General features: G+C 41.3%; 1 protein-coding gene across 1 annotated transcript; it reads right to left on the minus strand.

Moving 5' to 3' along the window:
• Positions 1-18,307: 18,307 nt before the first annotated feature.
• On the minus strand, positions 18,308-95,479 carry mafa (MAF bZIP transcription factor a). The gene is made up of 3 exons (XM_069693626.1): positions 94,135-95,479; positions 86,161-86,226; positions 18,308-22,556 (listed from the first exon to the last, which is right to left on the minus strand). The coding sequence occupies exons 1-2, from the start codon at positions 95,100-95,102 to the stop codon at positions 86,199-86,201; spliced, it is 996 nt and encodes a 331-aa protein (XP_069549727.1). The 5' UTR covers positions 95,103-95,479; the 3' UTR covers positions 18,308-22,556; positions 86,161-86,198.
• Between the last annotated feature and the right edge of the window lie 48,700 nt (positions 95,480-144,179).

The following is a 144,179-nucleotide window of genomic DNA, read 5'->3' on the forward strand; positions in this document are numbered from 1 at the left end:
ACTGCCACCCCAGGGGGAATGCCACATAATGGCTCTGTAGCCACTGTAACTGACATCTCTATTCAGCCAATGTTTATTGTTTTGCTCTGCTTGGTTTGTTGATATTCAACAAAAACGAAGAGCACAGAAGAAAAAAAAACTAAATGAGTAAATAATTGTATCATTGTTCCAAGCTTTGTATAATTTATGGATCCCAGACAAATATTTCATATTTAATCCAAATATTCTCCTGTTTCCAGCCAAGTTAGACTGTGTTAATACCCAGGAGATGAAGGAGCTACTCTATTATGCAGTTTAAATTTCTCAGACGGGCACTTCACTATGTCGTCGAACACTTGGATTATCTCTCCAGCTGCCCTTAAATGAGCCGTTCTTTCCGCCTGTCCTGAACATTTCTTTTGCCCCACGCCAAATCTGAACTGCGCTCTCACATTGTTTACTCTTTGGATTTCATTCATGTGCCAATTTGATAATATTTAAGAACTGCTTCCCTGATCTCTCAGCAGCCTTTGCTTGCTTTAGCCGTGCTGTGAGCCGGCTCCTTCTCTGTCCGGCTCCCTCCCAAGGTGACTTCTAGTTTTTGGAGGTTTTGTGCGTTTGTCTTTATTTTGTCATTTGTTCTGATGGCTCAGATTTTATGTTCTCAAATACGCTGAAGTTGATGTATGCCGTTACCACCTGCGATAAAGAGCCAGCTGGATTGCATCAGGACACATGACCACATTAACATGACACATGGAAAAGTGTGAATTGCTGTTTAAATGATGCATAAACTATACAATACATACTCATTCTGGCTGTTATGATAGTTGCGGCCATGTGTTATGAAATGCACGTTGCTTATCCTCCCAAAACAAACAACAAACAAAACAAAACAACCTCTTGGTAAATGTGAGGGTCCTAAAAGATGCAGTTTAGACTTGGTTTGTCAGGAAAACACCACACAAGAATAGAACCAGCCTGCTTATCGAGTATTAGCAGACCAACTTATTTGTAAATACTAATGTCGCATTGATTGATCATCATTCTGAAAAGATAGTTTTCCCTGTGTGCCATGAATATTAACAACTTGATAGCCGTCTAATATAGGGCAAATTAAAACTCGAAGTCCTTTCGATAATTGTAAATCAATCGTAAAGTCTTTCTTTACGATTGTCTCGCTAGTGTTTGGTTTTCCACACAATATAACCGGGGCTCTCCCCTGACCTTCAGCAACACACCGAGAGATAATGTAATCATGGTCAGGGAGTCGCTGCTGTCAAACCCGTCTCCTGTCTGTGATGAACGCATGCTGTGTGAGCATGTCAAACATCACACACCTGAGCACCTGCCTGTTTCTGTCTCCAGCCCCTCCTCGCCCCCATCAGCCGGGACGAGCGAGGGAAAGGACAAAACCGGGGGAGGGGTTGTTGAAAAATGCAATGAAAGAGGAGAAATCCTCCTGTGTGCTCTGAGCACACAGTAAATTATGACTCCGAATAATTGCGTTGTTAATTTGCTGAAATGCGGGTTTAATTAAAGAGTCTTTATCAGTGTGTGGTACACATGGCGGGGTACATAGGTATCATAATTTGTTAGTGATCAAACCTAGCTGACTGGCAGCTGTGACAGCGGGCACAGCTTGGAGTGTGTTGGCCCCTGTGGTGTCCTGTTACTGGGTCACCGAGGCCTTGCAGCGACGCTGTGTGCTGCAGACACGGGGTGGCCTTTAGTGTCAGTCTTCCGTGACCTCGTGCTTGCATCCTTGCCTCTCTTCACCCTCTTCATCTCTGTGTGCCGTCCTCCGGGATAAAATAGAGCTAAGTCGTATTAGCTGGCATGCAAAACATGTCTCACATGCTGGGATAAGAGTTTAGAGGGAGTGGATTCATTCTAGTGCAGTCACACGGATGCTTGTCTATTGTTGTTGTGTGTGTGTGTGTGTGTGTGTGTGTGTGTGTGTGTGTGTGTGTGTGTGTGTGTGTGTGTGTGTGTGTGTGTGTGTGTGTGTGTGTGTGTGTGTGTGTTGAGTTGTGCATTTAAGAGGATAACAAGGTGAATAAGTGGTATATACCCTCTGTCATTTCTAGACATCCCGAACACGGGCAGGCTGTAACTTTTCAACCGTTGAACTTAACCCTCGCCGCTGGGAGGAAACAGCATCAGCGGACATGTCATGAACATGCCCTTGTCCAACACAGATGTATATACAGAATAAATATAACACTTTATTTTGAAGACAGAAGTGTGTGGGGGAGGGGTGATAATAGACTATGGTCAAACATTCTCATTATCCCTCTCAGTTCATTATTCCTTCCACTGCCTCCATTCACTGACCCCCAAGTCTGCTTTCTCTTGCTCTCCACCTCCCCTCCTCTCTCTCGTTCACTCTCTTTTACTTCTACTTTCTACTCCTACCTCTCTTTTGGACAGAGGCATGGGTGAGATCATAATTATGTTTTGACACATGGCGTTAGCCCCCAGAGCGCCAGGATTTTAACTCAAAGTGGGAGTTGTCAGTGCGACAGCCCTTACCGCTCTTAATTGGAGGGGAGGGCCAAGAGGCCCGCCCACAGACCAGGGTGGCAGTTTTAATGAGGTTATGTTCATACAGGAAGTCAGAGTTGTGACAGGAGGAAACTGTCATTGGCCTGTTAAAGAGAGCGGCTGACATCTCAAAGCCTACTGTGTTTGTCAGTGAGAGGGGAAAACCTCTCCACTCCTCTCTCTACAGGTGGAAACAGGCAATTAAAACAGAAATGAAGAACTAGAAAACATTCAGGGCAGCCACAACAACTTGAGTACCACCAATCAGAGGAGGAAAAGCTTCGTATAGAATAATAGCTAAATGAAATACGTATTAAACTCCCTGGACTCACTTCAACAGGACTTAGTTGAAAGTGAGCAGCATAATTACCCCTATTAAATGGCAATTAACACAAATCATTAACATTATCTCTGTGCTTCTGTCTTTGCCTGTGCATTTACACATGTATGAAGTTCCCATCTTTGCATGCACATGCACTCTGTATGCTATTACATGTCTGTAAGCACAGTATGTCCATATTGTGTGCGAGTGTGTACCTCAGTTACTTTTCTCTAATATTTTTCAGCCTGTGCGTAGGTCTCAGTAAAAGGGGGAGAGAAGGTGTTGAAAGCAAACCTGCAGACTTCTCTAGCCAAAACACTGGCCTCAGTGTTCTCCAGGTGCACCCTGTTGAGAAAGGGCGCTGTTGCCAGAGTAATGTGGCTGTTGGTAGTCCGCCCTAACAAACAGGCAGTGCACAACCTTTGATCTGCACCACCCTCCAAGTGAGTTCCCACTTCCACGAAAAGTCCATTTACAAAATGTATTTCATTCTTTCTCGCAGTAACAACCAAATCCAAAATATTGGTCCAACATTTCATTTCAAACAGACATTTATTTGGAGAGGGGGCTGAGTTTATTTTCCTAAGTAGTTTTTGAACAGGTTTGAGTTTCACCGATGCTTTTAAGCACACACACGATGTGTGTCGGCGTCCAACCAAAATCATCACAGAGATCCTAGCCATTTCCTCCCAGCGTGTCCCTCCACAGACCTCTGCGTGTTTCAGGCATGGCAGTTTGTTTTTAAGACGAGACTACCTTTGCAGGCCAGGAATTTTGTGGGATGAAGGAAAGGATTTTTACAAAAAAAAAAAAAAAAAGGGAAGAAAAGAAAAGAAAAGAAAAGAAAGAAAGGAAAAGAGATGGTTCAGCGGTTTTGATCTTGCAAAATGTTTCACTTTGTTCGTGCTTTGTTGGGTGTAGAGAGAGAAAGTTACCGTGGTGCTTGCTCCTGAGCTATATAAGAAAAAATATGTGGTCTTATTGAAGAAATTTGAGGACTGTGTCCACAAATTTGTGCCACATGGGCCTAAGCTGCACACGCAGAGCTGATGGCAGCTGGCCTGGTTTTGACATGTCACAGTCTGTGGACTGCTTCACCTGAACCTCATAGCATCAACTTAATAGACCCTCTTTGTCCACCATGACAATATGAGGCTTCAAACAATTAGAGAGGACTCCTTCCTGCCACACTATAGATAAGCATCACCTGCTGGCTCTATAGATTGGAACAGGCTCTTCAAGGTTGTCTGGAGGTCTTTCTGTGTTCGGCTCCTCATTCACACAAACACCACACAGAGTTTGCTTCTCTGAGGAGGTGGAAAGGAACGTGGGAGGACCTGTCACGACCTTGGGTGGCATGGGTCATGAGGAGTAAAATAGGGACGAGGTAAAGCAGTTGGTCCCAAGCAGAGAATAAAGACAAGGTCACTGTGCTTTTCTATGGACTGGAGGAGGTTGTTTAGTTAGTTGACATGGACCACAGCAAATGGGCTTATCAGGAGATGTGGACACCAAGGTGAGAAGGGGCAAAGTCTCATTTAAATCCAATCTGAATTTAATGCTATGGTGAACATGATTCTTTCCCATGTTGCACATCAAAGGCTTTTGTGAGTGTTTTCTTGTGATTTGATCTGAAAAAAAAACAAGCGAGCAAGGTGCCTTTTAATAGCTACTCCATCAGGATGCAGGATTTCTAAGATCTAACAAGTATATTGAGTGGCTGCTGCCCTCAGGCGCGCAGGTTCCAGCGATAGTGTTCAGCTTATGGCCACTGTTCTGCTGTTAGCGTCGCCTGTGAGAACTGTGGAGATGTGACTTTTGAGGTGAAACTGTGTCGCCCGAGCTGGATTGCTTGTTTTTGTTTGAAATGAATATATGTGTGTGTGTGTGTGTGTGTGTGTGTGTGTGTGTGTGTGTGTGTGTGTGTGTGTGTGTGTGTGTGTGTGTGTGTGTGTGTGTGTGTGTGTGAAGTTTTGGCTCAGAACTGAGCTCATCCCACCTACGAGGTATCCGTCAATGTGCTGCATTAAGGTCTGACTGTGTTCTTACCACAACTCGGGCTCACATTCACCCCCGGAACATTGTCATGAGTTTCAGTGGAGAGCACGGTTGCCTAACTACGAAAGCTGTCTGTAAGAGCTGCTAGATCGTGAGAACTGACATGCTGATGTCGTGTCCTTAGTGTGTCGAAGATGGAAATAAAATGTGCCAGAGATACGAACATGCATTTTCACTGATAACGCAGAAAGTTCTGAGCACCTAAATTATTTCACAATGGGTGAAAATGAAGATTCACACCTTTTTCCAATGAGCTTCATTATTGGTTTGACATGATCAGGAAATAGTTAAAAAGGTCATAGACATCATCAAATCGGACTAAATGTCACCATGAGTTTGGGTTGAATCATTGCAGATTCATTAGTGTGAAGGTTTCTTGTAAATCCTTCTGTCACACTGTTGTAGAATCATGTTGTACCATGTAGACTTTGTGAGTCTCTACAGTGATCACCTCTGGTTAAACCAAGAATCTATAATGCTCTAAGGTCCACTTAGCTGGGCTTCTCTAACATTAATAATGCAGAACATTTTCCTAATGAAGGAACATATTTTTTCTTTTCCATTTTTCTTTCAACATGTTGGATAACTGTGTTAATCAAGGCTTTACTTTCAGATTTCCTCTCTAATGGAATATCCAGTGAAGGGAAAAGGTCATGGTGGTAATAGACTGATCTGTAGTCCTCAGGGAGATTCTCTCTCTCTCCCTTCTCTATCCTTTTTCTCTACACCTCTCTCTCTCTCTCTTTCTGCTCGCTCCCAGACAGACAGTCTCAGTCCCAGACATCCTCATCTGCCTCCCACTGCGCTCAGCCCAGGATTTCAATCACAGGGCCAAATGAAATTATTAAGAGGTGTTAAACTTATTAATCATTAAATTAGCTAAATGATCCTCCAAGTACAGCCCAGATGAATGACATGTCATTCTCTAATGCAATTTGCCTCTCCACCTCTCCAGCAGGTGAAGGTCAGGAGAGGGCCTACAGCAGGGCAGTTGATGGTTTCTCCTTTTCCTTCTTTTTTTTTTCTTCAAAATTGCCGTTTCAGCTCATCTTCGTGTCCACTTCAAAGCACTCTCAGAGCTGTGAGGGAAACTGACATCACGTTCTTTAAAAATGCTAAATCCAGCACATAATTTAGCTGCACATGCACTGGCAGAAAAAAAAAAAAAAAAAAAAAAAAAGCAAAAATTGATGTATACCTGACACTTCCTGTCGTCATTTCCCTTTTGATAATAAGACATGTACCAAACCAGTTCTCGAGTTTCGGTTTTCTTCTTATCTTGATTTGATTGGTGGGAAAGTAGGTGAGCATATGAAATGCACCTCCTACTTAAAACTTGTGCTCTCTGTTAGTATACACACATTCTGTTGATATCATGTATAAACATCCCACGAGAACTAGAGAGCAGATACCACTGAGTTGATGTCAGCTATCTCCTGATGGCTGATTCAGGAACTCCTAGTGTCACCATGCGCTGATGTAGGTTTTAGTGGTTCAGTTAGAAATATGCAAAATTTGAAAACTGATATTAATCATCACGACATGCAGTTTTTTCCTCTTTCTTTGGTAACATCGACGTATTCTGCATTTACTCAGTAATATTACGAGCCTTTTCTCCTTTCTGCGTCAGCTCACCTTCCCTTTCTGATTTATCTTCAGTGCAACACTTCAGAGCCATTCAAACTGTGACAGTGTCCAGTAATGAGTGAAGTTATTACAAAATTTACAGAAGGCAAACGCGTACCTGTGGTCCGCCAATTACTGCTGTAGTTAAAGTCAGTGCTGTGGATGAGGAGGCTGAGTGGATGGGGGGGTTTGAGGAGGCATCCACAAGGTCAAACCAGCCAAACATAGGAAAACTTTGGACTGAAAAGATCTTTACAATGTATGATTTTAGCTTCAATAGAACGAATCATGGAATCCTTCAATGTTTCAAATACAGGCAGGGTGGAGTAACCGTCTTTGTTTGTGCCTTCTGATCTTTTGTGATTTGTTCACTGGTCACATGAATATTTCTGCTTATCTGCAAATTATTAATCTTCCCTTCACCATCCACTCCTATGCAATGTTTGCTGCCATACATTGATATATATGTGTGTGTGTGTGTGTGTGTGTGTGTGTGTGTGTGTGTGTGTGTGAGTGTGTGACACGTACCGTAGTAGTGCAGATTACAGTCCTGAGGGATTTAAATATCATTTTAATTAATCTGCTCACCTGAATTTAATGAGACATGTCCAAGGGGCTGCATGCATGTGTGAATGTGTCCATGTGTGTGTCCATACATTGTATGAATGTGGGTGAAGGTGTGTGTGTGTGTGTGTGTGTGTGTGTGTGTGTGTGTGTGTGTGTGTGTGTGTGTGTGTGTGTGTGTGTGTGTGTGTGTGTGTGTGTGCTGCATGTGCATCTGTATGTTCAAGTGTGCATGCCTGTGACTAATGAAGTTCATTGCAGGACTTCAAATAGCCTCCTTCATTCGGTCCTTCCCAAATTTGCATATATTACCTGTGTTATAGCCAGAAAGACAAAGGCAAGGAGACTCTCTGTGTTTTACAATGTGAATTGTACTATATAATAGGACTATCTTGAAATCAATTCCATCTGCTATTAATGCAAGTATGATTATATAATTAGTCTGAGATCAATATGACATTGATTCCAATGCAAACAAGGGATTAGAGCATTCTGTGTTCTCTGGACAGTTCAGCAGACATGATCTGGACATGTTCGAAAGGCTGACCAACTGGCCTGTGCAACCTTGACCAAGTTTACATCAATACACAATTGAACAGAACACAGAGGTTATGGGAAAATGTAGCATTAGAAGTTACCAAAAGCAAATATCTTTTAACATCATGTCAATACACATTCAGAGTTTGGTATAATCATGTGATTTTTACAGATTGCGCTGCTTCTTGATGGAAATATCTCATAACAGGTTCGGAGTGAAAGTTGCAATGCAGGTCAGCGATGACATCTCAATATGATTTTAGCTAATATTTGCTTCCTTATAGAACTTTACAAAAATTGAAGATTCTTATCAGAGGTCAACAGATTAATACGTGGAGATAGGACATTTTCCAAACGAGCAAAAGCGATGAATGGCTCCGATAGTTGCCGATGGCCACGCAGCCTCCAGCAGTCACACGAAGACGTTACATCACAGTTTTGCATGAAGGCTCCATTCACACAAGTCAGGTGAATGTCATTGTGTACCTGAGATGAATTATGTTCAAATGAAAGTTAACTTTATACAAGACAGATCTATTCATTTATTATAACCAATACGAACAAGGAAGGCGGGGAGGAAAAAAAAAACCCACTCAACCGTTACTTTACTCAGCGTTTTTGTGTTATTTCTTAAGTATTTCAGCCACTTAACTATCCAGTCATGACATGAAATCAAACCTTACCCCGGGAACATTAACAAACTTTTTTTTTTTTTTTTTTTGAGTGGCACGTGAAACAGAAGTAATTCTGACCTTGTAAATAGAACATATTCCAAATACCAAATTGCACTGCAGGATGTTCTGTTACCAGCGATGCAATCCAGGAAATCATACTTCAGTATATTCTGCTACTGATAATGACATTCAGAGTGACAACAAACCTGAAAATGGCATGCTAAAGAAGCCAACTAGCTAACGTTACTTCTTCTTTTGAGTCACTGTCAGATCACAAACACACTTTCAGATGCATCCAGCCACCTCCTGTAACATAGTGTGTAGATTCATGGCATTAGATGCATCAGCTTTTTTATTTGTTCCAAACTGTCATAACATATATTGGCCTTTAAAAACCCAGTATCACTCTACTGCTACTTTGTTTTTGCAGAACAACAAATAAACTGTTTCTTAGTGTTAGTGTCTTAGTGTTTTTCTTAGATTTCAGAAAAACATTGCTTCTTTTTAAGTGGTCTCGCAAGATACAAAAACAAGGAGGGAATGAAGGGAGAAAAGAGGGTGTCTGAAAAATCAGTAAAAGCTTAATGATTGTTTAAAATATTAACAATGGTTATGGAAAATATGACTTTAATGTTTATGCAACTTTATATTTATACAGTATATCTAAGTAAATAATATGCTGAATTTTCTGAAACATCATTTGGTGTGTGTGCTTGTGTTGGTGTTGAGTGTGACTGCTGTCAGAACCTGGTTGTCAGTGTGAAAAACGACAACAAACATGCGAGCGTGTTGCCAGACGATACACAATAGGCTGACACAAAACCCTCCCTCCCTTCACCACAATTGCCTGTTTCTCTCTGTTCTGCTTTTGTTTTGTCCAGCCTCATTTGTGATGGTATTTATCTCAGTAAAGGATACAAAACCCTCGCTCTCGTCTGAAAGAGGAGTCATTTACAATCATTTACATTAACAAAAACTGTATTTTACCATTACAATAACCTCAGACAATAGCACATATCTGCCTCGTTCATTTTGTGCAACAAATGAACAGAGGTACAGGCGCATCCATTGTTCTGGTTAAAATGTGCCGTAGCATAATCATCTCCCTCTCCACTTCGTGTATTAGATAACGAGAAGATGCTGATACGTTCCTCAATACAATCTGCTCCCCACTGGCTAATCCACATCATTCAGTATTGTGAGGATCACAATGGTGGTTTATTATTGCTCATTCTGAGCTCAACAATGATTTAAACGTTCGCAATATAGGAACAAACACGCTGTCTCAGATCACTCATCCATTTAAGAGGATGCCAGTTCTGCTTAGTAGCAGCTGTTTGTTGCTTGGAGGGTGTTGATCATTGTTAGTCTCTGCAGATGATACCTAATTTTGAAAAGCTGTATATTTGAACAAGAGACTGTAAAAGGAAATCAGACCAAGAATGCCAGATGTGCAGTAGTTGTGCCGATAAAATGAAATGCACGACACACTTAATTATACATATACTGTAAGTTTACTGTGAAACACAGAAAATGAATCGATAATGGAATTTCGATATGATGTGGCTGCAGTAAATGTTCCCATTTCCCCAGGATCTTATAAAGAGAGGGCATCTTTCTGTTTAGCTCATCTGTCCCTCTGCTGTCAGGCACATGGAGTATTGAATTTCACTGACACTCAGTCCCTTAATGAGAAGCAGAACGACACCTTCATATTATAGCTTGTGCCCTACCTCTCTCCATTTCTATGACTTGCTTTAATAAATTACTGTCCAATAAGAACTTTTATGATCTTGGCATATGTTGCCTTTTATAGGTGAAAATAATTGCGTTCCTAGATCACCCTGCCCATTCTGAACATGAGAATGAGACTAGCGGAGCCTACAAAATGAGATAGTTTCACAGTGTCTGCACAAGTCCTTCTCATTTGGGTCGTTACGCCTCCCCCTCCTTCTTTCTCAGTTTCCTGGCATACCTTCACAAGCACCAACCCCCCTTCGCCACTCTCAACTCCACTCATGCCTAAAGAGGCCTGCGCTTGCATGCCAACAGGCACTCTTAAACCCACAACACCATCCCCCAGTCGACTTCACGCACACCACACACACACACACACACACACACACACACACACACACACACACACACACACACACACACACACACACACACACACACACACACACACACACACACACACACACACACACACACACACACACACACAGAGAGTCTTGTTTTTGAGTTCCCACTGAAGTGTGACAGAAGCCACTTGACAGGTGACACACACACACTTGATGTTATCGGGTCAGGGCCAGAGATTCAGCCTCTTGAGTGATGAGAGACTGTCACTCGCATTGTTTATCTATGCTGCAGGAGGGGAGAGGCAGGGATGACAGAGAGAAAGCCAGTGCTTCTTTCTTTCTTTGCCATATATCACTCAAGGGGAAAGTGGGAGCAAAGGAAAAAAAGGCAGAACTTTGCACCCTGCCGAAGACAGAGTCTACATGGGGAGTTCCTGGCCACAACCAGCGACTCAAATAACTTCTGTACCCTCAAATCTGAAAAGATTCCCATGGTATACATGATAATATGATCTGTTATGTAGGTTTCTGCTTAAACGTCAGAGCAAACAAGCACTCATGGGGGTCTGGAATAGAAGTGCTACTCAGTCATTTAGAGAAATGTGCTGGAGTCGGCTCACAAATTGATGTGGCTTTGTTATCGGCATTGTCAATTGATTACACCTAGGGCGATAATGAAATAACTAATTGAATGTGTCCTCTTGTAAACAATTTGTTGAAACGTACAAAACACAAACTTGCCTCGCTCTGTGTGAGTGGCTTTTAATTAATTGAAGAATGAGTCTGATAACCTTCACAAAACTGTCAGCCATGCCTTTAGTTGCAGGCAAGGAGTAATCTCAATGATAAACTCGCAGAAATCCCATTTATTATCTGGCAAATAATGTGTGTGTCATTTATGTTTGGCGGTTGAGCAGCTGAAGTGAGATATGATAACCAACGACAGTCCGTTTCGCCAAGGTGAAGTGAAACCTAACCTCTCTGCTCCATCTTACACAGCTGGGAACCCAGGGTCAAAGGTAATTGGGTCTGAGTCTTTGCCTATTTTGGATTTTGTCAAGGATATAATGAGTAAAATCAAATCCAGCTCTTAAGCTTCCTTGCAGATGAGAGCAGTTTACCAGGACACAAATGCCCCTAAATGTCCGTTATAACTAAATTATTGCATCCTCTTTAGTTTCTGGTTCTCTAGTCTCCTTTTATCTTTTAAAGTCTGGACAGTGTCATCATGGGAAATATGCACAGGTTAAAGTGATAGATCAGAACTTACCACAACGCGACATGTTTTCTTGTTACAATAATTATTTATTAAATTTAAAATATCTTTAGTACAGGTTAAAAATTAGACACCTCCATCTACCATGAGCGCCTTGGGTTTTAACATGGTTTTAACATGGTTGAAAATAAACACTCTTAGAAACAAAACAAAACAACAAAATCTTCTCACTTCCTTCATTGCTGTTTTCATAAAATGTCACTTTAGAGTTGCTAGGGCAGAGGCAAATTTGGCATATAAATAATTATTTTTCATTGTACTTTGTATTAGAAATGCAGAAAGGAAAAAAAAACTATTTCAAAAGCTATTTTTCCCTTTAAAGTCATGATTTGAAAATTTGGAATGAGTCAAAATTGCTCGTTTTACCAGCTTCATAGTTTGTTTAATGGGTTTGGATTCATTTATTAGAAACAAATAAATGCCATTTTAAAACAGCACACTTTAAAGCTGGTGATTTTTTTTGGAGAGACAACTGAAATGGCAGCCCAGTTTTTACCACTTTTATGCTAAATGCTTTTGCCACAACATTTTATTGGTTGTGGAAGACACTAAGGATATGTAATCAATTATTAAGTGTATGCATGTGAACGTGCAGTGGCAATGAGAAAACTACAAACAGTAATGGTCAGACTGCCATCCTTCCCCTCATCTTCTTATTCCCCAACCCAACAATTCCACAAACCAGTGATTTATGGTAATTATTTTGCCTCAGCCCTACCTTATGAAACATAAAAAAGATAACAAGTAACATGAGCAGAGCACTGTAGTAAATGGCAGGCCAATGCATTAGTTATCAGTAAGAAAACATTAACAGCAAAGACATATATTTTTCAGTTTTGAAGTTGTTTACAAACCATATCCTTGTTCACAATTTCTTGTTTTTCCATGTTTGCTTTTTGTTGTTATTACATGCCATATGAGAAGTCTGGATTACAAAAGTACCTGAACAAATTGCTTGTATATTAGCATGCATAGCTGTTTGGTATTTACATCCTATTTACAGACTCGGACTAAGAAGAGAATGATCTACAATACAGTTTTTCTTTCACGTGTTTCATTTACATTTCTAGGATGGGGAACAAAAAAAAGCAGCCTCATACCGATTTGCAGAGTACACAGGACATGCACATAAAATAGAATGTTTGCTTGACTGAACAAAGTGTGTTGTTTTAATCCCTATCACTGAAAAAAGGAATAGCTCAATCCCATAACAGGCTATGTCTCTGACCAGTGCTACCGCATTGCATAACAGAGAGACTACTGCGCAATACAGACAAAGGAAAAAAAATAGATCTGAGCACAGGGGGCTTGGAAAGGTTAATTTACGATGTTAACCGTGCCGTGAAGGGAAAAGCAAATAGGAAAGAGCATACACAGCACCGGAGAAGGACATTAAGCTGCGGCTACATCTTTCTCTTTCTTGCTCCCTCTATCTGTCCGGCGACAACGGTAGGCCCCCCTGATGTGTACAAAGACACAGGGCTATCACCATCCATCATTGCAGACATAGTGAGAGGATGTTACACCAGTCACCGGCCTGTAAGCAGGCACTCACTACTGACACTTCAGGGTTTTTTTTTAAGCATGGTGCCTTTCATAGCCACAGGAAAATGTCCATAAGTGGCACATCCATGGAAATAAAGAAAACACAGACAGAACATTTTAGTTGATAGAATCAGTGTAAGACAAAGGAGAAGACAGTAACAGAAGACTCTGTCACAACCGAATAAACAACTCCAAAATAATGTTACATCATATTTATAAGCATATTTCATGTCTCTTATGTTATTGTAGTGTCCATTTTTGTATAAAGAGTGGAAGACGTGGATATATTTAGACTGCAGACAGTATTTGCAGTCCAGGGGCTAGTAACCTGCTCATGGGGTGTTGCAGTCATTAAAGATATTGCTCATTTAGTGAGAATAACATCAGTATCATATCCTCAATTCTCCCCACTACTACAAGTCCTTTGTCCACCTCCAGCTCATTTACAGTCAACCTCTAATAAAGGCAATCAGCAGCACTATGCCCTCACTGGGGGTCCATAAACACTTGATTTCACAGAACTGCCTTTGATAAAGGAGGGAGGTGACTGCCAGAGCATGTTAATGTGCTTTCCCATAAAGCTTATCTGTGACTGGGGTCACGGAGGCCAAGTGGCAAGGGGCTGATCGCCATAGCAATAAGACCCTAGAAGCTGTTACTGCAGCTTACGACCCCTCTGACAATAACAGAGCCAACCAAGGTCTACCTTAGGATAATCAAACCCCTCATCCAGGCCCATGTGGGAAATAATGTGGACATTTACTACAGTACAATTGAAATGAGGGGCGAGCACAAATTAACCTCTGGTAACAGTGAAGGGGCTCATTGTGATAGGAATCATAAATTTTTAATTGTTCACCAGAAGCAGTATTTTAAAAGCATGTAAAAACAAAATTATGAGCTGGCCCACACTGTCGGGCCGCGGCCACAGTTCAAACCAAGTTTACACCAAGTAAAGAAAAAAAAAACGTTCAAAGCCAACAGATTTCTTAAAACATATTTTTCAAGAAACGTGTTTTTTTTTTCTTCTGTTAGTACACTGAGCTGCATAATTATGTTTCTTCTGTTTTTGCCAGGTGTATGTGATGATACTGTATAATTTCGTGGACTAAAGATGGGAGCTTTGAAGAACACTTTGATAGCATATGGTTATCCCCTGCTGTCTCACACTCTCTACTCTGTAGGGGGCCCAGAAGGGATCTATTCATAACTTTTTGGACTCTACAAACTTTTCCATTCTGTAAAAGTGAAGGATTACACCCTGTTCACAGCAGGAAAAACAGCATGTATCCAAGAATCTCTGCTTGAGCCACTATAATCTCCATTTTATACCCTAAAGACAAAGCTTAATGTCCCACCCAAACAGGCCCAGTCTCAAATGGCATAAAAGGGTGAATGTAATCAGTGCCTTTACCTTCCTGACTGCACAGTGTATTTCACCCTGAATTAGTGCACACAATCTTTGCATGATCAAAGTAAGCTTTGTACAGCTACCCATAAGTTCCTTCTGTGTTTTCCACGTGCATCAACTTCATCAATTGTGTTTCAAAGCAGGCAAATTGGAATCTAGTTAAGCTGTTTTTTCCTGCCGTTGATTTCTCTGTTTTCTGGCTCACGTGCAGGAGACTAAATCAAGCTGTCAGAAACCAGACTGCACGGCTAAATGGTGCAGGCTGAAATGCCACCTGTCCACAGCTTCTGGAAATGTATTATTTCCCCATTTATTTGTTTCTAGAGTAGCAACATGGATATTTCAAGTTTTGAAACGTTCACCTACCACCTTTACGACAGCTATTTCACTACTGCTAAAGGTTGTGATTTCCTCCATTACCTAATCAGATGCTAAAGATTTGGTTTACAGCAATTATCAATGGTATTACACTGAGGTCAGAGCAGAGCATTTCTTCCAATTGAGGCATTTTGGTTAATCCGATTCTCTTTGACTCTCCAGCCCCCTATCCCCAATCTTCTTGGGAGCCCACCTCATCTTAGTGAGGGGCTTGATGGCTAACTGCCCACCTAGAGCTCAAGCTTATGTGCAGGCCAGAATGAGGTGGGAGTAAGGGCTTTAAGGGCTCTATTATTTATCCCTGTCATTAACTATGTGACATAAGAAGGTCTGCTCTGTCTTTGCTGCTGTCTAGCTATTAGAGCAACCCTCATCCATGGTATCCCTACATCCAAAACCCATGCCTCTTCATATGGTACATTTAAAGCATTTTTACAAGTCCTCTTTTCATCCAAATTTCCCAAAAAATGAGATATATTGTGAGTAATGTGGCACTGTGCCCACAATATGTTGAGCTCATGCATGTGAATCATTTTGGTTGGCCTGGAGGTCAGGATTACAGCAGAGCAGTTGACATGGGTTGCTTCATTGTAATCCTTTCACCTCTGACCCCACTCCCACTACCCCAGCCATGTCTGGCTTGAGGTCACTGCTAATCATGTCATTCCAACAGACATAGACACTCACAGGCATAGAGCGTGTGTGTGTGTGTGTGTGTGTGTGGGGGGGGGGGGGTTGGTGTGCGTGTGCGTGAGAAAGAGAAAAAAAAAAGAGCATGGCTGTGTCTGTTGCAGTATGTTTCTACATGACAGAGTTTCAGAGTGGGAGGAGCTGTTGTGAAATACTTTTACCCAATTATGTATTCCAAATTAGAATTTTACTTTTTACAATATTTGCAATGTTACGTAACATAGAAAAAAAAGGGTGCCCCGGTAATGTTACAATCCACTGGGTTTATGTTGTAGCCACTAGTCTTCATTATTTCATCTCTGATTCTGAGAAATCATGGCAGATGGTTCTCAATATGATCCCAATAAGATACCAGGCCGAGGTGATCGTCAGATGGGCACCAAATTCAAAACCCTTCGTTTTTGCAGCTGGGAATTAAACATTGCGGCATAGTTGCTGAAATCATTCAAAATGTATTTAATTGTAAACTTGAGCTTCTTCCCTCTTAGTGGTAACCTGGCTCAGCTTCAGTCTTCGATTTGATAATAGTTTTGGAAACCCTGTTTGCATGACGGTCCGCTCAGCCACTCTGAAGGGCGGACCAACCAGCTACCAGCGAGGATGGTAATTGCGATAACGCTTCAGTGTTGTTGTTGTTTTTTTTTAAATGTAGTTCTAACAATAGTGACGGTGGTAGAGTGAAAAGAAAGTATAAGACTAAAAAAAAAGTCTGCAAAGGTCATTTATTGACATGGCGCGTTGCACTCTACTTACATTGGGTGATGGTTTCTGAGGTCTACGGCCATTAGGATGCAATGACTGGAAACAATCTTCATTTAGCGTGGCTGGATCCTTAAATTCACACAGTGAATTTAGGTCTGGTAATTAAATGCTATCTTAGTGGTGTATACAACAGAAATCTTGCCAAAATGCACATTTGTGTTATAACTTATTCCTTGAGGTTTTTATGTACAGAGGCTCGAACCTTCAACTTTTATCAAACAACCAGGTATTTTCGAACACAGTTGTCACTCTTTTATACTGACATTTGAAGCCATAGAGGCCTTCCAACTGTTACATAACGTTGACTGTGTATAGGAAGAAATGAGACTTTTACCTCGGCTTTTAGCCGGCACAATCAGCTCCCCCAGCTTCTCAACTTTATTATGCCATATGATGTGAATCTATTGTAGCCTTCTGACTAAGTGGAAGTGTTATGTCTTACTGGCAATTTTACTTTCTAAAGGATGCATTCTTACTAGCCAATAACTGTTGACTTAAAAATAACATGTTGTATCTTTGCTGACATCTTTACTGTATTGGGTTATGTATTGGTTGTCCATACTAAAGCCTTAAACCATATCCGAAGCCAAACATCCATGTGGCAGAGAGTCTTGATATAATCAATCCGACCACCTTTGTACCTATTGTCTGTCTCAGGTTGTTTTTTTCTCTCGCTGTTCTGCCTCTGTGTTTACTCTGTCACTTGGCATCAATGTGTATCAGCTTCAGTGGTCCACAGACATACGCAGTACACACACAGGCAAGCCAGTGATGACACTAATGGAGTGTTGCACTCAGGGGCATATGGACTTATTAAACAGTTGAAAGAATGGGCTAGATAATAATCAAATAAAGTGGAGATAAGTTAATAGGCTGTGAGCTTTTACACTGTGTTCACAATTATTAGGCAAGTGAGTATTTTGACCATATCATAATTTGTATGCATATTTTCCAACTCCAAGCTTTATAAACTTGAATGCCTATTGGATTTAAGCATATCAGGTGATGTGTATTTGTGTAATGAGGGAGGGTGTGGCCTAAGGAGATCAACACCTTATATCAAGGTGTGCATAATTATTAGGCAGCTTTATTTGCTCAGGCAAAATGGGCCAAAAAAGAGATTTAACGGACTCTGAAAAGTCACAAATTTTATAAAGTCTTTCAGAGGGATGCTGCCCTCTTGAAATTGCTAAGATATTGGGGCGCGATCAAAGAACCATCAAACGTTTAGTTGCAAATAGTCAGCAGGGTCGCAAGAAACGTGTTGAGAAAAAAAGACGCAAATTAACTGCCAAAGATTTGAGAAGAATCAAGCAAGGTGGAGGTGGGGTACTGGTTTTGACTGGTATTATTAAAGATGAGCTAGTTGGACCTTTTCGGGTTGAAGATGGACTCAAAATCAACTCCCAAACCTACTGCCAGTTTTTAGAAGACACTTTCTTCAAGCAGTGGTCCAGGAAAAAGTCTGCATCTTTCAAGAAGACCATGATTTTTATGCAGGACAATGCTCCATCGCATGCATCGAAGTAGTCCTCACCTGACCTAAACCCTATTGAGAACTTGTGGACCCTTCTTAAACGGGAGATTTACAGTGAAGGAAAACAGTCCACCTCTCTGAACAGTGTCTGGGAGGCTGTGGTTGCTGCTGCACAAAAAGTTGATCATCAACAGATCTAGAAACTGACAGAATCCATGAATGGATGGCTTATTACTGTTATTGAAAAGAAGAGTGGCTATATTGGTCACTGATTTTTTTTTTGTTGTTGAAATGTCAGAAATGTTTATTTGTAAATGTGTAGTTGTTTGTTTATTATTCTCACTTTTACAGATGAAAATAAACAAGTGAGAGTTTTTCATTTAGTTGCATAATAATTCTGCCCACTAATAGTTACCCAATAATTGTGCACACACAGATATTCTCCTAAGAAAGCCAAAACCAAAATTTTACTTTCTTAAATATTCAGGTTTGAGGTTTATTAACATTTTGGATTGACCGAGAGCACTGTAGTTGTTCAATAATAAAATTAATCCTCAAAAATACAACTTGGCTAATAATTGTGCACACAGTGTAGAGGAGGCTATGCAGGATTTATCGCGACTGACATGGCACTTGTATGCTGCTACTCATTGAGACACATAAGCGCAGTGCTTTAAACATGATTAAGTGGCGTGAACATCCATCTTTAGCAACCACAAAGCTGATCTGTTTAACACGTTGTTCATAGAAATATCTGTATAATTATCTCCAACATGGTGCTGTCTATCTGTCTCTGCCTTGCTCTTTCCCTGCTTGTGTTTATTTGTCAGACATGGCTGAAGTGCCTCAATTGCCCAATTTCACTCAGACCTCTCTTTGCTTAATCCAAAAACAAGATTGTGGAGCTACTTTATCCTGGTATCCCACTGACTACAGAGATGGATTGTCTGCTTTGCTGAAACCGATTATATCTGCGCAGGACAAGAGGGAGATGGAAGAAGGATGAAAGGGGTGCAGATAGGAACAGACAGGAATGAGGTATTAGAGGGGGGGACATGGTAAAGAAAGGGAAGAACCTGGTTTCTAAGAAAGAGGCGGCTGAACGGGGAAAGAGAAGAAGGACCGCTGATTAAGTGGGGCCCATATGAAGGAGGTAGAGGAGAGAAAGGCAGCGGACGGGGCCCTATAGGGGGTAAATCTGAATCAGTAGAGCGCCATATCCCACACATCCCTGCCCCCTCCTCTCTCCCACATATCCATCATGTTAATATACATACAGCGTGGCCCTCTGAGTAATATATCTTTGACCTGTGATTACGCTAACAGCTTATTGTTTGCACACTGAACAATCCCATTATGTCCACGATCTGTTTACATACAGCCTTGCTGTTTAGATTAGCATGGAGTGTGTGTGTGTGTGTGTGTGTGTGTGTGTGTGTGTGTGTGTGTGTGTGTGTGTGTGTGTGTGTGTGTGTGTGTCCTTTTCTGTGTATATCACAAAAACACTAGGGATGTGCTTCTGTGTGTTTGTGCCCACATTCTGCATCTGAAGGTGTACAAATATGCATATTGTTTTGATCCTGGTTAGGGTCTGGTTAGATGAAAGCTTACGTGCTGCCTGACTATCAGGGTGGAGCAACATAGTATTTCTTTCAGTACTTCAGGACTGCATTTAAAGATACAGAAAGGCAAAATAAACCTGTCATACCGTGCCACATCTGTGCAGAAAAGGGGCTTTGTTTTGCTTCTATAACAGTGGAAAGCCTTGAGGCTCAAAGAAGCAATGCGTCAGTGTCTTGTCACATGCAACGTCTGCTATTTGAGTGACATCTTCATCCTTCCTGTATTTTAAATCTTCTTTAACTAATCACAGCTAAGTCGTAAGTCTTAATTTTAAGTTTGTTTACATGTTGACTGTAAATACCTTCATGTGACTCCGTGTGCTCTGACAATATTTTGTGAAGAAGATTTCTTCATATGAATTAGCTGTACAGTCGGGCATACAAAGTAGGTAACCATGTGTATTTTTGCTAAAAATCAATTTTTTTTTTTTAGTGATAAGCTGATAACATTTGAATCAGATTTTTATTATTTTGAGTCAAAACTGAAAAAAAGTTCCTTCTCACTCAATGTCATTTTTCACTTGGTAAGATGTTTCTGTTGCTGTGTCCAGTGAGAGTACAGATGTAGTAGGCAGGTATGAAAGAATCACAGAGGGTAACGGGTATTTAACCGCGAGGCTGAACATCAGGTTGAGCCAAGGGCTATGCTCATTAACACAAAGTTAACCTCAGACAGGAAGTGAGGTCGTGACAGCCCAGAGAGCTGCATGACTGTGTAACAGTATGAGGTGAATGGGTTATGAAACTTGTCACGGAGGTCAGAAAGAAATATCCTATAGGTGGTCAGATCAGTATAATACTGAACCATAGGCTTCAACACATCCTTAAAATTTTGTCAAAATTGTCTCTTTTTCCCTCCATCCTTTCTGCCAAGCCTTGCTTCCTTTCTCTGCTCTCCTTTGCTTTGCTCTTGGACTTCTCTGTCAGTGCGTAGACTCATTGAGACGTGCAAATCCCTGTGACACAGGATGAATAGACAGTTGCTGGCAGGATGCCCCATGCCACTTTGTGTGCTGCCACTTAATTGGAGCGCCCCAGTTTGCCTTCCCTCCTCTCTTCTTCTACCCACGCTCACTGTTGCCAGGTTCTGTCTGACATCAAAAGGGAGGCTGTGTCCCTTCAAAGAGTTCAAACTATATCAGCACTGCTGTTTGGCGGAAGACAACCTTTCACAATAAGAGTGGGAGACATGAAACTAACGGAGATGTAAAGCTGACAGCAGTTGCATTGGTTTAGAGAGTCAACCCACTGACTACCTGCACATCCTCTTCTATGAGTAATGGTCACGTTCCAACTACAAGTCAACATGCAAAGTACAGCATCTGAAACTATACATACTGCACATATATACAGCAGCATATTGGAGTGGTGCTTTGTCTGATTGTGTATCTGTATGCATGCGCTCATATGTGTGAGCATTGTTTCAAAGTGAGCATTTGTTTTGTTTCCCTCGTTGCCATATGCATCCGTCAGTAGCATTCAACATTGAACTCTCCTCATGAGGCTCTATAGGGACATGCAGCAGAAAAGTGGACTGTGGGGCCTATAGAGGGGGTCGCTGAAAAGACATGGGCTCCTCGATGCACAGCACACACTGAGAGGTAGAGGATGCATGATGGTGTAGATGAGGTGTTCAACAAGCTCGTATTTTCCCTTTTGTCCATGCAAAGGTTTTCTGTCTTCACCAGTGACGGGCTAATCTTTGAGGTCGTGTGTTCATTGGCTTGGCGTGTTATCTGTCAGTCCGTTTGGTTATCTTCGTAGTCCACAGAAGATGGAGGTCAGAGTCCTCATGTCTACATTGCAGTGAGTGAGGTGTTCTTTTTGCCCCCGTCTGTAGGCTCAGGTTAGGAGCTCCGCTTCAAACCATGCAAAGGAAAAAAAGCGTGTCCCTCTCAGACTGAGCTTTGCTACAGCAGGTACAACGTGGACATGGAAAGGGTGGAGGCAATTATTAAAATAAGAAATAAAAAAATTAATAAAAAAGATAGATACTGGGAGAAAATGTTAACTAATAACATCTGATGATATAGTGAATGTTAAAAACTAATGCTTAAAAGTGCAAAGTCAGGTTAGTGTCTTGAGTGAATTGCCTGCTTTTCCTCTTCAGTTTGTTTCCCAGTGGAGCTTATCAAAGAATGTCCTCCTTATAATCCTTGTAAGATGGTCAAATAATAACATTACCTATAGCTAATGCCTTTATCCATCTATTCAAATACATAGGAAAAGTGTCCCGGTACCTGGGACTATGTCTACCAGAAAACAAGTTCAAGTATTTTAAACTTTTAAAAAGGTTGTCTGAAATATCCATTTGTGACCTAACAGGGTGGTAAATATACATTATAGTCTGGTCCATGCTGTTGTCTTCATTCATCTCTATTTACATGTACTAGTATGGATATTGGAGAGGAAGACTAGGCTGTTAAGTAAAGTGAATAAGAAGGAATAAGAAGTACAATTTTTACAGTCCAAAGAACTCCAAAGACTAGAGAAATAATATTTGAAATGATAACTACATGGGCTCTGAATAGGTAAGAAGAATACTGACTTTATATGGAAAATATCGAACCATGAGTACTCTATCCACAGTAATGAATGTTTATGAATTTGGTGAGAGCGACTTGGTAGGTTTCCTATATTAGGAATAAGAATAGGGTTTTATTATGATCTATTTACAGAAGCATGCATCAATGATCTTCCCACCGAAGAGAAAATAGTCCTTCCGATGTATTTATCTGGCATTGTCAACCATCTCATGATTCTGAGTCTGTTTTTTTCCTTTTTTTTCCATGTTTTTGTAGAAAAAAGCTGGAGGTAAAATATCAGGGAGGGAAACAGGAGTAGTAAGAGGCTTTTGAGGATTTCACTGTGGGGATTTTGAAGGATTCTAGCGGGTCTTGTCTGTTGTTCTTCAGTGAAGTCATTTTGAATGTTGTGCTTTGTAGGTGTCTTGGTGCGATTGGTCAGCCGCTCTGATGTCATCACTGCTCAGTCGTTAGGTTATCTGTTAACACAAAGAGAAAGACGGACGGGAGAGAGGAGAAGGAGGGGGTTGGACAAGAACAGAAAAAGAAAAGTCATTAAAGTGTGACTCAGACCACAATCTTCTCACACACTTTAGTGTCGTTCTTCCACACACACACACACACACACACACACACACACACACACACACACACACACACACACACACACACACACACACACACACACACACACACACACACACACACACACACACACACACACACACACACACACACACACTGCACCATGAGAACTGTGAGTGAAGTTCACATTGTGAGCTATACTGGACCCTTGTCTGAACTCGGTCTCCTTGTCTGGGCTTTATGGTGACACACAGTGAGTCACAGTCACTGTATTTGGAGAGAAGGGTGGGCTCGGCTGTCACTGGTGCCAGTGTAAAAAGAAAGGCAGAGTGACCACCCTGTGAGTGTACATGGCAAGCCCAGTTGGCTGAGATTCAGAGTGACAGTGGCGTCAGCATGGGGGGTGACTCTATAATCAGCTTCAATTAAGGCCAAGGAGAGATGAGCAAATTCACTAAGTGTGTGGATGAGTCTACTTCATGTCTATGTTATTCAATCTGTTTGTCATTTACTCCACTAAAACTTAAAAACATTGTTCTTTACTCGGGTTTGTGTCTTGAAATGCCCAAAGTTAGTAGAGACTTTTTAGCATCTTGTGTGCTGTGTAAGGGTGATTCATGTAGCCAGAAGGAGGTCTTTGTGGGTGGGCTATTACACACAGCAACTACAGTATCTACTGGAGATCTAATTACATGAACCTACTGTAAAGGAGTCGCCTGCACCCATTATAAATCACCATAAACAAAGAATGTATTGACATCGCATTGCGTGCCATTACAGCTCCAGTCATTCCTGTGAAATATGAAGTTATTATTTTTCATATTCATATTTCCAAAGATTACGTTATTTATTAGTTGTTTATGTTAATTTTTGTTTTTAATTTATACTGAACATTATTTTAGTATTCTTGTGGAGATGTATAAGGTTATAGACAATTTGTGCAATGTGTTACTAAAAAAATACAGAAGACAAAGACGAGCTGATATTGCAACAATATTGTTGGGTTGACTTTTTGTGCTTTCACAAAATGTTTACTCAGTGAGATATCTCTGATACATAATCATCAGTATTGCCGATATAATGACTAAGGTATAATGATTAATGGTAAAGGAAAATAATAGAACAGCCTGAACAGTTTCAGTTTGGTAAGTTCAGGAAGTGACACCACTTTACAGTAATGCAGCCTTTAAAACCAGGAAAAGATGACACTTATACCATATCACAATAATATCACATCCATCTTGTCTCATATTACGATATCGATATATAATACCCCTAATTTGATCTGCCCCATTCAAGACTATCATTTGAATTAATTGTCACATGATGATTCAGTCATTTCCAATATTACTGTTATTTGTAGCCACACATACAGATAAATACACACACATCATCCAGCATTGCCAGTCGCCCCTCTCCATGTGACATTGTTTCTATTTGCTTTCTGTTACTCACACAAATCACTGCAAGCTACGGGTCTCTGTTTTGTCCACATTTTGCACAGCAGTGAGCCATGTTCCATGAGCTAATATCCTCACAACTGAGATCACAGCCATTGCCCCGGGGCATGCTGCATCCACTCTCAGAGAACAGCAACCGTCAAGACTCCATCCCTTCAAGACAGAATGTGGTCCCAGGGTGTGTGATAACAGAGTATGTGATGGGAATGCAGGGCCATTTGGACCTCCAAAGCCAGGTGTTAGCACTTCAGCTCACTGCCTCATCAATAATTGACAGAGGCAAACCAATCAGAACAATTTGCTCCCCACAGCGAAGTGCTAGAGCAGCCTAACACCAGTGAATCATTAATGAGGCAATTAGCTGAAATGGTTAGACGGTTAGCCCTCACTGGCAGCACTCCTGTGACTCTACTGTGACGGTCCTCCTTATACAGGAGCTGTGCATGAAGGAGTGATGTAGAGGCCAACACGGGCTCGCACAACAGCGCCTGGATACAGAGCTCAGGCTCCTTAAGGTTGGAGTGTAACTTGGGTCGGTGATGCCAGCTCCCCATCTGTTGACCACAGCTCAGAGCTCCAATAATGGGAACAAACCCAATTGGCCATTACCATGGGAGATTGACCTTTATTGGTTGTTGTTACCATTGCACAGACCAACAGAAGCCGTCTCCCGGGTGATTCAAGTGTGGGAGAGCCTGCATGGATGTCTAAGAAATCGACCTCAGTGATATCACTCAAACATGAGGAAAGCAACAACAACAATAACAGCAAAGATGGAGTTTGCCTTTGAAGAGCAGAGATCCTGGATTGTTGTTTGAGAGGAAAATCAAAGCCCCATGGGAGCTGCTCACAAAGCCTCATCGATTGGCCATATTGGAACCATTTCATAGTTTATCGATGCTCCTCTGCCTGCTCTCTCAGCCCTGCGTCCTGTACAGGCTCAATTAAACCAGCAACCTTGATCTCAGGAACAAACCCCACTACATAGATTATTCCCAAACACACACTTTTGCACACTCTCATCTAAAGTAAATATTTTTTTTTCACATTGTCCATTTTATTCAGCCCAAATGGGATTTGAATTATGTTGTTTACTGTTCCTCATTCACAGATTTCCCGTCCACCCACCCCCCCCCCTCCTCCCGCCAACCACACACACACAAACACACTAAATTTCCCTTTAATTTTTCAGCTTCCCAATCATTCTAATGCATTCTCCGTTTCAATATATCTTTTTGATGGAAGGATCTGGAATGGAAGTGAAAAAGCACGAGTATAAGAGGGAGCACGAGTGATAGAGAGGAGGGGCAGGAATACGTATTAAAGTATTTAGGTTAATATAGGCGGCAGTGCTGTGAAAGGACTATTCAAAGGTTGTATTGTCACTGTTAGTATACAACCAGAAATAATACAGATGCTAAGATGGGATACTACTTATTCCAAGCCATCACAGGAGCTGTTTTGCCTCGGTCCAGTTTTACTGTGCATGCTGGCTTTTTTAAGTATTTTGACATTTTTATCGTGTAAACTAACTGCATACTAAAAACAGTCTGAAACACTTTAAAGTGAAGTATGCGATTGAGGCAAAGGCTGATGATGACTACAAAGACCTGCACAGTCACAGGCCTCCATGACTCCATGCCTGCTATGAAGAGGTCGAGAATAACTTTTTGGCTTCCTGTGATTCACTTTGAAACCGTTCTTCACAGGTCATATGTGAAGCTCCATGTGGGCAGAAAAGAAACAGGAAAAAAACATGATCCTTCATCAATACACTGCTTTCTAATTAGTTATGATGACATACTTTAAAACCCATATGAGATAAGGCAATCCGCTGAAAGATGAAAATAGCTCCAGTGTTCGCCCCATTATTTGCCTCCATTTTAAAATTCTCGTGCTTGATTCCCTGCAAAGTCTGAGAAATTCCCTGCGGTGATCAGTAAGTTACGCTTCACAAAGTTTGGGAAATAATTTTGAATGATGATAACAAGACCTTATGGAGCACAGTTAATGGTTATTATCTAAATTCATTTGATAATCATACATTTTTATATATTTTACACCAAAAAAAGCCAGGCTAAATAATCTGTCAAAAATAGGCCTGGGTATTGTTCAAATATTTTTCGATAGTAGTACTGATACTGATAGTTGCCTTCAATACTCATTCCTGAATGATACTTTTTTCCCTATTCATTTCTTAAAAAACATTTTAAGGAGAAAATTACTCCTCACATTATGGTATGAATCTCGAGTTGTCAGAGTTCAGAGGCAGAAGTTGAAGCCAATGTTGTTTTCTGTAGTTTTCTGAATGACTCATGCAAACTGTCGCGAGAGGCTACACTTTATTAATGATGCACAAAGGCCTCACCAGGAAGCTATCACTCTGATGTAAAATGTATTCAGGTTGAAACTGAGTGATTTTATCTACAGGGCATTTTTTGAGAGTAGATTGAACCAAAGCAACTTGGCACCATAAAAGCATAAATCATTCCCCAGCCCTAGTCAAAAAAATATAAACTATTAAAAGGATTGGGTTACTTGTAATTAAAATAAATAAATAAATAAATAAAAAATAAAAATAAATATATTTATTTTTATATAAATATTTATATATTTATATATATACATTTATATATATAATTATATAAATATATATATATATATTTAATATTTATATATATATATATAATATATATATATATATAATATTTAATATATATATATATATATTTATATATATATAAATATATATTATATATATATATATATATATATATATCATATATATATATATGATCTTATCTGGTCATTCCAGGCTTTTGTCAGGCTTTTGTCAGGGTTTATCCATTTATTCTTAGATTTAATCATTTTTTGATCATAAGTTGTACTAGAACTACATGAATTGTAACTGCTTCCAGGTTGTCTGTTTAACACCAATTTGTAAAAAAAAAAAAAAAAAAAAAAAAAAGTCATTCTTCACCTTCTAATTAACTAAAAGAATTGGGAAAATTCAGTTCATTTGACAAGTTCAAATTAAATTGTATTTTTTGATTTAGTACTGTTCAGGCAAAATAGAGTTTAAAAAAAAGATTTTTAATAATGGAAATTAAAGATTTTGAAATTATATGTAACTATTTTGTGCCCTTGTAGTTATAGCTTAAAAAAAGAAAAGAAAAAAAGAGTACAAACAATTGATTAGAAGCTGGGTCAACTTGTGATGCTGATTTTGACACTTGTGCAGATATTGTAGACAGCTAGTCTCTCTTTAATGGTTGCTATTCACTTTTATAGCCCTCTCAGGATGCCATCCTCAATAAATATTTGCAAACAGGAAATTTGCAGTATGACTTGAGAGAGTCATAACTCTGGCACCTAAGTGTTTTGAGATTAACATGTAATTAAAATAGTAAATCAATATTTATTAAGCAGTAGTACAAAACAAATGAGAAATAGAGTCAGGTCATATAATGAGTCACTGGATCGAGGAAATGCCCTTTAAAGTAGCTTAATACAATGCAAACCTTACAGGCAACTTAAATATCTAAATAATTGCTCCACTCTAAGCCACTAGAAGGACACACACACACACACACACACACACACACACACACACACACACACACACACACACACACACACACACACACACACACACACACACACACACACACACACACACACACAGCACACTCATAAACGAATGCAGGTACAGAAACCTCACTTCCCCCTGAGACCCCCTCTCTCTCCAAACCACACTTTTTAAATGTGGAGTCTACACTTTTTCATTTACCCACCACAGCTTTCCCACAGTTATCATTTTAACATTTTCATGCTTACAATAGCTACAACTGCAGAGCAAAAACACCTGAAATCAACCCGTTTCTCACAATACCGAGCACAAAGCACAAAGAGAGAAAGCGGCCCACAGGCTCCTGTCCTTACTTTCCAGCTTCTACTGGAGTATAAAGAGAGGATGGTAAAATCTTAATGGACTGCTCTTCTTATTGTTTAAAAATTGCTCAACATGTAAACGGCTGAAGAAAGAAAGAACAACCATCATTGGTTTGCCTCAATTATGCATTGAAAATAAAGTTATGAGCTGGTGGCTGAATTATTGATGCTGGCACCGGGAACAAGAGCATGTTGGCAATGTGTCACTGCTTTTTTGCTGATGCTTCATCTTGTATTGATAATTTTTCATCTAAAAAGCCTATGAAGTCTTGATCTGTGAAAGATGGAAAAACACACCATGAATATTGGAAATCTAATGCAATATTACTGGAAGAAGGAAACAGATAACACAACATAGAGTAACATAATGGAAAAATAAAAAATAATAAATAAACAATGTAGCTTTAAGACTGGACTTAGATGCAGTGTAAGCTCTCTGAAATGTTACAAGTTTTTCCGTTTGCAGAATTGGAACAAACCACTGCATTTCAGGTCTTGCATTGATTCCAATATCTGTCAACATGTCCATATATGTCCATCTGTGTGTGTATGAAACAGGGCTAAAGCGCTGTAATGCTCTCGATCTTGGGACTGTCCCGCACGGCTGACGCACTTCCTGAGATGCAAATGTTTGTGGTTCATCTGCCGATAGCCTCTCTTGATCCTCTTTGTCTCACTGACTCAGTTAACTATGCCAACACGCACACAGGCGAGTATGCACATTAGCAGAACAAGGAAGAAGTACAAACACTGTAATGTCACTATTTTTGCACAATTAAAGGAATACATTAGAAATAACCATCACTTGAATTAACTAGAACTTACTTTGCAGAGTAAAAAAAAAAAAAGAAAGACTACAGAGAAACGAAGTAAAAAAAAAAAAAAAAAGTTGCGTATGAGCTTCCTTCCTTCACTTTTCTGTAAAGTGAACTAAGTGGTCTCCGGAGGGTCTCAGGTGAGCTGATGATTTGATGTGTGGAAAAGTTCAGATGACCTTCCACTGATCCTTTCACCACGTAAAACACGACACACATCAGTCCACAGGGATGTACATTTTTCTTTTCCATTTTTATAGACATTCTTTCAGTGGCAAATAGTTCATACACTGATTATTTTAATTTTTTTTCAAAGTTTTGTTAAAAATTCTGTTTCGCAAATCACCCCTAGTATTGTTGTTCAGAACGTGTACATTGGAAGTTAAACATGCACATACTGTTCTGTATGTTGTGCTTTACTGTCCTCGGTGTCTGGGAGAGTGAAGTGTCCTTATTTTGGAGCAAGACAGCACAGGTTTTTTTTTGTCCATCAGGTCAGTGAAGTGTGAATTTATGAGTCCACAGTGAGAAGTGTACTGTAGCAGAGTCTGCTAGTCGGCAGTCTTTAAGGTCGCCATCCTGATTTCACCTCAAAGGAAAGCTTATTGTGAGAGCAGTCCTAATAAAGAAACTCATAAATAACACAAATATATCACTAATCGGAGCAGATCATTATTACTTATCATGATGGACTTCAGCGTGGAAATTCCCTCATTAATATTGGTAATGACTACTCACCTCTTATCTGTGTAGATATTTCCGCGCATTATTCTGAAGAGCTTTCTCCAGTTCATTGGGGGTAAGTTTAATGTTTATGTTAGTGGAGACACAGACTACCCAATCAAGTCCTGTGTTTATAGAGTAAGCCACAATGAGAGCGACACCGCACTCTTAGTGTTTCACAGTCTGCGGCCGTTCAGCAGCGTCTGTGCAGCCAAACAAATTGTGAAGTGAATACCTCACAGCTGTGACTGAAGAGCTCAAACAAGACTTGTGTTTTTTAAATCTTGTTTGAGTGCAAACTGAGCTGCAATTCTTCCAATTACAATTAATTCTACCAATTTTTGAATTAAAATTAACAGATACTTTTTCAGGTTGAAATACGTTAACAAAATCCTTCATCACGTTTCTCTTTTCAGTTCGATTATGGAGACAAATATATTATTATTATTATTGTTTAATTTAAGAGACATCAAATTCTGTCTTTGCAAATGAGAAAATATTTACATTTTGCTTTATTTTATTTTTACATCAGTCTGAATATTGCCAAATCATTAATGGTTTCAATCTAAATTATTATTATTATTATTATTATTTTAACCTTTATTTAACCGGGAGAGTCCCATTGAGATTAAAAATCTCTTTTTCAATGGAGACCTGGCCAAGACAGGCAGCAACATAAGAAACACATAGTTACAGACAGAAGAACACAGAATGAGACAAGTTAAAAGAAACTAAAAGTTAAGAGTCAGTTATTTTAGCAGACATTTGTTAAGGGTTATAATCTATTAAAATGCAATGCTATAAGCTATCTTTTATTAGAATTCAAATTGAGTGATTATATTGAGTATAACGGTGAATAATATACATGTAAATCTCTTTTGTACACATGCTTTTAGTAGTAATATCAACTCATAAATATGATTCTCTTAAGTTAAAAGAAGTAAATAGAAGTTTACCATTTAAATTCTGTCTGACCCTCTCACAAAGCAGCTGACATTTTCAGTTAGCATTCAAAAAAAAAAAAAAGCTCAATGAATCATCTTCCACCGTTTTAACACCAAAAGGTTGAACAAAGTAGAGAAAGATGGAAGATCAAAAGACAAATAGAGAAGTGAAACTCAGCTTAAAAGCAATTGTATATTTTTCATGAAGCACTATGAGTGTGCTCAGCCCGCTCTATTGAACCAATCACTATATTTCCCTGCATGATTCACCGCAATCACCGTTAATGCGCTGGGAAGATGATGTTGTCGTGGACGTTTGAGTCAAACGACCACAGGTCGTGTCTACGCTTCAGTTGTACATGCTCGTGAGTGCCTTTGGAGCTGCACCACAGTCTTAAAAAAAAGAACTGCATGTGGATACGTTTTCTGCTCTGTGTCAGTTTCATGTTGCTGTGACTCAACTTTTGTCATGCTTCTGTCTTTTCTCTCGGCACACCCTAACTTTTATTTCCGATAAATGACTGATTTTATGTTCGACTGGCAGTCAAAGGCCACTGTTAACGTTTCCACACCTCCGCAACAGAGTGTGTTTTTCACCTCATTTGTGAGGTGTGAGATGTGTGCTGTTAGTGTCGCCCACTCTCTTCCCTTCCAAGGCCTCCATAATGTTAACCTGTGGTGGAGATCAATACCCATCACACTGCTAAAATAAATACATTTATCACCCTAATACTTGCTACGCTATGCTACTACAGCCTGTTACATCTGATTAGAGGCAGAGATACTCGGGCTCATCCTCCAGCTACAGAAGCTGCCATCAAACTGTCCTCTATAGTTTCGGTTTTAAAGAAAAAGTCGCATAGCATTGGGATTTTCATTTTCTATGGTCTTGAACAAGATGACAGACTTATGGCTCTTTCCCGCTCAAAAAGAACAATACTTTTGACTGTTCTCCATCTTTTGCTGTGGGTTAAGCAAGCTCTGGGTTTTAAAATCTCATCTGAGGAAAATGTTCCTTCTGCGCTCCCTCTGCTGCAGATAAAGAACAGGCGTTTGAGTAATTATGGTGCATTATCGCCAAGGAACGTTTCATTGCTACATTTTAAGCTGTGTAGTGAGCGGTGACAAACGAACGACCATTTTAATTTCTATCAGGAGGAAAAACACATGGCTGGAGCCAATGAAGTCAGCTCTCTCATTCTGCCACTGACTGAGACCATCTGGACCAAATAAAGTTTTTCCCTTTGAATCAACAGCTGTTGGAAATTACACGGGAACACTCCTTGTCTATATATCAGTCTTTTTTTTTGTTTTTCGTTTTCTTGTACTCCTTTTAAAATCAACAATATTTGTTTTATGGTTTTAGTTTAGTGCCAGATTTGATCAGTGCTCACAGAAGAAAGCAAAATAAAACACGACTTTCTAGATGCACCTGTTTCCCCTCGTGTGTCCTCCATGCACGGCTCTCGCTCGGTGTCTTTTTCTCTCTCACCAGGCGCGCTCTGTGGTGGTAATCGAAGGGTTGACCATGTCAGTCAATCTGTCAGCGGCTGACAGTTTTACAACACATGCACTACACTGATGGGTACCATCACTCACGTAACGATTGCCCTCCACACTGAAATCAAAAGACAAGACAGAGTGAGAGGGTTGGAGGGGATTGAACACACGGAAGTCGAAGCAGCTGAGTAAGAATAACAGTTTGCATGAACACAGTGAGAGCAAAAAAAAAAGAGTCAGACTATAGAGTATAGAGATCAAACTGAGATAAAACGGTTTCTTTTCAAGATTTTTATAATGTTTTGAACTCAGAGGTAGATTTTCCTCTGTGTGCTGCAGAGATGGAATCACAGTGGTTTTCTCTTTCCACTGGCCAGAGAAGAATTTGTTCCACTCTGCTGGCAGATAGGATTTTTAACACTTTATTTTGTTCCAGATTATTATTATAAGGCCAAGGCATTAACATATTTTTGCTGATGATTGTTTTTTGTTTTTTTTAACCTTAAACCATCTGATATGTGTTTAAAGTCGTATTTTCTGTGCATTTTGAGAAATCCTGAAATGCTGTTTACAACATGAAGAACTGAAATGTAATGAAAAACAAAAGCATGCTCAAGTATGACACTTGACACTTGCCAAGTACTGCTTTTTAATTAGTTTTTTGTGCCACTAAGATGGCACTTTCAATCATTTTGTCCATATATTCACATTTAAGTTATTATTTTTAACAGCATTTTTTTTTTCAAGCTGACAGCAGACAGTGAACATGAGGAAAAAGTTCCTGGTCGAAGCTGACGGCACATGTCCTAGACGGCTGGGTCAGCAGGAACCCACATGTATGCACATTTGAGTCTGGAGGTTTACTTACATTTGAGGATATTAATGACCTGGTGGTTTTAAGAAATTGTAGTTACAATTGGCCAAATATGAACAAGAAAAGTATTTTTATTTATTTGATTCAATGAAAATATCCACTTTTAATTTGTTTTCAGCATTGCTTATTTTCTGCTGTTTTGGCAGTGGACACAAACCACTGTGTGTCTGCACATGGCCACGGGACACCTTTACGGATCCATCTCAGAGGGTTTAGAAAGTGTTGCATACTGTAACCTGGTCGACTGAGTAGAAAGAGGGAAAGGAGAGCAGCTATTTAAGGAGCAACATGCATCGGGTTCTTTCACTAAAACATGTTCTGTTTCATTCATGTTCATTAGTCAAATTCAGATTTACATTTTTAATCACTGGGATTTACAGACGAAATAGTAATTTGACATGTGTTGATAAACGAAAGGAAGCTGTGCTATAAATTGAAACACAGCACAAAAACTAGTGTTTCCAGAGAGCCACGGAGGGAAAAGTCCTAAGTGTTCCCCAAAAAGCAGGAGGCAAAGGCTGCCCAGAGGAGAGAGGCTGTAGAGCCAATCTGTTTGTCTGTTTACAGGGAAAAGGCAGCAGAAGCATCCTGCCACCCCGCGCTGTCATATGGGAGCCAGGCTCCCACAAACACATGCTTAATGACTCCATTTATTCACCCCGTCACTATCTCTTCATCTTTGCCTTTCTGTTTTTTCTAATGGTTTCGCACATATGTACTTCCAGTTTTCTGTCTCCCATTGGTATATTCAAGTTGTGGGTGCACGGTTAACATCCAGTTTCTGTGCCGTGTGGAGGATTGTACATGCGGATGGCGACCTATCGTAGAAGACAGGAACATGGCCTGTCGAACAGATGCCGCATCCCACTACAAACTTGGTAGTAAGGTTGAATAGTTCCCAGTGATGCAGTTACAGAAGGGTCGGCTGTGTTTTGAGAGAGCGTGTGATGCATGTCAGTGACATCTGGGCCAACACCGCCAGAGCATTGATCAGACTGTAGCTCTGGAAGGTCTCTCAAAAGCTTTATTCTTAAATCTATGCTGACAGGCGATGACATGATGGAGACGGGGCTGCTGAATTGATTGTGTCCTCTCTCTCCTTTCACTCTCCCACTCCCACTTCCCTCGTTCTCTCTCTCTCCTCCCTCTCCTCTTTGTCCCATCACTCTGCCTTCTATCTCTTCTTACCCCCCGCCTCCTTTTTTTTTTTTTTTTTCCCCCCCTCCTTTTCCATCCTGCTCTACTCATCGCTTGGATGTGTCGAGCACAAGATGTCAGATTATTTCCCAGCAGACACTGCGCTGTGTGACAGAGGACTGGAGCTGTATATCACTGGATGACACTCCCCCCCTACCCCCCTCCTTCACTCTTAACAGACAACATCAAATATCGCCAGGCCTTTTTGATCACTTAAAAGGCTTGTATTAGGAGTGGAGGCTGTGCCTAAACAAAAGCAAACAAAGTGTGTTATCTGTCATGTTTGTCAGTGGGCCATATGTGCCGTGTTACAGTTTTTCTATCAGAAAGGTGGTAAACCAAATAATTTCACACGTTATGGGACTCGAAAAACAGGCTCTGCTCCGACACTCAGACGTTTAAAGATGCAACGTGGCCGTTCTTCAGGAAGTCCTGTTTTATATTTAAAGGTTAAGCTCTGCATAGGCACAATTTTGAAAAACTAATTTGAAACTTAACTTATAATAATAAAACATGAAATCCCTTCAGTTTTCAGATTTTTTTTTTTTTTATGCTTTCTAAAACTGGGCTCCAGTCCATATCTTGTAATTCTAATTGAATGCACTGAGGGCTTTGGCACGGGTGGGGTCGGCCCAGTATCCAGGCCAACCGCTCAGCATATTGTTTCTGTGGCACCTGTCCCCCCAGATTAATAACTCCAAGGTCTGTGCTGGCAAAGCATGCATGGATACCAGAAATTACAATACTAATTCAGCACTAGGGATTTATACGCCAGCCTCTCCCAGGATTTATGACGAGAGAGAGAGAGAGGGTGAGCGAGGGTGAGGGAGGGTGAGAGAGGGTGAGGGAGAGAGAGAAGGGGGGGGGGCTAATAATGCTAGCGAAAGTGATTAGCTCAATGGGAGAAATTGTGCGTTTGTAGTCCTGCGATTATTATTGTGTTTCTCATCACATAATGAGTTTGAACAATGCAGTTAATGGTATTATTGGCGGGCCACCAGAAACGGGGTGTATATAAGCTTGATAGCACTTTTTCATCAATAAATCACCCCAGTGCACATGGCAATATTTAAATCCATGTTATTAAAATTGTTGGAACAACACTATCAGATTTATGTTGTGTTATTTTATTATGGATTGATTATCATCATCACAGGCATATCTGATTTGCGTGGAGGCAGCTGGAGCGTGGTTGGTTTAATCCATTTTGATTGCTCTGCAGAGGAATTCAACTGCTGTGCTTGAATGGACAGCAGCCTGGCGTGTACCTCTGATGATTGGCTCAAAGAAAATAAACCAAAGTGTTTTCCTTTCTCTCTTTTGTTCCTTTGTATGTGCAGTATTTGTTTCTACAACAATTGTGTTCACCTCTTCTGAAAATCTTTAAAATATCTCTGTCCTGGTATCATCTCAAGAGAAAACAAATTAGGAATGAAAAACAGAATAGTGAAAACAGTACATCATCTGCTATTATCACCCCCTCTTTTTACTGTACTCGAGGTCATTTATCTTGGTAAGACTTGAGAGATAGGGATTATTTAGAATCATTACTAGTTTGATGAAAGCATTATGAATCACATCAATCCAGGAGCCAATTGTATTCAGGGGATGAAGACAAATGGAAAAGAGTTGCAGAAAAGGCACACAGGCTTGTCCGAGTGATTTTAGAAGCATTAAAATGGAAAAGAGACAGTGTGAAGAAAATGTGTTCAACCAGGGAAACACAGCAGCGAAATAGGAGGAGCAGGAGTGTGACTGCTGTATAGACACATATCTCTGCTGTCTGTTTACAAAGTAGCCCGATGTGAATCTAATTAGAGTCCGTTTGTTTACTTGATTTGAGATGAATGAAAATGTAGGTAGGCTGCACAATGAGGGAAGAGATCAGTCTCAGCACGGAGAGGCAGTCTAGTACGACCACTCACTGATACGGCAGCGGAATTACCGGCTCTCACAACTGTGACAGCCCTGAAATTACAATTGAGTTTCACTCTTTCCCGCTTTCACACCTAACTCCTTTTTCCTTTCCTTGTTCTCTCTCCCTCCCCATATTCTCTCTCTTCTCATTCTCTCTCTCCCTCTCTCTGACGGCTCAATAACAGGTGCCATGCTAAGAGAGCTGTTACAGCCGTCCCTGAGTGGTTGTGTCAGCAGCAATGTTAGGGCTGAGCTTTCCAACCTGCTCACCATGCAGGAAAAAGGAAAGAGAGAATGAGGAAAAAAAAACTCTCTCTGGTCCCCAAATGACGCCCGCTGGGAGCCATCGTGCGCTAAATTTCGCCGGGTGGTTCTCCTCTGTTTTCTGTCTTGTGGCCCCCGGACTCCGATTTACAGACAGAGCCATATTGGGCCTTTCTGCATGGCGGGGCCCAAGCAGCTGTGTTCAGCAGAAAAAAAAAATTACAACAACAAAATAAATAAACAAATCAACAAACACGTAAGAAAAGCTTATTTCTTTGCAAATGCTCGAATAAGGACTTTTTATGTGCCATCTGCAGAAAATGAACCACAGAGTCGGGCCCGGACTGCAGTTAGACAGGTTTGGCCTCTATTAAAAAAAAAAAAAACACTGTTGTGGAAAATCCACTGAAGTGTTAGAAATCCTCCCAATCACATGGAAACAAGTTGATAAGTTTTTGTGGGCCCTCTCTGACTTAAAGAGCCAATTTACTCTCGTGCAACTCAGCTGATACTGATATTGCCTGCCTTTAACAACAAACCAGGCGATGTGTCGTTATGATTGCTCATCTTAACTCGTCTTCAAGCACACTCCCGGAGATTTGAGAGGTTCTTGGCAAAATCTATGCAAATGAAGCTGCTTTGTGAAAAGACGCATCGCCGTGCATGAAGCCTGAAGCGGGCAATAATCACAGACGGATTGTGTGCAAACAAGAGATGCTAAGCACCTCAAACCTCGGCAAGCGACAGAAACACAGAGAGGAAAACACACCACGAGGACGAAAGAGATAAGTCAAACACCGAGGTGATTGCTAAAAAAAAAATTCTCCCCCGCTGATGAGCAACAAAGCACCTTTTCACATTATGTTTACCTTTAAAACTTTCAGATTCGGTGCATTTACTTTTGAAGACAGGTACATCATTTTACATGTAAAAATGTAAATTCAGTGCCGCAAACCTGTGACTGTGGACTGAAGAAAGTCAAATGTCCGAGCTCAGGCTTTCGGTAATAGCACACTAGCATATGGTCTCAGTATCTCAGCATAATTCATAAGCTTTTTTTTTTCCCCCTTTTTTTGTGAGGGGAGGAGGGGTAGAGATATGTTAGCATATAGGTAATCTAAATATAGCTTCCATACCATCAAGGGGCGTTTCATTTTACGCACACAAAAAAATGATAAATTTCAAAGGTGACCTGATGGGTTTCATTACAGCTGATTGATCGGCTTATGTGAGGGTGTCACAAAATGGACAGAGCAGACATAGTACACCTCCTGGAATCCTACATAGGACACATCTGAGTACGGCACCTATAGAAGCCAGTGATATACAGTAAATCGTCTAAATATGTGTGCATGTAGTTCTTGATGTTGTAAAATAGTTGTTAATGAATGAATGGATCTGACATTTTATAGTTGGACATTCAAATTAATAAAAAAAAAAAATCTTGTTTTAACACTTGAAATTGTAAAAAATAGTTTGCAATTTGCAAAAAAGAAGTCAGAATCACAAAAACTTAATTTTCAATTACAGGGAAATGGAAATGAGCCTCTGATGTTATTAGAGTAAGATCACCCAGCATATAAAGTAAACAAATAGTTAAAAAGGTATTAAAACAACATACTGTGCAATGGCTCAACTCCTAATATATTCTATATTCAGGCCAGCAATAATTATTATTTTATTTTTATTATTTATTCTCTTTAAAAAAAAAAAAAAGGCAACTCATCTAATTTGTTTGGACAAAACCAGGAGACACCAGCTGTAGAAATGATCATTTCCAAATTTATAGTTATTATAAAATCTAAAAATGTTATTTACAACATCATAAATTAGCCAGCTAAATAATTTGAGGTTATTTTGGGTCCAATTAGTGTTAGTTCTACTAACACTCCAGTTAATAGAACAACGAATCTTACGATTAGGAATGACAGTGAAAGTTCCAGAGCAGTTATTTTTATGGATGTCTCTGCATTCTTTGCGAGTGTTTGGGAACAAAGCAGGGATCTGTGATTCTCTCCCATGAACTAGTAAATAACCCCTGCAATTCATCATAAGAACAAGAAGGAAATGTCAAGGGCACAGGAGTCTCTTTTTTTGTCGAGGTCACACACACAGCATAAACAGGAACACGCATGCAAAAACATACACACACATTTAACATGCTGCATTGTGACCACACTGCGCTACATAGAAGTTGAGGCATTGACAAATCACTGAGACCTGAAAGTGGGGCCGAGGTGGGACTAATTGAAATGAACTTTAGAAAAGGGGGGGACACCTAATTAACGATGAACTTTCTATCCTGTGTTTGTGTTGACATCATGGGGCCTAAATTTAAGCTCTTCTTTGTTTGGCCAAACCTGGCGATGCAGGCAGACTGGATATGAACACGGAGAAGGAATAAGGTCATTGCTTTTCCTCAGTGAAAACATATTTTCCTTCCAGTCACATGCGACACTTTTCTGGAATGTGTGAGGGGCCCATTCATTATCTACCGCTTTTCCTCCGAGAGACCGTCGTACATATGGTACCTCGGGTTGCACGTGTTTACATGTTTATCTGTGCTGGTTTGAAGCGGATATCCGCAGTGCCTTGCTTATTGGTATACACGTCCTAATGCACCTGTGTGTGTGTGTGTGTGTGTGTGTGTGTGTGTGTGTGTGTGTGTGTGTGTGTGTGTGTGTGTGTGTGTGTGTGTGTGTGTGTGTGTGTGTGTGTGTGTGTGTGTGTGTGTGTGCGGGGGATAGATGCGTGTGTGCATTTGTTTGTTGCTGCTTATTGCCTGTTCTATTTTCTGTATTACTTAGTCGGGGACACGGCCCAGTACAGGAGCTGTGAAGTTTCCCAGTAACAGGCTAATTCCTCAGTGGCTGTTTAGAGTGTCTCCAGCAGTGCTAAGTGTTCTCCTCTCTGTGCCTGATCAGAAAACAGGACCACTTTAGTCAGTTTGTTTAAGGTCCCCCGAGAAGGCTCTCGTATCCTCCCTCTACTCACCCCTTCCTCCTCTCTGCTCTGTCTCTCTCACGCTCGCACACACACACACACACACACACACACACACACACACACACACACACACACACACACACACACACACACACACACACACACACACACACACACACACACACACACACACACACACACACACACACATAAACACACTTGTAGTGCCACTTTGACGCTCCCTAACTAACATCACATATTAATAGATCCACATAGAACTCGACACGTGCAAATTTCTCAAGTGGTCATGTTTTCCGAGGTTGTGCATATTTCATCATCATTCTTAATTTTGTTTAAATCATTTTTAGTTTATGTTAAGCATTTAAGCTGTGTTTTAAATAAATACAAGGAAAGGGAGAAAGCTGAGACCGTTTTCACTGCTAATTAATTGTACACTTATGAAAAGCTTAATTTGCCCCAAGCATGAATATAGAAGATGCTGCAGCAACAGAGATAATATCCAGTTGTGTAATGTGCATCTTTAAAAAGCAACTGTTTTGGCACATTTGATACAAAGCTACGAGGAAGCGCTGTGTGTTTGTAAGAATAAGAAATCCATGTATGATGTTAGACTTTGAACAGACTGCAGCTAAAATATATGCTGAGGATAAGTGTTTGTATCAGGCACATTAAGCAACACATAAAACAACACATAAAGCTTTTTTTTTTTTTACTTAGTGAGTTATACCCAACAGGTGTCTCTTTAACATAAACCAACAGTTAAAACAGGTGACTGTTAAAGTTTCCCGTCCTCGCTGCAAATTGGAGCCCAGTTACAAAACCTCATAAAGAAACGGTAGCATCAAGCTGGAGAAAATCAGATGCATGCTCCTGGCAGGTGAGCGGGATAGCAGCCTTTCATCCCACAGCCCATGTGAGGATTTGACTCATACGTACCCAAAAATTATTAATGAACAATATTTCACATCAGTGTGTGATGAATTCCATCATTGAGGTAAAGGTGCTCTTTAAGATGCAGGTTGATAATGTGTTTGTACTTCATGTATCAGTTTAATTAGATACCACTCGATGCTTTGTGTGTGTGTGTGTGTGTGTGTGTGTGTGTGTGTGTGTGTGTGTGTGTGTGTGTGTGTGTGTGTGTGTGTGTGTGTGTGTGTGTGTGTGTGTGTGTGTGTGTGTGTGTGTGTGTGTGTGTGTGTGTGTGTGTGTGTGTGTTTGTACATGTACTATATGATAGGTGCTTCATCCGTGTCTATATAGCAGTCATGTAAGATATAGTGCTCTCATCAGAGTCCCCCCAACACAGCTCCCTTCCACATATTCATATACCTCAAACCAACTTCATCACTCATACAATAATTGCAGGTGACATTAGTAGTACTTTAATTTTATTTTGTTCTATTGATTTATCATTTTTTCAGTGTATATTGTATGCTTGTCAAACTACTTTTTGTATTGACAGCTGAGATATTATGTTGCTTAAACGTCAGTATTTTAAGATGAATTCTGCGATCTTTCAGTGGAGTTGAGGATAGGAGATATTTGCAAGGGAAATTCTTTGCATAAAGAATTTATCTCACAACATGAATACATATTCTCTCTGTTTTCTATGGCCTGGCCTGTTCTGCTATCCTTGTGTAAAGGTGAAGTTTCCTCACAAGAGCTGACAAGTGTGAAATTACGATAGGAAGTGCTTCATACCCTGCCATTTACCTTCATTCATTACCACGCCATACACACACACACTCGCACCTACACGTTCCTTACCGTTCACAGCTGACTGGCTGATATGGCAGTCATTTCTTTAACCGGGAGTCAAGGAAAATACCACACGTATTATGCATGACAGTTTTGCCTTCAGAATCTCTTCAGAGTTGGTGGAGTCCTCAAAGGCATCAGCTTACCTTTTGAGCGGTATTCAATGTAGAGGTACAAAGGTATTGGAGAGGAGGTTTTAGGTCGAAACAGAACTACATGGATTATAGCTCATCTATACATCTATACCACTAGTCTCCAGCTGTAGACGAGATCTATATGATGTTCAAAGGAGCGCTGGACCACAGAGATTTTCTACAGGTCACGAGGTGTGACATTGTCCTTTGAGGAAACCCCCATGTACTTTGTCTTTCAAATTATTCAACTGATAAAGGTAAAAAAATTAGGTACCTGTACAACATTATTACAGAGTATATTATAGAACAGACTATACAGTCCAGACCATATTAAGTATTTAGACAGTTACACAGTTTGATTTTCAGATTCTCTGCTTCAGCACATTCAATTTGAAATAACATAATGAATACTACATTAAAGTGCATGGTGGCAACTTTAATTTGAGTAGGTTTACATCTCTATTGAAAGGCCAATGTGTGGAATTTAGCCCTTTTTAAAAGCTTAAAACATTGTGTCTCTGAGTCTTTCTCGTTCCTAGTTAGTGTGTGTTGTCTGAAGGTTATCCAGCTGACTCTGTGGCCAGAGGAACTGAGACGCTGGGCGGTCATAAGTCTTTGTCTTTGAAGACCGCACGCTGTGTCCGTATCGCTGTTGCAGCGTAATTGATACAGGCTCACGCTGTTGAGCTTAACTGAGCCCCATCATGGTCTTACACTCAGATCTCTCACAGCTGTAGGGCTCAGAGCACTGAGCTCTCACAAAATCACACAAGCTCACATACACACACACTCACATAACACCCAGCTGGCTTCTGGCGAGATCACAGCTAAAGAGATCCAGAGCGGAGCTGGTTAGACTAACACTAATGGAGATGAGCTGCCTGGTTAGCTCAATGGAAAATTGAGCAGAGTTGATGCTTATTTCATCACAGCAGTAGTTCGTTCCCCGGGGAATACACAGTCAACTTACACTGGTTTTAAATCTCTCTGAAACAAAGACAAATAAATATCGTGGGTTTTATGAGGGATCTGGTAGCCCACTACAGAGAGTGCTCTATAATCTGACGTCTTATACTGTATGAAACCACGTGTGATGGATGGTTTTTCTCCTAAGTAGCATGCACAAAGGATACATTTGTGGGAGCCTGCTGTGCTCAATCAGTGTTCCTCGACTGACATGGGGCTCTTCTCACTTGGCTCCTTAGTAGCAAGTGCATTAAATCATGTCACCAGCCGGTCCGGTGAAATCTGGGCCACACCTGAGTGCATATGTCCTGCCCGGCAGCACTGTAGCATAGTAAAAACTACAGAGGATCACTGGCAAGCACGAGGAGGTCCTCTGCTTTTATCCCTCCGCCTGACATTCTGTGACATTTAAGAAGTCGTTAAAGGTGTGAGCGTGTGGAGGGGAAGAGCGCACCTCCTCAGGCAGAGAAAGAACCTCAGTGCTGTCACCAAATAAACCTTGTTGGATGAACTGATTATGCTGCCCAAAAAAAAAAAAAAAAATCATACCATTGCATAACATTTTCCTGAAATTATGTATTTACTGTGTTTTCAAATCACGTATGATGGCGTGCGCTACAAAGACGGTTAGACGGCCGTTGCAGCGTTGTATTAAAATTCCTTCCTGTGGCCGGTCTAGATAGGAGGATGCACTGCAATTATCAGATGGAGTGCAGTCCATCTCTGGCCTGCACTGATCTGGTTGTGTTTCATTGTGGTCAGTCTTGGCTGTGACACAAACACACAGGGTCCGCAGAAGATAAGAGTCTCCTCTTTTATGAGCCTCTTCCTCTCCACCAACAAACAGCTATTAAAGTGCGGCCAGATCTGGCTCCTGCTGGTGCTGCTGACAGCTAATGTCCTGCTATTTGTCCATCTCTGGCATCCGTCTCCATAAAGGCCGCGCTGTAAAAAAAAGCCCCGCTGACCTACATCGTTAGGGGCCGACCCTCTCTTTACAGCAGTAAATGTTTGTTTAGGGGCAGTCCCCCTGTTCTGAAGTAGCGATTAGCCTCTGGTAGAGAGAGGAGCCCTCAGGTTCAAAGCCCTTCCTCCACTGAGAGGCTGTCAGCTCCAATACTAACAAAAAACACAGACAGAGAAATGCAGAGGCAGAGACAGGACAGTGATTACAACGCCTCAGCTCGCAGCTCAGGGCCGTGTGCTGCTTCTCTGGAGGAAAAAAAAAACACTGCTCTCTTCAACCCAGTGAACTGACAACTGGATGTGTTCGGGCGCTGTAGTGTGGAAGTGGGAAGAATTCCTCCACTGAAGAAGGTAGCTTTACATACCAGTAGTTTACCCAGGCAGTACATCAAAGCACACAGTATTGTGCATGTCACGAGTATGTTGTTGAATATTCATAATAATTTCTACAAAAAAGTAAAAAAAAAAAAAAATGTCACATTTTCTGTCACCAACATTATAGTTTGACCCCACTTCACAGTAACCTGACATTGAAACACTGTCTAGTGTGTTTGTCCAAAACACTTCAGATTAGTCAAAAACTATCTTGAACCTTTACATTGTAAACATTTTCAGTTCAACAGTGCTGTTGTGCCATAAAGGTTTGAGGGGTTATTCATGTCGAGGCAAGCGTGCATAACCGCCCACTAACTTACACAGTTACACGGTTTCATGTCAGATTACACTTTAGTCATCAGATTATTATCTCAAGACATTTTCACTCCAACCTTCTGAGCCTTTTTCATGTCTATGTACAGTTCAACACAATAGGATCATGACCAAAAAAAAAAAATTCAGGAACCATGCGCTTGTAAATTCGTCAAAATCTTTACATTGTTTATCCAGGGACGTGGCACTCCTCCTCCATGCCTGCGCCATGTAAAGAGTGAAAGTCAGCCAGGACACGGTCAGACCTCCGCCCATCAATCTGACACGCATGCTCTCCACACAGGGAGGTCCTGACTTTCCCACAATACACGCAGAGGTAATGGAGTCCCAGAGATGCCTGGGGGGGACATAAGTCACTGAGAAAAAGAGATGGTGACAAAAGCTTGCCACAGATGGGTGCCTTCAGTCTCAGGTACAAGCCCGGAGGTCGCTCCAGTCCCAAATCCTTCATTGTTTCCAGCTCATGTCTGTCCTCAGCCACATCCCTCTTCCCACGGTGAGGAGCGGAGAGCTTTATGATGGATGTTACAAAGTTGACGGCTAGAGGTTTGGCGGTTTAAATAGGGAGCACATCTGTAATATCCTGTGTGGTCTCTCAACCGCTACAGTATACAGTTAAAATCTCTCTCTCTCTCTCTGTCTCCTGGATGACAGCTACAGGCCGACATGCCACTCTGTGAGCAGGTACAGAACCCCACAAGGCAGATACGGAAGGCAGCAACCCGAGGAAGTTCGTTATCTTCACATAAACATTCTTCACTACCTGTGACTGCAGATTTAATAGCATCTTTGTACATCATAAGCTGCGGCTAGCTGCTATACGACCACAACGTGCAGACATAGTGGAAACACCATAGAGGTTTAAGTATCTGCGTGCACAAGACTCTGTACACTCACATTATGCAGTTAGCCAGGCATCAACAAACCAATGCAGTGATATATTCTCAATAAACACATTTAGTCACGACAGTAAAGAACATAAAAAAATGGAATACAGCCATATTGAGAGTTTCCTTGGCTTTATAGCCACTCTTGATTAATAATTCAAGTGGCATTTTAAATTATTTACATAAAGGTTATAGTTTAATATTATGCAAAAAACTAGCTTGCCTGTTAGTGTAGAGCTGTCCTGAAGTTATGTAGTGATATTGCTATCCCTCTATGATAACATATGCTTTACTACATGCTCTCACTGTTGTTATGATATGATTTTCATTACTGTAACTTTCAGCACCTGGGAACACTGCGGCTTCGAATAGAAAGAGATGCACAATTTATAGGAACAGATATATATATATATATATATTTTTTTCTTTTTCTTGGGAAGTCACTCCGGTCAGTCTGACCCGAATCTGTCTGGTCTAAAGCCAAAACTAAACAGACAGACATCTGGTCCCCGTAATCCTCTTACAACTGCCCCCCAATTCACACATCGTCCTCAATAGCGAGTCTGTGGTGTCTGTGACATTGTAACATAGCAATTAACTTTAACTTATGTTCATTGATTATCCAAAAGTAGCTTACCCTAGCAAGGGTCAAGGAACAGACTTAGAGTGTTTGTACTGAAAAAGACATGAAGACACAGGTCAAGGGTCAGTCACACCCATCTGACCATCAGTCTGTGTCTGTGCACGATATGAAGTGCACATTACTTTCCTGACATAATGCGTCAGATGATGAAGAGCATGGACCCTTAACACTTAACCTCTATACATTATTTGTTTACAACTGCACTTGCATGGTTTTCTAAACCTTTTGAGAAAACAAAACAAAACATAAAGCAATGACCAGACTCCATATATGGAGTGAAGAAAAATCCCTTGTTTGCTCGTCTGAGTGATGTTACAACATTAATATTCTTGACAGAGTAACATAATATCTTGTCATTTGTTCTCTTCTCTGTCCTTTAGACATATGTCATTAGGGCTGGGTACTGAATGTCGATACTTGAATTCCTCCAGCGGCGTAAAGTATCAAAAAATGCCTTGTCATTCAGTACCAAATTATGGTAGCTCGCGAGGCCTTTAGGGAACATCTGTAAATTGCAGTGCCAACCAGCAGTTTGCATATGACGCATTTAGGGAGCATCTGCAAATTGTATCTTCAAAAATCTTGTATCTTGAAAACTAAAGACTTTGCACTTCTATAAAATCAAAGTCAAGGCATTGCTACAGGTAGCAAACATTTTTCAACAAAACCCAGCAAGAGTGTGACATGGGTCTTTTTCTCTTTCACTCTCTGTCTCTGTCAGATCCAATATTTAGATTTTTAAAGTATAATTTAACTTGTAGCCTGTAGTGTGGTCTGTAAGTTAAACATTAGATGAACGAGAAAAGCTGTTCACCAAACACAAATGCAGAAATACTGCATGCCTGCACTTTGGGGTTTATACTTTATAGCCATCAGTCTTTTTCCCTGACTGGGCCAGTTGACTTCCCACACAAGCAGCTGATGATACAGCTGCCAGTGGCTTTTAAATCTGTATTAGACCTAATAGATTAAATTCGAGCAATATTTTTAACAATATGTTTCATGCTTTCCTTCATTGTTTGACAGTCCTTTTATTTTATTATGGTTGTGGCAAAAAAATCGTATTGGACTTGGGACACTATGCCAAGAAGCACTGAACTGTTTTGTGGGTTTTGGCGTGTGATTTGTTGAAGTCAGTGGCCAGGTCAAGACATTTGTTTTATATCATGTTCAAAGATTGTATTACATATAACACTGTGCTATATAGTGCAGTTTGAGACGTGAACATTTATCCAAACAATGCATCTGTATTCCCCTTAGTATTCATAAAGCAAAAGCGCAGTTGTTTCCAAGGAAAAGAAGAAAAAAGTTTGAGAGCAACAGGAAAGTTCGAGTGAGGGCTTTGAGATAACAAAGAGGAAACTGCTGTCCCTGCCACGGTGCACGGCCCTGCTGTCATCACTCACAGGAACATCCGCCATCATCCAAGTTTGCATCTCCTTGTTCTTAATTTATTACATGTTCCACATGTTAAGCGTGCAGACCTCCAGGGTGCAATTTTAGCAGCAGCAAACCATCAACAAATCTTTGTTTCTCCCCCTAGCAGGGCGCTTAGTAGAAGCGATAAAAGCTTTTTGAGAGAAACAGACTGGAACAATGGCGGGGACTTTACTCTAAACGGCTTCCTGTTGCGCTGCAGCGCAAGATTGAGCACTGCTTCAGAAGAGCACAGAGAGAGAGAGCAAGAGAGAGAGAAAAAGGCTTTTCATATCATGAGCACACAGAGCTAAGCAAGGGATACACAGAGCGAATGAAAGTGAGAGAGACACTTAAAACAAACAGTTTATTGACTCTGCCGGGGAGAGCTTGTGTGTGAACTGAAAGCAGTGCAGAGATGCATGCGTGCTCACAGAGGCATGTCTTTAGTCTTCTACGCAAGCCTCTCCCAGTCCTCTCAGCCACTTAGCACCCTGCCCGAGGGAACTCAAGTGGCTGTTGTTGTAATGTCTCAGGGGTAAAAAATACGAAAGAGTCATTTGAAAGTACAAAAAAAAAAAAACAGAACTGTGCTTCAGATCTGCATCCTTAAATCATAAAGGACAATACACAGTTTTTACAGTAGTGCCTCTTTAATGAAAGAGTTATTTCACTCTCTATTCTTAGACACATTCATAGAGGTTAGGACTTGTTGAGTCTCTGTTCTCAGATGAAAAGATGAGAAGCAGCTGTAAAGAATTGCTTAGAAGAGATTCAAACTCTGCTTCCAAGGACCAAGCAGCATTTCTGCCTTTTGTATCTTTTTCAGACAACTTTCGAGTTTTGAAATCTTCACATTGAACTTTGTATTACACATCCCTGTGCCTTAGATTTAATTCCCTTTTTAATGGAAATTATGTTCATATTGAAATGAATTACAATAGAACATACTGTATGTTTGTATAAATTGAATGCTAGCTGGATTTGTGGTTTATTATCACAAGGAGTTCAGTCTCTACAAGTGTTTCCATTCATCTATTGTCAAAAATGTTTTTTTTGGTCTGCTGGGCTGTAAAAGTGAATGTATTGTCATAACAAATGTGACAGTGCAATGGAAACAAACTTGAGTAAATCATAATGAATTAAACATCACTCAAGCTTCTGCTCCCAAGAGACGGCAGCAGACAAAACGTGTGATCTGCGTGGAGCGACGAGGGGACTGTAACATCACTTATCATGATTAGTTTCTAAGAATTATTTATGTTCAACAGCTTCGAGCTATTGGTCAAGGTTAGGGAAAGATCATGTTCTTTGTTAAATGAAAACAAAACTTACAAGGCTCACTTGAAGCTTGAAAAGAGACATTTTGACAATTTAAAAAATGTATTCAATGGTGTTATCTTCCCCTGAAGTGTTTCAGTAGCCTAAAGGCCAGTTCATGGTTTCTTTGCCAATGTGGTTCCACATGATTTAATTTTTTCGGCTGCCCAAGGGAAAGAATACCAGCGTAGCCTTTAGCAGGAATTATGTTTTTTCCAAAATATATTTGGTAAAGCAAATTAGTGGTACAGAAATATGTTTTGTAGGGGATGCACAGTAAGCCCTGACAGATTTAATCATCTAAACCCATAGCTGTACCGTCTCCTTCCTAATTATAAGTTGCGTTTGTTGATGACTGAAGGTGTGACATATTCTAACCCCCATATCGCTTCCCAAGCCGCCAAAGTGTCCCCGGGAAAGCACCCATAGCCTTGAACCAGAATACCTAGCAGGGCCTCACCCAACTTAAATCCAGGGTGTTCCTTATTAGCATCGAGCTCAAGTTAGGACTGTGAAGTCTGGATAGGTGAGAACCCCCTTGGGGGAAGTTTGAAGGATAGATAACACTTTGGCTTTGACCCAGATGTGTTTGAATTTAGTAGCACTTTGTCACTGTCTTGACTTGCAGACATAAAAAGGGAGCTGCCATGAAAGCTCTGTACCACACATCTGATTAAGGAGAAAAGAGCATGCATACGCTGACTCGAAAAGACGAAAAAGAAAATAGCAATGTAACTTTAATCACATCCAGACCCATAAATGTAACTCTGAGCTGTAGTAATGGTAATCAGAAACAGAGTGGTCCCGTCAGGAGCCAATTCACTCTCTGTTTTTCATTAAAATGCTGGCCACCACTCCTCACATCTCGGTGTGCATTTAAATAGTTAATGGACTGCCCATCCGCTTGGCTACTGTAAGTTGGGGATTTAAAGGAGGCGGGGTCGAGCTCTTCAAAAGTTTTCTCTTTCAGATCAGAAAGAGTGACTTTACAATGTTGCAATATTCATGATGTGTTTAGGAACTCTATACCCTTTCCTGGCTTTGAAGTGAAAGTAATACCATATTTCATCCGTTTCTGAAAATCCCTCGGCCTCTTTGACTGGTCAGTAATTGGGCACCAATATAAATACATACAGTACAGATATATATATATATATATATATATATTTTTTTTTTTTTTTCATATATATTTTCTTTGCCTCTTGTTGTTTTTTATCCACATGTTCAGAGTGAGGTTGGACCTTCATGTGCTAATTCCAGTTTTCTTGTGAGAAATCTGCTTGTCGGTACACCGATCACGTTACACTGCACGTCGGTACGCTCACGCCAGTTTGACTAGAACCGTTTCATGTGCCGACCGAGTCCTTTCCTCGTGTTTCTTCATCTTAATGCAGCTCAAAAGGTGTCCGATCATATCCACTGACTGTGTTTTGGTGGATTTCTGCTCGTGGGCTCAGGTGAACTGCGCTGTCACTGTTCTGGGGAAATACAGTAAAGTGTTTGAGGAAGGAGATCAGTAAAGGAGAGAGGGTAACTCTATACAGGTCCAGGATACCAGGTAGGAAGTCAGAATTCTTGCGCTGAACCTATACAGGGACTTTAGCACGGGCGGCAGGGCCTCTTTGAAGGAAACCATAAAATATTAAGGGGAAGTGGATACCTCACTTGGCTTATTGCGGACATGAGTCAGGCCACACATAGGCTCATAAGAAAAATCCTCTTTTTCTCTCTTTATCTCGCTCTTGCTTCCTCCCTTGCTGCGGTGAGAAAAGTTTCATGGAGCTTTAAGCATCAGAGACGTCAAGCATTGTCTGTGGGGGTTCAAGTCAAGTCACCGCTATCAGACTGTACAATAAATCACCTCTGGTTAAATCCATTGCCTAACGATAATACCGTTGGTTGTATGTTTGCTGCTTAAATCTTTGCACTATTGTTTAGTTAGTTTAATTGAATATTATTCTATTTTATTGTATATATTGTGCATTTTCATATTTAATATTTAATATTTTTTACTCTGTTATTTTTATTTCTTTACCTGTGACTATAATGCTGTTGTAGTGAAAAAATGTCCCCTTGTGGGATTAATAAAGTACTGTACCTATCTATCTATCTATCTATCTATCTATCTATCTATCTATCTATCTATCTATCTATCTATCTATCTATCTATCTATCTATCTATCTATCTATCTATCTATCTATCTATCTATCTATCTATCTATCTATCTATCTATCTATCTATCTATCTATCTATCTATCTATCTATCTATCTATCTATCTATCTATCTATCTATATACCTACCTACCTACCTACCTACCTACCTACCTACCTACCTACCTACCTACCTACCTACCTACCTATCTATCTACCTATCTACCTATCTACCTATCTACCAATCTAAGTTCCTCAGCCTCTGCACCCCACAAACACCAGCTCCACCTGCAGCTATTATTCTTCACCTGAGCATTCCCAAGTGAAGCCTATTTTCCTTTACTTATGTACGGCATATGTGATAAAGTATTTTTTTGTACCTTTCAGTAGCTACAAATCTAATTAAGTCACTGATTTTCAGCCTTTTCACTCTCATTATTCAAAAGACATTGCTAATTTTATGCAATTAAATGCCAGCATTGTATTGAAATAAAATAAATTTGTCAATAAATTCATTAGCCAAATGATTCAGAGCCTTTTTAAGCATAAATGCCCAGGTTTCAGTCGTCTATCACCTCTATATTAGCAAAGTAAATATCTTTAAAGATCCCCTCCAGATATGTCTTATGGTGTTTATAAAGTACTCTACTTTATTTTAATTTCTTGTGGAAAAAACAATATCAGACACAAACAGTTGAAACACAAACAACATTCAGTTATGTTGTAAAAATACTTAAAATGACATCTACTCCTTCTCACTCTTCCAAATTCCAGACTTTATGAATATGTTAATATACATAAATAAACATTTCTATTGTTTAACTTCGGGACACAAGATGTGTCTTAGTTCACTGTAAAGTCTGTTTTCAGTGTATGTGCACTGGAGATTTCACATTTCTACACCATACTTGTGTATGTTAAACATTGAACCAGTATTGGCTTCCAAACTATTAATGATCATGAATCCCACTCATAGGCCTGCCCCTTAAAGTCCGATTTTCAATGAGCACACAGAAACTTTGCACTTTCAGCAGATTCATGTGAAAATAGACTTCTGTCTTTAATCGCTGCAGAGTGAAGCTCAAACATGCAACTGTAGCAACAAGAAGAAAAAACGTCTTTAAGTTTTTTTTAAGTTTTGGACCTTTGCTTGGACAAAAAAAATCTCCCAAGTAAGAATGTAAAGAAGTGTACAGATAATGTGCCTGCAAAACTGACAAGTTGACTTTCCTAACACAGCACAAGAGAATGATAGAATGAGGGAGAGAGGGAGGCAGAGAGACCACACCATACAGAATACATCCATCAAATTGGTGGCACTGTGCTCTGGCTGCTTTTAACCCTACAGCTATCTCCCCCTCTGTCTCCATCCATCCATCTCCCCTCCTCCTCCTCTCTCTTGCAGGACTGCTCAAAGTTACTGATACACAGTATGCCAAGCCAGATGGTCAGCCGCACGGTCGAAGCATGTACCACTCGGTTTCAACACCCCTCTAACAAACCCTCCTCCCAACTCCAGATGGCATGCCATGCCTGGTTCTAGTGCCACAGGGGGACTGCGACAGTATCGGTGTGACTCGAGTGCCTTGGGGCTTGGTCCATGTGCATGTGTGTGTAGGCGTGCGCACTTGTTTGGGTATGCGTACATAAGCGTGCGTGCTTGTCCCTTAAGTGCTCTTGTTTGGATGTGTGTTTTCGAGAGTCCCACCATCAAATGCGTTCGTCTCGTGGGCTGCGGATTTCTCCCCGTTGGCCAAATTTGGCTGCTGTGGTTCAACATGGAGTTCCGTCACTAATAATCCTCCCCACTGAGCCTCGCTGTTTAAGTAAGTGATTTCAGAGCGGGGAAATAGGGCCTGTGAAAACTTGACACAGATTTTATAAATACACTTCACTGCTGGAGGCATATTATATACTAAATGTGTATGTGTTCAGCCAGGCAGAACACTGAAGTTGTGTTTCAATCAACTCATTGACACATCAGCCTATCTGCTATCAGTTGACAAGTGAGATTCAGTCATATCTATACAAGTGCACTTCACGGGGTCAATGCCAGCCTTGTCTTTCATTTTGGCTCAATTGGCCACACGCGCATTATGCAGAAACACACAATCTTTAGCATTACACAAAGAAGAAACACACCAAAGGAGATGTATTGTAGCGTTTGTGTTGTTAAAATAACAGAGAGTGCTCTCTCCTGTGGTGTTTATCCTCCTGCTTCACCCTGTAAATGTCAGGGGGCTTTGAAAAGCAGTGAAAGGAGAAACCCGAGGAGGAACTTTGCCTCTGATCTGGGAATATTTCTGCTGATCACCCTTCTAAATTAAAAAGCAGTTATGAATAATCCTCACTGGAGACTCTACTTAAATTAATGCCTCAATTAGATTGGGAACATTAAAGGTAGTAATGATTCCACTCCTCTGTATTGTAATTTAAGGCCTGCTTGCTCTTCCCTGGGATAGCAGCTCTTTGCAGTGAATATATTAGAGTAGATTAATGAGGGAAGGATATGGAGGTGGCTTGCACTGAAAGCCAGGCCACTCTGCATCCTCTCTTTTCACACACCCTTAATGGCATGAAAAGAGGAGGATTATCAATCACACAGTCTTTGTCAGTCAGACATCGCAGGCTACCTTTGCCAAAAGTTTCAGATACCATTCATGAACTTTACATGAACGGCAAACAACAGCATGTAGTAAAAAAAAGTGCTAAGCTGCCATTCGAGCAAGGGCAATGATTCAGTCAGGACCATCACCTCTCTGTGCCACTGTGAGTCACTCCATGGCTCCACCTGAGCGCTGGGGTGGGGTTGTAACGATCGCTGCGTGTAAGTGATCCATCCCTAATCGATCCAGACTGTCAGCATGGACTAGACATTCACCTCTGCCTGTTATCTCTATCTGTAAGGAAGCCTGCCTCAGCCGCGGCAGTGACCACAGCCTAACCTAGCTGGTCAGCTCCAGTCACAACCGACTGTAGTGGAGATGAGTCACCTGTGACTTCCAGCCAGGTTTTTGTCGGTTTGGATCTGCATCCAAAGTCAGCTTTAACTTTGGTGAAATTAACAGCAGAAGAATGTTCGCTGGCTTATATTGCATTAATAGGTTAAATCTATGGTGACCTTATTTTTGGTGAAGCAGCGTGATAATTGGAAGTCCTGCACAACACTGGGGATTACCATGTTTATCCTCCTATAATCCCCATAAACATTAAGACACAACGAGCTACATGCTGATTAGCTTCAGGCAGGAGCAATCAATCAGAGAGAGATAAAGAGCCCCCTGGCTTTCTAGCCACATGAAAGAAGGCTAAGTAAACAGCTAATATCTTGCGGCTTTTCCACCTCTGCAGGCACCATGTGAAATGATACAATGTGAAATACTAGTTAACAGCTACAAAAGAGCCGAATAAAATACTGGCAACAAAAATCTTTCTAATACTGCGTTTTTCAGTAATATTTTGAATGAAGTTTGAAACTTTAAATTAAAGTGGATTTTTTTTAACGCAAGTGATTCAGATAAATAGTCAATTCTTTCCATAACTCCGAGTTGACAATCAAATGTGTAAACATTTATCACATGCCCCAGGCCTGTGGGTAGGATGGCTCCTTTGGCAGACAGGAGGCCATTTTGCCATGCTGCATATTTGCCTATTCAGACAGGGAATGGGCAGAACCCCTCAAGCAGAACATATTCAGGAGGTGCGTTTTGAGGACTTCATGTTTGCAAATGACTTGCAGGTACACACATAAAACCCCCTACCTGCTCTCGATAAAGAGACTTGTTGAAACCCAGACAAGCGCGGCTGCTCAGCGACTCTAACCAGATGCAGGCTGGAGGAGACAGGTTGTGCGGTGAGATGGAAGAAGGAGGGGAGGAGGGGGGACGCGTACGCTCTTTCCTTGTCCGTGCGACGCCATGATAAGGAGACACTAGAGCTTGTTTACATGCGGCAATGGGAAAACAAATTGAAAATCCCTGCCGGGACGCAGATGCATATCAAAACAGGATTATTTTAGAAATAATCGCCCATGCCACAAACTGTCACCAGCTAATCTCCACTTTGTTAGAATTCAAATTACTTTCCCATGTTTACATTGCCATTACTGCAAGGGCAGGGACCAGGGACTCTATGGGGGCCTATTTGCACAAGAGTAGCAATAAAAAACAGATAAAATAAACTTTCCATAAATATTCCAGACCAGGGAGAATGCTCAGGTCCTGTTGGTGCAATAGGAATATTGAATAGGACAAGCTTTTGGAATAATGGAGACTGAAAGGCTCAGCTATAAAGCAGAGGCAGCAGACAGATTGAAATTGTGATGGTCTGTCTATTTGGTGGTGAGATAGACTGGTAAAGGACAGAGACAGTGAGGAGTGGACAAAGAAAACTATGGTAGTAGCCTCCACTGACCTCCACCTGGACAGAATATGTCGGGCTCAGCGGGAGTGCAGCGAGCAAATCTGGACTTGGCTAAGAAGAATAGAGGTGCATTAAGTTTGAGCTCTGTTGGAGGCAGAGGCGTCTCTTGTCTCTGGATCGGGTTGCTGGTGTTTATCACTTCTAGCTGTGCTGGCACTGAGGGCAGACACACGATCCCTTATCCCGGCCTGTCAGTCAGTGGGCCGAGCCATCTCAGTCATAGCAGCCCCGAGCATCAGCCTGCTTCAGCGCTGGAGGGAGCCATGGAAAAACACACAAGGCTTATTGCCCCATATCCCAACCGATCAATGGGGCTTGTCCTTAAGTGAGAACGGAAGTGCAAAGCTGTGCGAAACAGTTATCATGTATCAGAAGCCCTGCCAAGTCATTACATTGTTAATTCTGAATATGCAGATACAAAAAAAATATTTAAAAAATACACATTTACACCTCTCACACTTAATTGAATTAAAAAACGTCAGCCGAGACAAGGAGGAGACGAGCTTCTGTACATGCAGAGACAAGTGGTCCCTCTTTAAGCAGAATGAGCGATACCATCAGCCTGCATGTGTCTTGAAAAACTCCTTTCTCGCGGTCAGAGTCTCTGCGCGAGTCTATTTGTTGCTTTGCCGTGCTGTCACAGAGGTTGGCCTTATGGTTCCCAGAAGGATAGGGGATGTGTCTTGTGGTGAAAACCACACTGTGTGACAGACACAGAGGAGACATGAGGAAAGCGGTTCTCATCCATGTTCACTGCAGCAGTGGTCACATCAAAGACCATTAACTTGTTTTCCTTCGGCTCTCCAAAGGCTCCGGCATTCTTATTCTACAGAATCCGGACAAATTCACAAACAAATTCATTTACAAATTACGCATTCACAATGTCCTTGGAAAGAGAAAATAGTGTCATTTTGAGGCTTCTATATTGTGATGCGTGACCAAACATAATGACTGAGTTAACCCAGAATGTTCAGTTCACAATGTGGGTCTGTTTCTGTGAAGCACAGCGATGCAGTCTGAGAGGAGACACTGTGGTGGTGACTCCAATCCACAACTCTGCTGCTCTGACTTTGCTCTTATGTTCCCAGCCCTTGCCTGAGGCGGCAAACGGCTTTGCTCGCTAAGGGAGGGAGGAGAGGGAGTGCGGCGTGGGATGGGAGGGGAGAGCAGACAGAGGTAGGTTAGATTAGGTTTGACAGGGTAATGCTTTGAAAAGGGGCCTGTAAGATGATTTATTCTCAAACACCTATCCATAATGGGCCGGTGCGTGTTTCTATTAAGGCTGATGGAAACGGTGCCAGGCTCACTTTCTTCGACACTCACTGGTCTGCTGTGCTGTTTCGTCCCCCTTTATATCATCTCTTCATATTTTCTGCTGTCCCTTATGCATTCCCACTGAGATGCACTCATGAAAGCCCTAGCCCCTCTTCTTTCTTTCATTCTTCAACGATACCCACTCATCAAAGATTCCCAGCAGATATTGTGTCAGTTAGTTCAGCTTTGGATCTTTAACAGCCGAACAGGCACGCAACATCACAACTCAGGAGACAGAGCTTTGCTGGAGCTTACGTCTTCTGTCCTCCGACTCAGCATGAGACTTTGCGCCTACTAGCTGTCTGTGACTGCCCCTGTAACTAAGCAAAAGGAGGCCTGTCTTTTTAAAAAAAAATGTACTTGTTTTTTCACCCTTCAGCTGCTGGGCTGCAGCGCTCCGTGTGGGAGTGTAGCGGTTTAGAGTACACCAGAAATGGAGGAGGACGGCAGAGACAGTCAAATAGGAAACGTCACTGAACGGGTGAATGAAAGATGATGGTTATACCACAGTGAGACTCCAGACGCGATCAAAACCTGAAGCTGTTTGTCTTATCTAAATGAGACTGCAATATACAAATCCATTCTGCACGACGTAAATAATATTTAGCCCAGTGAAAACGACAGAACTCCTAACATCACTGCTCTTTATGTTCTGTTTTTATATCTTTGAGCTCCTGGAGAGTTTTTATTGAATTCAAAACAAGTTTACACTAGTTCTACCACAAGCCTCCACTGCCGAAAGTACATACAAAGTGTCTGTGTTGCACTTAATTTCACTTTTCACTCTTTTTATTTGTTTTACCTGCTTTCATAACCACCTCAGAGGCCACGAGTTCAGAGCATAACTTCCTGAGACTGGGGCGAACCGGGCTGATAACAGTGGTTTCTGTTAAGTAGGGTCAAAGTTGACGCAGGCACATCAGAGCAGCCTGAGAGAGAGAACTGGCACAGCTCGGACAAAACCAAACAGGAAGCAGCGTTTCACTCTGAGGCTGACAGAGATATCGGTGGAGAGAGGACTACGATGGGGTTATGGTGAGATATGGATGCCTGCTCTAAAACCATGGCAGGAAGGAGCAGAAATAGATACCATTTTTTCCGCAATGCTGGAAAGGTGCAGCACGTATCGGACAATCGCATTAAAGAAAAACACGCACACAACTGCAAGACAAGGAATTAGACATTTACTGGTACAATCTAGACTCACAGTGAGAGAGTAATGCTGGACATAAATACACTTCTGTTAAAAGTGATCACCGATTTCCTTTTATCTGCACCCTGTCACAGATCAAGTCCAGCAGCAGAGACCGCAGTCAGTATCGACCACCTGCTGTAATCTGAGGATTAAACAGCAGAGCGGAGCAAATCCTGTGGTCATTCTCTATTTAGGTGATGAAAGTAGTGATTATTCATTTTTCCATGTGACTTTCTGTTTAATTTTGCAGTAATTTAGCCAATCTTCACTGTATGGATTAATTTCCTCTCACCTCCGCTTGTGCACACACTTGCGCTTCGCCTAGTCTCACTTCTACAAACGGGTATTTGACTGAAGTGCATGCATTTTATTTTCATTCATATACAGGGCAGCAGGAGAGGCCTCTACTGTATGTGTATCGTTACAGCAGTGACGTACATGGTGCCCAAGCAGCCTGCTGATGTTCAGCCCACAAATACTACCCTCCATCCTTAATTCTCCTGTATCAACATTTGTTTATGGGCCTGAAAACAGCATCTCCAAGGCAATTAAATACCCTCCTTTCACAAGTAATGCATTTTTAGGATTCTCAAACAATATAAGTATGAATAAAAAAACCTTCCCACAACACACCCAGCTACAAAAGCAGCCCAGCTACAGTACATAACTGGAAGCATTAGTGTTTTGTTTCAAACAGCAGAAAGCCTGGGTCACTATGTACCATTGCAATAAATCCAGTTAATTCATTGTCAAGGCAGTTTGCTGAAAACCAACATTCATTATGTAAGCTCGCTCCGCAGAACATGTCAGCGGGCATTTTAGATGTTCAGAGTCTGTTAGCGTTTTCGTTTGCACAGCAGTGGCAGAAGCTGCAGTCTCGCATTCCGGTGACTTTTGAGGTGGTGAGAATAGATACGCTATCTGTGGCAACAGAAACTTCACTACCTGCCTCTCCCTCTTTTGGGCCCCCCCGCGGATGTAGGTTTGTGCCTGCACTTGTGCACGAGCTCACGTAAACAAAGAATGGCACTCTCACACATCTGTGAACCTCGGTGCGACCACCTTTACCACAGGTTGTCATAACCCCTCTCACTCATCCCCCTCCGAGCTTCTGGAGCTTGTATTTGAGAGGGACCGCTTCTTTAATGAAATGCTGTTGAAAAGAGGTGAAACGATAATAATCTGTATGAGTTGTAATTCGCCGAAAAGCCCGGCGTAAATGGCAAAGACTTGAACAAATTTGTAGTAGTGCGATACTCTTGAACAATGATAGTAGATTAATTTGCTTTTGAATACACATAACGATGAAGCGGCTCTACTTTGTTCTTTGGCCATGCTGAGCAGAGAGCATGACAGAGACCAAGAGTCAAAGGGCGGTATAAGAAAGCGTGGAGAAGGAAGTATGAAGCGAGCGTCTTGGTTGGCTCACACATTACTAGAAAACAAGGCTGGAGCGGTCACAACCCCCATACTGTGTCCCTGAGGGAGGAGTGTGATGATGATGATGAAACATCTGATGATTCACACTTTACTGTCAGAGGTTGTCAAGGGAACGCTCGCTCACATGCCTCAAAAAACAGCGTGCGATTGCACCGTTGTGGCTGGCATTGACTCACGTCTCCTCCATCGTGTCTCTGCGCCAGTTGTATTTAGTCAGCCTGAAACACTATGTCTAAAAACACGTAGTCCTCTTGATTCATCAGTACCTGTGTGACTGCACCTGTATACTGTATATACGCATGCAATGTGTGTGTTTGTGTATCCTTTGAGCTGCAGATAGGGAAGTCTCTGGTCTCCATCGGTGGGATTTCAGTCGAAACAGATGCCTATGTAGGCATGCGTGTATGTTCCCATTGTGTCTAAACCTGTCTTTGCTCCTCGCCTTGGTTTCTGTCTCCTCCCCAACCCGGTCCCATGAACTCCTTACCACGAAGAGGTTGGGACAAAGAGGATTACTCTATAAAACACTGTTAAACGTGCTGCCAAGCGGGCCACCTCCAGTCACAATGAAAGCTTGAAGTAGGGCAAACATCCACTGTAAAAACATCCACTGGCCATGTTGAAACATTCCAAATAGTATTTATTCACGATGAATGGTCAGGAAAATACAGACTTTGTACTTCTTTTTTTTTTTTTTTACTTTTCTGCGATTGACAGTACACATTTCTGAAATGCTTCTGACACAGTAAAACATCTGATGCAGGGTATTGCCATTATTAATTGACAATGGTATTTTGTGGCCATTGTGCTCTATGTGTCCTGGAGGCCTGAGGGTTGCGTGTGTGTCCTTCAGGCCCGGTGGTATCTGTCTAAACACTGATAGAGCTCTTCCAGAGCTTCCTCTTGTCATCCAAAGACTTGGCTGCTAAAACAAACTCTGACCCGTGCATCTGTCAGTGACATGCCACAGGTATGCGAGAAGCAGGAAATTATCTTTTCTTCCACTGTTTGTGTGTGCATTTCTGCCTGCATATGGTCACATGTGGCCTGTAGACAGGTACATTTTGCTGTGTGAATTTGAGAGGAATATTTATGGTAGTATGTGTTCACGGCTGCTACTTTATGTACATCATCACATGTATAAATCCAAGCCTTTGCGGGTTATAGAAGTAACCCACTTTGACACTTGCTCTTGTGAATGGGAAGACCTTCCTCAGATAAGAATGAACTCGGACCAAACAGGCATCCTGTCCCTGTCCTCCTTGCTTTTCTAACCCTAACCCAGGGAGCAGCTGAAGGCCTGGAAGCCTGTGTCTTTATGGTCCCCCTGGGCTCATAAAGCTGCCAGGCCCAGGATGCAGCACACTCCACCAACCATGTCACTCCCAGCTCCCTTCACATCAGTGAGAGTCTGCTCATGTCAAGTGTGGTGCTGGATGTTTGATGGTTGTCGCTTGCATGCCGCTGTGTGTTAAGATAACAAAGGCAGGTAGTTTCTCACCCCCTCACTCTGAAGCACCCTCTTGGAAGCCGTTTACTATCAGTCATTTTTGTGACAGAGAGTGAGGGAGGAGTGGAAGGGATGAGGAGGCAGAATAAACAGGATCGTAAAAAGTTTTTAAAGTAGGCGGACAGCAAGCAGGTAATGTCTTTCTTAAATGTCTTCAAGTTTCTTATATGCGAGTGCTCCAGTGAACACCTTCTACCTGCAATGACTCCCATTCTCTTATTTGTGTGTTAACTTTCTCTTTGGTCTTCTTAGGAAACTACCTAAAACGCTGCTCTCTATCAGCGCTTTGGCCATGCGAGGCCCTCGAAGACTCCTCCTTTAGTTGAAGTGCTGAATGCTTGAAGGCCGTGAGAGTGGAGCCAAGAGCCCAGAACAGACTCCCATGGACCAGGTTAAGTTACAGCACAACTGGGGATGGGCCTATACACTTTCATCAGACACACAAACACATGCAGTGATGAATCGCATACAAGCCTCGTGACCACAAACCAAATACTTGGGTTTGGTTTTAATGAGTGTACCAGGTTCAAGCTTAATCTGGAATGCTGTTGACTGACCAGCCAAGCAGAGAATCCTATTGATAGAGATCTGGGTTGGGTTGCTCTCTAATTAGCAAGCAGGAGGAAGTTATCTTACACAGGTACTGTGAGGTTACTGACTATTGCCATCCTGTCAAAATGTGGGCTGTACGTTTTGTGTTGGAGGCACTTGTAGGAAAATTCTTGATGATTTTTCAAAGGGATTTCTGACTCATTTCGATAATTACAAAAGAAAACCACATAGTTCACTTCTGTGTATTTATCTAAGTATCTGTGACTCACCTAGAGAAAAAAGAGACCACACAACAGAAGGCAGAGGGTCATGTAAGGGTTAATGTTTAGTATTTATAGATCTTATCGTATCATTTTTTTTTTTCGAGGCTAGTATGGGTGTAATCAAACTAGTCACAGATTCAACACATAGTGAATATTTGTCAACTTAAAACACAGTATATGACACTGGAATATGTTCAATAAGATTGGAAACCCATAACTGCATGGTGCATGTACAGTGTATTTTAACACACCTCTGTCTGAAGCTTTATCAGGAGTATCACTTCACTTCTTAAAGACACACCAAGGTGGAAAAAAGAGGCTTTGAAAGGGAGTCTACATAAATGTAAAACAATAACTGAAGGAATACAGACTGCAGTAAGTGAAGCATTCGTAAGAGAGAGAAAGAAAAACCGAAGGCCCACAAAAAGTACATTTCAGGAAAAGCCTTTATCCTGAGCCACAGTGCTTGGCAGCCTGTGTGATCAATATAAATAGCACCAAATGGGTTGTTATAAAATTGTCAAGAGTTGTAAATGATCCCCAAAGACAAAACTGGAACACAACACGAGCACCAACTCTCATGCACAAGTAGACATGCAGTCAAACATATATTCTCAGTATACACACACACATATAGAGTACCGCCTTCTCATCACCACTTTCTCACACACACACACACACACACACACACACACACACACACACACACACACACACACACACACACACACACACACACACACACACACACACACACACACACACACACACACACACACACACCATAGAGCTGATTTCTGATTGGCTGAGCAGTCAGAAATACTGTTACTGATTTGCTTTTGAAAAAAAAGAAGGTAAACTCAACAAAACCTGCTTTTCTTATGCAAATTACTTTTTTTACAAGCAAAATAAAAATTGGCATGCACACAACCAAGTGAACATGTATTTTTAAGAATGCATGCATGCATGCATGCACGCACACACCACTACTTAAAGCTGACCTAAGGCAATACTTTTCTTTCAATAATGCAAACAAACATCTTTATTGCTTTGTTTGGTGGATGGCATGATTTATGAGAAAAACTTCCCATCAGCAGTATTTCAGTTGCCGTATACCAGGGGACAGTGAAAGGGCTGACTGCAAGGGAGAGGAGAAGGAGACACTGCAGCTGAGATAGACATGCTGCGTATGCTGCCCCTTGTGGTCGTAAGGAGCACATACAACTGTAAAAGTCATTAACCATTATGCTATTTTACTGCTCTTTATTTGAGAATGATTAATTTTAAGTTTGCATGGTTTTGTTTTTCCCCTCTTTTTAAGCCTATTCATTTATCCCAGGTGAGTCGAGTGAAAGAGATCCAGTGATTATAGGGACTTATTGTATTATAAGTCAGACAAAGATTAAAGAGAGAAACAGGGGTGGAAGGATGAGGGAAGGCAAAAGTGCTGTGCTGGCATTTTATACACACAAAGACTTTTTAATGCATATGCATCCCCCAATTCTTCTTCACAAATGGGTGCACCTTGAGCAGTATATTCCAAGATATCTTTCCAACTAACTTTTGAGGTAAAACAAAAATGGGGGGAGAAAAAAAAAAAAAGGGAAGAATGAGTTGGATTCCGGCTGACAACAGAGGAGCGTGTGCGTAACCACTCCATGCACTCGCTTCGCCAGAGTGCTCCCGGTGATGGTCGCTAACAGTAGCCGTGATTCGGCGGATATCACACAGACTGGCTAATGAGCATTAGCATTATAGCTAAGAGACACACAGGTAAAAACGCAGAGGAAGGAACCTCCTGAGGATATGTCTAACTTTTTAAATCCCCCCCCCCCCACACTTTTTTTTTTTTTTCTCCTCTTCTTTATTTCCCCCCTACGGACCATTAGCCAGTAGATCCCTCCCACCTCCCCACTGCGCCTCCCTCCCTTTTTTCTTTCTTTCAGCACAGTGCAATTAGCGCTCTCATTGAATATTGAAGGTATGAAGAAGAATGGGGCTTTTTAGCCGTTTCTCTTCCGCTAAGACCATAGCCCCGCTGAGGGATGGCTGAAGGCTTCGACTAAATCAGGATGCTGAGCTACAGCAACAGCACTTAGAGCCAAACAATCACTGATCATTTATTTAGTCAGCCTTATTTATTCATCCCCGTTTGCTGTTGCTCAGAGCTGTGATTATTTCACTTAGGATTATTCTCATGTGATTCTCTCGTCTTAAAGCAGACAACTCTTCTGAGATCCTCACATTAATAAGAATCCTCAAGCTTAGTTATGCCAATTCAGATCATTTTAAAACATCGCAGGTAGAAAAGTCAGCAATGTATTGCATCAGTTGAGGGAAACATTTGATTTGAGTCACAGCCTTTTTTATTTCCTATCAGTTTTTGGACCCTATCATCGCGATCTTTTTCTTTGAAATGTTTTCTGTTGTGTTACACAGTGTTCTCAGTATGTATCATATCTCTGCTTTGTGTAATTCAGAACAGCGAGAATAGCCCGGCTGTACTCTGTTGTGTTGCACGGATGTTTGCCTGAGGGCTGTGTAGCAGGTTACTGGCGGAGGGGCCAGGCTAGATCTGCCAGCAGACTTTCTCAGGACCCAACACACCAGCCTGCCAGCACCAAACACCAGCGTTGTCAAGAAATGCTCTGTGCCCTATGGCCACATAATCAGACATGATCTTGATTAATACAAGCCTTCTACAGCCATGTAGAAACATCCACGCATGAACACAGACACACACAGGCACACACAGGCACACACAGACACACACAGGCAACAAACAGGCACACACAGGCACACACAGACACACACAGGCACACACACAAACACACAGGCACACACACACAAACACAAACACAGACGGTATGTGCTCTCTCCTAGACCTCGCACTTTCACACGACCAAACACCAGACATTGATTCTCACACATGGTAGATTACAACGTCTCATTCTCTCGCCGTCTAATACCCAAACTCAGCTCACATTGCCCTCTATAAATACATTTACAGTCTTAACAGGAATGAGTATCAGGTCTGGTATGCTGCTGAACACACTTGTTGGTTGTGGGGCAGATCTCCCAGGGCAAGGCTCGGCTGGGTATGGATGGGTGAGGTAGGGTGAAGGTAACTAAATCCTTAGTGGTTGTGTTGGTGTTTGGACTTGTCACTAGTCATGTTCTGCCGGCCTTGTGGATGAGTCAATTTCACTTCAGTACTCACTGCAGATACAGTTGTATGTTATTATCTCTTAATGAAGCCAACGTGTCTTCACATTTCGAGAAAATGAAGTTAAGATCAGGCTTCGATGTTATGCAGTAGTACTGGAACACAAGCACGGAAGGGAAGTATTGCCGTCTTGTGTCTCCTACCACTTCCTTTCATATAGCTGTGCTCTGTGGTAAGAGTCATAATGCATAACATAAATGCACCACACATAGACAATGATGCAAATACAGGAATCAAATACACACAGAGTCATTTCCAGGAAGTCACATCTCTGCTGTGCAACTGGCCACAGGCAGAAGCAGACACTTATCACTCTCATTTCTTTAGATTTGATGTGCCTCCTCACAGTAAGCAACACTTGCTGCAGACAGCTCCATTTGACCACATTCAAATGACCACAATAGTCGCAAATGTATAAATCTCAAAAGGAGGGAGAGGTTGAAAGGAGACAGGTTGCAGCCAGAGACTTGCTATAGGCCAGGGCCAGACCACAGTAGGAGACAGGCTCCAGCCTTCCCTTACAGCTCCATCAATGTTTAATGCAGTGGGGCAGAGAGGGGGCTGAGCCTGGGCTGCCTCCCACATAGAGGAGGTCATCTCTGTAGTCGACAGGCTGGAGGGAGACCACAGCGACTTTAAAGACTGTGACAGGAGACAAGGTTCTGTCACACAAAGCGTCTTTTGGGAGACACTCCATCTCAGAGGTCAGACTTTTGTAAAGCTTTGTCTCAACAGAGCGGACCTGTCTCATAAAAAGTGTGTTCATATATAAGATTTATACATTTTTTTTAATTAGCCACTGTGTTTTGCAGGAAATGTAAAACCACAAGGAGACATTTAAATTTAAACAATCTGAAAACTGTACCCTAACAGTAGTTTCTTAAAGCCTACAATATCTTTGTTATGTTTAGTCAACTCAAACTAATAAATATTTAAAAATAAATCCAGGTTGATTTTTTTACACATCTATGTTGTTTCCTGATGAATGCACAGTCCGCGTTGTCACACATTTTGGGCTGCACGTGGACGTGTACAGAGAAGAGAAGTCTGTGCAGACCCCACATTACCCTTTTGGACCAAGTGGCAATTCACCGTGACGTCACCCATTGGTTTTTCAACTGCCGTTTTGAAGCCTCAAAGTCTCCATTTTGGTGTTTTTGAGCAAGAGGTGATCGTTTTTGGAGGAGCTGGGGAGGAGTGAGAGTTGGATCTGACTGAGAACATGAGGACACTTTTTGAGGCTTAATTTGTAATTAATTACAGAATTATATTCAGAAAGATCACCAAAGCACTGATCAGAAAGTGGGAATTTAGCTAATGGCATCATAATGACTCGAAAAAAATGACTGACTTTGTATTTTATGAGACAAGTTGATGCTTTTTGAATGGGAGTCTATTGGAGGAGGATTTTTTTTGGACCCAGCCCCTGGCAGCCCTCAGTGGTATTGCACTTAAAAGCAGTTCCATGTTGGCTTCACTTTTCAGATCCAAAGACTACATCCATTTTTATACACAGTCCATTTTGCGGAGGCAGAAAGTGTAAATTGGCCTTAAGTCTCGCAAAATTCTGTGACAACAGTGTCTATGAAATTGTTTTCTGTCAACCTTAACTGCAAAGAAAACACGGCACAGACGAACAGTATTTACCCTCTGGCACGAACACAAGAAGGTAGAGGATACTACTTTATGAGTGCGAGTTAGCGTCAGGCTCTCAAAGTTTGAGCCAATTTGTGAGAGGACATCCTGCGATGATAAACACACAGCACCGGGCCGGGGCCAGCCAGGCACCTACTCTGTGATCAGACCAGGAAAAGGCCTGCTTTCTTCAAGTCCACTCTAACTCAGTGGGATACACTTCACAGTCATCTCTTCTCACAGTATGAAAAGCCGCACGCACTCACAGAGGAAGCGTCCGTGCACATTTTCGAACACAGACACCTACAAGCTGTGATTACCTGGACTAGAGTCTACCTTCCCTGTCATTGGGGCCATCGGCTGAAGGAGTGTATGTACGTGTTTGGGGGGAGGGGCGACATAAACAGAGTTACATAGTGACCTTCATCTGCTGTGCCCATGGAGAGGGCTGTGTCTGTGGGTTGAGACAGATACAGAGGACAGAAGGAGACAATGACAGCAGGTATAGATGGATAGATTAGCAGCAAGGAGTACACACTGAGCATCGCTGAGCAATGTGCAGAGAAATACACTTAAAAGAGTTAAATCTTCACATCAAAATGTAATTTTAATATTTGACTACATTTATAACATACTTTTTTTTTTTTTTTTTTTACAGCTGTTTGGATTTATTCGTTAAACTGGTAGCAGCCAGGCCACGCCTCAATTCCCTGTCAACACACAAACAATCCAGCAATGCACATATTAGCTCAGGCATGTGTCCTGAAGGGATGTCAAACCAGCGGCATCTGTGGCTGGCAGGCAGGGAGGGATGGAGAAAGGGAAAAGGAGAGGGAGGGAAAATGCTGACTCTGACACCGTCTCTGTGTGCCGCTAACACAGGAACCAATTAGCTAGGAGCCAGCTTCCGTTGCCTGCGCTGTTATAGGACCTCCTCTCCGAGTCCCCAGGGCTGACTGCAGCTTCAGGACTACGGTGGCACATATACTGTATACAGTAGACAAGCTATAGGAGAGACACGGATACTCGGCAGACACGCCACGGACAGAGGCCTTCCAGACCAAAGGAAAAAAAAGGACAGATGAGAGAGCAGACAGTCACGACAGGTCAAAGAGGTAAAGGGCAACACACTGGGGTTATAGCACACATAAAAACAACACGAGCGCAAGCTGTTGACAAGATTCAGCAGCACACCGTGACTGACCTATGTCCACCCATCTTTATATCAAATACTGTAACACGTCCAAAAGCACCTCAGCCTCACATACCACACTGTCTGCAACCATTTCCTTTCACATAACTAACACATTTCACAATTTCAATAGAATCTGACATCGTCTTTAAAATAAACCACAAGCACTTCTCGTCAGCTCACTCCTTATCTCATGAGAAACAGATGCAAAACATACATATTGCTTTGCTCACACACAAATGTTGCATGTTGCACACAGTGACCCAAACATTCACTGCCTCTTACACACTTCTCAAAACAGCCAAAAATGTTACACTTGGACGTGTACCCCCCCCCCCCCCCCCCACACACACACACACACCTCCCTAACCTACACACACCACTTCACTGTCCTGCTCAAAGAGGGCACCGGGTGACGCAGTCTTTTTATGACAATTATTGATCCACTGGAGCGCAGTAAAAACTATCCCCAGACAGACAACAAAAATAACTGTAACCATATAACAGCTTCCTGCCAGGGGAACAGATCCCACAGAGCGGCCACGTGACTGGACTATTCCTGGAGCACACTGTAGACCCCTCGCAGGCCCAGGGCACTGACCAGGCACACACTCGCATACAGCACGGGGAGAGGAGAAGGTTATGGGAACGTGAATGTTTAGACTTTGTCAGGTGAAAAATGAGCATTTCATGTATTTCTGTTCACTGAGAGGCTTTCAGTTTGATTGTTTATGTGCAGCTCCTCTCCCTCACCATATGGTGCTGCTCACTTTTAATTATGATAATATCAAAGTCTTTGTCTTGCATAGTCCATTTATGTAATAACATTTTCTCGATGCAGTACTCATGACATACATCGCCCTTCATGCCCACGCTCTCTGCACATTTCCTTCAGTAGAGACATAACTTATCAGTTCTATCCTTTTCGAAGACATCACTGTATTTACAGTGTCAAACTGCAGAGCAGAAACAGAGAGGAGACTGAATACGACTTATTTCCAGTGTAGAAGTCTTCTGTTGTATTCATTGCTCTGTGGTTGGATTTGTTATACAGGGACAATGGACATGAAAAGTCAGTATTTCTCCCACAGACCAATTTGGTCATCAGTAGGGAGGAATAACCGTTATAAAAGGTGTGTTTGATTCTGCCCCCCTGTCATTAACCGTCAGGTGAAACCCAGCTGCTAGAAGGATGGTGACTACCTGACATAAATCAGACATTGACAACGAGCGGGACAGCTACAAAAAGTGGAGGTCAAACGGTTTGATGTTAGCCAACCTTTTTGTTTGACATTTTCCAACTCAATCCATCAAATGCCCCTCCATCAGTCTTATGGCACAAATTGGACTGCTTCATCAAGATGTTTGAAATATTTTCACCTATCCAGCAAAGTGTGCGTTACACACCCATTAGTCTAGTACAGGATACCCCCTCCAGTGTCATGGTTTTACTATGCGTGAAAAGTAAGTTGCCTTCTGTCTTGGCACCAAAAGGCAGGTGGTCAGGTTCAGGGAAAGATCAGGGTTTGGGATAAATGTGACACCGTCGTAATTCAGTTAGGGTCGGCACAAAAGCTACTTGTTTAAGGTTAACTTAGAGTAAATAAAGTTAACGTACATCCCTTAAGTTACTTAACGTATGATATATGCAAGCCATTTTACTTAAAAGAAATCCAGGTTGACTTTTGCCTTTGCATGGATTTGAACACTGGTCTTCCACTTGTTTGTTCCATCCAAACACCCCTGACCTCCTTGGCGAGGCGTAACCTGATCCTGACACAATATCCTCTAGTGGACTGATGGGTGTATTACACACTTTGGTCCTTGGCATTTGCAGGATCACTGTGTCTTCTATATGGATTCCTGCACAGCATAACCATTATCTCGCCAATGTGTAGGCTTTGCTTTTTTTCTCTTAAGATGCAACAGCTGACTCAGATTGGTGGGAAACTGAGGCGCTAGACAATACATATAGTAAATATTATAACTGCACCAGTTTAAAAAAAACTAAGAAATATATGGATTTACAGCATATACAGGAGAAAAACTCAAACTGCATTTAAAAAAAAGAAAAAAGAACAAGCCACATGAAAGCAGAAGAGGTCTGGATATGATTTGGACTCCGATTCAGAGCAGTGAGCTGGCTGTCAGACAAACAGCGTTCAGTCTTGTCAAACTCTAACAATCTACAATCCACATTAGTTTCTGGCTCCCAGCCAGCAGTGACAGAAACCTTTCATCAATGCCATTCCTCATCTGTCCTCAGAGTCCCATTGTCTGCCGTGTTTGGACTACTTCAGCTCTGATCTCAGTTCAGACCAACATATAATACAGTCACTGATGTACTGAAATCATAGTCTGTGTTTACATACTGTACACACAGTTTATTCTGAAAGATGCCATTAAATACAACCCATAGAATAACATAGACGGAGTGAGCACAGAAAGTGACATGACAGATCTTATTTCATTTTCCTAATAACTTATCATCTGTCTGTGTTATCACCTCGTTAGCAGTTGCGGTCCCCTAAATGAGACGTACGTCACACTGATTCGTACTTTGCAGCCCTCCTGCCCCTCTCGAGGAGCTTTGAACTGGGGGAAAGGTTTGTTTGATCTCAACACTTATCTGCTTCATTTCTGTTCTCTTATGTGGTACTCACCAACCATTACTTTGATTCGTGGTCAGGCTCAAGTCAAGTGCATTAACCACATATGACACAGACGTGTACATTTAGCTGGGTAAACATACACACAAATACACACACCATCAAAATGAAATAGTCCTTTTGCAAACCTCAGGCGGGCTGAAATTAGTGTGTTTGTTTGCCAGGTGTTTAATAGCGTTTCAGAAAGTGTTTGTTTGGCCTGTCATCATGTGCTGCTGAAGAAAATACCCGCATACTGTCGTAACTGCTGTGTTACGTATTTCAACAAGTCCAGATCCAAATCATTTTTTTTTCTTTTGCCAGAATGACTCATTTGCTCAGTATTCACTCACAGGCAAATCTGTAAATTGCTCCCTTTCTTGCATCCAGATGTCCAATCCCATAATTATTCCACTTTCAAGCTAAGTTGTACGCTAAAACAGAATGACTCACAACTCCTTTAACTACTCTTGAAAATTTAAAATTGAATCACTTTTGCCCAAACAGAGAACAAAAGCTGTAACCTCTGCATCAAAACCAATGATTAAGAGTTGCTCCTTTAACAGGCTTTTGTACAATGTTTATTTTTTTATTTTCAAATTAGCCTTTAGCTTAAAAAAAAAAAATGCACCCATAGCCTTGCACATTTACAAAAGCTACTCTCTGTGTCACAATTTGTTCAGCTATGGCATGATGATTGGATTTTTATCTGTTCTCTGCTGCATTCATGCAATGTAGGCAGAATGGAAAAGACAGGAAACCATCCTGTGGTGTCAATTCACGTTGACACATATTTCCAATATGGTTACCTCCACAGCCACTTTGTAGGATCAACATTTAGACAGCCTAAAGTAGCTGTTTGTAATGTGCTATGCAAAACAAAACTAATCCAAACAAACAGTTGACAAACAACTGGTGCCCTGGTTTAATGCAGCTATTCTGTGTATAAACTCACAAAGTTATGAAGTAATCAGAATTGAAAGGAAAGTGTTTATTACTATCTTTAAAGTTTGTTAGAAAGCTGCCTTAAAACTGTTCTCTAAAGCTACCAGACGTCAAAGAAACACCGAAATAAATCAAATTAGACAACGTATAACGATCGCACAATACAAATGAGGGTCAGTGAAATTGAAAACATACTTTTCCTGCTCTGTATCCTATTCCTGTTCGCTAGCTCTGTGCATCTGTATGTGAAATAGATTCTTATGCCATCCAGAGTCCTTCACGCTGCTTGGTGGCGTCGTCCCTAAATATAAAGGAAGGTAAGTATGCATGTAGATTAGGTCGAGTGCAGGAGATGCACCCCTAGAAGCAGTTGGCCTGTTTTAGTGGAGAAAAAGTATTTTCTGTTGGAGAACGAGAAGCACTGGAGGGCAGGTTTTTCTGCAGTGTCTGCAATAAGAGTGTTAATTTCTGGAGGTATCTCCTTTCGAAGGGGGGGGTTGCTGGGAGGACTAGGAGGCAAGAAGGGGAGTAGGGAGGTTTGGGGGATGCTGGGGGCTCCTGGTAGCAGGTTATCTGTTTAAATAAAGCCTTGCAAAGCTGTGTGATCGAGGAGGAAAAACACACATGCAGAAAAATAAATTCAAGGTATCCCTGCAGACACAATCTCATGCACATGCATGCATAAAAAGCAACACTGTTTAGAGGTTAACATGCAAGAGGTCACACACAAACAAGCACAAACAGTATGTTTTCTTTTTTCCCCAGAGCATTATGACTTATTGTTTGTCTGTTGTGTGTCAAACATGTTTTATAGAGAGTTGAGTTTCTGTGAGCAGACGCAGGCAGCACTGGGAAACAAGCAGATTTATTTTTGTGGTTTTGGTTCTGTTTTTGTTTTTTACTCAAACAGCAAAATTACGACAATAAGCACGAGTTTACCATCTCGAACGCGACATAGACACACAAGACATTTCATAGGCCAAAAGACCAATAATACTAAAGTAAAATATAATTTAAGTTTCCTTTGCTGCTTTGATTACCCCGAGTGTGAGAAGTAATGAAATACATGAGCTTGTGCTCGCTTAGTATCCACTCACTTATCTTAATGTCTGCAAGAAACCCAGAGGCAGAAAGAGAGATGGTGAGAGGAAGAGACGCCGACAGACACAGAGAATGAAAGTGCGGTAGATAAAGAGTGGAGATTTCAGATACAGCCTTTAGCAGTTCAGCCATGATGGTGGCTGAACACAGCTGTCAGACCCAGATGGTGAGGTGCTAATAACATTCAGAGTTTTGCAGCGCACCGTTTATTTTCTAATAATAAAACTGTTAGCGCTTGCTAATAGCATAGCCACTGCCTGCCAAGCACACGTTCCGGCTGACACTCATACCACTCCGCTGCCATTTACGTGCTGCCGAGCCGAATGGGTCTACAGTGGGTCCTTACACAGCCGGAGAGAGAGGCACACACACACTCACACACACACACACACACACACACACACACACACACACACACACACACACACACACACACACACACACACACACACACACACACACACACACACTGACCAGGGATTTACTCTGTGTAACCACACAGATCGGAACAGTCGTGCAAATGTCTTATAAACATGAAGAAATAAATACACATGGAAAGGTGAATGTAAACACACGCTTCCTTATGAACACATTTGAGAAAACACATTAGGTGATTATTTATTAACTTGTTTCAAACATAACCCTGCGTTGTATAGATGACTTTAACTCTGGAAAACAACAAATTAAAATAAAATATGACTTCATGTGAATATAACTTACTTCTGACTTTTTTAGGGGAGGAGAGGCACCCTGTAATGATTAGACAATTTGTCCTGTGATCACCTTTCATCCACTCTTTAACAGAGGCTGCTCAGGTGTTCTTGAGCAATCAACCAAATCCACTGCAGACAGATACAGTATCAGACTACAGGGTTTACTTTGCTTTGGCAGACGATTATTCAAAAGCTGTTAAAACATGTAAATTAAAAGTAACTTTTTGCTAGAAGGTAAATATTAATATAATTTCAGAAATAAGAAGCCATAGGAACAGTAATCTAGGTGCAAAAAGAATGAAACCTTCTAATACATACAGAATAAGTAACATTGTGGAACAAGTATCCCAACGTTTTTTTTAATTTTTTTTTTAAGAAAAATCAAATTTATGAATGGCTTGTGTCTGGACAGTAGTTCTGGGCAGAACACCCAGACTCCCAGGGACAAACACAAAAGGTGCTATTCTGCAAAAGCGCTGACTCATCACTGTGCGCCCTACAATAGAGAGCTACTGTGGCGTGACACTATGTCAGTGACCCTAAAATACTGCTGTTTCTTTTTATAGACTTTCCCCTTTTAGGTTAGATCAATTGTGTGCGGCCGTATCTTATTCAAAATTATCTGAACACATTTTTACCTTCGTGTGTTTAAAAATAGAGATTTATTTACTGACATTAGGAGATGACAGGAAGTATGAGGTGAGAAAGACAAAGATCCCGAGGTGAACCTGTGACTTATGTATGCCTCTTTATAACCCCAGCTCGTGTGAGAATGGTCACTTACAGTATATATGAGCAGTTCATTAACTTGAAGTGCGTGTGTGTGTTAGTGTGTTAAAGAAACAGAAAGAACAAGCTGCGTTTGTCAGTATCATACGAGGTTGTTTCACCTCACAACTTATTTATTTAATATTTCAACAGGAGCCAATTTCCCGTTAAGTGTCATTACAGTGTTTCTGCACACACGTACGCCTGCAAAGTGCCACAATTAATTGGACTTCATTTCCGGGAGATAATTTCCGACGGTTAGGCAGGCTGTAAAGGCACATCACCGTGCGCATAATTACATAGGAAGGCAGCAGCAGCCAGCAGAATTTATCTTCCGCCCCAAATATGAGAGGCTGGTGAGTGGGGCTCCGCTACAGCCTTTGAAGAGGCATTTATGTCTGTATGCTAACAGTCTCTAAATGAGCTAGCACTGTCATGTCACTAAGATGCAGCTTCATTTACGTTTAAACTAACTGAGTCGGTGCTTCTGTATCACCAAATCCCTCAAAATATTTACTGAATGAATGAATTACACAGACGCTAATTTGATTTACATCATCGTGGTGGACAGAAAAGAATTCAAACAGGACAGAAATGACAAACCTGAATAAGAAAATAAACCTCTTAGAGCATACAACGTGAATTAACTTTAAATTAACTCTGTGTATGGCACCGGGTCTCCAGCTGTCTCATGTAGCTGAAAGCAGAAACCTGTGTCTTGGGTAATTGAGCTCCCCTCTGCCAGAGTTATCATTTTGCTTATCATTATGCAGAGATGTGTTACCAGAAAAGATTCTTTCTAGCTGGCTCATGAGTGAAATCACCCACAGCACGGCAAGGTTTGAAATGGACAGTGATAAAGACGATATTTGAAATGTGTTTAGGAAAGGGGGAGCGCCAAGTGTCACAGCAGGGGGGCTTTTGTTAGAGGTCTTTCCAGTCAGTTTGTGGAAAATTGGAATAGAGCAAAATGATGAAAGAAAGATTGTTGACTTAAAAAACGAAATTAAATGATTCGTGGAAAATCTATGAGGTGGATGAAGCACTCGTAGGTTGTTAACATGGGAAAATCTGGTGTGTGTGTGTGTGTGTGTGTGTGTGTGTGTGTGTGTGTGTGTGTGTGTGTGTGTGTGTGTGTGTGTGTGTGTGTGTGTGTGTGTGTGTGTGTGTGTGTGTGTGTGTGTGTGTGTGACAGAAGGTTCCGGGGCTGCTGTGTGCAGTACCGGCTGGCAGGGTGGCTGTCAGAATGGCCCTGTTTCCTGTGTCAGCTCTAAAATAGGTCCAAACACAGCAGAGATGCACGACACACTCTGGCTATTTACAGCACTCACACAGTGTGTGCGCAGGATGTTGCCAAGTGTATAGAAGCAGACGCACTGTGTTGTATTGTATCTGCTTCCAGACTGAAGAAAATAATGTAGTCACGTTTAAAAGCAAATATAACAATGCAAAGAAATGTTGCAAGGAAATAGACAAAATCTTATGTGGATTTTTTTTTTACACACATTGAAATGTGTGTGTGTGTGTGTGTGTGTGTGTGTGTGTGTGTGTGTGTGTGTGTGTGTGTGTGTGTGTGTGTGTGTGTGTGTGTGTGTGTGTGTGTGTGTGAGTCACACCCTTGACCCCTCCATATGTAGGTGTTGTGCGAGTATTGTGTATGGTAGGGGCACTGCGCCCCGCTTATGTCACTGCACCCACCTCCTGTTCACTGGAACGATGCCCTCTGTGTGTCCGTGACAACCAGCAAACCTCCCAAATGACTCCGACACGCTACCACCTTGCTGCCTTGCTGTGGGCATAAATCTTTCCATGTGCACAGGTAAACAGATCCTCGACACTCCAGTATAGAGGAGCAGGTTATTGCATAAATTTGTGTTCACAAATTTTTGTATCATTTGGTTGTATCCCACATTGACTATTAACAATGCACAGCCAATTTCATCTCATTTAAACAGTTCTTAGAAAGAGCTAGTTCTCTGTGTTTGTCCAACCTGACCATGAAATACTGCTGTTTTGTTCCGACCTGCTGGCGTCTCATACATACGCACAAGATGTCTTACCTTTCGGCATCGGAAACTACGTGGTTTGGTTTAGGAAAAGATGATGGTTTGGGTTTAAAAAAAAAAAAAAAAAAAAGTTTTTTTATGCAAGTAAATCATGTTGGTTAAATTAAATATTCCACGCAAGGATATTGTAACTTACTTTTGTTACTTGGTGCTTTCTCATGGACTCTAATTGTGGTCTCTCACGTAAAAGTCCTGTGTTTGTGCCATCCTTCCAACCAACCTCCCGACACAGACTTTGTCACTCTCTCTACTCCGTCACGTGACCTCCCTCCTCGAGCCGCGCTCATCGCACCAACGCCGAAGGGCACCTTGTCTCTCTGACGCCAACAGCTTTGACAAAACGTCCATATTTGACGCCCTGGGACTGACAGCGAGTTGAGTTGTCTCTCTTTTTTTTTTCTCATCTCTTTTACAGAACACACTCTGGTGGTGGCCATTTGGAGCCATTTGTGAATACAACTGTAGCAGATCACTGTTTCACACTTGACCCAATGCTCTGACACTAGGCTACCTGAAACATTGTGACACACACGCTGCTGACCTTTTCCCGACAGTTGTTGAAGTAAATCAGAAAAAGGTCAGTTGTCAAGTGTCACATCATGTCAACTGCCAACAGTTTAACTACAATGATATCACTGTAGACTGTATGTGAAAAAGTTCATCTGTCTGTGTAACCATTGCTTTATTATTGTAATACTTAGTCCCTCACTTTCCTATGACATACGTTGTTAGTTGCGATGCCTGTTTACCCACAAGACCAGCTCAAGTCAAGTTGGACTCGATTTAATTGTCATCACACATTTGGCAGTGCCTTGTTGCCGCCCTACTGTTCCCAAGCAATGCTGCATGATTTCATCATGTCCCATCGAAGATGCTTTGCAAGATGCCTCACTCGCGATGTCACTTACACAAATAGAATTTTTAGTAATTTTGTCATTACATGTTTGCCCACTCCATGACTCTTTTGAGTTTTATCCGCTGCTATTTTTAGGTCCACAAGTAACCTCCATAAATAGAGACAACATTATGTTTCAGGGTCTGTTTAGTTTCGCTTTGCCGCTCGCCCACACTTTCTCTAGTGTGCGCTCCTCTCTTTCGCTTAGTGTTTTTTTCGTCAAAATTTCCATCTCTTGATTCAGTTAAAAAAAAAAAAAAGATTAACGAATATTTCTCAGTGAGGTGGAAAACAGAGAGACAAGACCAACAGATACATGATACAGTATGAAAAACTATGTCAGTGCTAAACAACAAAACGAAAGCCACACTTACACATAAACACACACGCACATAACTAGTGCATTTTCCAAAACAAAACAAGAAACAGGATGAGTTCACAGTTTAGCTGTTGCTCAGTTTTAGATGCGGTTGCTGCCCTTTCATACATGTTGTTCTGTCAGTCGACCTGTGTCTTCATGTTTGTGTGTGTGTGTGTGTGTGTGTGCGTGTGTGTGTGGGTGTTTGTGTGTGTGTGTGTGTGTGTGTGTGTGTGTGTGTGTGTGTGTGTGTGTGTGTGTGTGTGTGTGTGTGTGTGTGTGAGCGTGTGAGCGCATGCATCTGTAAGTGTATGAGCAGGAGGAAGAGCTGCAAGTGAAATGAATTGAGTGGAGAGGAGGCAGCCATATGGTAGTAGCTATCAGTGCATTCTGTCAGTTTTCAGTCATGAGGGCCTCTCATGCATCTGGCTGAGGAAGAGGAGGAGGAGGATAAGAAGGAGGAGTCGACTTATCTGGGAACTGATAAGGCAGCTCAGGCCTTTCTCAAATTATACAGAAATTATTTTAATTGCTTGTGAGAGCAGCAGAGCTTTGAATTTTATCTCCCTGTTTCTGCTTGCCTGCATCAGTTTCTCTGTCTCTCACAATCCCACCCCATATGGCTCCCCTCCTCCTCCATCCTGACTCGCTTCACCTCATTGTCTATCAAGTTTTCCCCAAAATATCTTTTTATGCGCATGCAACTGTCAGCCTCCATCTGGGGCTGCTGAGAAGGGATTGTGAGTGCTTATTCCTTTCAGTGTTTTCTGTGTGTGTGTGTGTGTGTGTGTGTGTGTGTGTGTGTGTGTGTGTGTGTGTGTGTGTGTGTGTGTGTGTGTGTGTGTGTGTGTGTGTGTGTGTGTGTGTGTGTGTGTGTGTGTGTGTGTGTGTGTGTGTGTGTGTGTACCTGTGTGTGCCTGTGTGTGCGCTTGGAGCGTGTTAATATACAGAGGTCATGGTGTCAGTGTTTAACACCCAGGCACCACATGACCAAGCTTTGAACCAGAAAAGTGAACCGAGAAATCTTATCTCAGTCGATTTGGGTGTATGTGTGTGTGTGTGTGTGTGTTTATATACACATGCATGTCTTGTGTGCACTTGTGCTCCATGAACCAGAGAGCTTGGGTCAGATGCTTCCAGTGTTGGGCTTAAAGTTGCTTTGAATGGGCCAGGCTGTGCTCATCTTCTGTCTAATCTTGCTGCTCTGGTGAGTGTAGGGAGGAGGAGAAAAAAATCCATAGTCTTTTCATCCTCCTGTGACCACTGTGCCTGTGAGACAGCAGCCGTGGGAATGGAGATGGATACAGGCAGCCCTGCCTCTGACCTCCCTCTACTCCAACACAAGGGTGGAGATAAACAGGGCCACAAGGATCGCTAACATCTTTCTTTCTCAGGCACACACAGTCACTTGAGCGCACACTCATACCAGCACACACACACACACACACACACACACACACACACACACACACACACACACACACACACACACACACACACACACACACACACACACACACACACACACACACACACACACACACACACACAACGCCACAGACATCTCATTAAAGCAATAGTAGGTGATTGTTGCAACAGCAGAGTGCCACTGGGAGAGAGGTCTGTTAGGGATACTATCAAGAGACGAGGGAAGGAAATGAGAGTCAGTGTGCTGGTCCTGTGTGCAAATCTAATTCTGGTTTGGTGTACGTGTTTGACGTATGTCTAATTTTGACCCAAAGGATTCAGTCACAGATCCCATATTAATACTAATGTCACTAATGACATTATGATAATGTAGAGACTAGAGAGTTAATAAAATAATTTATACAATACATATCTAGTACCCAAAGCGTGCACGTGTCAAAGTGAAAATGACTTGTTCATATGAAAGTTTATGTGTATGTCCAACAGTGAGGGAGACAACAAAAAGAGACTGCTGAGAGAGCGAGAGAGAGAGAGAGAGAGAGAGAGAGAGAGAGAGAGAGAGAGAGAGAGAGAGAGAGCGAGCGAGCGAGCATACGGCAGGCAGTTCATCCTAAATTACTCTTTCCTCCTCTCTGTTTCCTGGGGATTTTGGAGTGATACTCCCCTCCTGCTCCCTCGCTCCCTCAGCTGTCACAACCCGTCACCACAACTATTCCACTTCAGCCGCAGGGACGGAGGGAAAGCTTTGTCCCTCTCCATCACCCTGCTTTCACAGCCCTCTCACTAATGGCAATTGTGGCATACAGGGTTGTACGATGAGAATTCACTAGGTTTTATCCTTATACAAATATATGTATTTTTTTAAATTTATTTTATTTTATAAAATGTTTTAACAATGACCTATTGGTTTAAGGATACAACAGGAAACTAGTGTTTTACTGCAGAATGTCAAATTGGAAAGTAAACACAAAACCATTCCTCTCGTCATGGCTGATATCCATAGAGATGCATGTGTCTTATTATGGTTTGTCAGGGGTCATTAGTGTAATCCAAGCAGACATAAGTTTATACTGAGAGAAGTACGCCTTAGTATTCTCTTTCTGTTTGTGTCTTTTCTTTTTTTTTTGTCTTAGCGTCTATATGCAGCCACTTCCGATAATGTAATCCTACACTGTTCTCCGCTCCTTGCAACCAGACACTATCAGCTGTGAACTCATCACTCTCCGTTAATGACCAGGTCACAGAGAGGAAGAAGGGAAACTAAACGAAGAGCACTGCAGAGTGGTGAAGATGTGTTGTATGTTGATTAAGGAGGCTGTGCACAGGTGTGTGATGGAGATGAGAGAGGTTCTTAAATTCCACAAAAGCGTGAGTCAATCAGGATTCTGCATCTTCTGTTTCTGTCCCTGACACAACGTTCTTCCGAAGGGTCTCTCACCCTCTTTAAAAAAAAAAAAAAAAAAAAAAGAGAGAGAAGTGACTACTGAAGTTCACAGTCTGGTCAGCCTGGCGTGCCTGTGTTTTACTTCACAGAGTAACCTCCCAACCTTTGGCCATTAACCCAGCACGCCTCTTTGACAGTAGTGACATGTAGAAGTGTGCCGCTGCCCAGCCTCCTCACTTTACACTGCATTGTGTCCACAGAGAGCTACATGTACTCTCTAAGGGTGACACTACCCAAACTCTGTAATTATAAAACGGACAGAGCATTCCTCAGCCTGGTTAACCAGAACTATGAGAGGGAGGGACAAATATTTACCTCCCCCACCCCTTCCCTCTGTTCCTCCTCCTTTAACGCACCCCCACCCCAATAATTTAAGAGTAAGAGCAACTCAGCCTTGTAAACACAATAGTTATGTCTGCGCTCACAGAGCCATGAAGCAGACATACAGGCTCCACTACCCCTGCAGCTACTACTAATACAACCTCTCCTCTCCTCTCCTCTCCTCTCCTCTCCTCTCCTCTCCTCTCCTCTCCTCTCCTCTCCTCTCCTCTCCTCTCCTCTCCTCTCCTCTCCTCTCCTCTCCTCTCCTCTCCTCTCCTCTCCTCTCCTCTCCTCTCCTCCTCCCCTCCCCTCCCCTCATCCTCCTCCTCCTCTTCTCTCCTCCCCCCTCAACCTCCTCTTCTCCCCCCCCCCCTCCTCCTCCTGCTCGCCCTCCCCTCCCCTCCCAACAACAGACTGCCTGCAACAGATCGTCTAGGAAGCGATTACTTGCTTAAGTTGTCAAATCACAACATTTGGCAAAAATAAAATGTGAGACAGTGAAACAGAGTACAGTAGAAGTTATTTTTTTCTTAAAGTAAAGGTCCAGACCTTTTCAAACTTTGTTGTTCCACTTCTTGCATCCCTACATTGGTTCCTTGTTAGGTAAAGAATAACATTATAAATCCTGATGTGTTAAATTGTTTTTCTTCTTATATTAAAGCCCTCCTCTCCCCATATCACACTGACAGCAGTCTGACTCATTGAATGTAGAACTATAAACCTGTCATTGGCCGACTATTTCAGTCACCGCTCTCGTTCCTTCACACTGTCTGTGTTTTTACTGCTGCTTTGGGAACCACTACAGCAGCTTCTGAGTTAGCAAACTACATGGTGAAAATGGAAAGTTTTGACAAAGATTTGGATACAAAAAAAAAAAAAAAGAAAGGCAGACCTGTTCTGTCTTTGGGATTCAGACATTTGTAATAGCAGACTCGCTTCCCCAAATGTTTCACTGAAACAAGTAGCTTAACGCTGCCCGAGATTATTGTGATTTGTTTAAAAAAAAAAAAACCACACAAACAACCCAGGGCGTTTTTTTTTTCCCGCTCCATGAATGATATATGGGTGCACCCAGACCATTCTCCAGCGCTGCCACAGCACTGTTGAGATTGCTCTGTCTATGTGAGACTACGCTGACTGAGAGCAGAGATCTTAGGACTAATCGCTTTAGAGAAGGCACAAGACTCTCTGAAGCTGCACCCAAACAATGGGATGCTCTTCCTCCGACCATACGATTCTCCCTGTCTGTTGAGGTCTGTTGAGACTCATTAGCCTTTAAGTGCCCCCATCCTAACCAACACAGGCATTTCTTGAGCTCTCTGTAGGTCTGTGTTGTCTCAGTGTGCAATGTGTGTTTATGTGCTTTTATAGTGGTGATGTATTATTTCATTATTGTCATTAATAATGATGTTGTTATCAATATCGTCAACCTGTCTTTTAGTATTTTGTCTTGTTACTTTTGCATTGTGTTCCTGCTGTACAGCGCTTCATTCAAATCTGCTGTGTACGGAGTGTTATTGAAAAGTCGAGTTAAATCAAATGGTGGCCGAGTTATACATCTAAAACTATGACAGTAAACCGCTTTCATCGAAACTGTCTCACAGACATATATTTGTGCTGTACACTGATTCAGTAGGACAGCCTTGCAAAGCTGAAATCAATAAATTAGCGAGATATCAAGAATACATCAGCAAATTAAGGAAGTCTGTATGTTTATTAATGTGAGATCAAATATTGTTTTAATTGCAGAGGGAAACAAAAGCCTCGTGGCTGCAGAGCTCAGACTACACAACTGAGGACATGTGAATGTGTCTTGTGTATTAATAGGATTGTCCATCAGACTGTTTGTCTTAACACTTTGTAAACAGTGCAATAATATCTTTGGCTTTAATTTCTGTGTCTGCGCATGCATTATGGTGATCCTCGATCCTAACATTTTAATTGAATAATAAAAACGAGAATAACAACTTTTGGTCCAAGTGTTCCTGTCTGATGACGAGAAATTGAGGAAATTGTATTGTTGTCAGAGGCTATTTGTGTTTGACGTTAACAGGCAAGCACAATGCATTAAGCCTGGAATGTAAGTAATGTGCACTTAGACATACAGCCCCAGCCTCAGTGTGTGGACAGCATCGTTTAATGTGCAGCCATAACTCTGTTAGGCTGCTGCTTCTCATTGCCTTATTTCTCGCCGCTTCTTCTCTCTCTCGCTCTCTTCCCATTGTCACTCTCTGTATCCATTTCTTAAATGGTGCACTAGTGTGAAAGATGAAAGATGAGAGAGGACGCTGCAAGTCTCATCAGAGCTGTTTGCTTTGTACCATTCTGTCTCCCTCTGGTCCTGTTTGTCTGAGTGAAGCAAGACACTGAAAAAATACTCCAGAAACATTTGATATGACGCAGTGGTCGACTTTAAAAAATATGGAGGCATGTTGTGGTTCAAGAGTGAAGCTGAACTCGATCAGTATAAATGCCGACTTGGCTTCCACGGAGGACCCCGCAGCCTGGGTGAATGACTGTAGGAGCCGCTGTATGGCAGAATGAAGTGTGTTCATTTCCTTATTTATTGACTCACTTGCTTTTCTCTGAGTGTTTGAAATTAATAACAGCCAGCAGAAATCAGACAGAGGGATGAAAATCAGCACTTTCCCTGCAGTGAAGCCATTCATCAAGCTAACGAGGGGGAGAATAGGAGTGGAGGAGGAGAGCAGGGGAAATGTGACGTTTGGAGAGGGAGCGGAGAGCGGGAGGGAAGCAGGTGCAGTGTGAGGCAGAGGGAGGGAGGGAGGAGGAGAGGGAGGGGAGGGGGAGGGGAGTGACGCTGGGAACAGAGGCAAGGGGAAGGAAGCTAAGTTTGTTTGGGAGGAGTGTCATTTGGAGGATAGCAGGGCAGACAGAAGAAGAAGAGGAGCTGCGTGTCACTCGAAAAAACAGGGCAGAGATAGAAAGAAGGACAAGTTTGACATTGGAGTACAAATAGAGATGCAGACTGTTTCCTCCGGACTGAATGTTGACGTATTTTCACAGAGATCAAGTCAGAAATCACCAAGCCATCGAAAAACTAACAATGATGTGTTTGTACACATTTAGCTCCATGCCTTTGCTAATTGCTGACGAGTGGATCTTGCGGCTTCATGTTCGCATTGGTTCGGCTCTTTGGGCCTCTGTTGGTGGAGACCGGACGTTCCTTACAATCAGCAAACTGCTCAAACAGTCCAACAGTGACGTTTCCTTTGAACAGCTTGTGATGATGCAGAATGAGCTTCGAAACTTAATTCTCGTTCACGGTTCCCATCAGCAGTATGTTACTTCCTTTCACTGATGGGTGACGGTGGGTCTGCCCTCAACGCAAAGACTTTACCTTGTCATGGCTTTTGGTCCCACGCTGCTCCGCCTCCCCCACAGTCCACCAGAGACCCAACAGTATCTCACACCCAGGGCAGGGCTGACTAAGCACTTACCACCAAGCCTCTCTTCTATGAGCGAGAAAGGAGCGCCATGCTGAGAACTCTGCCACAGGAAAATAATTAGCAAAGTGGAGCTCTGCCCAAACACCCTGGGCTAAATCTAGCAGCACTTCACAGTCAAATGGAGCCATAAATCTCACTCTTCCTTTTCTCTGTTTATGTGTTTGTTTCCTTCTTTCTTTGCTCAGAAAGTATTATTTTCCCAATTTTGAAGTCTGAGCAAAGTCTGCAGTCACAAGTCTGAGCAAAGTTTCATCTTTGTGATCACACATATTCATTTAACAATTTATTGCAGTCATGCATGATTAATGTACGATAACTGCATGTGATGAACAGTGAGTTTTTAGTCTTCTGATCAAAAAGCGCTCAGTGAAAGCCACAAGCTGATTTGCACTCTTTCCTCAATCTGAGCCAGTTCAAGCTGAGAAACTTGTGCTTGATGTCCTGTAATGACGCAAACCTTGCCCATCTCACTGTACATGGATATCTGTATTTTTAACTTTAAAGTTAGACCACAGTGTCTTTGGTCACCAAGGCTAAATATAATCAGCTCCTCCTGAGTGGTCTCCAGTTTCTCACTCCTTTCCAAGAGGCAGGTGGAGCAGAGAGGAGGAGGAGGGGGAAGGAGGGATAACACGCAGTCTTGAATAAATCATCCCCCGACTTTTGACCCATATGGAGCAGGAGGTTGTTTTTATACTTCTGCGCTGCCCCCTTTCTCTCTATGGCCTCTGCACCCCTCTTCTGTCTCTAATTCATTTTCTCCTCCACACGACAGGTCAATCTGGATCGATTTCATCTGCCCTCAACGACTGAGACCAACATCCTGGCACCCAGAAATAGAGCTCTCTGTGATAGAAGAGCCTCTGACCAACCATTACCATTAGAGAGCCGTCTGAGAAGGATGGGGGAACAAAACTATTTTGAAAACATTCAGAAGACATAATTTAGTGCGCAGATGAACTACACTGACAAAGGTCACTTGTTAAGATGGATGGTTGTCATGAGATGTGATCTGTGGGAGATACTGCTTCAGCAGGTTTCACCCAAATCATCTTGCCATGCACAAGTGAGGGTGACATGGCTATTGGCCTGCCTACCTGTTACAGTTTGCTCATGTGATCACTCATCTACACAGAAACACACACAAGCATGCTTTTTCCCAACCTATATTTGCACTCCACTCTCTTCCTCACAGCCTCTTTCACACACTTACAGTGCATATACACACACCTGCCGTTTTATCTTTGTCAGCATATTCTGGGTCCTTCAACTCCCTGCTGGGCTCTGAACTCCAGTGTCTCTTTGCATGGCAAACCCCCGATGTGCGCCTACCTTTACAACACGCACTCACTCGTCGAAGGTGAGGCACACTGGCAGCTTCCTAGCATTGTTAACTCTCTTTATCTCCACACCAACTCCACATCTTGCAGAGTAAATACATTTGTGACTGGAAAAACCTTCTTTCTCTGGGATTAGTGGGTAGAGGCAGTGACACAGTGTCCTGGTGGTGTCTACGCAGTCCAGGCTGGAGTCAGGACACTCTTTCCCCAGGCAAGGACACCAAGACCTGGCTCTCCGTCTCCATCACTCAGCTTGTCCTCCTGGAGCTACGTGGCCAGACTGCTCATCACCCCACCCCCCACCCCCTCTCCTCATATGCATGGATTTGCATAAAACAAAGACATGGCTCTGCCTGCAACGTCTGCCACGGTTGAAACCGCTAAGAACAGGATCGACCAGACCACACCGCACGCAGCCCCTCCAAGCTCGGCTGGCAGGTTGTCAGAGCGCAACATCAGTATAGTGCGGCGGCTACGGCGAGGCAACTTAGATTTACGAGGCTGACTAAGATAGACACCCTCATGGTTTTCCACTTTCATTCGTTTAACATCCGTTCCCTTGGCATTGTTTATATTCGACACCCCTCAGCAGTGAGCAGAGGGCACCTAATTCACAGTGATGACGTGGGAGGAGAATCAGAGCACTTAAAACACTTCATCTAAAGATGATTTGTCCTTGTCTTCCCTGATGGCTTTTGTCCTGCTTCCCCTCCTAAAGTTAAGTGGATCTGGAGAAAGGCCAGCTACTGATCCCACGCCCCTCTTACACACAATCAAGTAAATAACAACAAATAAATGTATACACACACACACACACACACACACACACACACACACACACACACACACACACACACACACACACACACATACATATAAGCTCAAATCTTCTGTCATTCTTATGTGTCGTCACCACACACACCACAGAGGTTTTCTGTGGACCATCCGTGAAACATCACAGAAACAGTTAGGTTTGTAATATACATTTGCCCAGGTTCCTGTCCTTTCTCTGTGAATTGATTTTAAGCCCAGAAGCTTATTCTTCACTCTTCCTCTCTCCTGTTGTCTGAGACAAAAGACAAAATCTGAACATGTAATTTACATTTGAATGAGTGGCTATAATCTGCTGGCTGCACTGTTGATCCTGGACAGCTGGGAACTTCATATATGTGTGTGTGTGTGTGTGTGTGTGTATAATTTTTCTTTTTCGGGGATTTTAATAAGGTGGTAAATACATACAATACCAGGCAAAGTCACTGTATTGGAGAGTTAGAGAGAGATGTGATGGAGATATATTAACAACATGAAGAAGGTGTGTGCTCTTTAGCATATGAATAGGAACTGACAAAATAAGGTACATTGTGTTTCGGTTATTGAAGCCATGTGCATTATGCTTGAAAAAAGTCACTACTATTTGTGATGACTGTATTCTGCTCTTTTTAATATGCAAGTCGAATATAATTTAACATTGATTTGTGTTTAATTGTGCTATAATAGGAAAATACAAAAAACATGATTGGTAATAATACTCCATATATTATAATCATGTTTGATAGTATGTGTACAGCTGGGATAATGAAGGAGGGATATTTTATAGATTTCACAAATCCTACCTCACTCACTGCTATAACGTTGAAATAACAGGAAAAGAAAAAAAATTCAAAAAGCCAAAGGAGATCAAGTGTTTTACCTCTGGGGTCCGAGGGCGCGGAGGAATGGGGCTTGAAATCACAGATGGAGGAATTTTCTTGATGACCTAAAAAAGTAGAAAAGATTGGACAAAACACATCAGAGTAGATAAATGAATATCAAGGCAAATAAGCATGGTGTCTCCTTTTGTCCCTCTGCTTTGTCTCCTGTGTGTGTCACTCTTTGCCACCCTGTCAAACACACACACACACACACACACACACACACACACACACACACACACACACACACACACACACACACACACACACACACACACACACACACACACACACACACACACACACACACACACACACACACATACTCACACACATCCAGAGCCACACAAACAATCACAAAGAAACAAGTAGACCCATTCTGAGTGTGATTCACTCTCACCTTGTCTGTCTGGTGAGATACAGTACATGTATCATAGTAAGCGTTTGATGCGAAGGGAAATGTAAAAATTTGCATGCAAATAGATTCCACAGGCAGAGCCCATGCATCAAAACACTGAAACCGCAAGAGACAAAACTAAAATATCTAAGCGCACAGTGTGCCATCACACTGAAAAGGCAAAATATTTTAATGGCAAAGCCTTTATTCCTGCTTATTCCATTAAATTCCATAATTAATTGTTCTAAAAGGGGAGAAATTTATCGTGCAGACAAACAAATAGTGGAAGAGAAGGTCCGTTTTCCCGACTACGTCCTGAATGTAATTTTCATAAGCACCCCTAACAAAACACACATTGAGTTATTCATATCCCCTATAAATGTTACTACACAAGTGAAAACAGTAGTTTAGCGCTGAGCTCCCTGATGCCAAGCAGCGCCCCTTTAAAACACGGTGGAAAATGACAGTTGTGGAAATACTTTGCCAATACACTGCAGTGAAGGAAATTTTAAATCACTGTATTTTCAAATAAATGCCACATAACTCACCTCTGCAAAGTATATAGAATCTGCAGGAGAACAGCAGTGATGCAGCGCAATGATATGTGTACTGCAGCAGAAAACACGGCATTGCATCTAAATCACAAAGTGTGAACTTTCATGAAACAAAAAACAAAAATTTTCACTGTACTAAATTGTGCTCAGTAAGAAATACTCGAGAGCAGGCATGGTGCATAGGATTATATGGAAATATGTTATTTATATTGTAAAGTAGGCTTTATTTCTCCTGTCACTCTTGTCATTCTCTATTGATCCAATATTGATTATTGTTGAAATTGTCTATTGATTATTGTCTTGCTAAATGACTAAATCCTCCTTGGCTGTGTGATCTCATGTGCAATGCTCTGCTGCAGATCCACATTTCATGGTAACATGCTTTAAAAGTTACAACTGCGGAGACAATTGACCCATACTGAGGAAAACTCTAACATGATTTTGATCATATAAAAGGTTTTTTTTTATTTGTAGAAATGAGACACTTAAAGGAATGGAACTTTAAAGGACTATTCACTTCTTCTTCTTCTTCTTCTTCTTCTTCTTCTTCTTCTTCTTCTTCTTCTTCTTCTTCTTCTTCTTCTTCTTCTTCTTCCATTAACTGTTACCTTTTGCATAGGCACTGCTAAAAGATGATGTTGCATTTATTTAAGTCACAGACTGTTGGTTTGGGTCCATTTACAGACATATAAAATTACCCCAGCAAGTCCCTACCACCTCATTACCAACATAACCTGCAGCCAGTCTTTCAAGGACAACTCTCTAATGACACCACGTGTATCCGCTTAATGTCTATTTGAAGCTCCCTCACTGCCACAAAGAAGGAGAGAAAACGTATAGAAAGAGCAAAGAATACTCTGACAAAACAAGTAACTTAATTGATCCCTGAAGTCTATTTAAGTCTGCGTGAGTGTTTCTGTGCTGGACCTCTCATATACTCTGCAAAGCTAGAAGATGTGTTGTTGTTTTTTGTCTCTGTATCTGCTGTGAATCTGGACAGACCATCCACAGATGTGGCTGCCACCTGGTTGTGTTGAAACACCTGACTGCTGTTACTGTTAGCTCCCTGTTCATCCCGTGATCTAATCCTGCTGTTTTTCAGAACCGAATACACTCAAAATGTTTTGTGAATTCACATTATTTTGAGTTAAAATAATCTTGTAAATTCACAATTTAATGGAATACATGCACCTGTGACCAGTGCATGAACAAGCTGCAACCATGCAAACATGCAAATGATTAAAACCACAGAAGGAAAGAATGTGGCAAACTTCAAGCAAAAGTTGATCTGCTAGAAGGACAAGCAAATACAAAAATGTAAAAAACAGATCTATTTAAAAAAAAAAAAAAAAAAAGAATTATCTTTACATTATATATGTTTTAATGAACCCCAATTAAAGTCTAAACTCAAGACTGACACTGAAAGTCTTATTTCAGTGCACCCAGTCTGAGTCAGTGGATATGTAGTAAGAGGAGGAATGAGTTTTGCTTAAATATTACTGGTTGGTTTGTTGTGTCTTTGCAACACCCACAATACAAAGCTTGAATAATGTGGGTGTGAGAATAAAATTAACTGTTCATCCCAGGAGCCACACACCCTACTGGACAATACCCATTACACTGCTGTGATGAGTTAAAATAGTACAAAGACCGGCTTATTTCTTTTTATCATCCCTATGTCCACCTAACAGTGACTCTGTAGTTTTTTCTGTTTAGCTACATAAGGTGGAAAAAAAACAAAAAAAGAAATGTTTGGCAGCAGGAAACTAAACCTGCAAGGCTGCAGCCGAGTGCGACGTCTGCCCCGCTCGACACACTTTGTGGAAACACGGGTGCTGCATACTGCACGTAAACACCTTTTGTGTATTTTGCCTACCATTTACACAGAGCTACGTTATATTTTAATGATAGCTAATAATGTAGTTTTTACATAGTGAAAAAACAAGAAATCCTTCTTCTAAAAATGGGTCTTGACCTTAAAATGACTCTTTTTGTTAAAATGCTCTGAAACATCAAAAGTGTGCTGCAAGAGTGACTCTCTAAGACAGGAAATGGGTGAAAAAAAAATTGCCCGTGAGTAGTCTTAGATTTACTGCGTACTGTACCATGTCGGATGTACATGTGCATCTCATCCAGTGGGTTCTGGGCAGAGGAAATGAGAATGAGTTCCCCAGGGCAGGGATTACTCTAATGACTTTGAGAGCAGCCTTGTGCACTGTAACTTTTGACCTCTGCTCAACGTCTTCTCCAAAAGAAAGCAAGAGAGACGCACACATGCATGCACAGACACAGACTCACACATTTACACAGGGGAGCGCACATTTTACCTACACGGGAGCTAATGTAGGCCGGTGTGAGTTAGAACTCACAGAATCAAACACAAACAGCAGCGCAAAGATCGCAGAAGAGCCCTTCCTACCGCTCCGTCTCCAGCCTGTGAGAATTCAGACCCCCAACCAGCCCTTATTTTTGGTTCTGTCAACTGGCATACTGCAACTTGAGTGAACATTGTGCTGCATCTTATGCTGTCAACCCGCATAGCGCCAACGTTCCACATGAGTGCATCACTGGAAGATCGATCGTTTTATCACTTACATAAGCGATGCGCACTGGTTCCACAGATAGAAGAGGAAACATCTTTTTGCAAATTAGATCTGTCGTCACGCTCATGTCATTTAGCTCAGAGACTCAAGTATATGAGTTACAAAAATGCAAGAGAGAAACACAATGAATACCATGCTGTGAACCCAAAAGGTGGGGAGCAACTCTATGCCGGGCCACCATTGGTATGTCTGTGTGTTTGTGTTTTGGTTGTTGCATGAAGAGTGGTGTGTATATTTTCATGTTAAGCGCATGGACATTAAAGGTCTAACTGATCTATTCCAGTGAGGAAACAATCAAAATAAACAGAGCAGCCTTAAAGAGAAACCCAAGTTTTCATTTTTTACATACCACTCAAAACACATCAAAAAGCCCACCACACAAATGCACTGCCTTTAGAGAAGCAAAGCTCAACTCATAACTAAAGAGGAAATTATTTTCTCTTTGAAATGGCGAGTACAGAAAGGCGTACTTTTAAAGGGGGGGAAAAGCAAACAGTTATCCTCCCTGAAGTCATTCCGCACATTGTTGTGGTTAATATGAAGTATCAAAATATAGCAGCGCCACTCCTTAGATCAAATAGATGTAATTAGATAAATTGATGAAGAAGGAGAGCGGCTTGGCTGTAAATTGCATGGTGTGTGCATGCTAAGACCCAACACTGGCACAGATGCACGGAGCTGCACTCACAATTTATCATCTCTACATCGCAGGAGCCAGTGGCCCACACCACTATTAATCATCAGCAAAATCATTTAATTCAGCCCAAGCCCGACTATTGTCTCAGTCTCTCCCCTCACTCTGGGCAAATCAGCCACCACAGCAGCAGCACACACCTCAGATGGGATACAAGTGTCGGGTTAAAACTCCCTTTTTTCTTTTCCTCTTTGGCAGATGGTGCAGAAGATGGCATTTTTTTTTTAATATATTTAACAAGTATGAAATTCATATCTGCAAACACTGCTGTTTGTAGTATAGAATAACACTTGGTCACTTTGGCTTTGTTAAAACTCGGACAGCGTGTTTAATTTTTATGAAAGGTGTCCTTTGTGTTTGTCCTTTGCTCACAGCCGTGTGCACACAAATTGTGGCTAAGTTGCAAAAAGCTGACGAATCCAGATTGACTCTGTCCTCAGAAACCTTAGTGTTTCTTCAAAGTGTATTTTGGCCCATTGGTCTTCCTGTTTCAACAAACAAATTGTTCTCGAACAGTGAAACAAGATGCCCACGAGGCTATTCCTTGTCCCAGAACTTACAAAAGAACTTTCCCTCTTGTGTTTCAGCAAAGTGGCCTCTTCAGTTAATGCACCAGTGCAGTACAGCAGTTATGTTGAAAGAAGATGTCTAAACAGCAACTGTAATGCAAGATTGGGTACAGCAAGCGCGCAGGCTCTGACTTAAATTGGCACCTTCTCCGTCGCCCCCTCACATGCCTGACATGGCTGTGCCCTCACTGCACCCCCTCTCCCAGAGCACAAGGCCAACATCCACACCCACTGACGAACGGGATAAAGTCGGGTGAAATTGGGAAAGCCAAACGATGATGACATGCTAATGACAGCGAGCACACGGTGTCCGAAAAACACGGACAGCGGGAACACCAGACTTACACGGATCAGGAAGCAAAGAAAGTGAAAAAGAGCAAATGAAGGATGCAAATATGAAACATGCAGAGCCACGAGAAATTCCCATAGAGATGTCATCATTACTGTCATTCAAGGAAACACACGTATACAACATTCACACTGTAAGCTCACAGACATGCCAGCGCACACGCACACACATGCGCACTCACATAAGCACACACACATGCAGAAAGAAAGAGACTCACACACACTAATCACAGATCACAATTTACAATAAAATTAACAGGATGAAGTTGTCGGCTATAAAACCCCACTGGGCTTCCATAAACACAAATGAGGATGGAATTGTCGGAATAAAAGATTTTAAATAGAGTATGCAAAGATAACATTTTACTATATCTAATAAGAAGAATGGAAAAGGAGCCTAAATTATGAAAGAAAAATGGCTACAAGTAAGATTTCAGTCTGAGTCTAAGTTTTGAGAATTTCTCACTCAATTTGTAGTTTGAAAAAAACATGAAATCTTTATCGGACAATACTAAAACAGAATTCAAATATAGGCCACCGTGTGTCTTACTGTGATTTCATTAAGTTATCTGTAACACCAGATGAGCATCTCCTAATTTTTACATGCAACACCCCTTGCGTTAAAATAAATGAATTGTCAGCCTAAATTGATATCTACATTTATTCCTTTATCTGATTTTTAAATATAAACATAACTAATATGAAAATCATGTTTCTGATTGGTTCAGAGTGGCCCAGTCTTAAAATGGTGTTGGAAGAAAAACCATTAAAAAGGGGCAGCCACAGCCATTCTAAACAGTGCTAAAATGTGGTGCAGTAATCTCCATCAGATTTTCATTCTATAATGTCATTACTGTACCTTTCAAACACAAAAGAAAATATTCCCAGGACAAGTCAAAAGAAAAGTGAGAAACTTATTGAAGACAGTTACATACATTTATTGCATATCATTTAATTATATGAAATGAAAAACGAGCACATATGAACATCACATATGGTTAGTGAGTGAAATAATTTTGCACAGCAAAATATATTTATATATATACTATATGTAAGATGAAAGATTAATTAACATACTTTCAAGATTTATTGGCGAATGATACTCCCTCGTTTTGTACATGCAGGGTGGCAATCCCTGACGGTCTAACAATGTCCAGACATTATTGATTATAATAATTAGTTATTGCTTCGCAATTATTGAGTTCGTTTAAGACAAAACAACAGTCTCTCCTGAACTGATAATAAAATCTCCATATGTTACGATTAGGTCGTAACAGAATGTCAAACGTATCTTCTTGAGAGGTGGAGATTTCTAACTTTTCTTTAACTGCCACAAGACAACAGGCGAACATTTTTTTTTTTTTTTTTTTTTTTTTCAGTTCAAAATACTCCAGTTCGTTGAAGAAACACAGTTCCAAAGGCATGGCAAATTACTTTCTGCTTTGAGAATGATCTTCTCCAGTAATACTTCTTTTTAAATACAATAGTGAAACGTGGTAGACCAGAGCTCTCACACTTCGGTTTAAAGCACATGCTGCAAAAGCGCTGTTTATGCACTGCACAATACTGCTCACTGTATAAATTGTTAATTGTTAATTATTAATCTATATGCTTTAACCTGTAGCACACGTTTGCACCTTAGATTATAAAACTTTGTACTTAAATTATGCTTTAAAAATTATTCAAAGGTTGACAAATGCACAATGGAATATCTTTAAATAACAAGCAACAGACTACACTTCCAAGAAAATGGATTGGTGATTTCCTTAACAGTGAAGTGTTTTCTTTCTTTTCCCCTTGCAGGATCCCCGCCGACAAAACTTCCATCAGGAATGCATAGCGCATTCACTGCAGCCTATAATGACAGCCGATGGTGGTGCACTTCAGCACAGCTGAAATGCACGTATAGATTACAAGGGGGTGGGAAGTCCTGTCACTTTTTTGTCGCTGTCCCAAAAAAGTGAGGAGGCCTTAATGAAGTATGAATGCCATGCTGGAGTCATCCGACAAAAAGGACATCTTCAAGCACAGAAAGAAAGAAAAAAAAAACCCCGTACATGTCCAGCATGCAGGGCAGTTCAATAACACATCTCTGTCAAAAACAATAAACAGTTTGTCATGAATATAGTCTTTTGTTGCTCAACACAATAACAAGCAAACGCATGAGATGAGGTGGCTTCAAACGGCAGGCTCGCAATCCTCCAAGTTTGGCAGACAAAAAAAAAAGAAAGGTAAAAAAGACCAAAAACATATTGTCGATGGGTGCAGGCTTGACAGGAATCTGTACACTGAATTCAAAGTAAAATGATGAAAAAAAGGGGAAGCTGATGAACTTCAAATGGGTATACTTAGTGCTTACATGCACACCTCGTATACTGCGGCATGAAGTTGGATCAACTTTCAAAAATCAAACACTGCAAATCTAATGAACAGCGACAAAAAAAAAAAAAAAAAAATAAAAAAAAATCTTGACAAACAGGCGATGCATAATATACTGAGTATGATAGCAAAAAAGTAGATGAAAGTTTTTTCAATATGCCTCTCCAAAATTAAAAACACGGATGACAAAGCCCTCCAAATCTAAAACAGTCTGGTGAGGAAATTCTTGTTTTCAAAAAAATGTATAAAGTAAAAAAAAAAAAAAAAAAAAAAAGAAAGAAAAAAAAAGTTGACAAATTAGTTCTTGGTCTAGTCGGCTTTGTGCCAAATTAAAAGATACAAAAAAAGTTTCACAATGAAAACTGTTTAAGCGGGGTGATAACTCATCAGATATTGTTTTTTTTTTTTTCGCGATATGTCGAGACTCACATGAAAAACTCCGGGGATGAAGGGTTGTTGTCACTGCTGGATCCATTTTCTCTGAAGCCGTTGCTGATGAGCTTCTCATACTTTTCTTTGTACGCGTCCCTCTCCCGGACCAGCCTGGAGATCTCCTGCTTTAGGTGCTCGACCTGCTGGATGAGTTGCGTCTTCTCTCCCTCCAGGACGTGCCGCTGCTGGACCCGCTTGTACCGGCAGGACTGAGCGTAGCCTCTGTTCTTTAGGGTCCTCCTCTTCTGTTTCAATCTGATCACTTCTTCCTTGCTGACCCCTCGTAGCTGCCGGTTGAGCTCCCGCACTGACATGGTCACCAGCTGGTCGTCTGAAAACCGATCATCCAAGCGCATGTGTGGGTGATTTGTTCCAGAAGTGCCGTTGGACTGGACGCCGGGTGCCTGGTGGTGGTTGCTGCTGTGGTGGTGATGGTGGTGGTGGTGGTGTTGACCTCCGTTCTGAGCTGCTGCCGCAGCGATAACTGCCGATACCACCGCCGCGGCGGACCCCATCTCTTCCCCGGCCATGGTGCCTCCTGCTCCGGCTGCGCCAGCAAACTGCTGGCCCCTGGCATAGCCATCGAAAGACTGGAGCTGGTGACTGCTGTTGATCAGCGCCTCGACTGCGTCTTCGGGGCTGAAGCCCAGCGCTTCTGGATTCAACTGCTGTTGATAACCGGACATCCAGTAGAAATCCTCTATGTGTGTCTTCTGCTCGCTCCCCGAGCCCGGACTGGGCGCCGAGAAGCTTGGGGAAGGGGGCACCGAGCTGCAAGGCGTGCTCATCGGGGTGGAAGACAAGGATCCCCCGGCGATAAGGCGACTGCACTGGCTGATGTTGCGATCGGGCTCCACCGGCTCCTTTTTCACTTCAAACTTCATCAGATCGAAGTCATTAACATATTCCATGGCCAGGGGACTGGTGGGCAGGTCGGAGTTGCTCATTGCCAGCTCTGATGCCATCCTCTTGCTGCTGACAGTCCTCCAAACGGGGTGAAGAGCAGCTGTCAAACTGGGTTGGTTGGGAAGAACGTTAGCCAGTTTGATTTTTAAGCGTTTGTCTTGAAACTGAAAAACGAGGTTTTCAGCGTCCTTTTTGCAGCCACGGACTTGCAGGCGTGTGAGAAGAGTTTTTCTTTGCTGAATCTATTGCACAGACACAGCAGTGCCGCGCGCACGAGTAGCGGAGTCCTTTTTCAGCATGTGAAATTCGGCGGTTTTGTATTTCAAACATTTAACACTTTACGGTTTCTTCATGAATACATTACGCAAGCGGAGAGGGAAACAAGCCGAGAGTGAGGGAGTAAATGCAGCCTCGCACGTTATAAGCCGCTGACTGGTGGGGCGATTTTTTTTTAGTGGGATCACAGCAGATGAGTTTAAGAGCATTGTAGCTGCCCTGACGTCAGGCTGGAAATGGGAAATTGACTCGGACGAAGAGCCAATAGGGTCGCACACTCCGAGAGCTAATTAACATATTAGTAGCCCACAGAAACAAAACTTTTCTCAACTGTCAAAGGCCACCAGCTGACTTGTCAGCTGCGACATAGAATATTTTACTACTCCGGTCGTCATTTTAATCTCCGATTATATATTAAACTACAATTTAGCTATTTTAGTTGAACTTATTTTGACGTGAAACAACGGATGCATGCCGGCATTCATTAACACGGGAATTATAATGCATAGCATTTAGAGAAAGAGACAAAGCAAAGAAGATAGATAGATAGATAGATAGATAGATAGATAGATAGATAGATAGATAGATAGATAGATAGATAGATAGATAGATAGATAGATAGATAGATAGATAGATAGATAGATAGATAGAAATATAAAAATAAATAAATCCATCTCAAATCTACATTTGTTCATCTTTTAATGAGCAGAGAACATTTAACTCGTTTTTTTATGTAGCCCACACCATTTTATATTTTATTTTTATTGTTTTAATGGAACTTATTCATGTTGTTTCTCTACAGTAAAATCATTTCAATGTATTAATGACAATATCTAATATTTGTCTAATTTTGAAGCACATACATATATGAAACATATATATAAACTATGTTGTATAAAACACAAATGGCATATATGAACAATGTACAGAGGTAACTTGACCAAAAAATGGAAAGGTGGATTGAAGAGGTTTATCGTGCCTCTGCGCACCATTATAAAACTCAACACTGCCACCTTTTGGACATGCCAGTGCAAGGGTTTCCCCTTCCAGTCAGTCTGCACACACTTCAAACAGAATAAAAGTTCACATAAAGCGATGAAACATATTCTGTTTGAAAAACTCACTTACACACACAGCAAGTGTGTCATTATTTTATATATTTCAATTAGAAAAAAAGACCAGTATTCCTTATGAATATCGACTGACTAATATAATCCATTTTATGTTGGGTGGAAGAAGTCATGTTAGAGGAAGTGAAGTCAAGGAACCCAGTGTTCAGTTCAAGCATGTCCAACAGCCATAAAAATCACTTTATCTGAGCCATATAAACCACTCACGGACATTGCACTTTATCTCAGTTCAGAGGTCTCCTTCTTTTAATTGACTTGTGTACAACAGTAAAATGAGGTAGTCTGGGTAATCCTGCTTCCCATATGACCGTGTGTCCTTTTAAGTTACGTGCTCGTAATGTGTTTAACCATGTCGACCCAACACTGTATGTCAACACTGTAAAGTATGAATGTTCAACTGAATGTGTTATTTTAGGTGGAGGATAAAGGGACTCTTTCCTTGTGAGTATGTATAGTCGAGTGTGTAAAGGCTTTTGAATTCTTCATATGCTGTAGAAACACCTGGTGGTAGTTTATTCAGTTTGATTTCAATGCATTAAGCTGAATTCATCAACAGCAATGACATGACTTTAGTAAGGGATTTATACCCCGAAGTTTCAGTCCCTCATTGTATCTGCATTATTGGCAAAATGCAGTTAACTGGTGACACATGGCTGTTTACTCATTCAATAATAATGCAATTTGTTTGGGAAAAGAGTGATGTAAGCTACACTAAGGCCTGCTCTCACTGGCCAGTCACAGTGTTGATTTCTTTTGTGGCCTCTCTTGACATGGTGCTGACAAATAACCATTTCTTTCCCGTGATGAAACCCTATAATCATGGTCTGTCTCTCTCCGTCTCCAAGTGCATGATCTCATCGTTGCATCGGTGTATATTTTTAGATTTTTGGGTGCACACTACGGCAGGCCAAATCAGTCGTGTCCGTGCTGCAAAAAGCAGTGGAGCATGATCCTGGCAATCAAACAGATATTTTGATAACCATAAGGCGTTCTACACTTTTATATGGTTGTCCAAAACTGAAGCTCAGGTCGTGTCTTTCAGTTTTCTCCCCTTTAAATTAAAATTTGACTTTCGCTCTGTTTTATGTGTTGACAGTACTTCTTTAGTAAGTGCACAATCATACTTTCAGATTGTGTATATCATTTATGTCAACAATGAAATATTGATCAGAATGAAGGCGGGATTATTAAATGTAGAATCAAAACAATTTTCATAATACTCTCACTCGTATTAAGGGTAGCAGAGTATTTATGAAAGAAACCAAAATGAAGTTCACCAGACACATGATCATCATTTTGGTAAAGTTTTAGTAAATGGTGTATCTGGTTGTATGTTTGCACAACACCGTGCATGTGGCTCAAACAAAACCCTATTGTTTCTATTTCCATTCTGTTGCCTTGTCATCTGTTTGGGCTTACCTGCTCATGGGAAGGCACAGCAGTGGCCCGTTCCCTGGGGTACGGCCACAGCAGAGCGAGACTAATATACAAACGAAGGGAGAGCTCATTAGTCATGACAGAAGAAAGTGGCGGACCTAATTTAGCTGCTTTTGTGCCTTTGAAGTTATTGATGATGCAGAGCTGAGAGAGCCGTTGTGAGGAGAAGGGAAGAAGTTCATGTGATGAGGTGGAAGAGTAGCGCGGGTTGTCTTACAACGATGTGACGCATCATAATATCATTAAAAGGGTCATTCCCATTTTTCTGGCTTTTTAGTAGTTTGTAAAACTGGAAGATTTTTGAAACCACAGCGACCACATGAAAATTAGGAGTTCATTTGTTCGAATGCTGTAGAAAATGTTGTTCTTATCATTAATGTTCATAAAGTTTCAAGCTCAGAACCTCTAAATCACAACTGTTTGACAAGGTGATAAGTGCACATTTTCACTGTGCATGTGGGTCCAACACATTTGATTTAAAACAGCTGTGTTGGGGTTGACGACAAACACATTTTGAATTTAATCGGTGTTGACTGAATTTAGATTTGCAAATCTGAAATCGTAAATCATTAAGAGTTTCTGTGGGACGTCTAATTGTTATTATAGCATTGTTTATATAGGTCACCAAACCCCTTGGAGATCACTGAATACATTATGTCCTTTATAGCTCTTTGCATCAAGATGATCAAAATGACTTCTGGTTTTGTTTTACAACGGTGTTTGGTCAATTTAAGGAGTCGGTCCCAGAGTCATACCCCTAACACAAACAGTAGACCTGTAGATAGAGGTAGCGATGCTGTGCGTAGGTAAGTCTTTCTTTTAACGAGATCAGGGCTCACTTTCTAACGTCCCTCCTTACGCACTTACGCTGGTGTGTGCTTCTGATCGGTGTGTGAGGGCTCAGCACTGTCGTGCTGTGAAACTGGAAAGCATTTGAGGGGTATATGGTTGACTTTTTTGAGCCTTTTATGCACACTTATGCACACTTGTCTGCAACTCTGCAGGTTTGATTAAGAAAATACCCAAAATGCAGTGTTCAAAGGGCAATACATTGATGTCAAGATTATATTATAAACACACTTAACAGGAGACTTGCTTGTCTTATGATGGCAAGATGGTGACTTCCAAAATGTTGGCTTGGTTTAACAGACTTGTTTTTATTCATAAAAAAAAATGTATCCTCAGAGGTCTTCGTGCAGTTAAAGGCTTCACACTCCCACTCTAAGTTTGAGGCCCTCACATGCAACAGACCAGGCAGAGAGTTTTATAAAAAACAGAATAAAAAAAATCAGAGGCTCAAGAATGTCCTCTCTGTCTGGGGTGAAAGAAACTAACACAGGAGGAAGTCAGGAATTACATGTTGTCAGATTTACAACCCTATTCCACTTACAGTACAGCTAGTCTATATAAAGTGACCTTTTTTAGTTTGTAAAGTTATGCAAGAGATATGCTCATAACACTAATCTCAGAAACATACTGAACTATAAACATTAAATTGATAAACCTCAGCAATAACACGAAGACTGGCATTTAGAATACGTGCTGGTATCAGTCTGAACACCTCTCATTCTGGAGAGCAAAAGTAGCAGCTGAGCAGAAAGATCAGAGGTCAGTGAGTTGTTTTCTGCATATCTGTTAGACTCTGTGTGTTTGTGGTGGTTGTGGGGGTTGCTCTGTTCCAGGCAGGGCTCGATAAGGCCATTTAATCAGCCTCTTTGCATTCCAACACTTAGTAAGCCGCCCCCAACCTGAGCTTATTACTGTATCCATGTCGGCACTGGTGAATACCTGAAAGCTGATAGCACCTCCAAACAAACAACCATAAACGGAGTCACATAGCCTTTAATATGACAAAAAACACTTTGTCTGAGCGTCGCTTTTACCTGTAGAAATTAAGAAGATGGAGACTAGCCGTGCTTTACACCTCTACTGATGCAAAGAGCTGGTATTGCTCTGGGGTGATGCAATTTCATCAACAGTTTAGTGAGAACAACAAAGCTGGAATATCAATTTTCACCCCACCAACAGAATGTGGGCACAGCCATGTCATAATTACCTTAATCCATTAGTCAGAAGGAGGGTGAGGCTGAGAAGGGTGCGATAGAGGACGGAGCAGACAAAAGAAGGTCAGGAAGAGAGCAGATCTGTAGCTTGAGGTGGATTTTGGATGGCCTCTCTGACACTGGTGGAAAGTATTTAGTAGCTTACAGCCTAGCGGGGTTTATGTGAGCGGAGAACTCCGAGTATGACCCCGAGCTAGTATCAACTCTGTGGCTTGATGGCAAGGAACCAGCAGTAAAGCAGTGAATGTGTTACAGTGCTGTGAACAGCAGAGTCACACGTGTTTTCTAGACTGTCTCACTGTCATATGACCCGGGGTGACACAGAGTTTTGTGGTTTTCTTTCTCATATTTTTTCCCCTTCCAACATAATATTTGTCAAGTTAAATAACACGGTTGCTAATTAATACTGGGTGGCCCATGAACATAGGCTAATCTGTTCAGCCCATGCAGAGGAATCGAAGAAGACTAGTCAATATTGCAAAAGAGTTGGCAGATTGGTTTGCATATTAGCCATAATTAAATTCACATGAACATAATGTATTGGTTTACTGTCATGTGTAAGGTTAATGTGTATCGCAATTTAATGACATATTAACTGCTAGATAGCTTTCCAGGGTTATCTCCTTTGACCGTCCTTCAATGGTGTCACACGACTTAGACTTTTGTCTTTAACTGTGTGTGTGTGTGTGTGTGTGTGTGTGTGTGTGTGTGTGTGTGTGTGTGTGTGTGTGTGTGTGTGAGTGAGTGTGTGTGTGTGTGTGTGTGTGTGTGTGTGTGTGTGTGTGTGTGTGTGTGTGTGTCTCCATGTTGCGTGCATGTCTGTGTGTGTGTGTGTGTGTGTGTGTGTGTGTGTGTGTGTGTGTGTGTGTGTGTGTGTGTGTGTGTGTGTGTGTGTGTGTGTGTGTGTGTGTGTGTGTTTAGGTTTTGATATGACTTCATGATGTACAGGGACACAGACTGAGCTGGTATACAAGCATTTCTAAGAAAGTGGAGCAGTTCTGAGAGCTATATTTTGCAAGGAAAACATGAACAAATATATTTACTTCATTGTTTGCATTTGCTGTTTTAGAAGTAAGAGCTGGTATTTTTGTATACAGTTAGAAGCAAAGTATTTTGGTGCAGCATGGCAGTTCAGCACAGATACAACTAAATATGGCACGAACGTTACTATAAAATCCGAAACACTTATTGTAAACACTTAGACTTATTGAAACACTTAGACTTTTGTCTTTAACACACACACACACACACACACACACACACACACACACACACACACACACACACACACACACACACACACACACACACACACACACACACACACACACACACACACACACACACACACACGTCTGATCATACAATGTGCTTGCCTCCCACTCTGACATTCCACCACACTGGTAATGGCAGACTAAAAAAACATTTAATAAGGTGGATTTAGCTGTATGCATTTTATAATTTATTGTATCATAATTCTTGCTATTGTGTCCACCTCCTTTCAGTTGTCTACACAGGGCCAAGAGGAATTGCAGCAATGTTTGCAGGGCTTGTCACCTTTTACACAAATTTCTGGCAAATCCTTTGCCTCCAGCCCCTCCTTTCCACCCCCTCGCCCGGCCCCTCGGAGCTGCTGTGCCCTTGAGCTACTGTAGCCTGGAACTGACACTAACAATAAAGTATAATTTTCACAATTACAGAGAGTTAGCAACCTAATTCGTGCAGCGGTCCAGAAAAAATATCACGGAACAAGACTTTTCAGTCTCCCTCACTGCAATATATTATAACACTTTTTTTACCCTGTCAACTATTGGCAAGAAGATGATGGTGGGAGCGGTGGACTATAACTCGACCTAAATGTTACACCTATCCACATGACCCCATGTAAATGCCTCTGTTGCTGTTTAACGCATGGATGTTATCTTGTTTATGGTGTTTTCCCATTCATTCATTATCTCTTATATGGTCATTACAATGAACTAAATGAGACTATCTCTTCTTTGTGTTCAACACAATGTTTGTCAAATATGCCAATACTGACCATTGACTTTGTGAAGATACTCAGGAGCAGTTGCTGTCTGCCTCCACCAAACCTCAGTTTGATAAGAGCCACATAATTTCTAGAGGGGAACTAAACATGGTCGGTTATCGGGGCTTAAGTCTCACTCTCTTCTTACACAACAGAGAATGCAGCCTTATATAATTTCATGATTTCTAGAAAGGATTAATTTCCCTTTTTCTTACTTTCTTATGCAGATGGTCACTCAGCGATGACAGATGAATGCACATTTGTGCATGGATGATCAGGATGCTGTTTGGCCCTCCCGTCAACCCCACATTAACAGGTAAGTAGAGACACTCGAGCAAGCAGACACAGTGACACATTCCCAAATGTATGCACGCTTACACAAACGCACATAGAGGGACACGCGTACGCATGCTCATAGCCTAATGAGAGATTTTCTGACCTTTCTTTATGTACCCCTGGAGAATATTGATGAATCCCCTTTTAAAAATAACTCTCGCCTTGTAGGGTCATTAAATGATTTACAGTTATTTCACCAACCCATAATTATTGCATTTATTATGTTGGACTGTACAGGGTTGGGCCATTGTGGTAGGAGGTGGTCCTTTTAACACACAATAGAGATGATTAAAAGTTTATTTTCTGAGAATACACTCTGAAGTTAACATCACAAGAAAACACTTTACAGCTTTTACAGTGATGCATTATGAAACTAAACATGCAGTCTTTAAAGAATACCTATTACAAGAGAAGGAGAGATCACAAAGTTTTCCTATGTGCCTAATCATATTTAAGTTTTCCATAATGTCCTGCAACTCTAAAACTCTGGTCTTAAATTTCAGCCATTTCTAATCATAGGATTTGCAATGACATTTAAGTATTTTACTGTTATACAATCTAAACCTTTATGAGGAAAATCTCTGTCACAATGAAACGTGAGTGGATGAGTTTTGTCCCCTCTCAGATCATTCCTATTACCCATCTCAAATCAGACATAATCTAACACGGTGAGCTAAGTAATCACAGGTAATGTCACAGTTGCTCCTATGGCAAAAAGACCAATCGCCACATTAAGACTGCAAGGTTATGGAATCATCTTAATCATCTGACTATCCCTGACCTGCAAATATGCATCACCGGCCTCATTGTGCAACCAATATCATTAGACCCTTTGTATGTTTAAATCCTGCAGTCTGTATCTCTTCAGAATAATTATATTTTCTCGATTGTTCTGCTGCTAAGCTGGTTAAAATGTCATCCGACTGTGATTGCGAGCGTGGCCCTTCAAACACTCCCAGTGGGTGAAGCGCTTAATGTTCATTTGAGCTCTGCGTCGAACACACGGCATTAAAAGCCCAACTGAAGCCCAAATGAAGATGATTTAAATGAACTCATTTGAGGAACATTTAATTACCATTGGAGCGTAATTGAATGTTTCTCTGAAGTGCTGAGTGATTCCTAATGAAATGAGAAAGACTGGGGAGATACTGACGAGGCTGAGCACAGAGCCTGATAGTCAGACCCATTCTCAGCCTACAGGACCAATAAAAAGATCACAGAAGCATCTCCTCGATAAATAAATCTATCACTGCTAAATGAGCCTCAAAACTGTGCAAAACAAAGCTGATTCACAAGTCTGCTGGTCCTCAAAAGGTAGCTGTTTGTTCATTCTCAGATTGTATTTTAGTCGTTCACTCGGAATATTGTTGGTAAGTATGACGGGAGGTAAGTAACTGTTTATTTTAAACTGAGATAGAGTAAGAGTAGAGGTGGATGAGCGTGGAGTCGCATCCAACAGAGGGATAAGTAAGTAAGGGATGAGACAATATTTACAGGGCAGGTGTGCTGCTTGGCCAGTAAAAATCCCTTCCTCTGGACGCATGTTGTTAAGCTAAGGCTACTATTGGCCCGGCCATTACAGCCTGCATAGTTCATGGCCTTTGGGAATTCCCATATCAGGACATCCTCACACCTGCACCATCCATTACAGGGAATCTCATTCTCCCTGTTCTCTCCAAGGGTGTATTTGTGCTTGTGTTTAAGAGGAAGAGAAAAACATTGACTGAGTGCCTCCACATGTGTATGCAAGTAAGTATGTGTCAGTCTTTACGAGTGGCAGAATCAGCAGCTGCTCCCCCCGTGGCTCTCTCTGTGTCGGGAAGCCCGAAGGCCTCAGGGCAAAAGATGCCGAACAAATCTATCGTTTAGCTTCTTGCAGGCTTGAAGCCAACTGTCAAACAAAATCACAGATAAAATATGAACAAAAACCTGTTGCTTCCCCACTTTCTGTTTCAGCTTCTGTCTCTGCTGAGCTTTTCTGAGACTTACGCTGGTTGTGGTTTCTCAAAGTCTATTTTGTGTTTGCAATGAGGCTTCAACATAAAGCAAACAGAAGCCGGTGGGGTTAAATGTCGATGACGCTATTATAAGGTTAAATCTAGAGTATACAAGCCGGCCGTCTGTATGGTGAGAGCATTTCCTGCGGAACAATGAGTCTCCAAGCTTGTCTGACAGAGACAGAGACACAGACCGAGATAGGCGGAGAGAATGAGTGTGAGAGAAACAGAGAAAGATCATCATTACACAATGTGTACATTTGCGTCTATACTGCGTGGCAACTAACCTGATAAAGTTCAAATTTCTCTGCTGCAATCATAACACATGATGATCATTCTGTCAATATGGTGATTAGTGTTTCAAAGCATCCTGATAGCCTTTGCAACTATGCACACACACACACACACACACACACACACACACACACACACACACACACACACACACACACACACACACACACACACACACACACACACACAATGCATGTCAACTTTTACTAGCTCAGAGTTAAGTCATGAAGTGATAAAAAAAAAAAAAAAACATCTCTGTGTAGGTGGCGGCACTATATTGCAGGTCACAAACTCGTGACAAAAAGACAATAAACACATTTTTTTGTTATCTAGGCTAATCTTCGGATACATCTTTTTTTTTTTTTTTTTTAATCATTGTTATTGAATATAGAGTATAAAGAGTTATCAATTGTTCAGGATTTATTTTTTATCTGAAATATGGGAAAAGTGAGTTCTATTACCCCAGCAGCTACAGGAGTATGGCCAACTATTGATCCACAGTAGCCGGCTTTACTCCATGCAGAGTAAAGGACTAAGGGGGAATTTAGAGTACGTCATACACAGTCACAGCAATATCAGCAGCAGTTATAGTCACCTCTGTAAACTTGAGTGGCCAACAATGACTCAATATGTGAATGACCAAATCAAGAACATTTAACTGTTAGGCCAACTGCTGATTAATGTTCATTAGAGGCTAAAACCTACCGTCCCCTTTTCTACAAGACACATACCGAAAGTCAATAGCTCTGTGGCAACGATTAGGCCTGGTTCAGATCAAAGATTTGTTACAAGATAATTTGAAACATGCAACTTGCAATTCACCAGTCTGCAACATTCTGAAACCTGCCAGTTTCCACCAAAGCAACCAAAGATGGTGTAACATTTCCACAGCAGCGACTCTCTGTATTTCTGTATTAACTGCTGGGTTTCCAGGCTTTTGCGTAGCTGGATATAATTTGAAACATCCTAAAACATGAGTGAGGACAGTGGTAGTGAGTGACTTGCAACAGTTGCATTCGTAGTAGTGATGAAACAGCATAAACTCAAAAAACAAGAAGGTTAAGGGGGCTTTTGCAAATATATGCTGTGAACTTGAGACAGGAGATCTCCCCTATTTTGTCAGATTCTCTGACAGGAGTTGATGTTTCTTCTAATAATCCCAAAAAACACAAACAATCTGACAGTGTCGCCTGTGACTCAGCTTGTCAAACTGCAAATGGGCACGATAGAACGTAAGGCACGGTAGTTAGAGTCAAACTTAGATGTCCAGTTCACGTTGCTGCAACTTTCCCCTGCAACGTTCTAAAACGGTTTTGTCTCACCATGAATTTTTGGCCTGAACTGGTCATTAGAGGGTTAATGACATGTGACAGGTCTGGATATAATACGTACGAGTATCAGGTGTTGATTGAGCAGAAGTATGACAAATATGTAACTTCTTGTTTGGACACACATGCCTCCATACGCTTGACACACACACACACACACACACACACACACACACACACACACACACACACACACACACACACACACACACACACACGAATACTATGCATGTATACTACAAGAATTTGCTTAATTTTCAAGATGGCCATCACATGGTTGTTGTACATTCAGACCAGTCAGACCAGTTAGTCAAATGTCTCTCTGTGCTGGATGCTCTTCCCATGGAGACATAGGAAGTAAATTGGCTAATAAAAGCTCATAAACTAAATTGAAGTTAGTGACTCCATAGCTCTGGCGTTGGAGTACGCGCGGACAATGACACCCAGTAGTTGAAGCACATCCTCTAACCAGGCTGACATTCCAAACAGCAATTACAGCACCGGGCCCACCAATCCAGACCAAAACACCTACTCACAAAAACAATGGAATCGCTGTTCACGCACAAGGGCAACCCTCATTCCTCCTCCCCTCTGCTCCTCGTCCAATTTTGTTATTAATCTTAACTCATTCATTAGAAGAATCCTCAGTCATTGCATGTTCTCACATTAATGTAATGGCCATGACGACAGGTCAGGTCCTGATCGCGTGTTTGCTGTCAAGCTTGACTCAATTGCAATTGATGTGGTCTTCAGATTCATTTATGATGATTAGTTCATAGCTACACATTTGCATGACTGCTTTGGTTTCTTTTGGTACCAACATAGATAAAAGAAGACACATCTGTCTTGTCATAGCAGTGCTTTTCAGAAGTCCTACTTGTTATAAGTGCAATGTCTGTATTGATATATAATATATTTGTGTTTAATGTTAAGGTTTGAGGGGCAATGTATTTGAAGTAAAAACAATTTTTGACTGCTTTGTCCAAATTAAACTTATTTGCCACCTTATATGTACTTGGACATGGTATACCTTTCCTGACATATTCTGTTAATTTTCTCAGTTTCTTTAAGGCACATAAAACTCAAAACGTTACTGCTGTCCAAATGCTTGTATTTCATACACACAGCCATTATTCACACCACGTAATTATGTGTTAATGGCCTGCTCTGCAATTTTGTGAGCAAAATCTGGTTTGTAATTCAGTGTGAGATGAAATATCCCAGATGGAATGGAAATAGCATTAGTCCAACTGAAGTCTTTAGAAATGTTTTTATACTATTTCTCTGAAAACAGTGCACGTTAACCAGATGCAGAGGTGCTAGCGGACATTTCTTATAATTGCTAATTTAACAGGGTGTTGATTTATTCCAAAATAAAATATATAACGTAAAGCTGACGTACAACAACAGCTCCTAGGATAGAGTTTAGGGTGATGATGTTGAAATATAGAGACTGATTAGTTCACTATCAATTAGGCCATGTCTAAGCTGCTGTGATCAATGCTGATCGATCAGTAAAATGATTTGGCAAGAGCTCAGCCACAAACAAAGTGAAAAATGCAATAATACAAACACGTAACCCACTCTTGGAGTTGCATTGCATCACAAATCGATGGAAGAAGTCGCGAGCGTATTTGATGGTGGCTGCTTTTCAAACCATCTGCAGCAAAGCAAGCTCACTGCTGGGCTGTGCATGAACCTAGTCTTGTGCAACGCTCCCTCAAAAGAACATTTGTTCACCATCTGTGACTGCTGCTCCCACTCCACGCAGAGTTGAAGTGAAGACGCAGTACTGCTCAATTTCTTACAATGCAGAATATGTTGGCACTCCATTTTCTTTCAACCTTCTCTCTTTCTCTCTCTCTCTCTCTCTCTCTCTCTCACACACAAAAAAAATATAAAACACAAACTATAAATCTTTGTTTATGACAGCAAATTGCCAACCTTCTCTGGGATCATGAAAACATTAATCACTGCATAAATTAAACCCCTTTTTTATCACCAAGACCCCTGGCCAGAGGAGTGTGTTTTGATGACAGCTATGTGTTTCCTGTTGCGCCCCATTCAGGCTGCAGCTGGCTGTTAAAGACATTAGTCCGGGCTGGAAATATTGCAAGGCTGCCAGTTACTCTCACATGTCCACACAGAGACTTCTAGACAAACCTCAGCTACAGAACGGCAGGAGAATGGATTCATTAGAGACCACTATATTATATTTAATATGTATGTTATTGTGATTAAATGCCCAGTGGAGTACAATATTGATTTTACCTGCTGGAGTTTGCAACATTATAAAAAAAAAAAAAGGAAACAGTAGGTTTAAACTCACAGGGAATTTTCTTATAAAGCATTTTTGAAAATATAGTACCAATACAACTGTAATGTTTCACTCAAATCATGTTGTTTCAAAAGCAAAAGTGGCATTTTACTCCTGTGAATGGTTGGAACAGTCCAGAGGACTTGATTGTGACTCAGGCTTGTGTGACTTTGCAGCAACATCAACACAAAGAGCTAATAGAGGCATGCCTCATTTCTGTTTCAGCGCACTCACATTCACACATGTCCAATCTACACTGTGTCATTGTCCAACGCTGTGGGATCTCTCAGCTCTTTTCTTTTTTTCCTCTGTTGTTTGGTTAAGCGGGTGCCAGAGGTTTGGCTTTGTCTATGTAGGTGGAGTTTTGAGAAATGTGACTGGTTTAAACTGCCTAGTGACCGTTTGCCGTGCACCAATCAGAGGCTTCCCTTGAACTGGGCGCATAACTTATCATGGGCCTGTTGGATCTATACGCACACACTAGAAAACCATGGTGCAATCCTCAGTCATAAAGTCATTTGTCAGAAGCAAACTAGTGGAACAGAAAGGGTGAAATGTGTACATCTTGTAGTTTTGTTCTTTGAATTCAATTTTCAGATTACAAGCCCTAAGTCCATTGAGAGTCATATGGTCTGCTAATTGTATTAGCAAAGCAGACAACCAAAGTTCAGTTATGCTTCAATATATTGATTTGTGGATTGTGTGAGTTTAGTTACGTTGCTTGATTGTGGTGGAGAAAAACAAGTGACAGCGAAAATGTGCGTGTATGAATGTGTGAGTGTCTGCCCACCCAGCAGACCACAGTGACAAACGCTTTTTGTTGACAAGTCTGATGTCCCCAAAGGAGTCGTTCCCATTCGCATTAGTCATGATTTCTTCTAATTTCACATAATTCCTCTTCATTGCTCGCCTTCGGATGATGCGCTCAATTACCCATTTCTGAAGCTTCATCAATTTACTTAAAGAGGAGTTATGGATGCTAAAGAGAAAGCTGTAGTGCCTGTGTCATTATTAGGACTAGAGGCCTTCACAAGTTAAACATTTTAGACTGATCTTAGCGTTGTGCACCCGCCGATGTAGTTAAATATTTCTCGATAAATAACGCACCCTTAAAATGCTGCACCTCTGACTTAAGACCATGTTCTTGTTGGTCAAGCGTGAAATCACTTTTCGCTGTTTCAAGATAGCAAGGCGCCTGACCGTGTCCCATTTTAGGACCAACACACTCTTGGGCGCACATATGTGTGCAAGTGCTATTTGCTATTTAGATAACGTGGATGTTGAATGGGAAAATAATAAGGATGAAAGTGGAAAAGACACTTGTGTTGTGATCGGCACTGCTTTGCATATGGTGATCCAGCTCTAGTCAGATGTTGCATTTTTCAATCCAATTAGATAGTTGATCCTGGGATCAAAAATGTTAATACTGCCATTAAAAACTATCCATGTTAAAATGCTATGGTCTCCAAAAACATCACGAGTACATAAACACACTGAATACTGGCTGACATGTGCTGTTTATACTTTGACATGTGGAGCCATGTGGAGTTTTGCTCAAGGGCATGGTGACAGTCAAAGGCAGCAAAGTCAGAAATTGGGCCAGAGGAGCATAGCTAGGAAAGGAAACCCAAGCTGGTTTAATGAGAGGTTAAAGGTCATTCTGGGTCAAGTGCCCTGCCTGGAGACTACATGTTAAACACTCTCCCCAGGGAAAATGAGGGACAGCAGTGTCTGACAAGATCAACAACGTTGGCCTAATTAGAACAAACACAGACGCCAGGGACCATCCATATTTCCCAAGAACAAAAGGAACAAAGAGAATCTCCTTGTGTGTTATTATTGTTTTGAAATAAACTTATTTCCTTAAATTATTCTTTCCTTTCCAGTTAGTTCAGTAGTCTTCACCACCAACAAGGATTTACTGTCTGGAGTGTAATTTGGAGACGCTCCTTGAGGAAACAGCCTCCTCAGGGGGAAAGACAATTAGTCCTTCAACAAACAGCACGGATCAGTCGCTTTAATTAAACACCCTCCCCCATCATTGCCTCGTCCCTCCTCCCTCCCATTCCCTTCCCTCCCTTTCATCTCTACTTTTTCGTCTCTTTTTTTATTCGAAGGAGCCTGGATTTTAATCCTAGGCCAGATGACACCCTAATAATTTGTTGTGTGGCTTGGTGAGCTCCTAACCAGTGGATTAGATGGATATTGGTCGGTGGGGTAGTTTGTGGAGTTAGCGCTAACAGGATTTACCATCTACTGAGTATATCAAAGGCAGAGTCCTGTGCTAAGCACTAAGCACTTCACCAAATTAAAAAGTGACCCACAGGTGGCCTCTCTGCACTGTTTGTGCCGATGGGCCATGACGCTAATTGCTTTCTAACTCTGTTACGAGTGCCATCAAATTACACTCGTCAATTAGAGTGAAGAGGAGTGTATGGAAGGTCTAAAAGCTTATCCCAGTGATCACTGTTGTGTGCTTTACCTCTGTCATTATTGCACACTGGGCATTGAGTCAGACCCAGATGGAGCAAAACTGAGCTCGCTCTCTTTTCCTAAGGAATAAAGTTTCCATTTTTCTCACAAAATAATATGTTTCTCTCAAAATTAATGAAGCAATATCCTTTTGTTTGAACATATTAATGCTATTCACAATCTGTCATCTTTTGTATTACAATATTGAACAATCAGGAAAAGCCCTGCTGAGCAATCGTTCAACTTTTTCAGATCAATACTAAATAGAGGTCATGGTCTACATCATTCACATTGCAGAATATTCTAGAAGATCAGAACGATGTTAAAGAGGATAAACTGCAAACAGATTGCCAAGAAAAAAAAGCCTAGAAAGTAGGTGAAGTACAGTAGCAGAGAAAACAAAACTGAAACACCACAGGAAACTACTCAGCTCATCCTTTGTGTGGGAATATCCTCAAATGTGTATACATTTTATTTTTCTGTGTGTATGCGTGTAGGCATTTTCTTGAATGTGATGTGGTAAAGCAGTGAGAGGAAGGCAGGATGTGATGTCTCATGTTCATACATAACATCCTGCGAGGTTGGGGAACCCCACTCTTGTTTTTCACCTATAGCTACAACCTGTTAAGACTTTGCTATATTTCCTGTGCTGGTCTAATTGCATAAAACAATCATTTCTGAGCGACAAACCAAGAAATAGGGTAGAGCATTTACTCTTCTAAAGTGCCCTTAAGCAAGGCCTCTTTGTACCAGCTCAAGCGCCAATGTGCATTGCTTATTCTCCAAATCCAAGTAGCAGCACGGAGAGAAAATAAAAAAGCGTTTTCAAATACCCTTATAGCACCACAGCATCTAGTGTTTCTCTTGTGTTTGTGACCAGCACATTTGTTTGAGTTGAGTTTGTTTGGTTTAGCTGTATTTCTTTGGTTGTGCTGATCTGACACTTTAAAGGAAGTTTTGCAACTCAGGGAAACCATAACCTCAGGTTAGTGAGTGACAGGAGCTGGGTTCGATGGAAGGGGGTGTAACATCCGTGCTTGATGCTTTACCGGCATCGCAAGGCGTAGCTTTCCTGGAAGAGACCAAATAATAGGGGAAGAGAACAAAGAGAGAAATGAGTCTTTCAGACATCCAGATCAGACAACACACCTGTAGCAGAAGATGAGCGAGTCGAGTCGAGTGGTCAGGGTAGTAATTCCACCTGAACTCTCCCTGTGGGCCCAAACCAACTCCAACAACCTGCACGACAGAAAAGCAACAAGTGAGAGAGATATGGTGTAGATGGGGTGATACGGTAGATTTAACTGGCGGCAAGCAATACTGTAATTCATCGAGTCCTTCATATTGATACTGTATTGTAGGCCAGGGAACTACCTCCTCTCAGTTTTCTCAGTTTCACTCCAGCAAGGCGTATGTATGCACAACAGCTGTTTCTCTCGGCTGCTTTCAAGTGATTTTCATTTACTTGACTGCTTTGGGGCACCGCACCTCTAGTGTGGCATACCGCATGTCTGGCATAGCGAGCCTTAAATAAACAAAAGGCCCCTGTTATACACTGTGCAACACATCGCTCACGTTTGGAAAAGGGGAGGACAGCAGGAGGAGGTGCAAAAAATGTATCTGTCACATACGGTCGTTGATTACTGGAACTAACCATGCAATTGTAAGTGGGGTCACATATTTAATGTTACCGGTCAAATGAAAACAAAGCATTTATCAGTTTAAGACCACTCAAATCTGCACATTTTGATCTATAGTGGACAAAATATAGCAGTATCACACAAGAGCTTTGTTTTAATAACACCCCACTATTGTATAAATGCATGTGCGGACAGTGTTACAGTAATCTGTAAAGTGAGTGTCAGGGATTTATTTAAGATTCAGTAATTACATTACACTCACTTGTCTCCATTAAATTGTGAGTTTGGGCAGTTTGACTGCTGTTTACCAGGATTATTATCTGTGCTTTCAGTGAGACCCCTGAAGGATGTCTTCACTTCCAGGTTGACAAAATAGTGTGATTAATGCGAAGGAATATAAGTTTTGTTTGAGCAATAATAAAAGTGAAATTTTTCAAATATTAGGTCCAACGATAATAACCTTTGATCCTGAAAGAAAAACAGAAAACCCAGTTATTCTGCATCTGTGCCTGCTAAAAAGAAAAGAATACTTTTTGAAAGAACAAAAGCTAAGTGGGAATAAGTGCTTTCTTAAATATATGTGGCTTTTGGACTTCCATGTGCAAGATAAAAAAAACAGGAATTTACAGTGACTTGTCTGCTTCAGTCGCTCGTAATAAAAAAAACAGCGCCACAGCATGTTGTTGTCTTATTACTTGACATTAGAGTCGCATCTTCAGTCTCTAGTTTCACATGACTTGACAGTTTGCTGTATGAAAGGTTGAGTGTTCTTGCATCAGAATTGATCTAAACTGATGAGTCGTTATCTTAGCATCTTGAAATATGAGAAAAGGCAGGCAAGAAAGAAGATTTATGGGGGTGTTTTCGCACATACAGTTTTGTAAAATGTGTATATGTGTAGTATTGTGTGCATGTGTCACAATGCTGCTACACAGATGTTTCGCAGTCTGCACCTCTACATGCAGAGGCATGTCCTAGTCTGGGACTGCTGCCAAGACAGGAAGTCTCTGTTAACTCATTGTGTTCCTGAAGCAGGAGGGGGAGAGATATAGCCAATAACTCTTTAACAAGGAAGGTTCAGGAGAAACATATCTGTGGGAGCGGGAAGGGTTAATTTTAATTTTAAAGTATCGACTGAGCTGATGTTTCTTTGCTCTCAGCAGCTGGTGGCATGAACCTGGCCCCAATCTTAAATCCAAGACGACAACGAGGCCTTTGCACATGTTGTTTATAAAAATATGGAGAACATATAATTGTCTGGAGATGTTGGAAATCTCTATCATTTATTACAAGTAGCACTGCAAATGTAGCATAACACTTGTAAAAGGGAAGAAAACACTGACTATGTTGGACACCAGTGTTTTCATTGACAAAAAGTGCACAGTTTTGCTTTGTATCAAAGATTGAGATTGAGCTGATAACATCAAGGTTATATAATGTAGTGTCATTATTGCAATCAAATAGCTGTAGCTGAAATAAAGTCATGTTTTCTGTGGCAACATTTTAGGCAAAGCAGCTTAGATCTCCAGCAACTCCTATCAGAGTCGAGGCCCACCTTGTTAAAAAACAATACCTTTAATACTAAAGATAGTGTTCAGCCTTTATGCTTTTCCACTGAGGACTTTCCTACACTCCTGTTCATGGAAACTCACTCTTTGCCCTTCCTCTCTTTGCACATGTCCTCTGTGCCTGCTCTCATATGAGCATGTCTATCAGTCTATCCTATCTAGGGTTCCTCAAAGTTCTCCTTTCAACAGTCAGATTTCTTCGCCCTGCTAAGAACAACCTTGGTGACGTTCTACTTCAACCATGTTAAGTCACTAAATGCTTGACCAGAGTTTCTCTGACACCATCTAAAAGTCATCCTCCACATCCTTCCACACTTTCTCTGTTTTCACATGGAGCACAGTGGCCCTCAGATATCTGTCTCAGTCCAACACTAATCAGGCCTCGAAAGTCTCGTTCTGCTGCTTTACAGCCGCCACCATAACAAGTGCAACTGTGCTCTGTCCACAACCCTTCCAGCTTTCAAGTAAATTCAACATTACTTTGCCAAAGTACTTAGCTTATGTAGCCCTTTGTGTGATCTGACCCAGCCCTGTCTTCTAGAAATGACATTTATAATATATTACAACTGCTTAGCAACACCCAGTGTGTTCTGAAGGAGTGGAAAGGAAAACCTGATTACATTTTCTATTTTGGGGAAAGGATTTTGATCAACATATTTGGCAAGATACCAAACGTTTCAGTAAAATGATCTCTGACAACAGATTTGTCTTCTGGCAAAATATCTGATGTTGTTGCCCAATATCCACATGTAGTGACAGTACTTTTTTATGATTATGTTCAGGCACTGGCAGCAGTTAGGAGATGATCCTGATTTTCTTTAATGCAGAAAGATTTGTCTGTTTTCAGCTAGTTCTTGAGATATGTGTTCATTAACATTTAACTGTAACCATGATGTTTGCCCAACCCTAACCAAAGTGCTTTTGCTGCTTAAACCTAATTGTAGATGGGACAATATCACCGCGATACTGTCTGCACTTTGTATGTCTGGCATCTACCCCAACCACCTCCTGTTGAGTTTGCTGTAAATAATAAAAGTAGGGCTTCAGTCCTTGAAAAAAAAGATGGACTCTGAACATATTTCAGACACAGTTTGCCACTGCAACATAATTGGAAAGACAATGTAGTACTATATAAATACAATTTCTAGGAGACAGAGTTGTCTGACCTGTTGCATATTTTCAGTTTTTCCCAGCATGGAAAGTAAAACTTTAATTGGTTGGTTCATCCTGAGACGCAAAAATGGTCAGATACCAAATTATGAATGGATAGATTGACGAATGAAGGCACAGGCAGGTGGATGAGCTGATGAATGCCTACATCTGTGAGGTTACCCTTGAACTCACAGATCATTTTTGGACATCTTTAAGCCTTTTTGCCAGAATGTCTGTGGAGAAAACCTGTGGAACATTTACAGACTCTGGGATCTCAGTTCTACACAACATGAAATCATTTCCACCACACTATTTTTCAAAAGGAGAGGAAGCTGGTAGTAATTAACACTACATAATTATTAAACAAATTTGTAATATACCAAAACAAAGAAGCAAAATCTGGGGCTTATAAAAATGAGGGCTGTATTGCTCTTTATGCAGCTGTGATTCTTTTGGCAGATAGACAAGTGATTCCATTTGCACCTTCACTTCAAGAAAAACAAGGCCAGGGAAATGAAAACGTTACACAGGCAGTGGATGTGAATTGGACTTTAGACAAGAGAAAGTTCGGATTTACAAGGATATGCATTCAATTCTCAACCAGCCGTGCTACAAACCACGGGGACGCATTCATCTCACACCCACACCTGCTGCCAGCCAGAGAGAGAAAAAAATAGGAAAAAGAGGGAGGACATAAATATTGCACACAAGGTGCTGGGGAGGTTGGCGTGAGAGGATGTTTGACTTTTTATCCATTTGAAATCATGCTTGAATATCGACCTTTTTTCCTTGCGGACTCCAAAACATCGGACAGTAACATTAAAAAACAGTGCACTTCCAACCATAGACACAAAAACCAAAATGAACTTAAGTACAGTTAGATTTGCCTCCTCTTTCAAACCACCAGAAATTCAACCTGAAAAAGTAGGATTTCAGTCAGTAACAGCTGCATAAATGTGAGGCTGAAATGTACAACCTTCGGCTCTATTGATCAGAAACACAATTTTGAAATATTGCTAAGTGTCCTAATCAACCATGCCAGAATTAGATTTGAAAAACTCCAGCAAAAACTGCTATTTTTTCTTCAGCAAAATCAAAACTGTATATTAGAGAGTATGTAACAGCCTTATTAGAATAAGGCACTAACACTGTTGTTATTGTTATCAAGTGCAACTCTACCAAATTTGATTCAACAGAAATGAAACGCAACAAATGCTACATCCATTTCAGTCACAGTAGTACTTGGTAACCTCGTCAGTAAAACCTTACAAAGAAATGGTGCCAGTTGCATGTATATAACAGGTAGTCTTTTTTCCAGTACAGAAAACTCCAGGATGTAAGAGGTCAAATGACAAATATCTGAAAAAGAATAAGAAATAAGTCATAAACAAACATGCGCAAACATCTTGTCTGTCTTAAAGCAAACCCACCCCATGTAGCTCCATGTTCTGCCTTGAACTTTGTCTAATTGAAGAAGACATGATGTTTGTCCTCACGATTTGGTCCGGTGCCAAACGTTGAGCATCAGGGGGTACGCTCCTCCAGGCCATGGAGGCTCTAAGATTACCTCCCTCTGCTAGCTTACATCTTCACTAGCTTCGCAGCCCTCCCACTGCCTCCCCTCTTTTTCTTTCTCACTACATGAGGCCAATTTGTTGTGGCAGGCGTGCATCTCGAGGTCCAGGTCTTGTTACACAAATTTAGGTTTTGCTGGAAGATTTTGGACCAGGTCCAGACCAAATAAATGAGGCAGTGTGTATCTCTCAAGAGTGCCAGGCAGAGAAGACATGATATGGGCTGTTATGTTTGATGAGATTTAATAGGGTGGCCTTGTGTGTTATACAAGCAGCATAATCTGGAGACTATAATGTTACAAATCACTTACTAAGTGCCCTCTGAAGATCATTTCCCCACTGTGTTCCACTTCATGGGTCAAATAACCCAAAAAAGTGCTGATAATCGTGCACGTAAATGCACACACGTTACAAAACATGAAAATTATCAATTGAACCGAATAGCTCTTCATGCTGTCATTTCAGCTGCTCTTCATTTCAGCTCTTTTCATGCCAGTCCCTTGGTGCTCTTTTGCAACACAGTCAAGCTTGTCCCACAACGACCACAGAACTAGGATTAGCTAGGAGAATACTTATCCTTTCCTGGATGAAATCCTGCTGCCATCTCTGACACAGGAAGCAATGGCCATAGGTTTTGTGCTCAAGAGGAAGAGAAGCTGCTGTGGTTTACACAGCGCTGTTTTTAAAAAAAAATTTTTTATCTCCCCTATTGTTATTTTAGGGATTGGTTGGTTGATGAGGGTGAGCTGGGGTTGAAGTGTTGAACAGGGATGTCCGGCAGTGATAACCATCTCCAGGCACTATATTGCAAATTTGATGGTGGTACTGAGGCCATTACAGAGGAGATAACATATATTTCATGGCTCAGTAGAAAACACACTGCTTATATAAGCTTTGCTGTGTTCTCATCTGCATTTCCATTAACAGCAGAAGTAAAGTTTTAAAGAACCTGTACTGTCTGTAAATCAAATCACATTAGGCAGGAATACCTACATAAATATACTGCAATGATGTGAAGATTGAAATTAGAGACAGAACCTAACAAAAACAAACAGCATGGTTTGAAAGTTGTACATTTTGTAAAATTTTACACTACAAACAATTTTGAGGGAAATTCAAACAATAAAAATAGATAGCATTCAAAAGTGTTTTTCCACACCAGTGTTTGATCATGGAGTCTGGATAGTGCGCTCGCAGAAATATCTAGTTCAGATTGCAAGTATTTGGACAGTTTAGACACGTTTAGTTTTTCTTCATCTGCAGTTCTATTCATGAAAAAGACTAGAGCTCCTCAATCTATCAACTGGTTTGCCATTTTCTGGTCTAGCTGTGCACACTTTCCTAATTTGCGTACTAATATTTTTTTTTTTAATATACCCAACTGCTGAATTTGCCAAACCAATAATCATTGAATCTGATAGTTTTTTTTGCTCTATTTATCCTCATTTTCATCTTCTCTTGTGTGGTCACCTCTTTACTCTTTATATTGACCGACAACTCCACCTCAATCTCAAAAGCATTTTTCAAATCTCAATCACCTCTGAGCCATGCATGAGTTCTTTTGTGCATGAAAGAACACACAGCTGTCCACGAAAACATTTCGTAGTCAAATGTCCTGTTATTTTCTTACCGTAGCGATTTGGGCAGTACATGCTGATATGGCTATCGCTCACATGCAGTTATTTCTATATCCATGTAAACCTTCTCATATTAAACCTTGACTTGGCAAATTTAACGAAAATTTTACTTTCCAAAAACGTATAGTCTCAGTTATGTATCTGGTACCAAAGGCCTCAGCGTCATCGAGAAGCCCAGCAGCTACTACAGCCTCCATTCCTCTCCCACAAAGCAGTGGGCTGCAAGGCTGAGAACAGAGGGCAGAGAGAGCCCTTTAGAAAGTAAACAGACACAGAATTGAAGAAACAAGGAAGAAGGAGGCATCTGAAACACGTGGGCATTATGGGAATGTCGGATTGGATGGACAATGGCAGACTGTGATCACTGGAAAGTATGGAATTGTCCGTCCTTGTTTGGAAAAGATTACAAAATTATGACCCAGTTCATTTTCTCACAGTCCTTAGGTAAAGCATTGTGAACCCATTTCCCTGACAGACCTTTCAGTGTACAGGCAAAGAGTGGGAAGACATGTTGATAAACTGGTCGCTCACTGTGAATGAGCTAGCTGTCTGAATAGTAATCAGTTCAGTCACAGAAACACTTTTTCTTTCACTTCTCTGGCTTCTGCAAGCCATATCAAATTCTTTCATGTAGATGCAGCATTTAGCCTGGCATAACTAGTCACGCAGCGTCATGTAAACTGTATTCAAAACAGCTGAAGACTGCACTATGACGCAGACAAAAAAAGAAGCATGAAAGTCTGCCGAAAATGTGACATATTACTGTCATTAACAGCATTATCATGCTGGACTATAGTTATAATGCTGTTACACTGGCTGACAAGCAGAGGATTTAAAGAGAGCTGTATTTCTCTGCCAGACTCTTAAACATCTCATTTTCCATTAACATGAGACCTAGAGCAGCATGTGTCATAGAAGGACATAAATCTCCTGTTTCCCTTCCCCCTCCCTGGCCCCGCACAGTGTGGAGGAACAGAATACAATCCAGCCGGAGCGGCTCTCGGCTTAACCCTATAGTGCACAACTGAGAAAGAAAGCCACAGTCTCTACAACTTACAGCTCTTATGTGTTTACACACACTTGGACAAAATACTTTGCATTTAGCCAAAGTTGCAATCACATAATAAAAATCATGTCCCACCCCTCATCTCAGAAAAGAAGACCCTGTTATGCTCCATCTCCAACCCTAGCAAAGCAGTCATTAGTTGCTCATTCCCTTGTGAAAGGACTTCACAAAAGCAGTGATGGATGACTCCTCACAGTCGTCTCTCCTGTGGCAGAGGGGAGCATGCTGCTCCACCAAAGACGATGCTGCCTGCTGTCTAATCTGCTCCAGAGATGACACACAATCAGCTCCAAAAGAGCCCATTTAATGCACTATCCTGTGCTCTTAAAGGGGTATTGTAGACTGGCAAATGGTCATCCAGGGCCTTTTTAGTGGGTGTCTAGTTCTAAGCTCTCAGGAGGACACCAAGCACACCAAAGAATAGGAGAAAGAGATTCTTGGGGGTCTGTTTAAGTTCTGGTCAAAGACCTACTTCGATGTTACCAGTTTTAAACAGATCGAAAAAGATCCTCCGGGGATGAGATGAAGGTTGTAGAGTGATAAAGAGGGAGAGTGAGATCAGTGATATCCTGTAGCCCACATCCCCCTCACTTCCTCACACATACACGTACACATTTCAGGTCACTTTTCATTGTCATTGCCTTTATTATTGGTGCACACAACGCCATCTTTCCACCTATCTGGGGAACTTAGATTTGGAGTGAGTTTTACATTAAAAAAAAAAAAGCTCCGTAACAATTTCCACACAGAAATCTGTTGTAATTTTTACGCAGGAAATACTCAAGTAAAATTGACTTACTATTAATATTTGTAAAATCAAAAGTATCCAAGTATTTAGCCTTTTCTTGTACTTCAATATAGCTCAGTGAAAAACTGTCCACAAAAAGAAATCCATGTCTTCATGTGACTGCCGTCATCTCAAAATGACGCAGAGCTTTGCGGGGGTACCCATCTCAACAGGAAGAAGCTGTGTCTGAAATAAATACAGAAATGAGGAATGAATCAGTTTAAAATAGATCTTTGTCATAAATAAGTGAAATATCTTTATATCTCTAAGTACAACATACCAAGAACATGTTTTTCATTCAAAACAGCAAATCAACTGCAGATAAATATCAGACAGGAACCCTCATGCAATTATGCGTGAGCTGGATATTTGTTAATCTGAAAAAAGTTACCCACGCCACATAACTTAGCCATTACATTTATTAGCAGCAAAGTATGCTGCAAAGAAGTCAAGTAAGGCATTTTGGCTCGCAGAAAATGCATACAGCATGAGTGTGACTCTTACCAGTGTTGTAAAATCACCACATCCTCTTCTGCATCCGAACACCTGGCCACAAACGTTAGCAGCGTGTCTCTCGAAGCCACAGACTGCAGAGAAAAGCTGGAAGCACGTATGCCAGCAGGATAACTAGCTAACTAGCAAGCTAACCTGATAAGCTCATGCTGATGTGAAGTATCCATTACTGAAACACTGACTTTAAACTAACTAGCAAACAAGAATGTAAAAAGAAAATTAAAACTGCTTGCAGTTTTAATCTGATTTAGTCTGATATGCGGGTCCTCGCACGCTGCACGTCGGGGAGCCGGCGGCCCCGACCCGCTGGATCCCCGCACAATATGGTCTGCATATTCCCCCTTGCAGTTATAATGTTTTTCTCGATCTCGTTACTTATTCTTCTTTAAAAAAAAAAAAAAAAAGTTTTTTTTTTTTGGCAGCTTTAACATCTTCAAAAACTCATGAACGTTGGTGCTTGACGCACGTTTCATGAGGTTTGGAGCATCGTTTGACCTTAAACATCAACTTCTTGTGTCACGACGAAACATCAAATTTAGCCGCATCGCCCTGGCTATACCATATACTCTGTAATATATACTAAATACTCTATACTATATACTTCCTTTTTCTGAACTGACATGCAAGTTCAACCTCAAGTTACTTCTCACTGTGAGGCAACTGCTCTAACCAGTGCATAATGCAAAATAAAAGTCTCTTTTTGAGCTTTGTATTGTTGTTGACCTTTGGTTTAGTATTAGTATGACTGCATGTACAAACACGAGTGGTTTACCCTTAGAGGGACCTGCCTTAGGGGGACTCAGCCCCCATGAACCATGTGGCTTACCCTTAGAGGGATTCACTCTCTGTGAACCATGTGGCTTACTAATAAATCGTGTGTGTTACCTTGGCGGGTAAACCATGAACCATGTGTGATACCTGAGCGGGGCTCAAACCCTTGTCTTCATGAGGTCGTTTCCAGCTCGGCGTCGGCGTCGTAGACTGCTGGATTATCTTCGGCGCCGGAGGAGTCGCGGCAGGGGAAAGTGTGTCACGGAGTTCACTCAGAGCTTTAGGGTTAGGGTTAGGGTTAACCGACAGTCTGGTTAACTCAACAGGTAAAATATTCTACTTTACCAAGGTTGATATTAATGGTTCAAATTCCACCTTGGCCTGTTGATGGTGATTCAAGTTTTAGTGAAGTTGAAACGTTTAGAGAAATTGAAAAAGTTTTGCGTCCACTACACATTACAGGAAGATATTTAATATCACTTCATCTCCCCTTGAAAACACGTATATATACTTTCCAAAGAATGTCTGCGGCAATTTTAGTCGCATTTGAAACAATATTTATGGACCATGGAGTCATAGGTTGCAGTGAGCCAAAGATTTGTCACAATGCTGTCTAACTCCTGGGAAGGTTGGTGGCACAGTGGTTACCACTGCTGCCTCTCAACTAGAACGTTTGGGGTTTAATTTCCCCCTTTCTCATGACTTAAAAAAAAAATCATGTCATTTTTGACTTTGAAAATGGCAGTCATTTTTTGAACAACATGCCATAGCATGACTTTTGGGTCACTTTATGGCCGCCATGCCACGGGCACACCGATTGATGAAAACAAATTATTTTGATAAATTTTAATTTCAAACATGTTCAGAGTGCACAGACTTAAATCCAAGTCAGTCTGACAAAATCTAAAGGAGGAGATTGTTAAAGTACAACATGTGTGAATCGCCAAAAATGGCAACTAAATTAAAAATGGCGGACTTCCTGTTGAGTTGATGTAATGGTGCGTTGGAACTTTTTTGTATGTCTAGCTGTGATACATGTGTCCACCGAATTTTGTGCATGTAGGTAAATGGAGCCATCGATGGTGGAAGTCTGCAGTCCTGCCAGGTCCGGCTGTGCACGTGTCTGTGACGGAAAAGAGCGCCGACTCTCCTCAGACGTCACCGGCCGGGCCACTCAGGGTTGCCAGATTCACTTGCGCTACCTGAGTAAGCTTTACTTTCTTGTGTCAGGTTGTGCAGACAATGCGGGAGTTAAGTAAATATCAACTTGTGTGACTAATTCAATTTACTTGAAAATTAGACTACATAACTACAAACAAACACCAAGTAACAGATTGGATAAAAAGGTGACATTTTGAAGTAAAAAGCACTTAAATAATAATTTGTTGTAGAATTTTAACAAACAGTTGAGGTAATAATTACAGGGCCAAACAATTTTTTATTTTTTTTTAAATCATTTTTTTTCAGTGACCAGCTTACAAATGTGCTGAAATGGCTAATGCACGAGCAAAAAAACTTAAGGAGAAACAGAGCAACACACTGTAGATATTCGACTAGAGCCCTCTTTCTCATTGCCTTTCGAAGTTCAATGTCAATTGAGGAATATGTTTCCTTAGGGCAGTTTGTTGTTAGTAACACTGAATTAAATAGTCCTGTTAGCACATCGACTAAGGTTGCATTTTGCAATCCTCCCCTTGCGCACCCCTGGGACTGAAAGCACAACTTGTGTATTTCTTTAGAATTGTATTTATTTATAAAACATTTTTAATCAGCTTTGTCATTCCCCCAACTCCTTCCCTTATAGTGTCTCTACAATCTTAATCCTGACAGGTTTCAATCAGCAGGCTAAAGGAGATCCATCGTTGTGAACAAGAGGCTAACAAACACATTTAGGAGCTACTGTCCAGGAGTCTGTTCTGTCTACTCAACCACATTAACTAATGTTGGCCAAACAATGGAGTTTCTCCTAAGTGTATTTTCAGTTCAATTTATTTATATTTCATCAAATCATATTCCATGTGTCACCGTACGTTTTCTAAAACCACAGTTGTGTTTGCCATAGTTAATCATGCTTTGCCTCAGTTTTAGTTAATCAGATGAACTTTGTACTTTTCAAAGCTGTTTTTTACCTGTTAAAGTCAATTTAGTCAAATACAATATTTTCAGCTTTTTTTTTTTTTTTAGGCTTCTTGCCCATCTCAAGCTTTATGCATCTCCTGCCTTACTGACACACTGACCTAATGCAGACTCACACACGCACACATTATTTGGTCATTAACCGTACTCTCATTAGTGGTGAATGGGTCTTGATTAGGGGCAAGTTCACCCAATCCATCTGATGTCTATCCACAGGGACTGGGGGAGGATGGAGGGAGGCAGGAGAGCACCGGCCAGTCAATTAGATAGCCTTTAGAGTTGGATGGTTCTGCTGAGGGGGTCACATTTGGACACTTCTGCCTCCCATCGCAGATTTCATCCCTCCCACTGGCGCACATATCCTTCACTCTTGGAGAATAAGCACCTACACTTCAACAATCCTCTGTGCCACATTCTGTACTGTGGCAGAAAACACTGAGTGTACACGGCAGAGAAGTCAGGAGTCATTAGTGGGCTTTGACGTGTATATTCTTGTAATGTTTATTCGAACAGGTATAGTTCCAATATACTGTAATATTACGGCACCACTGAGCCTACAATTTATTTTTATTTAAGTTTATCTGATATCACCAGCCAGGATAAACAAACTGCTGACATGAAAGTATGAATCATATGCAAATGTCAGGTCCTCGTGAAAAGTGTAAAAACGTGCAAGAAAAATGGGATTGAGTGTAAAAACAGTTGACCTAAAAATACTCAAACCATTTCTCTCTCTCTCTCAATGATGACACTATTTAGTGTATTTTATAATGTACCAACTATTTATTTTATACAGTGTAATAATACAACTTTTGACCATGAAAATATATCTTTGGATTCAACACAATGTAACGAAAACTTAGCAAGAACTAAGCTTATCAACCCCATGCCTGTCGCAAGTATTTTTCCAAAATGGCTTCAGATGAAGAAAAAACATTGAAATTGGAAAACACTTTTTATAACAAAAAAGTAAACACTATAAAATCTATAGTAAATAGAAGTTGGGGTCCAGCCTTATATGAGGTGTTGGTTGGATGGAAACAAGACAGCGATCTAGCAATGTAGTCCAAAGCAGAGCGTAAAGTTCGGAAAATGTGCAGCTGACTCCAGCCTATCCTGAGGTGACACCAGACTCAACGGTATTCTCATATGTCTGGACTGGACGTGAGGCTTGGGGCCCAGCCAGTACCCATCACCAGACACTGCTGCTGGGCATGGAGCTCAAGGCTCCACTCTAAACTCAGAGCCTCACAGACAGCCGTAAGCAGACTGGTTTTGGTGTCCAAACCTGTCCAGTGACAGGAGTGCCAGGAAATGGATGAAGGAAAACTTCAGTCAGGATTGGTGAACTGCATGGTACTACCAGTTGCACCCAGTTTGTATCAGTGATGAATATGCAATTCACCCTCTCGGTATGCTAACAGTTGATCAGTATTGTACTATAAATAAATAGAGGAAACAAAATATCCAGGTTGGAATAAGCAGAGCATGATATTGGCAATCAAAGTAAAAATGAAGACAAAGTGGGTAAGTGAGCTGAAAAATAGACATAGACATAGAGGCAGAGAGCGACGGGGTGCTGGCCAGGCTATGTCCCATCGAGAAATCTCCAAACCACTGAATCTCCAGAGGAAAATGTTTTCACCATTCTCTAAGTGCCCATTAACTGTCTATTCCCATTCCAGTCGTGCTCTGCACCGTGCTCCGGCACAGTGGGAGCTGTGGCCGGAGCCGCCCACAGTATTCCAGAGAGGCCAAGCTGAGCTGTGAGCCGAGGGAAGCAGAGAAGTGTAGAAAGCTGAGCAGCTTCCTGGTGCTTTAAGACATGTAGGTCAGACCTTACAATGCACAGAGAAACTAGGAGAAACAGCAATGATATGGATCTAATAAACAAATGGTGTTAATTCATTCAGCATCTATTCATTGTAGCTTCTCTCCCTATCTTCTGAGAAGATAGAGGGGGGCAAAATAAGAGATTGTTGTTATGGATGACAGGGCAAGTTGCCAGAACTATTTACAGTATTATTAGCTTATTTACTTTCTGCCATTTCCATCATAGATTTGAACATCTGAGGGTGAGAGAGATTGCACCCCAATTAGGCTCTGATAACTAATCAATAGCTGCATATTCTGCAAGCAGGAAGTAAACGATTAGGCCCCAGGGAAACACAGTTCAAATTACGCTGTTGTCAATGTTGAGAGGGGAGAGAGGAAGGCAGATCACAGGGGTAGGAAGGGCGCAGAGATACGAACACGGGGTTATAGAGTTCTGAAGATTGTCTGTCACTCCTGTCATTCTGTTATTTTAAAAGAAAATGCATTAAAGTCCTACTGTAAATGTAACAACCCAGAACCGCATGACCCCCCTTCTCCTCTCCATCAAAAAATAAAGAAAAAGGAAAGACAAGTAGTGGAGTAGTGGAAGAAATGAGCAACGTCTTGTCACTAGTTTGCTGTAGGGGGGTGATCGGTACCTCCCAGGCTGAATTATGTGGAGCACAGACTGAATAACTGTTAGAAGGAGGTTGTTCCTCCAACAGCCGGCGCAGCCAGAAGTAGACCACGGACAAGGACACCACAAGTGGAAACAGGAAGAACCACTGCAACCCCTCCAACCCCATGCCTTTATTTATGTATTTACTGTACCACGCTGAAACCACAAATATGAAGGAAACTATGCAAACTGATGCCAGTATAGCTCTATTTTTAAGTGCTATCCTTTACTATTAGTGTTTGCTTTCTTAAATTTATTCATCCCATTATATTTTCAGCAATCAGAATACATTTTTTATTTGGCACCTAATTTGGCAAATTCTCCTCAGGTTTGGTTAAATCTATGCTATTTACAGAAAAAGGTTCAGTTATTTTAATCAATAGTATTTTCATAGAAAGGGAGGCAAAATATGATATTCAAATGAGAACACATTTTTTTTAGTTTAAAAGAAAGACCTCCCCTCTTTAGATATTCACATCCGCAAACCTTCCCTTTAAAGTATTATGAGTAGTAATCCCTTTATTTTATCTTTCTCTTAAGTCTTTTTTTCCCTCTGCTGTTGAATGTCATCTCCAAGCCAATCAATAGTTTAAGGAATCATTCAGAGCCATTCCTTATCAAAGCCTGGTGCTCTGGAGCCGGGTCTCGGCCATCCTCTATGTATGGATAGATTAGTCCTGTCTTCTTTGGCTTTCAATCAAACTGGTGAGACGGGGGGCCAGTCCACTGTCAAACTGAGTGGATCAAAGGGGAACATTTCAAAGAACAATGAACAGAAATAGTGTGAATTAGCATATGAAAAGGCATTAGTATTGTACAATAATCACAGCGAGATGCTATGTCTAATAAACAGTTGTACTGTGCGGTCAGTCCATGATGTGAAGTGCTGAGAGGATTACTTATAATGTCGATGACTTGTTGGGCTTGTTACAATATGTTGTCATGTTTTAAAAAATGTATGCAGCAGACATCAGCAAATAACATATTTATATATTTAAATCTATTTTAGCAACTTTGATTGAAAAGAGAAAGTAAGAACATTTTGAAGTTTTACTTTTGGTGGAAGAACTAGGATAAAAAGAAAGAAAGAAAAGAAATCGATTGATTACAGTCTTCTCCTTTGATGGAACCTAATCCGCGTCTTACTGTGAGGATGTTGGGAGTAAAGCATCTGCATATCGAGAAGTTTTAGGCTCTGGGTGCAGCTTTTTGCTATTACTAATGCGTTGCATTAATCTCTTTCGCTGTCAGAGTTAATGAAATAGGGACATAGTTGTATGTAAGATCTTGAACATGCACGCGCTCCTGTGTGAGCGCCTGCCCTTAAAACCTCTAGCTCAATCTCGCGGTGGGTTTGTGTGACGCCTATACAGGAACCGAGTGAAAAGGAGCATTGTGCTGAGGGAGTGTTCTCCTGGTGGGTAAAGCTTGTAAGCCGCTCTCCTCCACATGGGGCCTGCAGCCGAGGCTCTGAGCTGTGGTCTGGATGGCACCAGAGACTTCTCCCTCTGAGACAAGGCCCGTAATAGCCATGCTTGTTGCCCCGAGAGAACATGAGAGGCACAGAAAATATGTGATACGAATATGATACAAAAGGAAAGGGGAACAATGGAGGCTGAGAGAGACTGAAGGGTGGGATTGCTGTGTTTAGACCACTGTTTATTTATTTATTTATTTTTTTACCCACTGCACAGCTTGAGTCTCTGTTTAACCAGAGAAAATACTATTACCCTTTTGTTATGTTTGTTACCACTGATGAATAAATTTGCTAAAATATCTTGATAAATAATCGTGAGAGAAAAGGTCATTTTATTTGTCTTTCAAACTCTAAAGCAGTTTCTCCTCGGTACAAAGTCAGAGACAGACAGGATATCGGTATAAAAGCAAATACCGTGTAGATGACTTTTATATGTAGAACAACTATATCTGGACACACTCTTATCTATTCAAAAGTCATCTGGTCACATCAGCAATCTACATTTTATCCCTGCTCTAATCACAAGTCCTTGTAGATAGCAAAGGGACTGTCAAGGGATGAGTTGAGGAAGGTAATGCTTTGATATGACTCTCTGCTAAGGTCAGACATAGTACACATGAATGAGTGTGTTTATTTATACCTATGTGAAAGTTTATTTTACAGTGTAACACAGCATCCTAGTCTATGCCATGTCTGTGGTTTGTATGATGATAAATTCAGTGCAGGTGTCATCCTGGTTACGGGAGGTGAGGATTGATGGTCTGCAGAGGCTGGCGATCCATCACCATCGCATCGGGATTTCAAGAATCTGTTCCTGATCACACCCCACGGCAGGGGCCATGTGGTAACGACCCCTCTCAGTGCGACACCACAGGAAATCGATACCAGGCACTCAAGGTCAATGTACTGTTGGAAAACTACTTAAGCCCTGACGGATGGAGGGCCCGCCAGCAGATGAGACAAGCCATTGACAGCTCCTCCTCCTCCCACACTCAAAAAATATACACACATGCAGACATAAACAAATATGTGTGTCCTTTAAGGTTAGAGGTTTCTTTATCCTTCTCTCTCTCTCTCTCTCTCTCTCTCTCTCTCTCTCTCTCTCTCTCTCTCTCTCTCTTTCTGTCTCTGTCTTTCTCTGTGTCTCTCTCTCTCTCCCTCTCTCTCTCAAAAGCATCTTTGTTATCCCTCATCTGAATACATTTTCTGTAATGATTTCAGATATCAGATGATGATGGCCAACCAATGATGTGCCATCATGTCAAATTACAAATGACAAAAAAAAATGGAGATACTGATGGAAGTTAGTGCCCCATATTAGGGTTGTTGAATTTGGACCTAGGTTCGTACCTTGGTGCATATTTTTGTTAGATTGTATAAATTTGGTTGAGTTAGTTTTGGTTTCACATTACAATTTTGCTAGCACACCTATGTGGGCTGTGTATCCCTGCACTTGGCATTGATTGGTCTGTTGATGGGTATGCATCTGACATAGGCATGTTGTTTCTTTGGCTGGTAGTCTTTTTCGCTCAATTGGAGGAAAATGTATTGACAGATTCATTTTGTTGCTACTTCACTATTATTGTTATTATGGCATTATTATCAGCAGCATCAACTTCGATCGTAGTACTTAATACTAGTTTGAATTCGCCAGATGAACGTCCTCGTCGTGTAGAAATTATATCGTAGTCAATAGGTCAGGAGACTAAGACTGCAAAAAATCCTTCACTCTTGGCAACTCCATTTCTGGAGAATCCGGTAAGGAAAGTGTTACTAACTACTTTTCTGACTGCTAGGACAATAATCAAGGGTTACCAGCCGCCGAGGTGTCCTGTAATATGAAATTAATGGATGAGCTTCAGGCGCAGAAGTCCCAAGTGCAAAGTAGAGTTGATTTTTGATTACTTCGCTGGACCGAATTGCATTTAAAAACTTTGACTCCTCTTCACATGAGGATGTGCTACTGTGGCTCATATTTATTTATCTTCCCATTCTGTTTCTTCTTCAATTGTTTAATGGTTTTAAAAGGTTGATAGCCTAACCAAATTTTGGTCTGCTGGCCCAGACCGAGCTCCGAGGCACCTTTAACACCTGCTGTTTTGGTTTGGACCAAACTGAAAAGTCCAAAGGTCCAGACCAAACAAGGGATGTTGGCAGGCACCCTAACACTTTACTTGAAGAGGTGTGCATAAGACTGACATGAGTAACCCCTACTGTAACCTTAGACCTCTAACCCATTTCTAAAATTGTCATGAATAGTTTCCTGGACTGCGGTACAAGTTAGAGCCAGATGTTTATGACAGGATATGTTGTCTCTGATATTGTGAAGTTGTCATAACAAAGACATCTCAAACAATGTCAACTTGGCATTAAAAATCACATTGTTGTCCGAATTACACTTAATGACAACAGGCATAAACATTCATAAGTCATGTCTTTGGTGCCCTGTTGACCTTCCAATCTAGTGTTACCAAAATTTTGTTTAGTGTTAAATTTTTGTGGATTTTTAATTTAGCCATTTTAGATAAAAAAAAATGTATGGCAAGGCCGATGTCATCTTTTTTTTATCATCATTTTTGTGGCCATTTTTCTCAATCAATTTTTTTATATTTGCAGATAATTATTCAATTTTAAACAAAACTTTATGTGGGCACAGATGAATGGAAAGATGTCAAAACCCCGGAAAATGAACCCTAAAGCAGTCATACTGCTTCCACAAGCAAAACTTTATCAACAAATTTAAAAAATAAATTGACTGTACTTGGCTCACCAGTGTTGCTGGCTGGATCAGTAGCTTTTAGCAGTGTAGTTCCTCAATGATAACTGAGACCACCATCATCAGCTCTGATTCACATTTTGTTACTTCCTTGTTAAAAGCATATTTAAAGACCACAAAAGCCACAGATGCAGTCCTCTGATAACTCACATGTAATAGGCCTGTTGTCAAATCTTATTCTTTTTTTTCTCTTATTATAGTACATCCAAAAAGAACATCAAAATGATTATGTACAACAAGGTATAATATGCTTTTCATGAGTAACCGCCTACTTTTCAAAGCTACAAGAACTTCTCTGCAAAAATGTGTAATGGAATTGACTTTTGCTTTTCAATGACGTATGTGTGCATGCATGAATTTGTTGCTTGTGTGTGTTGGAGTTATCTGTTACAGATACCATGAATTAAGAGAGTAACATTTGGGTGAATTACTGGGTTTGTCTCAGCTTTGGCAACTACTGTGTACCCACAAACCCAGAGGAGGTGAAGCCATCCTTCCTTTTTCCAACCTCCTCTTTATGTTGCCCTATTTTGCGTCACATTTGCTTTAGAATTCCAGCCACTGGCGTAAACACAACTCCATCATTGGGCTATTATATGCCAGCAAGGCCAATGAAAAACCCATGCTCCCCTAAGTACAGCTACATATATAATACCCATTGGAATTTCCAAAAATGTTTTAAACCACATATCCAAATTATTACATCTTGATATAAAATCCTGTATTTGTTTATCATACATAAACTGCATCAAATTACCTGGCTTTATTGTCTAAGGGTGTCCTAATCCCTCCCTACACTGAAGCATACAATTTAGCAGAGCAGGGTGGTACAGAGACTAACTTTTTACGAGGCTAGTTCCGAGGCTATTCCTGTTTCACATGAACAGTGCGCAACACCATGACGCACACAGAGCAGGGGGAAGATATAACCTTTGTAAATCAGTATTCCTAGTTTTGTGCCTAGAGTGCACATCAAACTTTGTGCACTAAAATGTGAGGCGCTGATGCTGATCAAGCAATGAAATTTTGAATACTTTCTCATGGGTGACGGGGTTACAGCTTCCCTCTGCTCGGTGCACGTCATTGGCATGCACATTGTTCACGCATTAACAGAAGCAGTCTCTGATCTTTTTGATACACACTTGTACGCATATGCATACTGCATCAGAAAGCATCTGTCCCACTCAAATGTCCTTGAGCACTGCCCTGTAATCAATAGTTGTCTTTCACTTATTGAAGACCATGTGTAACACTCTGTAAGACTGACATTAATTTGCAAAGCCTACAATAATTTGCAATGGCCCAAAAGAGCAAGCTACACATACAGAATTCAGATGTGACCTCAAACTATTTGATGTGGAGTAACACAAGATTGAAGATTGTCTCAGGTATTAGTGTTAGAAACAGTATGCTCTGCGTTTCACGAGGCCGCGATGTACTTTCGTTGAGGTTACAAAGTAAGTTGTATGTGACAGATACCAAAGATCTACATCCTGTTTAACAGTAACATCAGGCTTTCATTGGAAGACCTAAAAAAAAAAAAAAGTCCAGGTTCATTGAGAAGCTGAGAACGGGTCTGTGTTCCTCACACAGGAAAGCCACAAAGGGGAATTTTGAGTAAGAGTTAAAAGGCTTTTCAGTACAGTAATTAACAGTCCATCTATGTTTTTGTGCTGCATGTGTTTAAAAAATGGTGTGTAAGCCAAAGTGTTACCACAAATATAGATGCTTATAATGCCTTTTATGATGATGAAATTTGATATGTGGCTAATGGGAACACATTAGTGGCAGATCACTGTTACGAAAACTGTATATATACATATATACTGATGATTTCATGTCTTTCTGATAAGACAATGATTATATTGGGAAAGTATTGCATTAATATGTTAAAGGTCATTTGCCAGCAATCAATACATTTTCATTTAGGGTGAAATTGTCCCTCCTGTGTTTGTTTGCTCATTTAAATGTATATGGGGGAAAACATACAATACAATGACAAACAACGATGAAAATGAAATTATTTCACTTAGTTTGCAATAGATTTGCTGCACAAAAAGCAATCTGAAATATATCTGACAGTTTCTGAAATTATCTAAAATTTTACATCTCAAGCAAGTTCTGACAATGTGAATAATTACATTTTAGTGTGAAGACTTGGTTTAAGGTTAAAGTAATATGAGAAAAAAGTCAGAGTTGGAGTTAGGTAAAGAGTGGTTAGAGCAGTGGTTCTTAACCTTATTGGAGGTACTGAACCCTGCGAGCTTCATCGGTGCATTCACCGGTTCGGTGAATGCACCGATGAAGCTCGCAGGGTTCGTAATTCGTAATTGGAAAAATAAAATATGATTTCTTCAAAACATAGGTATATATTTTATTAGTGCACAAAATGAACCATGCATCAGTTGCACACAAAATCACTGTGTGCAAAGAACAAAACAAACAAAACATGAATTTCACACAAAAACATAACTCAATGAATGATTTGCGATCAGGTACGCAACTTCGTACGATGCTGTGAGGATCGGTTTGTCGACAAACAAAACATGAATTTCACACAAAAACATAACTCAGTGAATATTTACTGCAAATCAATGTGACTTTTGCTGTTGCCTTTCAGATACAAGTTCAGAAATGCGCAGCTTCACCTTGGCAAATGCCACTCTCATATCATTTTCGCAGCAAAGTCTGTTCCTTTTCTTAGTTTTCATGTCCACCATCCTCGAAAAGGATTGCTCACAAAGATACGTTGTAACAAACGGTGTGAGTATCTCAAGGGCTTTCTCGGCAATACGAGGGTACGGTTTCGATTTGGTGACACCAAAACGTTGAGAGCGTTGTTGTTCCGAAGAGTTGCTGTTGAAGCTGGCTCTGCTGAAGTTCAATGATTTCGTCGAGGCATTCATCGTTGACATCTGCCGTCGCAACACTAAACGTGAAAGGCTGTCTCACCCATGCTGGATATGACTGTGGTGGGGAAGTATCCGTCGAGGGACTTTGCGAGCACATCTAAGTGCATGGCAATCGCCTTGCTTCAGCTCCCCAGGTACAGAAATGTCTCCAATCCCAGACACGTCTTCGATCTTACTCACGTAGTCGTCCGGCAGGGGAAAGTTTGCGAAGTTGTCATTCTCTGTTCGTCGTTTCCATAAAGGTAGCTTCTTTTTTTTTTTAAGCGCATTCAGGTTTTCTTCCGCTTCGATGATGTTGACTCCGCCGCCCTGCATCTGTCGATTGAGATGATTGAGAGCATCGAAAATATCGGCCGTGTACGCCAAGATGAGAATGAACTCAGGATCTTCGAAGCAATCTGCGTGACAATGTTGGTGCTCTCGCAAAAACAGGGCTAATTCCACACGCATGGCAAAAACCCGATTCAGCACCTTTCCCCGGGATAGCCACCGAACGTTAGAATGGTCCAGAAGTACCTCGGATTCAGAGCCCATTTCCCGACAGAGCTCTTTGAAGATGCGGTGCTCCGTAGCACTATTTCGCACGTAGTTCACACATTCAACTACGATTTTTAGTACTTCTGCCAGTTTTGGAGGCAAGGTTTCTGTTGCCAACGCATGCCTGTGCAGAACACAGTGTATAACAATGATGTGTGGTGCATCGGATTTCACCAGCGCTCCAAAACCAGAGTGTCGTCCCAGCATGGCTGGAGCTCCGTCCGAACAAACCGCAGAAACCATATTCCACGAAAGATTGTTGTCTCTGAAGAAGTCATCCACGAGTTTCTTCACATCGACTGCCTTGGTTGTTGTTGTAAGAGGCTTACAAAATAAAAAAATCTTCCTTTATCTCGTCGTCTTTCATTTAGCGCACGAATACAACAAGCTGGCTGAGATTGGAAACGTCGGTGGTCTCATCGAGTTGGGGGCTGAATTTTGCTGGGCTTGAAATCAGATCTGCAACTACTTGAGCCAAGATGTCATTGCTCATGTCGTCTATTCTGCTGCTGATCGTGTCACTTGAAAGAGGAATTTGGGGTAACTTATCTTCAGCAGCTTTTCCCAGCATGATATTCGCCATCTTCAACGCAGCTGGTTTCACGAGTGTTTCACCAATGGTGTGTGGTTTGCCCTGCTTTGCGATCAGGTACGCAACTTCGTACAATGCCGTGAGGATCGGTTTGTCGATGGGTACGAAGCCGAGAACAGGCAGAGTAGCCTTTTCATTGAATCTGGCTCTCTTCACCTTGAATTCAGCGAGCGACATGTTAGTATGAAGGGATTGAAAATCACAAATGGCGTACAACAACAGAGTGCAATGTGGCGTGATCAGCTGCAGCTAATGATGACCAAGCGTAGCATGACGTCACGAATAATACGTGGGCTGAATTTATTTTGAAAAAAATTGGGTGTTGCCAAATTGTCTGTAGAAAATGTTTTGACAGCTGACAAAAACGGCCGACATTGCTAGTGTGAACCGGGCTATACTGCGTGTGTCTTACTGCGGTCAAGTGAGCCGTCAGCCGCTGATACTCGGTCAAGTGAGCTGCCGCTTGAAAATGTATGTGGGTAATTCGCGGCATTCGCGCCTGAAAGGGGGCGGGGCTTATCTCCGTGCCTTATCTCCCTAAAAACAGTACTGTTTCCTTCATCCACCATTGAACTAACCACTAGTTCTGTTTTATACTTGTTGTGTCTGGGTTCATAATATTATCCGTAGTCGCACAACTGCGTCTGAATGACGGCCGCTTCCAGTGTCATTTGCGCTGCCCGACGGAAATTCGCACCGAGCGCCCCGTTCGGTGTGAACGCAGCATAACGGTACGGTGGCTTGGGTAGCCCTACGGTGGCTTGGGTAGCCCAAAAAGCACGGAGAAAGCTAAAACTTATGCTACGTTCACACCGAATGGGGCGCTCGGTGTGAACGCACCTTAAGGAATAGACGGTCATTAATTTTTAAAGCGGCAGCTCACCTGACCGCAGTGTGTGTCTGCCGAACCTCTGAGAGTGACTCATCGAACCCCTGGGGTTCGATCGAACCCAGGTTAAGAACCACTGGGTTAGAGCAAGTCTCCAGGAAATTAATTAAAGTCAATGTAATGTGCTCTGAAGTGATATAAACATTGTTATGAATTATTGAGTTGTTGGGTTCCTCTCTGTAATGTTTTAAGGTTCTGTTCTACGGACTTTATGTTAAGTGACCTGTGATTTGTATATATATTTGTAATATAAATAAAATTGAATTGAATTGAATTTTTTTTTTTTTTATTACATTTTTTTGGTGGCAAACCAGGCTACATGCAAGAACATCACAAAATGGTGACCACTCCTCCTCATCAATATATGTATATACAACATTTTTTGGGCAACATGATTGATACAGTTGTTATCGTGTATGAACAATACTATAGTGGCAATCTTTGTGTTGTTTTCCCAACGCACTGCATGCATTAGAATGTAAAGTGACAGTCATATATGCATACACACACAACAAATGAATGTAGACAGCTGTGTTGTGAAACTTCCCAAGAACTCACACAACACAAGCTGTGAATATTGCCTTCATCTACATAATGGATTATATGGGTCACCATAGAGGTGGTCTATTTTTCTTACTCTAGCTCATCTGTGTGCCTTATTCTTTTTATACCTGCAAATAATTAGAGTATGTAGACAGCACAACACATTTGTGTTAGCTGCACTCTTTCCACTAACCTATTTAAAGTCTGAAGTCACCCACATATAGCGTGGCCAACTCTGCGTTTAACTATCAGGATGCACTGACTTCCAAACCATTTTTCCCTTTCTTTGCCATGTTGCAGAGAGAATGCTGTGGCTAATATATTTAGGATGTTTATCTTTCTGCCTGTTGGAAACATGATTTGCGTGCAGTTTGTTGGAGCAAAACCGCACAGAATCAAGCCAACAATGTCACTACGCCGAGTGAAGAACCCCGGCAAGTGGCCTACAGAGCTAAGAGCAGCTGATCTGTCAGGAGCTCAGGTCGAAGAAAATATAAATAAACACCCATTACCTAACTAAAGGGAATGGGCCATAATCAGGAGTAACAGCCCTTGGTGTCAGATAACATGGACTAGACTGAGGTGACCACAAGATGAGAGAGCAGGATGGGAAATAATGCGGCCTCCCCTCTACATAAAACAAGCTTGTTTTCAAGCTTTAAGCTGAAACTCTTGCTTAAATGACTTTCCACTGCTCCAGAGCTGCTGAAGACAAGATGAGTTAAAAAAATATAACCATCACCAAAAAAAAAAAAAAAAATCCTTATTAACACACTTAAAACCGTGCATTTGTTGGAAGAACAGACAGGCAAAAGTTAATTTCATTATGTCAAGCAGATTTGCATGAGATCAATTTGCACCTCGTTGAGTACAATTACCACAACATCATTAATTTTTAATGACCTGTCAGTTGAAGCTTTTCACGTGTTACGAATCCATAATAATATTAGCTACTTGGAGAATTTGCAACACTTTGATTTAATATTCCATTTTGGCTGTCCAGAAAAGATACTCGTAATACTGTTAGGAAAATGTGTCCAACATTTTTATGTGCTTTGGTAAATCTGTCAGTGCCACAACTAAATGCTGTCATGGAGTTCTTGGTGTAGATTGCATAAAAGAGATCAGAGGCTCAGGTTGCCATGTTTTATGACCCCTGGAGGGCACTTACAAACCTTACATTAGCCCCAGTCTGAGCCTAGGAGTCAGCCGCCTGTTTGAACATGAAAAATTAGCTAGGCCCTCAGACACTGGTCATTATGTGGTCGCCACTCGGCTTTTCCACCATAGCTGGGCCAAATGGGACGTGGTGCTGGGCCAAAGAGCCAACCTCCAAGGCTGGCTATTCATACCGACAAAACCATGCAATTAATAGAAGGAAGTGTGGAGGTGAGGGAAGTTAGAAAAGAATGAGAGGAGGAAGAAAATAGAGAAAAAGAAGAAGAAAACAGAAGGACTAGGGATGATAAGACAAAAACAAATACAGGAAATATGGAGCAGAGAGAAGAGGGATGGAGCAATTGCTGTCTGAAAGCCAGCTCAGTGTCTGGTGTGGAGGCCAGCTTACTGTCTCATTCAGGGATCCACTGGCATGAGACAAGGAGCTGCCATAAAAGTGCCAACCAAAATTACCTTTGAGCAGTTGAAATAGATTTAATGAATAACTAAAGCATTTAATTTTAATACGACTTAATTTTTCCATCCATACTAGCCCTAAAAGAAAAATAATTATTTTATATATCATCATTTACAGGGTGATGATTAAATAAATGCTTTTATGTAAATTGTGGACTGGATGACTGGCAATGAAAAAGCTTTCCAAGGCAAATAGGACACGACGGCACATAGTTTTTAGTAGATTCAATCAAATAGGCTTTTCTAGTCAGTGGCGTATCCGTCTTCTTTATAAATTCAGTCTCAGTGGCCCCCCTATACCTGTAATACTTCAACTGTCACACCAGTACAAAGTGAAAACCTTTGTATCTGTAGTGGATATAAGACTATGCCCTTATATCCTGACTATAAGACAAAAATCACCTTACCCTCGCCCGTATATGAAAGGATGATTGTATCACTTTATTTCATAATAAAAAAAACAAGCCTCACTTGGTGTGAACGGCCATCCCTATTGGAGCTCTTCACCTGTGATCAGATCACCTCGGACACATAATGCCAGGTGTGAACAACCTCTATGATGCCCCTGTTTGCTTTAGAAACATTTTTAGACTGAACCTACTGGAGCTTAGGTAGTAAATGATCTTCAGAAAAATGTATGATGCACTTGTAAGAAAGTTGAATAGCATTGATGGCATAGTGTTCACAAATAGATGCTCTTTACTGTAAATACTTGTATACTGTACTGTGTGGGTGGGTGAGCATGCGTGTGTGTGTTTGGAGGCATTACACAAATAAGATGATACTTTGGCCCCTAGACACACAAACACACACACACACATGGACACACACATAACACAAACCCTATTTTAACCTATTTAAGGATATTTTTTGTTCCCTCTGATAGAATCAGTGCTTACACTGAGGTTATCTAGGGGGAGCTGACCCGCTTTTCAAAGAAGAAATAAAGAAACATACGGTTCTGTCTACAGCTTTTAGAATTTATTTTCAGTGAAACTGCAGAGGCTTGTATATAGCCATTGTTTCCCAGCTACAATAACAGACAGCTTTGTCATAGTTGTTTTGTGTAAAGCTCATCTTTCACCTCAACCTCACATGGCCTCTGATGATAATGTTCAGACTACCCAGAGCCTCAAGGGCTTCAGTGGGTGTTTCAGAGGAAGGAGACACCAAAAGACAAGAGAGACAGCGGAAGGAAAGCATATTAAGTGAGGAAGGGAACATATAATGGGAAAAACAATAAGAGAGTTGGATGGGGAGGAATGGAGACCGAGGGGCGTTGTTTGTGGCCTGCTCTTGTTACTGTAACCACGATGCTAAAATTCCTCATCCTTGCGGCTTTCCCGTCATGACAGTGGTCAGAGGACATGGAAATGATGCTAGACAAGACCTCCTACGCCACAGTGTCCATGCCAGCTTTGGCCCACGCTCTGTGAACAACAGTATAACACACAAGCATCCATAAACATGTACATAGAGACAACCACACCTCGGCATTGAAAGGGTCTTAGATATTCATGACTATCACCAAAACCATCCAGCTACACACCCAGTGAAACACCTAATAATGCTACATCAGGGCTGCATGAAAAAGTTTTGATTTATCAGGTGTGTCTGGCAACTATGACCTTAGTCTGTGTTCCTTTTACTGACAACATGGTGACGAGAGAAGCTGAGAGGAAGCTGGTACAAAACTACAAAGTAAACATAGACATTGTTTAAATACTGAAGAGATTCTTCCAGCTGGTTTGTAACAGATTGATAACTTTAGTTACCAAGGTTTTTTAGTGCATGAATCCTCTTTCTAGCCAGCACCATTCATGATAAATGTTATTTTACTGTTGAACTAATTGACAGGAAGAGAAATTGAGATGGCACACATGTTGTGTGCACGTTATCTGATCAGATGCATATTTACTATGGCTGGTGTAACTCTTGGGAATGATATGCATGTATTTCTGAGCTAAAAATGTTTCAACCATAGAATTTAATACAAGCAGTATGAAGAACCAGGATGTATAGTCTCTCTCTTTCTCTCTCTCTCTCTCTCTCTCTCTCTCTCTCTCTCTCTCTCTCTCTCTCTCTCTCTCTCTCTCTCTCTCTCTCTCTCTCTCTCTCTCTCTCTCTCTCTTTCTAACACACAGGCCACACTGGCTTTTCTATACAAAAGACAAACTGAAAAGACACTTAAAGTGTCAAATTCACGTGAATAAAGAGCGAAGCAAATTTGCTTCTTGCATATTGCACAATAATAAGGAGTAAGACAGATGACCATACTAGGATGTGTAGTGTAAAGAGGATGCTTCCTACTGCAGGTTAAAACGTAGAGCTCCATTGACACTTCATACCTCTATAACTGCAGGTAACCTGATAAGGAGATCACACACACACACACACACACACACACACACACACACACACACACACACACACACACACACACACACACACACACACACACACACACAAAAAACCATCACTTTTACTAATTACAACCTGGTTTCCAAAAATGTTGGGACGCTGTGAAAAATAACATTTAAAACAAAATGCAATAATTTGCAAATCATGGAAACCATATCTATTGGAAAATGGACCAAAAACACCATATCAAAAGTTGAAACTGAGAAATGTTATTGTTCTATCAAAAATATATGTTCATTTTAAATATGATGGCAGTAACATGTTTAAGAAAAAAGTCGGGACAGGGGCAATAAAATACTGGAAAAGTTGTGTAACATTAAAAGAAACACCTGGTCGACCATATCAACTAATTAGGTTAACTGGTAACAGGTCAGAAAAACGGTAGGGTATAAAACAGAAAATATTTTTCAGAAAATGTTCTTAGATCCAACATTTGATATGTTGTCTTTGGTCTATATTCAGTTCAATATGGGTTTACGTGATTTGCAAATCATCGCGTGTCCCAACTTTTCTGGAAATGGGGTTGTAGAAAGTGAGGTTGATTTTAACACCATATATGTAGAGTATAGGAATCCAGTAATTGCCAGTGGGATATTTGAAACTCATCCATACAGGTGAAAATCATTAAGCTCCCCTTGATGTTGTCTGGACTACCGTTGTGCACAAACAGCACTCACCCCTACTCTTAATTTTCATGGCTTAAAGTCATGAGAACTGGCAGAGGACCACAGCACAGAAGCTCCTTCCTTATACCTGTCCGACCCCACAGCTACACACACCAGGACGAATTTTACATAATTACATAAAGGCTTTTAAAGCCCTCTTTTACAACCTCACGTGACCTCACTCCATGAAGGATCTCCTTTGTTTTTTCGTCTAATCGCAGCCTCTGTAAAGTTTTAATAGTAGCCAGTAAAATATCGACAACTAATATCAGCTGGAGGCTGGGCTGGTTTTTTGGCAGGTAGCAAGGGGCCCCCTTCTGGGCTGCGTCTGCCCTAACTGGCATCTGTCCAGGAGCTTGAGGGTGTACAGATGTGTGTAGGATCCTAATGTTCTCCTTCACAGAGTGAAGACTCAATGATTGCATTGTGTGATGTGTAACAATACCGTATTATGTTAGTTTTCTTTTGTTTGAGACTATGTAATGTCACAGGTGTTTGACTGACAGGTGAGGTAAATAGAAGTACAGTCCATAGATCAGCAATCTACTACTTGTCTTGCAGGGTCACTCACCTGACAAGGGACCATGCTGAGTCTGGAGGCCCAGAGCAGTGTCTACCTCCATACTGTTAACGTACACCACACTGGCATGGCAGGCGAGCACAGCACATTCACTGGCTTTTAGCCCAAAGGCACACAAACACAGGTCACCCCTCACTTAGAATTACCTTGATTAAGTGTCAAAACTGCAATGAGCTGCAGAATGCAGCCATGATTGAATTAATAAAAACATTAGCATGGCTGCAAATATGTAAAAACTGTCCAGTCAATATTTGTGTGTCCATTTCTGCACACGGAAACAAGGCAGCAAACAAATTACCCATGAGAAGCAGCTCAATCACATGGGAGGATGGGAACGAGATTGGTTGTGACATCAAAATGCGTTAAACCATTTCAAAAAGAAGAGACCTTGTATGGTGAAAAAAAAAAGATAAAACGACTATGTTTACTCTCTTTGTAGATTCCAGGGAGATCTCTCATTTATCTCTCTCCTTAAACACAGTGGTTCACCCTGCTGCTAAAAGCCCACCTCAGCAGTTTCTCTCCCTCTCCTTACCCTTTAATATTGATGATTCTCACAGGATAAAATAAGTTAAGTGGAGATATGGTAATCCCTCCTCTGCTTGCTGAACTCATTTGTTTACTCTGGGGTGACTCCAGTGATGTAGCTATGCCTTTCTAGTCGCATATAATTTCACGTTTAGCAAATGCTCCCCACTTTAATGTGCCCACTATCAAGGTCATGAATAGCTAAATTTCTTCAGCCCCGGAATTAATTATTCACAGATAAAAAAGTAAAGGAGGGTTTTCTCTGAAACATTTTGGCTGCACTTAGCTCTTTGTTACATAAAATTGTGTTCGGGATTCTATTTGCTTTTCCTTATTTTCTCATGTTAATAAAGTCAATTTACACACACATAGATGTCCGTGTGTGTATACGTTTCTCATATACTGTATACACACATACACACTGTATGTTATGGCAGTGTGGATGTAAAGATCTTGAAAAAGTTTACATGGCACAGACATTTGAAATCTAATTTTATAGTCCAGCCTGCTGTTCAAAGAACTGGACATTTTGTGTTCATTCACTCTCAGAGTCAGAACAAACTAATTCAACATATTCGTATGAGAGAAATCTTCACCTGAGCATGAAATAAGTATAGACCAGATTAATTTCTTGGTAATAAGAGCAATTATCGTGGATGGAATAGCTGGATTCCTTCTCAAGGTTATAGCGGTGATAGGCCAGGACACCCCTGTGGATCCACTCTGCCCAAACATTGGAAATAGACTGAATTCCCCGAGATTAGGTCCTGGCTTCATTGTATAGTCTGTTTGATAAGGGATTAAACTCAGTAAATCCGTTACTTCATATGGGACTCCGTGTGTGAATTATCCTCTGCATTTTAGAGCAGTTATACTCCTTCTCCCTTTTCTGCTATTTTGTATTTTGGTTGCAGAGAACTGGTATAAATATATTTTCCAAATTGCTTTACAGTGCTTTTTTCAGTTCTAACAGAGGGAGAAATAATTCTTAAATGCATTCAGTTATTCATTGGAAAAACTGATTCAGAAATGGGAATATTTCAAATTTCTTCTTAGGCTGTCTGGAGGAATAGCTGAGGCACTGAGATGTCTCTGCACGCGGACAGTTAAACAATCTTGGGTCATTAGCTATTTACAATGGCATCCCCCAACCTCTGGTCACAAGATGATCCTACTCAGGTTGTAAACAGATTGGTCAGCCAAGCTAATGATATTAAGCTATTTAAGATTAATGTTCGATGCGTCTCAGATTACACATGCTGAGGCCATATTATTATGGCACTCAAGGCCACATTCTGTCCTATGAATGCCATTTTTATGAAGTACATGGTTTCCCCACCGAGCTAGCAAGCTTGACAACTGAGATACTGAAGAAATCATTCACATGTTCAGTGAAGGAGGAATCCTAAAATGAAAATGAATGTAAATTGTTAACCTTCAAGTGAAATTTTGCCTCAGTATTAAAATTCTCCACAATCATCTGTGTGCTTCAGTAACGGTTTAATGGCTATGTTATAAACATGAGTGAGGGTGTGCTGTGGCTGCAAATAAGGAGGGATTCATCTTGTCGTTATACTTTATTATCTCGTATCATCAAATTGGTCAGTAAACAAAGCTGACGAGTATCAGGTAAATCATTTTCGTGAATGAAATGTATGACTCGTCTTGGGGTTAAGAAAAGATGAGGAAAGTTATATTGACATATTTTATATTTACACATGCAAACACAAATAAAGTAAAGTCGGTAAAGGCTCTCATAGATAAACTCATCCTCACAGCACGGCCTCTACTGAGACAGACATCCCAATAAGAATAATCAATTTCAGCTACAGCCAACATTTGCAATTAAGCTTCATCTTCACTGCTATGTTGTCACATTCTCACGCTCTGCCTTCTCTTTGAATGAATCACCTGTACACTTTAATTACTGAGTCTCTTTCCCCAAGCCCACCCACCGCCATCAGCCTATCTCTTGCAGGCCTCATTATCAAACTAGGGCAATTTCCCCCCAGCAACCCCATCTCTAATGCATGGATGCTTTAAGCAAGACTGATGATGGCCAATAAAAGTGTTAGAGCGAAGCTGTATAAATGATCTGGGATAAATGGGTGTTTTGAAATTCAAACACGGAGCAAGGATGAGGCTTGAAGCCAATGACATTCCATGTCTTACATGTATATTGGGTAAAGCGCTGGATGCTGAATCAGCCCAGACAGTGGCGGAATACCCAATATATGATTTATCAGAATCAAACTTTAATCAACTTGAGTACAACTTCTGCAGGTCTCACACAGATCGCACACATTTGAGTTATATGTAACATTTTCAGACTTAGTCTCAGCTCTACTGTAGGTGAGGTCATGTGTTTACTTGTCCTGAATAAAAAGACACGCCCTCCTCTGCCTTTACTTCAGCACTACAGATAAATAACACACCCGTTTTGACTCTTTCTATGTGCATTTGACTCAGTTTTGACTCAGCTAAATGATTGGCAACTACAATGAGCCTTAAATGAAATAAGTTTAATTTAGGGCTCAGTTATCATTTATCAGTTATCATTTGTT

This window comes from Brachyistius frenatus, unplaced genomic scaffold (assembly GCF_029030835.1).
Source record: "Brachyistius frenatus isolate BFR_SWC_R1_liver_20210118 unplaced genomic scaffold, ASM2903083v1 Contig_15, whole genome shotgun sequence".
Taxonomy (NCBI): domain Eukaryota; kingdom Metazoa; phylum Chordata; class Actinopteri; family Embiotocidae; genus Brachyistius; species Brachyistius frenatus.

What these genes read in the sequence shown, in the direction of transcription:
- mafa (XM_069693626.1), bottom strand. Translation starts at nt 95,102, where the DNA reads ATGGCATCAGAGCTGGCAATGAGCAACTCCGACCTGCCCACCAGTCCC. An exon ending in TCATCCCCGGAGTTTTTCAT is followed by an intron (nt 86,227 to 94,134) that starts GTGAGTCTCGAC and finishes CTACTTTTTTAG; the next exon opens with GTCATCAAGAAAATTCCTCC.